The following is a 134,414-nucleotide window of genomic DNA, read 5'->3' as shown; positions in this document are numbered from 1 at the left end:
CTCTGGCCTCGGGTCCGAAGCCCCATCGCCACATGGACCAGCCGGCATCCTTCCAGCAGGCTGAGAGACGTATTTCTTTCTAATAATACAAATGAAATCCAGGGTCTGTTCTGGATTGTACTTTCCGGCAAAGCATCAATGTATTAATTACTTTTAATCCAACCGGCCCCTGGAGTCTGCTTCTATGGCTGCATATTCCAGCTGGGCAAAAGCAGGAGCCAGGCAGATGCGGGCCCTGGCCAGGGCAGGGCAATGCCCCTTCCCCACACCACAGCCCTAGCACCCCGACAGCAGAACTCCGGTCTCAGCTGCCAAGGGGCATCTCCCAGGAGCTGCTGGCCCCAGGGCGAGGGGAACGCCGGCCTGGCCCTGCCAATTGCCTTGCAGCCCCTCGCTGTTCTGGTGGGGCGAGTCCTTGTTTGGCTGCAGGGCAGTGGGCAAAGGCGGGTCACAGTCCCCCAGGCCCAGCACTCTCATTTTACAGGTGGGGAAACTGAGGAAGCAAAAGGGGAAGGGACTGGTGCAGAGCACTGGGGGCAATGGGATTGTGGCTAAAAGGACTTCCTGGCTCTCAGGCCCCTGCTGTCACCCTGGAGCACACCCAGACACAGCCCCCACCATCCCTGCCCCCCCAGCAGCCCTGGTTAAATCCCACCCCAAAGACCTTTGCCTTGGGGTGGATCGATTGGGGACTGTTTGCTCTGCCTGGGAGCGGGCGCAGTCCCTGCCCTGCACAGCGCCATGATGTCCCTGCTGCTGCTGCTGGTTCTGCTGCTCAGCCCGGGGGCAACCGTCCCGGTAAGTTCCCCCCCCCCGAGTATCAAGCAATTCACTCTGGCTTCAACCCTCCCTCGTGCCCAGCCCCCTCCGACCGTGACCCCCAGTCCCTCCCTGCCCCATGCACCCTTAATCCCCAAAGTGCCCCACCGGCCCCTGGCTAGCCCTGACTCACAGTGCCCAGGCCAGGCCTGTGCCCCGGAGAGCTGAGTGTAGGGCTAGGAGCCAGGCACAGGTTCTAGTCCCCACGTCGCCCCAGACTCACTGGGGCCTGGGGCAATTCACATCAACTCTGGGTAGCACATTGAGTGTGTGAGCCCACGTGACCCTCCCTTCCCCCGCTAAGTGTGAGCCCACGTGACCCTCCCCCGCTAAATGTGTGACCATGGGACCCTCCCCTCCCCCACTAAGTGTGAGCCCACGTGACCCTCCTCTCCCCCACTAAGTGTGAGCCCACGGGAACCTCCCCTCCCCTGCACAATGTGAGATCACATGACCCTCCGCTCCCCTGCTAAGTGTGAGCCCACGTGACCCTCCTCTCCCCCACTAAGTGTGAGCCCACGGGAACCTCCCCTCCTCCACTAAATGTGAGCCCACGTGACCCTCCCCTCCCCCGCTAAGTGTGAGCCCATGTGACACTGCCCCCTGGCTAAGTGTGGGCCCATGGGACCCTTCCCCCCTAAGCCCATGTGACCCTCCCCTCCCCTGCTAAGTGTGAGCCCATGGGAACCTCCCCTTCCCCTCTGAGCCAAGGCACTGCCCTACATAATGCGCCCCCAGCCATGGCAGGAGGCTGCTCTCCTGGGCCTGCCCTTCCCAGCACAGATGCACCCCAGAGCCTGCCGCCCACTTAAGCTCTCCCTGCTGGGCCCCCCCAGGGCTGTCCCCGCATGCCGACCCTGGCTTCCTTCCTTCTCAGCACCCACACCTGTGAGACTGGGGGCCCCGGGGCGACCCTGCACTACGGATGCTCTCACCTGGCTCCAGCTGGAGAGGGACAGTCCCTGCAGCCGCTGGCCCTGGGTCCTGCTCTCAACTCCTCTCTGGCCAGGGACGGCCCCTGCTTCGCCCCGGAAGGGGGGCATGAGGCCCCCAGAGGGGAAGGGCTGAACGGCCTCAAAGCCAGGCATGTGCTAGGCCCTGTCCCCAGGGGCACACAGGACAGGGACCCCCATGGCTGTCCCCCTGCGGCCAAGGCGGGGCCAGCGTGGGGTTCGCTGCACATGCTCACTGGGTTCTGTCCCGCAGGACCGGCATGCCAAGCCCCCGCCGAGGAGGAAGGGCCAGGGTGAGTGTCTGTCATGGGAGAGAGCAGCTCCATGGGGCCGGGGGTCCTGGATGGCAGAGCACGTGCCTGCTGCTGCCTGGGCCTGCCGGCACGGGGGGCACCCTGCTTGGGCTAGAGGGGCTGGTCACTGGCACGAGCCCAGCTCTCAGCCCGGCTGAGCAGCACATGGCCACAGAGACAGTCCCTGGGAGCAGTTCCCCCGGGGTAGGGGCTGGGAACTGGTGTCCGCTAGATGAGATGGGGGCAGGGGGAGACTGTCCATCCCTCCCTCCTGCCAGGGGTGGGGGAGAGAAGGGGCCTGAAGCCCCCCAGGAAGGGACTGTTTCAGGGCAGCTCCCCTTCTGCCTTTGCCTTGCAGTGACGGCAGCAGCCAGTGGGGAGCCCTGCCACTTCCCCTTCCGCTACAAGCGCAAGATGCAATATTCCTGCCTCCGGGGCGGCCCGCATGGCCACCGGTCCTGGTAAGAGCCTTGTGCCCCAAACACCAAGGAAGGGCCCTCCTTCGGCCCCCGTCTGCGGAGAGGGTGGCAGCCCGACAGAGCGCTCTCAGGCAGAGATGAGGGGGCAGGCAGGACGGCTGCCCTCTCCATGCCCACGACCAGCCCCATGCGGGAGACGCAGGGAGAGCAGAGCCCTCTGGGGAGCCGGGATTCACCCCCTTGGGGTAGGGCTTCGGCCCCAGGGCGAGGGCACAGCGTCTGGCGCCACCACAGGCCCTTTGGGCAGCACGTTCCACGCAATGCCCAGGGACCGGGCCAAGCACCCGTGACTGCCCCCTCGCCCCCCTGGTCTCCGGGGCCGCACCATCGCTCCCCCCTCACTGTCACCTCCTGCGGCAGGTGCGCCACCACCGAGAACTACGACCGGGACCACAAGTGGACTCTCTGTGAGGAGGACAAGAGAGTGACAGGTGTGGTGGCCAATGGGAATCCAAGTGACACCTGCGGGGGGGGAGGGGATAAGATTTCCCTGCTCCAGCCCCACATGCGGGGGGTCTGCACCCCATGTCCCACTGCCCTTCGCTAACCCACCCAGGGCCAGCCTTAGGGAAAATGGCATCCTGGGTGAACTTGTATTTTGGCCCCTGCCCCATGTGGGCATGATGCCCCCCACTGTGCCCTGGGCCCCAATGGGCATGATATGTCCCTGGCCCCCAGGGGTGCCCCACCCCCCTGGACTCCAAACCCCTGCGCCCATGTGGGGAAAGTGACCTGGATGCACAGACGGAGCTGTTGGCACTGCTGCTCGCTCCGCCCCGAACGCTGCCCCTCCGCCCCGCGCACCCCTCTAGGGTGACGTCAGGGCTCCCTGCAGCCGGTCCTTGTCCCTGCCGGCTGCGCAAGGGCAGGGCAGAGAGCAGCAGCTCCTGATGCCACAGCACAGCCCAGGTGGGGAAAGTGAACTGGATGCCCAGAGCGTTTGGTATTGCTCCTGCCCACCCCCAGCCCCCTGGGGGGGCCGTCACCGCTCACACACATACCCCCCCCATGTTCCTGGGCACTCCCCCCACGCGCGCTCCCCTGCCAGCTGGGAGCAGTTTCTGTCTTTACTCTAATAGCGCGCACCTCTGCGGTGCTGCACCGCGCCCCTTTGCCTATGGTGCCCCTGGGCGGTCACCTGGAGTCGCCCAACCCTAAGGCAGCCCTGGACTCACAACAGGCTCCACCAGCCCCTCCCAGGTGCTCATCCAGGCCACAGGGCTAGGTCCCGGCAGGGCCTGGCGATCCTGGCGCCGCTGCCCCCCAGCCTAGAGCCTTCGCCCCTGACTCCGCTCTCTGTCTGCAGATCCCTGCAAGCCGAACCCCTGTGAGAACGGGGGTGCCTGCAAGAGCAGCCAGGATGGCTACCGCTGTGTCTGCCCTGCCCGCTTCCATGGCAGGCACTGCCAGAAAGGTGACTGGGCCCAGCACCCACCCCACCCTCTTGGGCCACACAGCCCCAGTAGGGAGCAAAGGAGTGGGGCCCTCCCTGCCTGCCCCTGCTGCCCCCGCATTGCCCTGGGACCCTGCCCCTGGACTGCCAGCCACTGGCTGTGTCAGACTGGGGGATGACACACTCACCTCCAAGGGAGGACTGCTCCAGAACCACCTCGCCAGGGGCAGCCGCTTGCACCAGGACCCAGCTCGGGGAGAGAGCCCCCCACAGATCAGAGCCACCCACGCACAGCCCCACTACTGAGCCCAGCTGGCTTCATGATGTCGCTCACACCCCACCCCGCCCGGCCGGGCCAGCAGCAGCCCCTGGGAATAGGCACTGGGTTCGCAGCGGGCAGGGACTCGACTGGCCGCAGCTGGGGCATGGGCAGATACCGAGGTGGGATCGGGCTCTGTCTGGGCTGAGGGAAGGGGGACCCAGGCTCATTCCCTACTGGCCCCACTCGGCTTTTGCAGAGAGCTGTTTTGAAGAGCGGCTGCTGGTGTATTTCCTTGAGGGAGAGAAGTGGCCGAGGTACCGGCCCCCCGGCGTGGAGGAGTGCCACTGTGCCGCCGGGAAGACTGTCTGCCGGCCAGCCCATGGCACGGGTGAGAGTGGAGGGCAGAGAGCACTATTCCACAGTGGGAGGGTCCACCCTGTGACCAACTGGGACTGTTCTTAATGTTTCCTCTGAATACTGTGTGGCTGCCTCAGTTTCCCCTATGCATTTCTTAAGTCTCTAGGGGGTGAGATTGTTGCAGAGCAAAGGGCCAGTGCACATAAATGGCCGACACTCTATCTCCTGGCAACTAATGGCCAGGGCCCTTCCCCCCTGCAAGGTGATAGCTAACGGTGCTGGAAACTAAAGGAATCAGGTAACCTCCTGGCCCGGGAAAGGAACAAAGCAGAGGAGGAGGGGCTGGAGGGGGAGTCAGTTTGGAGCTGGCTGGGGAAATGGAGGGGAGCCCAGACGGGGCTTGGGCTTCCCAACGGGGCTGTGGTGTCCCTGGGGCCCCCAAGATGGGCCTAACTACGGGGCATCTTGTCTGTGCCTGCAAGACTTGTCTTGGACTGTGTTCCTGTCGTCTAAATAAACCTTCTGCTTTACTGGCTGGCTGAGAGTCATGGTGAGGTGGAGGAAGCTGGGGATGCAGGGCCTGGTCTCCCCCACACTCCATGACACACCCCAAAGGAGGCTGGGGCTACCCCGCAGAGGGCAGGGCCTGGGCAGACAGAGGGGCCGAACGGGGGCTGGGGGCAAGGGCAGGCAGGGCAGCGGGAGGTGCTGGACTGGGCAGTGGTGATGCGCTGCTTGCTCAGGGGCGGCTGAGCTCAGCTGGGCACCGTATGCCGGACTGGCCCCAAACAGCTGGTCAGTGCCAGCCCCCTGGCAGCAGCTGGCCCCATGGAGGCAGCCCTGACACCTGTCTCTGCTCTGCAGCTTGTCCCACAAACCCCTGTCTGAACGGAGGGCACTGCATGGAAGTGAAGCGGGAGTGGGTCTGCAGCTGCCAGAGCGGCTACGTTGGGCCGTTCTGTGACATAGGTACTGCCACCCAGGGCAGGGACGCGGGGCTGGGCCTAGAACAGTACTACACGGGCTGGGTCAGGATCCCTGGGCCCCCAGAGGGACTGGGCCTGGTCGAGGTCACGGAGCTGGGATCAGAGCTCTGGGCATCCAGCCTCCCAGAGCCCACGGGGGAGCAGGGCAGCCCGGAGCAGAGCTGGAGGTGCCCATGTGCTCTGGGTGGCCCAAGGGCTGGGGCCTGAGGGGTTGCAGGGAGGGAGCCGTGGAGAGACATCCAGTGACTGGCTCTTTACTCACCAGACCGGAGGCAGGCCTGTTACACCGGGAGCGGGCTCCTGTATAGGGGCATGGCCCACACCACCCTCTCGGGGGCACAGTGCCTGCCCTGGGACTCTGACCTGCTGTCCCACGAGTTCTCCACCCGCTCCTTGCGCGACGCACTCAGCCTGGGCTTGGGCGGCCACACCTTCTGCAGGTGAGCAACGGGCCCCAGCCCCAGAGAGGGGAGCTGGCAGGCAGGAGATGCGAGACACCAGGGCAAGGGCTGGGTGAGTTGGGGCAGGGTGCTGAGAGCTGGGGGTTGGGCTCCTGGCTGCCCTGTGCTGGAGCCCGTTGACAGAGTGAGGAGTTCTCCATTGCAGGAACCCCGATAACGACAGCCGGCCCTGGTGCTACACGCTGAGGGAGGAGCAGCTCAGTTGGGAGTTCTGCAGCGTCCCCCCATGCGAGCTGCACACAGCGGGTAGGCCCCGAGGAGCTCTCAGAGGGCAGGTGGGAGGGGGTAGCGGAGCCTCGCATGACCGGCTCTCTCCCCACAGGTGCTGTGGACACAGCGGAACCAGGGGGCCGGCCGGAGGCCAAGCCCACGACCACAAGCCCCAGCAACAGCTCTGCTCAGACTCAGAGCTGTGGGCAGCGGTACAAGAAGAGCCTGTCCCTGCGGAGCCGGGTTGTTGGTGGCATGCTGGCACTGCCCGGCTCCCATCCCTACCTGGCAGCCCTCTCCCTGGGGGAGCACTTCTGCGGGGGGACCCTCATTGCCTCCTGCTGGGTGCTGACAGCTGCGCACTGTCTGCGGCACAGGCAAGTCACCGAGCACGGACAGGCGGGGCAGGGCACACCGGGGAGGGAGCAGGGCTGTGGTGGGCGGCCAGCGGCACTTTCCTAGCTGATGACTGGTCACATTCTGCAGGCCGAGCGTCTCCCACATCTCTGTCAGGCTGGGGCAGACCCACTATAACAGGAGCACACAGGGCTCCGCCGAGCTCCGTGTGCAGGACTACGTGCTCCATGAGAACTACTCCCAAGCCACCCAGAGCCACGACATCGGTGAGCGCCCATCCCCCCTCCCAGAGCCACGACACTGGGGAGAGCCCATCCCCCACAGCACCCCTCTCCTCCCCCAGAGCCACAACACTGGGGAGAGCCCATCCCCCGCAGCACCCATCCCCCCACCCAGAGCCATGACACCAGGGAGAGCCCATCCCCCACAGCACCCATCCCCCCCACCAAAGCCACAACACCAGGGAGAGCCCATCCCCCGCAGCACCCATCCCCCCTCCCAGAGCCACAACACTGGGGAGAGCCCATCCCCCACAGCACCCATCCCCCCCCCAGAGTCACTACATTGTGAGTGCCCACCTCTCCCGGTCCCACTGCCCCAGTCCTGCCCCCCTGGTTGCCTGTAGTGAGGATGGGCCCAGACCCTCACTCACCGGCTGCTTCCCTGGTGTCCCAGCGTTGGTGCATTTGAAGGCAAATGCCACAGGCCGCTGTGCTGAGTTCTCCCACTCCATCTCGCCCGCCTGCCTGCCCAGCGCCTTGGAGCCTCTCAATGCCAGCAGGCCCTGCGAGCTCGCCGGCTGGGGGCACCTGTACGAAGGTGAGTGGGGGCCCAGCTGGGATGGATTAACCTTTTGTGGGCCGGCACCAGACATATTTGTGGGCCCCCATGGAGGCAATGGAGCATGGGGGGGGTCGGTCCCTGGAGCGAGGGGCCGGCCAGGGGCAATGAGGCATGGCATGGTGGAGGCAGCCCAGCCCAGGGCACGGGCACTGTACACAAACTGGCAGTTGCCAGACACACACTGGGCCATCCAGCCCTGTGCTGCCAGCCTGCCCCTTCTCCTCAGGGGTGGGCCCAGCCCGTGCCACACAGCCCCCGACTTCCCATGCCCAGCGTCCCCCAGAACTGCTATGCCCAGCAGCCCCCCCACAGACCCTCCATCACAAATGCAGACTGGCCTGCACACACACCCCCGCCCAATACCCCTCCACAGCCCCACCACTACTGCCCAATGCACTTCCCCACAGCCCACCACAACTACACAGCACCCCACTGCCCAGCATCCCAACACACAGACCTCCCCCACTGCCCCTCAAGAGACCTCATAGTGCCTTGCACCCAAAACACACAAACTTCCCCCACTGCCTCACAGCCCAGCACCCCCCCACAAATCCCCAGAGACCCACTCCCTCACACCCTGCCCCCCGGCCACACTCACCAGCCCTGCTGGGAGATGATGGCGTCTGCCAGGCTGAGCTGACAGCGCGGCCGGGGCCGGTCCAGTGCCAGGGCGGGGAATCGCTCTGGTCCGATTAGCCAGGCCAGGGTCTGTCCCCGTCCCAGGCTGGCTCCCTCAAGGCCCACTTGCCTGGAGGTAGGGTGAGCGTACATCCCCTTTTGGCCAGGACAGTCCCCTTTTTAAGCTCTGTCCCCCCTGTCCTGACTTTTTTGACAAAAACAGGCATTTGTCCTGTTTGCTCATCAGAGCAAATGGACAAATGCCCAGTTTACCTAGGGTGACCAGACAGCAAGTGTGAAAAATCAGGACGGGGGTGGGGGGGTAATAGGTGCCTATGTAAGACAGAGCCCCAAATATCGGGCCTGTCCCTATAAAGTCAGGACATCTGGTCACCCTAAGTTTACAAAAAAAGTTGGGTGCGCCCCCCTAGCGGGGAGTGAAGGAATGTGTGTGCGGGGGTGGCGACATGAGGTGTCAGGCAGTGAAGCTTGGGGGGCTCAGCCCCAGCCCCAGGCAGAATGGAGCTTGGGGGGGTTGAGGGCTAGCCCTTGGCCGCAGCATGGGGAGCTGGGGGGAGGGGTCAGTCCCAGCCCCTGGCCACGGCATGCAGAGCTCAGGGAAGAGAGGAGGGGTCAGCCCCCGGCGGTGCAGAGCTGGAGAGTCGGGTCAGTAGCACGAGCCAGGCAGCACCGGGCTCCAGCTCTCTCAGCCCCAGCTGTGGCCAGGGGGCAGAGAGGAGCCCGTAGCTGGCCTGTGACCCAGCAGGGGTGAGCAGGGGACAGTGGCCGGGGGTGGAGAAGAGCTGATGGGGCCTGGGAGCAAAGCACAAGCAGAGTGGGCTGGGCTTGGCTGGAGCCCCTTCGGGGGCTGGGCCCCGCGCCACCCAGTACTGCAGGCCTGCCCCACCTGCTCTGCCGGGAAAAGTGTGGGGCTTTCCCACGCTCCGCCCACACACCAAGCTCCACCCACATGGCCCCACCCACTCGGAGCAGATGCTCCCTACTGGCCATGCTGGCCCACTGGCTTCGGAATAAGCCCAGCGCTGCGCTGAGCGCTCTCTCCATCAGGCTGCCTGACACGGTCACATCTTCCCCGAGGGCGGGCGCTTCCTCACTGGTTACACGGACACTGCGTTTGCCCCCGCAAACCCAAAGCCTCCTAACCACTGCCAGCCCAAGAGGGGCCGGGCGCATCCCTGGCACCAGCTGGGGTGTCCCTGTGCCAGGTGTCTGGGCCCGGGCTGCGTGGCACAGCAGGGTCCCCTCTCTTCTCCCGGGCAGGGGCTGAGGAGCTCTCTGAGTCCCTGCAGGAAGCTGTGCTCCCCGTTATCCCTCACGAGCAGTGCCGTTCCCCCGAGCTGCACGGGGCCAGGATCACCGCAGACATGCTGTGTGCCGGCTACCTGGAGGGGGGCACCGACGCCTGCCAGGTGAGACAGCTGGGCACGAGGTGCCGGGGGCGGGTCAGCTCCAATCTGGCTGCAGTTCAGGAAGGAACAGCCTCTCCAGCAGCCCCTTTGTGAGCTGAGACCCCACTTTGCCACGCTACCCTGGGCACCCCCATGAGCCAGACCACACTCTGCACCTGATTCACACAAGTGGGCCTTGCTCTCCGGCTCCCTGCCGGTGGCTGGTGCTGGCTCATCCCTGGGTAATCCATCCCAAAGGGGAGAGACAGGGGCTGATTTCTCAAGGGCACTGATGTGTCCTCTCTCTCCCTGCTATTCCCACCTTAAAGCCAGCAGGGGCTCCCGACCGCCGCGCCCACCCCCAGTGCCATTAGCCCCCTTCGACTGCACTGCAGGGTTCCCCAATGCCATGGTGCCCATAGGGAGGGGCCAGCCCCAGGCCTGCCAGCTGCTCTGAGTGATGGAGCGGGGCCTGCCTCCTCTGACCAGTCCCCTCGTGCTACAGGGAGACTCTGGTGGGCCGTTGGTGTGTGAGGAGCAGGGCCGGGCCACGCTGCGCGGGATCGTCAGCTGGGGTGTGGGATGCGGAGAGCAGGACAAGCCCGGCGTCTACACCAACGTGGCCCGCTACCTCGCCTGGATACAGGGCCACACGGGCTAGTGGGGCCCAGAGCAGGATCTGCCCCCCATGCCTGCCCAATAAACCCCCCACCTGGGGCCTGTCACACCCTCGCTTCGCCTCTGCGTCTCTGGGGGAGCATCCCATCAGCTGCCCCGGTGCCAGAGCCTGATGACGACTCGCTCCCTGCTCAGGGCCCGGGCCCTGGAGCAGCTCATGCTGGGAGCTGGAGCTCAGGGGGGGACTGAGCAGCCTGAGGGAGCCACCCCTGCCCTTCCAGAGCAGCAGGGGCTGCGGGACCAACAGATGTTGGTCTTCACCCTGGGGGGCTGCCAGGCCCATCGGGGCAGGATGCTCTCGGGGAGCGGAAGGGGGAGGCGCTGGGCACGTGGGTGCAAAGTTCCCCAAGCTCCAGCCAGGATCGAGACTCGGCCCCTCCACGCTCGTCCAGCCTGGGAGGTCTCTGGCCCAGCCCTGCGCCCTTGGGGGGGTTCTGTGCCCCACCCAGCACCACCACCCTGGCTGCTGTGGGGCTGGCTGCACCTGGCCAGGAGGGCAGCGTGGGGGGACGCTGGAGGCTGTGGAGGAAGCTGATCCTGCTCCCCGTGGGACGAGGGATTGTTCCCTGGCGCCGAGCCCACCCTGCCGCACCACAGAGCCTGGGAGCCGGAGCGGCCGGGAGCTTGGAGCTGGGCCTGGTTCCATGGGATCCAAACTCTCAGGCGCCCGCAGCTGTTTTTAGCCAGGGGAAGGTTTGATGCTCAGGGATTTTCTATTTTGAGGCACGAAGCAGAAGAAGCTGGATGGTGACTGACCCCTGCATGTCTGAGCTGAGCGGCCTGGCCCAGCCCCGATGGCAGCCCAGCCCCCACTGGCCTGGCCTGGCCCCGAGTGCAGCCCAGCCCCCAACCTGCCTGGCCTAGCCCGGCCCCAATCACAGCCCAGCCCCACACCGGCCCGGTCCAGCCCAGATCACAGACCAGCCCCCAACCTGCCCAGCCCGGATCGCAGACCAGCCCCCAACTAGCCCGGCCCAGCCCCCAACTGGCCTGGCCCTGATCGCAGTCCAGCCCCCAACTGGCCTGGCCCAGCCCTGATCGCAGTCCAGCCCCACACCGGCCCGGTCCAGCCCAGATCACAGACCAGCCCCCAACCTGCCCAGCCCGGATCGCAGACCAGCCCCCAACTAGCCCGGCCCAGCCCCCAACTGGCCTGGCCCGGCCCTGATCACAGCACAGCCCTCAACCTGCCCGGCCCAGCCCCGATCGCAGCCCAGCCCCCAACCTGCCTGGCCCAGCCCCAATCACAGCCCAGCCCCATACAGGCCCGGTCCAGCCCAGATCACAGACCAGCCCCCAACTAGCCCGGCCCAGCCCCCAACTGGCCTGGCCCTGATCACAGCCCAGCCCTCAACTTGCCCGGCCTGGCCCCGATTGCAGCCCAGCCCCCCACTGGCCTGGCCTGGCCCCGATGGCAGCCCAGCCCCCAACTGGCCTGGCCTGGCCCTGATTGCAGCCCAGCCCCCAACCTGCCTGGCCTGGCCCCAATCACAGCCCAGCCCCATACAGGCCCGGTCCAGCCCGATCACAGACCAGCCCCCAACCTGGATCACAGCCCAGCCCCCAACTAGCCCGGCCCAGCTCCCAGCCGGCCTGGCCCTGATCACAGCCCAGCCCTCAACCTGCCCGGCCCAGCCCCGATCGCAGCCCAGCCCTCAACTAGCCCGGCCCAGCTCCCAGCCGGCCTGGCCCTGATCACAGCCCAGCCCCCAACTGGCCCGGCCTGGCCCCAATCGCAGCCCAGCCCCCAACTGGCCCGGCCTGGCCCCAATCGCAGCCCAGCCCTACCGGCCCAGTCCAGCTCAGATCACAGCCCAGCCCCTAACTGGCCCAGCCCGGCCCAGCCCCGCTCCCAACCTGCCCGACTCGGCCCCAGTCACAGCCCAGCTTCAATCCCAGCCATGGGTTCAGCCCTGGCCTGCACAGTGTAGCTTTAGTGCAGACCCAGTCCTGGCCCAGTTCCAGACCCGGGGGTAGGAAATGGGGCTTGGCATGTGGGAGGTGGGGGCAGGGAAGTCCTACAGAGCAATCTCCTGAGCAAACCTTGCACTGTCACATGCTGCCCCCAGCGGTCACAGCCCTTGGCCCCGCTCCCCTGGCCTGCCTGGGCTGACCCCACCCTGCACCCTACCCCTGCTGCCTCGGGCACTGGCACCTGCTCAGAGCCTTTCCCTTTGGGATGTTTACAGAACACAGGTTTCAGCTCTTGCCAGAACCCCTCCAGAGAGGGGACTTGGGGACATGGTTATCTGCCCCCCCCCCACACACACACACTTTGGGGAAGCAGAACTCCCCAGGAAGCTACCCTGCTGAGCTATGGGAAACAGCCCAGGCGGGCGAGCCATGGAGCCAGAGTGGCTGGCCCCTATCCACTTGGGGGCTGGGGAGGGGGTCACCTGGCCTTCTGCTGCTCAGAGATGGGGGAGGGGGGGTGTCCCAGCCGCATGCTGCTATTTAGGGTCTCAGGAGAGCCCCAGGTGCTTTGTTGTTCCACAGGCCCCAGCAGTGGCACTGTCACCCCAGCTCAGCTCCCTCTCTGGAGGCACTTGTGGTGTGGGCCAGTGAGAACAGCCATTAACATTAGAGGGCAAGAGCCAGCTGCTAACTCTGTGGGCAGGTTCCCCCTCCCTGCCAGCTGCAGGGGTCTGGCACCTTCGTCTGCAGCAGCTGGCACTGGTCTCTGTCAGTGACAGGACCCGGGACCGGGCGTTCCTGTGTCCCCCTGGAACAGCCCGCAGGAATCCCTAGGGCCCCCTCCTGCTCCTGTGGGAGGGGCTGGCCAGGGCGGGCTCAGACCTGGCTCCAACCTGCCGAGCTAATTGCCCCAGACTGGAGGGGCTGGACACGCCAGAGCCCAAGAGCCAGACGGTGGAGTCCCGGCCCGGCCCAGCAGCCGGACGCAGGGGCCTGGCCCAGGACCCAGAAACGGAGCCCCAGCCCAGCCCAAGAGCCAGATGGCGGCGTCCCGGCCCAGCCCAGGAGCCGGACGCAGGGGCCTGGCCTAGCAGCCGGATGCAGGGGCCTGGCCCAGCAGCCGGACGCTGGGGCCCGGCCCTGCCCAAGAGCCAGACACTGGGGCCTGGCCTGTGATTCAGTCTCTTTTATTCAAATACCCAAAATCTGCATTTTTAAAAATACCTGTAAACTAAAGTTGGCAGCTAGAGTTTCCAGCCCCCCTCTGCTCACAGCCTGGGCCATCCAACCCGTAATCCCAGGTCTCCTAAACCCCAGGCCAGGACACCAGCCCCACACCCAGGCTTGTCTCCTGTGTCATATAGCCCAGCACGGGGGCTGGAGGCCAAGAGCAGTTTGAAATGATCTCAGCCCAGCAGGGGACAGTGGCGCAGGGGCCTTGCTGGGGTCTGGCCTAGTGGGGGAGCGGTGCCAGGGTCCAGCCCAGGGCGGTGGCAGCGCGGGGCCTTGGAGAGGAGCCTGCGGAAGGCTCTGCGGAAGTCCCTGTTGAAGACGGTGTAGATGACTGGGTTGAGGCAGCTGTTGCAGTAGCCAATCCAGAAGAAGACGCTGAAGAGGAGCTTGGAGATGTGGCAGCGGTCCCCGCACAGCGACTCCAGGCTGTAGGTGAAGAAGAAGGGGAACCAGCACAGGACAAAGGCACTGATCACCACGGCCAGGACAAACGTGAACCTGCGCTCCCGCGCCTGCACCAGCCGTCTCCTGGAGATGGACATGCTCTGCTGCTCACTCCACCGCTGGGGGCCTCGAGCCAGTGCCCAGGAAGGCCTCCTGAGCCTTCTCGGGCTGGCAGTGGCGCCGTTGTTCTCCTCCTCTGGCCACTGCCTGCAGAGAGGAGCTGACCCCAGCTTGTGGGCACACTGGCTGCCCTGCTCTGTGCTTGTGTCCTGCTCTGCAGAGCTCCAGGTGGCAGTGGGCAAGCAGGAGCTGGCGCGGGAGGGGCGCTGGGCCATGCCAGGCCTGGCGGAGACGGTGCCGGAGCACCTGTGCTTGGTGATGCGATAAATCCTGCAGTACACCGCGAGCATGATGAAGCAGGGGGCGAAGAAGGAGGCGGTGCAGGAGGCCAGCACGTACCAGGTATTGTTGTTCAGCAGGCATTCCCTGGCCTGCGTCTGGGCCGTGAACAGGGCCGGCACGGAGACCAGGCCAGCGATGGCCCACACGGCACCGATCGTGACCTTGACTCTCCCGGGGCTCCTCTGGAGGTTGAACCTGGTGGCCCTGGTGACAGCCCAGTAGCGGTCCAGGCTGATGGCACACAGGTGCAGAATGGAGGAGGTGCAGAAGAGCACGTCCAGCGCCAGGTAGAAGCTGCACCAGAGGCTGCCGAAGCCCCAGGAGCCCAGCAGCTCATTGGCCAAGGAGAAGGGGATGATGAGGGTGGCCACGAGGATGTCGGCTGAAGCCAGGGACACCAGGAAGAGGTTCTGCGGGGCCTTGAGGGCCCGGCTGGTGAAGACAGCCACCACCACCAGCGTGTTGCCCAGCAGCGTGGCCAGGATGATGGAGAGCACAGCTAGCAGGATGAGCGCCGAGGCCAGAGGGGAGTGTGGGGCCGCCCCTGGCTGCCCTCTGCTGTCGTTTCCAGACGCGTTGAGGGGAGCAGCGGGGGCGCTGACCTTCTCCATCCCAGCTACATTCCCAGGCCAGGCCGGACCCTCCATGCAGGGAGCTGCCCGTGGGAGGGGGCAGCACCGCCCATGCCCGCCTGGCAGGCCCCAGTGTCCTCACCTGCCGACAGCCCTGTGTACGCCAGAGGAACGGGGCCAGCCCAGCGCTGCCTGGGTGCCCAGATGGCGCGGTGCCGCGATCAGATGTCTCCAGTGCCCCAGGGGGAGGGGACGGTCCCAGCACGCAGCAGAGCCGGAGGGGGTCTCACCCAGGCGCTGGAAAGGTCTGTCCTCCCAGGGGCTGCTGCCCCCTTCCTTCCCGTCCCCGCCCGCTGGGGGAGCCGGCGTGCAGCGGGCCAGGGGCGTGCGGAGCCTGGCAGCACTGCTCCAGCACTCAGCAGCCTGGGCTCTGCCCCAGGACGGGAGGGAGGGGCTGACGTGACTGGCTGGAGCCCAAGCAGCTGCCGGCAAGGGGGAGGAAGTTTGCTGCCAACATTTAAAGGGTCCGGGAGTTCCTGCCATGCCCCCTGCCCCCAGGGCACTGGGCCCATACTTGGGGGGAGGGACAGAGCAGGAGGATGATACAGGGGCCTGGGCGGCTTCAGAGGGGGGATGATCCCGGGGGGAGCGCAGTGGGGGGCTAATACCTGAGGTGTGGGGGAGGGGCTCAGGGAATGATACCAGGGAGGAGGGGCCCAGTGGGGGGATGATACTGGGGGAGTGCAGTGGGGGGACAATACCCAAGGGGGAGGGGCCAGTGGGGGGTGCAGCACAGCTGGAAAGGGCCCCAAGGTGGGATTCTGCCTGGCTGACCCCCCATCTCCACACATTGGAGGAGGGTTGCCCAAATGGGGGGCTGGGGGCAGCTGGTCTGGGCTAGGATGAGCGCACACTACCAGGCCTCTGGGGGGAGAGCTGGGGGGGGCACCGGGAGCTGGGGAGGGGGCACGGGGAGCTGGGGAGTGGGTATCGGGAGCTGGGAGCTGGAGAGGGGGCATGGGGAGCCGGGGGGGTCGCGGGGAGCTGGGGTGGGGCCCTTTCCCTGACACTGCGGCATGGGGAGGGCTCGAACTGTTTCCAGGGCAGCTCTCTGCCCAGCACGGGGCTGCTAAGGACCCTGGTCCAGCTGAGGTGCCGGTGTGCGCAGGGCAGGGTGGACCGGGCTCTGTGGCAGCCATACGTGCCAGGCGTGATGGGTGACAGCGAAAGGGTTGAATAGCAGAGGAGAAAGCCCCGCCCCCAGTGGCCGAGGGGGCAGCACCCCTGGCGCCTGGCCCTGCACTGATCGCCCCGGCAGGGAGCGAATAGCGAGGGGAAAACACTGCCAGGCGGCGCCTTTATTTACCCACATTTCACTCCAGACAGGATGGACAGACAGACAGACATCGCCATGGCAACACATGCACCGCGGGCGCTGGTGAGCTACGGGACAGCCTGGGCTCTAGCTCCGGTTAGGTACCACGTCCTGCCACCAGCACGCGGCAGCTCCTGCCCCTCAGGTCTGCTCCGGCTGGGCAGCGCGAGGCGCCGACATGTCCTAAGGGTGCAGAGGAAACAGGCTCAGGGCTGACACAGCCACCTCCATGGGGCAGGCACCCCGGCCACTGTCCACTGCTGGGCCACCCTCAGCCCCCGCCTGGGCCCTGCTCTGCCACCCTCCAGCCAGGTCACCCGGGCCCTGCCCTGCCACCCTCAGCCCCCGCCTGGGCCCTGCTCTGCCACCCTCCAGCCAGGTCACCCGGGCCCTGCCCTGCCCCCCTCAGCCCCCGCCTGGGCCCTGCTCTGCCACCCTCCAGCCAGGCTACCCGGGCCCTGCCATCCTTAGCCCAGGCCCCTCTAGAAGCTCCTGGGCCCTTTCTGGGCTCGGGGTCCTTGAGAGTGCATCCAGACCCATATGAGATTTGCCAGGCACATGGCCCGGGAGCAGGGCCTGAGCTGGGCCTGCCTGGTTCCTGGCCAGGGCAGGCTCCTCAAGGCTAACAGGCAGCAAAGGAGACGGCAGGTACCTGGGAGCCGCTGGTGTCCTCCTGGCTGGGGAGAGACTTCTGGGGTGTGTGGAACGCCTGGGAAGAGAGCACAGTGCACACAGCACAGGCCTCAGAGCCAGCGCCAGCCCGCGGGCAGGGAGAACCATCCTGACCTGGTGTGGGTCCTCAAAGCCCCCCCCCCCCCCACCATGGAGAACCAGCCCGACCCAGTGTGGGTCCTCAGAGCTCCCCCCGGAGAACCAGCCCGACTCGGTGTGGGTCCTCAGAGCTCCCGCCCCGGGAGAACCAGCCCGTCCCGGTGTGGGTCCTCAGACCTCCCCCCCGGAGAACCATCCTGACCCGGTGTGGGTCCTCAAAGCTCCCCCCCCACCATGGAGAACCAGCCCAACCCAGTGTGGGTCCTCAGAGCTCCCCCCCCACCATGGAGAACCAGCCCGACCCAGTGTGGGTCCTCAGAGCTCCTGCCCCGGGAGAACCAGCCCAACTCCCATGGAGAACCAGCCCGTCCCGGTGTGGGTCCTCAGAGCCACCCCCCCCACCATGGAGAACCATCCTGACCCGGTGTGGGTCCTCAAAGCCCCCCCCCCCCCCATGGAGAACCAGCTCGACCCAGTGTGGGTCCTCAGAGCTCCTCCCGCCCCCGGAGAACCAGCCCGACTCGGTGTGGGTCCTCAAAGCCCCCCCACCCACACCATGGAGAACCAGCCCAACTCCCATGGAGAACCAGCCCGTCCCAGTGTGGGTCCTCAGAGCCTCCCCCACCCCCCCGGAGAACCAGCCCATCCCAGTGTGGGTCCTCAGAGCTCCCCCCCACCCCGGAGAACCAGCCCAACTCCCATGGAGAACCAGCCCGTCCCGGTGTGGGTCCTCAGAGCCTCTCCCACCCCCCCGGAAAACCAACCCGTCCCAGTGTTGGTCCTCAGAGCTCCCCTCCCCCCGGAGAACCAGCCTGACTCGGTGTGGGTCCTCAGAGGCCCCCCCCATGGAGAACCAGCCCGTCCTGGTGTGGGTCCTCAGAGCCTCCCCACCCCCCCGGAGAACCAGCCCGACCCAGTGTGGATCCTCACTCAGAGCCCCCCCGACCCGTTCAGAGCCCCCCTCCCCCTCCGAGAACAAGCCCTGCCTGGGCATGGGGTCCCTGCTCAGAACCCCTCCCACCCCTCAGCATCCCATCAGGGCTGGTTACCTTCTTGGCGGCCTGGATCTCCTCCGTGGACTTGGACCGGCCTTTCCCGGCCTGCTTCTGGGGGGAGCTGGACGGCTGCTGGGGACACAGGAAGGTCCCGTGTCTTACAGGGGGGAACACTCATCCCACAGGACCCTCAGCCGGCCCTGGCTGGCCTGGCCCAAGCGTCGCTGCACAGGGAGGCCTGGCCACATGGCGGAATCGGCAACTGGCTCCAGGTGCAGGTGGCTCGGGCGGGCACCGGCTGTCAGGGCCCCTTTCAACCAGCACTGCTGCTCCTGCAGTCACACTGGGCTGGGTGCCTTGTACAGAGCATTGTGGAGCACTCAGCAGCCATCCCATAATCCGCCCGCAGCAGCTGGCAGCACCAGGGACAAGCAGTGTGCACCTTAGGGCACTGGGGTCAGCGCTGACCTTGGGGGGCCCTGCTCCCTCCACTGGAGCCCTGTGACGTTACACCCCATATTCTTCATAGAAATATTCTCATGATACGAATATGGCATAACTAAGATATGTTTTATACTAGATAGGTCATGTGAGGTATCATTGGAAAGTTATGATTGACTGTATACGTTTATCCAGTGTGTCTGCATGTCTAATTTCTGTATCTAAAGTTAGGAATATTGTCTATGTAACAATTAAAACGGTGTGCTCGGGAAACTGTCACCAGACAGTAAGCAATCAGCCTTAATGGACCATTAGGAAAAGACAATGAGTCTTCGAAGATGTGGATCCCCCATCTTCCCAGGAGTTCCTTCCCTGCAAATAAACCTTGTCTCATGGTTGCTCTGACACCTTGGACACTACTGGTACTTTTCCACTGGAAACAAAGGCTTCCCGCCTTATGTACATTCTATTTAAAGCTGGGAAGCAAGGCATTCAGGGCTCTCCATTTGCCTCCCCTCCAGAGAAGAAAGATTGCTGAAGGCTCCTGCAGAAACCAAGGGACTAAGCAATGCTATGGGAAGGCAAGGGATGAGTCCAGGGATCTCTAGCCTGTAAAGAGACATAACTGGAATTCTGAGCTGCAGAAACTCTACAACCTTCCTAAACAACACTTAGGGCGAGAAGTTACTATGTGTGACCTGTTTCTGTAGCGTATTAAGCTTAGTTTGTGTGTTTTGTTTTATTTACTCAGTAATCTGCTTTGTTCTGTTTGCCTTCCCTTATAATCACTTAAAATGTACCTTTTGTAGTTAATAAACTTATTTCTTGTGCATTTCAAAACCCAGTTTGTGCCATTCATACCTGAGGAGGGAAAAAGCGAGGGGGAGATTTTTATGAGCTTGCATTGTGCAGATCTCTCTGTACAGCACAAGACAATATTATTCTGGGTTTACACCCCAAAGGAGGTGTGCACATGAGTGCTGGATAAATCCCCGAGCTGAATCTTCCCACACAGAGTTGATTTCAGTCTGTGTCTGCAGCTGGCTGTGGCCTTACCGGTGTGTGTCTTGGCACAGCAAGGACAGGGTGAGGAAACCCAGGCTGGTGGAACAGGCGGACGCAGTGGGACCCCAGCACATCAGGTGGCATCCCAGACACAGGGTCCAACCCGTCACCCCCCCACACACTGCAGCTGGGCTGCGCTGCTGCTAGAATCCCATGCTCCTTCTCCCGCAAAAGCCCAGCCTGGGTCCAGGGCCTGATGGGTGCTGCGGCGACCTCTGCCAGGCTCCCCCCCGCCTGTGGTACCTTTGTGCCGGGCTCCATGGCTCCCTGCTCCCCAGCTGCACTGAGGGCTCACTCTGGCGCAGCAGAAGGCGCTGTCCCGGGGTCCTGCAGGAGAAAGGCCTGTCATGGGACTAGCAGAGACTGCCGGCTCTCCCTGCTCCCAGCTGTCTGCCCGTCTGGCCTTGTGGGCGAGGGACCGAGTCGGGCTCAGGGACCCAGTTCAGTTCCCAGCTCCACCACAGATTGCGCGACCTTGGGCCAGTCCCTGGACGTGTCTGGGCTCAGCTCCTGTCCTGTGACAGCGAGATGATAACCAGCTCATGTGTGTCAACTGCAGGGCAATGCTGCCGAGGCAGGGCCTGCCTCCCTGCACCCAGGCACCGCCACAATCCAAGCAAGGACAGCCCAGCCGCTGAAGGGTTCCAGGGAATGCACCTGGCCTGGAGGCCAGCAGCACAGAGGGAGCCCAGCTGTGGGGCCGGACAGAGCTGCTCGGACCACAGGGCGGGGACAGGGTGTTTCTGATCAGCAAGTGGGCCCCCGTGCCTCGGGGGGAGGGGGAGGGGGAGGGCAGGAACTCCCAGCCAGCCCTGCCCCCCGTTCCATCCGCCTGACAGGATGGCCTGGCGCTCCCAGCGCACAGCAATCTGGCGAGCAGCGCAGCCGGGAGTAATCTGCACTGTCCTTGGTCCTACCCGGCCCCCATGTTCCTGGCTCCCGGCCGAGGCTGTTCGCTGCGGGTGAGCCTGGCCCAGGGACAGCTGCCGCATGGTACCGTGGAGGCCATCGCCATGGGGATAAGGAGAGCTTGCCAGGGCGACTCTGCCTGGTACCTAGGCCCAGGAGGGCACAGCAGGATGGGGCGAGCCCAGATCCCACCGTGGGGGAACCAGACCCCGTCAGCCTGCAGAGCTAGTGGGATACCCAGGGTGAGTTAATCCCTCCCTCCCCCATTTCCCCAACCTTTGGCACTAGGCCATGGCATGCCCGGGGCACTGCCGCGCTACCCTCACTGGCTCGTGGACCTGTCCCACAAGTGCCCTGGGGAGGTGGGCGGATCAGATGCCCCCCAGGATCCCAGGAATGTCACTGCAGATTGGCAGCAACACCCCACAAAGTGCCCCCCCTCCCGCCAGCTCCACGGGGAGAACTGAGCTGCCCCAGGACCTGCCCAGTCCAGGCGGGTGCCAGGCTGAGGGGCCCTTGCACAGAGCAAGGGGGAGGCAGCCTCAGGACCAGAGCGCCTGGTCAGTGAGAAAACAGGTTCATCGCCCATGTCCCAGCCATGGTGTCCTCCCCACTCACTCACCCCTGCTGGGTGCCTGTTCCAAGCTGCTCTAGGCTGGCAGGGCAGCCCTGTCCCCCATGCCTGCACACCCCACCAGCCAGCAGCGCCAGCCTCTCCAATGCTCCGGTGCAGCCTGGTGCCCGCTGCGTGGCATGGGGCACGTTGGCTGGGGGGCTCAGCACAGAGCAGCGCCATTGCTGTGAATATAGGACCCACCCAGACTCTCTCTCCTGCTTCTCGGGGGCAGAGCAAAGGGTCAATATGCAGTCCCTGCCCCAGGAATGAGGCTGCAGCTGCCTCTGGGCTGGAACACAGCGGTTCCTGGTCAGCACATGGGACTGTGCTCAGCCGCTTAGGCCGGAAGTGAAGTTGAAATCTACATGGAGAATGGACGGTAGAATAAGCCCCCACCTCCTGCAAACTCCTTCCCCACCCCGGCCAGGCACCACAGAACCCCCTAGCACCGCCCTGGGGCCCTGGGACAGACCCCACCCCACTCCCTGCAGCAGAGCGCCCCCTAGCACCGCCCTGGGGAACAGGGACAGACCCCACCCCGCTCCCTGCAGCACAGCGCCCCCTAGCACCGCCCTGGGGAACAGGGACAGACCCTGCCCCGCTCCCTGCACCGCAGCACCCCCTAGCACCGCCCTGGGGAACAGGGACAGACCCCACCCCGCTCCCTGGCCCTGCTCCCTGCAGCAGAGCGCCCCCTAGCACCGCCCTGGGGCCCTGGGACAGACCCCGCCCCGCTCCCTGCAGCACAGCGCCCCCTAGCACTGCCCTGGGGAACAGGGACAGACCCCACCCTGCTCCCTGCAGCACAGCGCCCCCTAGCACCGCCCTGGGGAACAGGGACAGACCCCACCCTGCTCCCTGCAGCACAGCGCCCCCTAGCACCGCCCTGGGACAGACCCCGCCCAGCTCCCTGCAGCACAGCGCCCCCTAGCACCGCCCTGGGACAGACCCCGCCCAGCTCCCTGCAGCACAGCGCCCCCTAGCACCGCCCTGGGGAACAGGGACAGACCCCACCCTGCTCCCTGCAGCACAGCGCCCCCTAGCACCGCCCTGGGGCCCTGGGACAGACCCCGCCCCGCTCCCTGCACCGCAGCACCCCCTAGCACCGCCCTGGGGAACAGGGACAGACCCTGCCCCGCTCCCTGAAGCACAGCGCCCCCTAGCACCGCCCTGGGGAACAGGGACAGACCCCACCCCGCTCCCTGCAGCACAGCGCCCCCTAGCACCGCCCTGGGGCCCTGGGACAGACCCCGCCCCGCTCCCTGCACCGCAGCACCCCCTAGCACCGCCCTGGGGAACAGGGACAGACCCTGCCCCGCTCCCTGCAGCACAGCGCCCCCTAGCACCGCCCTGGGACAGACCCCACCCCACTCCCTGCACCACAGCACCCCCTAGCACCGCCCTGGGTCACTGGAGATGTGCTGAGGAGGGGAACGTGCCCTCTCGTGAAACTCTCAACAGCCCAGCTCTTTGCAGTATCACCTGTGTGTTCTCTGCTGCCCCTTGCCCCTCTGCATGGCCAGTCACACCCCCACCCCTGCCTACCGGACCGGCCGTAATCCCTGGGCTGTGCAGCGGGCTGCAGGCGGCTGGTTGCCTCTCCCACTCCCCATTCACACCAGCCCGATGAGGTGCTGTCACATGCAGACGAGGGCAGCCAATGTGGAGCAGCCACGTCCTTAGCCGTCCTTCGCATGCAAAGCAGCCCCGCAGCCAGCAAGCTGGCCTGGCCTGGGGGACTCTGGGCTCCCCTCGCAGCCCCACACCAGGGCCGGCTCCCGGCACCAGCCTGGCAAGCAGGTGCTTGGGGCGGCCGCTCCAGAGAGGGGCGGCACGTCCAGCTATTCGGTGGCAATTCAGGGGACGGTCCCTCACTCCTGCTGGGAGCAAAGGGCCTCTCTCCGAATTGCCGCTGCAGATCGCGAGCGCAGCTTTTTTTTTTTTTTTGTCTGCTTGGGGCGGTCAAAACCCTGGAGCTGGCCCTGCCCATATCTGCCCCCAGCCCCCCATTGGGCATGGGGTCCAGCTCCCAGGAGATGCCGCCCGTCCAGCCAGACTGGGCACTGGGGACTCCTGGAGCCTGGGGCTAGCGCACGGGCTCTCACTTGCTGCAGCCCTGGAGCAGCTGAGGGTTTGGGGTTTGCTTACCCGCACTTCTGCAGCTAAACGGGGGCAGCTGTCTGGCAGAGACCCCAGTGAGGCGCACCTAAGGGCCACCCTAGGGATGCTGCTCCTGCCCTAACCCTCCCCATCCTCCTCGTCCTGACGCGCCACCAGCCACCATCTCCCTCCTCACTGGCAGGTTACCCCAGGGAGCCTCCTCCCGCAGGGAGCTGCCAACTCTCCACAGCCCCCTGTGCGCAGACATAGGCAGTGCTGGTCTGGGGGTGCAGGCTTCCATCCCCCCGTTGTCCCCATGGCGAGGACTGGTGACAGAAGCAGAGGCACTGGGCCACGCAAGTTGTTAATCAGGCATATTTTACATCCCAAAGTGCTTTACAAATAACTGACATACAAACTATATACAGGCTCACTTCACTTGCCACTGAGATGCAGCCACCTCTAGGGTGGAATGAGGCAGCTGTTTAACAACTCACAGCAACACTACACAACAGTTTAGGACAGGAAGTGGAGAATACTGTAGTTTCCTGAAACCGCCAGGGCAGTTTAAGGAGGCAGGATTTGGCCAGGGCACTGGGGCTGACCCCAACTCAAGGCCAGACATCCTCAAGGCTGGCTCTGAAGAAAGTGCAGCGTGGGCCTCAGTGCAGTTCAGAGTGGACAGGTGGCTGCGCCAGTGCGGGATCCCGGGGGCAAGGGGCACCAGCCCCCTTTGGGGTGAGGCTGGTATCACAGGGGCCATGCTGCCGCTCAGAGCTCTCGCTGGGGCCAGCATCCTGCCCTGGCAGCTGCAGGAAGTCGGGCAGGACCAGGACCTCTTTAGAGAGCAGCCCACGCTGGTCGTTGGCCCTGCAGCTCTGGGCCCGGTTCAGCAGCTCCACCAGCCCTGGGGGAACAAGGGGAGAGTGGAGTCATTGGGCAGAGCTAGACTTCCGCAGAACACCCCCAGACCCCTCCCCCCCAAATTCCCATTCTGTGCTCAGACTCCCCTCCCCTGCCCCTAGAGTTCCCATCCCGCACTCAGACGCCCCTCCCCCACCCCAGAGCACCCATCTGGCACTCAGACGCCCTCTCCCCCACCCCAGAGCCCCCATCCCGCACTCAGACGTCCCCCCACCCCAGAGCCCCCATCCCGCACTCAGACGCCCTCTTCCCCACCCCAGAGCCCCCATCCCGCACTCAGACGCCCCCTCCCCCACCCCAGAGCACCCATCCCGCACTCAGACGCCCCCTCCCAGTCCCCATTTGCCCCTGCGCTTCCTCACCCCCCATGTTTCCTTCTGACACTGAATATACCACAGACGCCCTCTGCCCCCAGCACCCCAGATATGCCTCCTGTGCCCCTGTCCCCCACACATAGGGCTGGTTTAAGAGCATGCTAGATGCCAGGGCCGCCCACCTTCCAGGTCATACGTGCACCGGTTCATGCCTCTCAGGGCTGCTGGCCTGGACCTGGTGATGGAGGGGGGCACCTCTGACAGCATGTCTGCTTCCACCTCTGTGCCTGTGGGGGCGGCCTCCTGGGAGTGGGGAGAGAGCATGTGAGGAGCAGGAAGATGGGCTGGCAGCCCCAGCCCAGCCCAGCAGGGAGACCTGCCTCCTCTTCAGGGCACAGAGATGCCCCAAAGCTGGCCTGGCTCAGACCCGCTGTAACCACTGTGCCCCGACCCTGCTCCGTGCTGCAGAACTCCCCCAACGCGCCCAGAGCTGCACCCTGCTCTGGCCACAGGGCTCACCGCTCCCCCCCCACCCCGCCCCCAAGTGAGCCAGCGAGCTGCACTCCCGGGGACTCCCAGTTCAGCCCAGCCCCAGCGACAGCCCAGGCCTACCCTAATGCTGCCCCCCTTCGCTGGGGCACCCCCTCAGCCCCCCTGACTGGGCCCCTCTTGGTGCCCAGGACTCACCTTGCACCGAAGGGGGGAAGTGGTCACAACAGTGTCACCAGCACCTGTCGCTTTCACTTCTGCAACACAAGCACCGCAGCGAGTCAGGCTCCAGCCTCCTGCCGGGGGACGGGGCGGGGCAGACCACCTGCCATCACAGGAGCCCGGGCCCACCAGGGAAGGACTCAGCACCACGATAACTGTGGAACTCACTGCTGTGGCCAACAGCTGAGGCACATGGCACCTTACAGGGGCAGAGTCTGGGGCCGACTGAGGAGGAGGAAGATACCCGACTGGCCGGGCCCATACAGTGCTGTGTGGGGCCCACGGGGCCCTGGGCTGGACACAGACTTAGTGCTGGCCTGGGCAGGCGGCAGGACCACGGGGGTGCTCCAGCCTGGCCACTCCACCCTGCGGACCATACCTGTCGCAGCTTCCAGGATGAGCTTCTGCGCAGCCACGGTGCTGACCAGCTTCTCCAGGTCCAGGGCTCCTGGCTCCCCATGCTGCAGCAGAACAGAGTTGGGGGGTTGCATGGGATGGTGCATCGTGGGGAGCAAGAGCAGGCTCTGGCCACAGTGTGAGGGGCAATGAGAGTACAGGCCACACACTGGCTGGAAGTGTGGTCCCCTGGGGTAGGAGCTCTGCCCACGGGCGGGCGGGCAGCCCCATCCCCAGGGTAGGAGCTGTGCCCACGGGCGGGCGGGCAGCCCCATCCCCGGGGTAGGAGCTGTGCCCACGGGCGGGCGGGCAGCTCCATCCCCGGGGTAGGAGCTCTGCCCATGGGCGGGCGGCCTCTGGGGAAAGCCATGTAGCCAGCCCCAGGGCCCAGGCTCCATGGGTGGGGCACTGCCTGCAGGACAAGCCACAGTCTGGCCTCTCCTACCTGAGCAGGGCTGAGTTCTGCATGGGGGCAAAGGACTCCCTAAGATCTGCCCCTGCAGCCCCAGGCGGGTGCTTATGCCCAGCATTGAAAGACAGCAGCCCCCTTTCTGCAGGTTCCTAGGACTCCGCCAGAGGAGGCAAGGCAGCCCCCTGCCCAGGCTGCGGGCTAGCTCTCACCCGCCGCAGCAGTGCCCGTTCCACATCCACGCCATACTTCCCCAGCACAGGCTGCAGCGCCTCCCGCAGGCACTTGGTCGACTTTGCGGTGATTCGCACTGTTTTACTGAGGGGGGAAATTTCCAACCTAGGAAGACAGAGATGAAGGAAACACATGGGGCAGGATGGGCCATGCAGCAGGGAAGGATGTGGCAAGACCTGGTGGGGTGAGACAGCAGCTGGAACGATGGGGCAGGGCTGATCCTGGCAAGGCGGGGTGGGGCAGGCAGGAGCTGAGGAGGTGGGGCTGTGCGGGGCAGAGCCAAGCAGGGTGGGGCAGAGCAGAGTGAGCCGGGTGGAGCTGCACTGGGCACTCATGAGCCCAGGCTGCCAGATGTCCACTCCAGGGGTGTTCATCCTGGGCGAAGCCGACTTCACTGGCCAGTCAGGGCGAGCGCTGCCAGCGCCTGCGGCGCCCAGGCCAGTGTGTGCAGGGGCGGGACAGAGCCATGCTCCCATCGGCTCTTCCGAGGGCCCACCGCAGCTGGCTTGCGGTCTGAGCCCCACTGCACTTAGCACTAGAGCCACTGTCTCCTTCCCACGGGCACGGTGCTGCTGCCATGGGGAGCCAGGGCGTGGAGCACAGGGGAAGGCTTGGGAGAGGCAGGGACATTGCAGAGCCAGTCCTGCAGGCGCTGGCCCCATGCGCACAGGGTGCAGCAGCAGCTCCCACTCACTCAAAGCTGACTCTGTTCTCTAGCTTCACCTCCTGGTCCATCAGAACCATGCTGTCCTGGTCCAGCACCAGCGCCTTCTGGGTAGAGTCAGCCAAGAGGAGACACGTCAGAACCAGGAACACGGCACCCCCCGAGACACAGCCCCTCCCACGGCCCTGGCACAGCATGGAATTCCTGTCTGCAGGCAGGTGCCTCAGGTGGGCAGCGCCTGTCAGTGCGGGGCCCTGGGGTCCCTCGGGCGAGGTAGCTCCAGGGCCGGATTCTGATGGAGCCCCCAGGCCATCCCTGGCCTGCCCAGCTCTCTCCTCCCCACCCCAGGACCGTCCCTACCTGTTCATTGCCAACCAGGTAGACCTTGATGTCAGGGAGGCTGAAGCCGCGCTTCTCACAGAGGCCTGCCAGCATGTTGCGGATGGAGATGCCAGCCCGCACCGAGGCCAGCGAGGCCGTGCCGTCCGGCAGGTACACACAGCAGTACTTGCTGGGCCTGGCCTGCGGGTCGGGCTCCGTGCCTCCCAGGCTCTTCCTGCGGCTCTGCAGGGGAAGAGGCGGTGTCACCCGGCGGGCGGTGTGGCTACGCAGCAGGCCCCGCGGTCGGGCACTTACCTCTGCCCGGGAGCTGCCTGCCATGCTGCTGCTGTTGCAGGACGACGAGAGGAAGCCCAGGTCCAGGCTCGCAGAGGAATTCAAGGAGCCCTGGGACTCACGCCACAGGGACGAGCCCCCATTGCCATCTTCCACCTCTAGGACAGACAGACGGATGGACGTCAGGACAAGAGGCCGGCTCTGGGGCTCCGGGCCCTTTGCGAAGGGACGGCCACAGGCCTGTGGGGCTAGTGAAATGGCAGCCAGGTGGAGCCTGGCGTGGGACTTACCTGTCCACAAGGGCTCTCTCCGCTCCTCTCTCCTGAAGGACATCTGGGGGCTCCTGCCAGCACTACTGCTGGCCACCTCCACCCCCAGTGGCAGGGACTTCCCCAGCTTCAGCTTCGCCTTCTAGGGGACAAGAGAGGCAGATCTTGGCTCAGGGAGCTTCTGGGGCGCCCCCGCCCCGAGAAAGGGAATCCCCCCTGAGGAGAGGGCATTGCCTCCCCACTTTTCAGCCCCCCCCCCCCCCCCCGGGCTCCTGAGCAGAGCTGGGTGGTGAATGGTGGAGCCCTTCCCTCCTGGCATGCTGGAGGAGCAGCCAGGTGTCATGGCTCTAGGTGCAGGGTCATGACACCAGGTCACACTGCCACTCAAATTTGGTTTGAGTGGTGTCCACGATTGCAGTCCTTCCAGCAGCCCCACCCCTGGACCAAACCCCCTGGGCTGGGGAGCTGGGCCTGGTACCTTGCCGAGGTCGGGTGGGGGGCTGCTGTTCCGGGAGTGAGCCCGCAGGTCAGGGAGCGGCTGCCCCTCATTCTCAGCCCTCACACACGCCTGGAACAGCGGGGACTTCACGAAGCGCGCGTAGCTGTCAAACTTCATCAGGTTAAAGATCTGAGCCAGGAGAGGGACCCGGTTAGTGCCATGCCTGACCCGTGACCAGAGCCCGGCACAGCCCCCGGACACACACCTGGGTAGCACCTCCCCCGGCCCAGAGCCCAGCACGGCCCCCGGACACACACCTGGGTAGCGCCTCCCCCCGCCCAGAGCCCGACATGGCCCCCAGACACACACCTGGGTAGCGCCTCCCCCGGCCCAGAGCCCGGCAAGGCCCCCGGACACACACCTGGGTAGCGCCTCCCCCCGCCCAGAGCCTGACACGGCCCCCGGACACACACCTGGGTAGCGCCTCCCCCGCCCAGAGCCCGGCACGGCCCCCGGACACACACCTGGGTAGCGTCTCCCCCGCCCAGAGCCCGGCACGGCCCCCGGACACACACCTGGGTAGCGCCTCCCTCCGCCCAGAGACTGACACGGCCCCCGGACACAGACCTGACTCAGAGGCAGAGGGACAAGTCCCAGAATCAGGAGCTCTGGATTCCTGTCCCCTACTCCCAGCTGAGAGTTGGGGGAGGGAATATGTCCCCAGCTCCTCCATCCTGAGCCTTGGGGGATGGCTCCATGGCCCCTCTCCCTTGGCCGGGGGGTTGGGCAGGGGCAATGCTCACCTGGAGCTGTTGGACTCGGAACATGTCGGGGGTGGGCCTGGCCAGCCTTTCCTCCCCGATCCAGGCCTGCCGGTCGATGTTAACGGGGCTGACCGCGTGGCTGGACAGGAACTCGTCATAGATCTGCCGGGCCTCCTGGGCCAGCTGGGGAGACAGAGTTATCACAGGGGAGGCCGAGCCCCCTTGCCAGTGTGCATGGGAGCACACGCAGAGTAGGGTCACCAGCCACGCTCCAAGTGCAGGCACCACCTTGCACCGACCCCTTGGAAACCCAGGAACGGCCAGGCTGGGCCAGTCCCGGGGGCCCTCCAGCCCAGCAGCCCTTGCCTGCAGCGCCCAGCACCAGATGTTCAGAGGAAGGTGTAGGAGCCCTGCTCCTGACCCATAACAGTCAGAGACTGGCCGAAGACCCAAGGCAGGAGGTTTTAGCCCTTCCAAATGCCATCTGCACTGTTATAGCTCTGCATCCCCCTGTTCTCCATTCACAAGGCCAGCTCCTCTCAGGCTCTCACTAGGTCCTGGCCTCACTGACATCCTGTGGCAATGAGTTCCACTGCTTATTTACACTGGGGCGGAGGATTACCTTCGATCAGTTTGAACTTCCCCTCGTTCTTGTGTACCAGACAGACGGTCCCAAGGTTCCGTCTCAAGACCATGCCCCATTTCCTCATCTTGCTAAGGGAACAATCCCTGTCTGCTCTGTCTCTCTCCAGCCCCTGATCATTGGCATTGTCCTTCTCTTAGAGCCTGTCAGTTCTGCACGGCCCCCAGGGGTGACCGGTGCAGCACACAATGGCCAAGGGAGCTCCATGCTATTCTCCATCCCCTCACCCATTAGCTATTGGCTGCAGCTCCCCTCTGAGCAGGGTCTCCACTGAGCTTCCTACTGACGCCCAGGTCCCTTTGGCTGCCCTGGCATGTGCTTCCCTGCGGGGGGCAGCCCAGGTCTAAGCCTCAGTGTGGGCCGGGCTAGCTAGGCTCCCACTGTCAGGAGTGGGGCATGGGCAGGCTGGGCCAAGCCGCTAGCCCTCCCCTGGGCCCAGTACCTGCTGTGTGTTCCTGGCTGGGATCTGCTGGAATCGCTCACACGCCTGCCAGAAGTAAACATTCTCAGCGCTGAACTCCTTCTTCAGGAACTCCTGGGGAGCAGGAGAGGGGCACGGTGGCATCAGCCTCACTAGTGCCACTACCCTGTCCGGGGGGGGCAGCCCTACCCCCGCCCAGGGGTGCCAGCCCTACCCATGCCCGGGGGTGCCAGCCCTACTCCCGCCCGGGGGTGCCAGCCCAACCCCCGCCCGGGGGTGCCAGCCCAACCTCCACCCAGGGGGGCCAGCCCAACCTCCACCCAGGGGGGCCAGCCCAACCCTCGCCCAGAGGTGCCTGCCCAGACTCCATCCAGGGGTACCAGTGCAACCCCCACCCTCTGCCCCCCGGCCTCACACTGCCTGGAGTCCCTGCACAGCGAGCAGCTGGAGAATGGGGGGAACTGAGGGCTGAGGGCAGTGAGGGGGGTGGGCTGGGCCCGGCAGGGTCTGACATGCCCTGGCACTCACAGTGAAGTAGGTGACGGCCACCCGGTCCTGCAGCAGTGTCTCGAAGGACTCGGCCCAGCTGGCCACGGGCAGCTGCGCAGTGTAGCCTGCGTTCTGGGCACCAGGCAGGCTGTGCACACTGTGGCTACTGCCCCGGGCCCTGGAGCTGTTTAACTCTGAGATGCAGAAAGAGAGGTCAGGCCCTGCCCCACTCCCTGGAGCCAGTTCTGATCCCCGCCCAGCTGGAGGGAAGGTGTGGGGAGGCGCTGTCCATTTGGGGCTTTTTCTCATACAGGTGCCAATTACCCCCCACCCCATCCTGATTTTTCACACTTGCTGTCTGGTCACCCTAGTGGGTGGGGAAGGATAGGAGGGAGCTCTGTCTCCCTCCCCCCCCCCCGCAGGGAGTCCCATGGCCCCAGGTGCTGTGTGTGGCCAGGCAGGGGCTCTGTACCATCCAGCAGAGCAGCCCTAAGGGCTCCTGGTCCGGTCCCACTGGGGCTGGGAACTGAGCCAAGCTGGTTACAGCTCTCGGGCTCCTCCCAACGCCACCCCCGCATCTCCCAGGCAGCGTCTGACTCACCTCCATCTGACACAGCCAGGCCCTGCAAAGACAGGAGGAGGAGAGGTCAGCCAGGATCCCAGGCCCCGCACCCTGCAGCTATGGGGAGCAGGGAGGCCAGCCCAGGCAGCCCCTTGGGCGAGGGATGAGTCAGCCAAGCAGAGTACAAGGGACACCGGCTGCCAGGTGTCTCCCCGCCAGGGTGCTTGGTCTGTGCAGGAGCCATTCAGCGCTCGCATGGGACCGGGCTCCTGCAGGGCTGGGGCGTGAGTCAGCTGGCAGCTGGGCACTCTCTGGCCTGCCCTCCTCCCTCAGCTCAGCGAGGTGATTGAGAAAGGGCTGATGCTATCAGCTGTGACACTGCCGCTGCCTGGGGAGAAGTGTAGCAGCCCCAGGGCACAGGAAGGGGAGGGAGGGCAGGAAAAGGGAGAGGAAGCCACAGCCTCCAGCACACCAACAACTGCAGCCCATTTCCCAGCTCTGGGGCTGGGGGAGACCACAGACCCCTTAGTGTGGGTGTTTCTGTGGGGCAGCACCCAGCCACCGAGCTAGGCAGACCCCCCGCCAAAGAGCTCCCAGCTGGGGGCTCATGGCACAGAGCAGGGGGCGTGCAGTGCGCTCTCTCCTGGCTAACGTCTGGGGATGCTGCCCCCAGCAGGCCAGGCCCAGGCCCAGTCCTGCCAGCCCACGGGCATCCCTGGGCTCCCAGCTCTGGGGAAACGGCTGCCAGCCAACCCGCCTAAGCAGGGCTCACATCCCAGCAGCAACAGAGAACTGCTCCCCTCCTGGGTGCTGAGGAACAGGGACACCACCCAGCTCTGCCACCGCCCGTCTGCTACCCCCGCCCCGGGCTCCCCGCCCAGCACTGCCACTGCCCGCCTGCTACCCCCGCCCCGGGCTCCCCGCCCAGCACTGCCACCGCCCGCCTGCTACCCCCGCCCCGGGCTCCCCGCCCAGCTTTGCCACCGCCCGCCTGCTACCCCCGCCCCGGGCTCCCCGCCCAGCTCTGCCACCGCCCGCCTGCTACCCCCGCCCCGGGCTCCCCGCCCAGCTCTGCCACCGCCCGCCTGCCACCCCCGCCCCGGGCTCCCCGCCCAGCTCTGCCACCGCCCGCCTGCTACCCCCGCCCCGGGCTCCCCACCCAGCCCTGCCACTGGCCATCTGCTACCCCCACCCCGGGCTGCCCACCCCAGCTCTGCCACTGCCCGCCTGCTACCCCCACCCCGGGCTGCCCACCCCAGCTCTGCCACTGCCCGCCTGCTACCCCCGCCCAGGGCTCCCCACCCAGCTCTGCCATTGCCCGCCTGCTACCCCCACCCCGGGCTCCCCACCCCAGCACTGCCACCGCCCGCCTGCTACCCCCGCCCCGGGCTCCCCACCCAGCTCTGCCACCGCCCGTCTGCTACCCCCGCCCCGGGCTCCCCACCCCAGCACTGCCACCGCCCGCCTGCTACCCCCGCCCCGGGCTCCCCACCCAGCTCTGCCACTGCCCATCTGCTACCCCTGCCCCAGGCAGACTCTGCTGGTGCACTGTGATCCCAATCCAGCCACCCCACCCCTATTAGTCCATGCCCCCCAGCTGTGCTAATGCCCCTCAATCCCAACCCACAGACTCCTCCCACCTCTCCACAATTTCAGACCTGGGTTCCGCACAACCCGGCGTTGCCAGGGCACGGCCCCAGCCCTCCTGGCCTAGTCCCTACCCAGCATGCCTAACTGTGCAACAGGCTGGTCGGCACCTGTCTCAGACTGACAATGCTGCGTCCGCCCAGAGCGGGCGGCTCTGAGCTTCTGGTGTCTCTGGAAGGCCCCCTTCACCTGGCACAGACCCCACAGGTCTCAGCAGCCTCAGGCTGAGGACCTGACTGTCTCTGGGCCCATCGCTCAATGCAGAGCGATGTGGGGGAGGGAGGATGGGCTGCACCGAGCCATCCTGGGGGTAGGGGAGCCTGAGACAGCATCTCCCCATGGGGCAGGGTCCCTCCCTCTGGAGCAGAGCAGCCAAGGGTGGGGGCAGAACCCTGGGGCTGGAGCCTCCCAGTAACCCAGCACCAGCAGCCTCCAGCCAGGAGCAAATCCGCCGGTAGAGGGGGTGCAGCCCCCATGTCACTGGGGGAGCCTTGCCGGCTGGGCGAGCCAAAAAGCACAAGGACTGGGTGTGGCTCGGTCGCACCTCCAGAGCCGCCGAACTCCGCTCCCGCCCACGCGCCCCCAGCAGGCCGGGCACTCACCATGTGGCCGCTTTGAACGCCCAGGGGCTTTGCTTTCCCAGGCATGCCTCAGCGGGGGGCTGTGCGGGCAGGGAGCATGGGGCTCGGCGGGCAGGCCCCGCGCAGGCCAGCAGGCTGCGGGCAGCCCCGGCGGGAGGAGCAGCACAGCACACTCACTGCCAGGCTCACAGGGCTGCTCACTACCTCTTTTCGCTACTGCAGGAAGTGTCACTATGGAAACCAAACCGCAGCTAGAACTGGGGTTTTCAAAGGAGTCTCCCTCCCTACAGGAAACCCCCCCCCCCCCCAGCGAGGCCAGCCCCCCACCCTAGGGCCGCGTGCCCCAGGGCCCGGCTCTGAACCCCAGCACCGCCGCTCCCCCAGCAGACGGGGCCTGGGCGCTCAGAGGTGGCAGCTGGCCCTGGCCAAGGCCCCTGCACTCGAGGAAAGGAGAACGACAAACGCAGGACAAAGCCGCGGAGCTCATGGGAACAGCCTGCTGATGGGCATGGGGGCTATTCAAGTGATGAGAACCTGGAGAGACCAGATCCCTCTAAGGTACGTCACTGTCAGAGCCCCTCCCTGCAGCGCCCGAGCCCCTCACAGCCAGTACCGCATCGGTCCCCCGACGCCTGGGCAGCAAGGCCAGGCCCTCATCCCCGTCGCTCCCCCAACACCCGGTAACAGGGCTGGGCCCTCGTCCCATCACTCCCCCGACGCCCGATAGCAGGGCTGGGCCCTCGTCCCCTTCCCGTCACTTCCCCAACACCCAGGCAGCAGGGCTGGGCCCTCGTCCCCGTCGCTCCCCTGGTGCCCGAGCAGCAGGGCTGGGCCCTCGTCCCCATCCCCTGCACTGTGCGCACCGTCTGGATCGCCAGTGGTGTGGCCCCGCCCACTATGACAAGTGGGGGATTTTTTCAATGGTTTGCGTGAACACAGTGTGTGCCTCAGTTTCCCTGTTCTGCATGTGTAACACAGTGGGGGATGGGGTTTGTTGTTGCAGAGGACCAGGTGTGACCTCGCTTACCAGCCAGGACCCCGAACAATGGCCTGGAGATTGGGTGCCCTAGCAACTGGTTACCGGGAGGCTCAGCCCAGCTTAGACATCAGCCAGTTCTGGCCAGTGGGGGGACAATGGGCTGAGAGACCAGTCGGGTCCAGCTAGTGGGAACAAAGGCCGGAAGCAGGAGGGTCCAGGTGACCTGTTTGCCTGGGACGGAAGACAAAGGACGGAGGAGGGGCTGGTGGGGAAGGTGATCTAGGATGATCAGCTGGAAGGAGGGGGCTGCTGGACTGGGGACAAAATTATTCCCTCTGGGAGTGGAGGCCTCGGGGGTCCAGAACAAGGGGACTCCCTGCAGGGCCCACAGCAGAGCCAGGCATGGTGGAGACTCGGAGAGGTGCAGGCCTGGGAGGTAGAAGAGCCTACGGCTTAACCCCCGAGAGAGAGGGGACCCCTGAGAAGGGTTGTCGCACTGAAGGGCCCTGCGGAGCCAAAAGCCCGGGCGGCCACGACAGCCCGCACTCAGGGACAGCAGGGACAGGGAAGTGTGGCACTGGGTGAGCCTGTCCTGGAAGGTTGTTCCTGCCCCGGCTGGACCTGGCCCCAGCTCAGCCCACGTCAGTCCAGTAAAGTTGCAGGCTCCCTGAATGCACTGAGACGGGGGGTGGGGGGGCAATCACCCGGGCGGGCCGCAGGGCTCGTAGGTGCTCGTGGGGTGGTACTGGCGGGGGCGAAGGCAGCCGGGTGGGCATGTGGAAGCCCTGGCCATGTTGGAAAAGCACGTCCAGCAGCTCGCTGGGCACCAGCCAGCGCAGGCGCAGCACCACCCCGACCGCACGGGCTGGGGCCCATTGCCCGGAACTGCTGGCGGCAGGCCTGAGATGGATGCCGTATCTGCCCCTCCGGAGGCCTGGTCTAGGGGCGGGTGACCGGCAGGGAGGGCTATACCGCTGTGCTGCCTGGCTGGTTTTATCTGGCCCCCAGGGCGAGCACCAAAACTTTTTCTGCCCTGGCCAGCAAAATATCGAGGGCCGTCCCTAGTCCCAGGCAGCACTTCTGACCCTGTGGCTCCATCCTGGATTGGCAGGCTGCTCTATGCCCCCCCTTCTGCAGTCTGGTGCCCCTACTTTTTGCAAGGACAAGCCCTGCGGCGGTGCTGCTCCGAGGCGGGGCCCCCTGGTGACCCAGTGATGAGTCTGGATGAGTTCACAGCCTGGAACAGACTTGACCCCTTTGGGATCGATGCAGCCAGCAGGGCTTGGAAGTCCTGGGAGAACTGGGGGGCTGCGCCCTGTAGGGGAAGAGGGAACACCCACATCAGAATGAGCTGCAGCTCCAGCCCCAGGGAGCAGGTGACTGGTAATGGGTCAATGCTGGGGATGTACCAGAGGGGGCAGGGCTCCCACTGATCCATCTCCTTCTGCTGCTGGGGCCCCCGCCTGCACTTGGGCCCAGGAGCCACAGTGGTGGCAGGACACCGAGCGGGGTGGGTTTGTAGGGAGGCTGGGGCTGGAGCTGGCTTTTCCCAGTTACCCATGTTGGGAAAAGTTCTGCCCCACCAGTTTCTCAGCGCCGGGTAACATCACCACCCTCCCGTTGCTGCTACAGGAGCCAGACATTTTCCCTCGCCTGCCCCCAGGGCTGCTGCTCGGAGCTGTCCCTCCCCAGCCTCCCCTGAACTCTCTGCTGCCCCCGCCCCGAGCTCTTCCCCTGATACTGGGCTCCTGCTTGCAGCATGACAGAGCCTCCTCCATCTTCCAGCCCCCACTGCCTTCCAGGGCTCTGCCACCCCAGACCTGTACCCAGTGCACCTGCTCCCTGCTGCTCTCACCTCTGTCCCATAGGGCAGGGCAGATGGGCTTGGATGACTGGCCTGGAAGCTGGTCTGGGGGGAGTACACCTGCCATGGGTCTGGGCTGGCTCCTCCCCACAAGTGGGACAGTGTTATCACCAGGGGCGCTCTGAGCCCCACGACCCTGCAAGGTGGGAAAGGGGCTTTGCTTCCCCTGGGGCTTAGGGCTGGGCCTGTGGGAGGGGCTGGCAGGCTGGCGACAGCTGGCTGGGGGATTTACCTAGGGAGGTATTTAATGCTGGGGGTAAATGGAGGAACTACAGCTAATTCTGGCGCTTTAATCCTCTTGCCCATCCAGGCGAAGGGACGTGTGTCAGGCACGCAGCCGCGGGCCGGGACCTGGCCCCGAGCCCAGAGGAGCTCCCAGCGCCCTGCACCGTACGGAGGATGTAGAGTCTCCCAGACCATGGGTGAAGTACAGAAGGTAAGTGGGGCGGGTTCCCAGCTCGGCCGCCTCACAGGATGGGGGTGCTCAGTGCGACTATCCCAGCACTGGGACCCGGAGTCCCAAACCCTCCCCCTGAGATGGCAGAACCGGGGCCTGGCCCTCCCAAGAGCAGGACCTGTCCATGTGGGGGGGGCCGCTGGAAAGCTGCACCAATGTAATCTCTCCAGAGCAAAGCAGCAGCTGGAGGGCAGGGCCTAGGCAAAAGGGGACAGAGCCTGGCTCACAGGCAGCAAGGTGGACAGTGGTGGGGGGCCAGGAACTGCCCTGGGGGGCCAGGATGGAGTCGAAATGCACCATGGGGCCAGAGGCTGAGAGCTGGGATGGGGCCAGGTGGTTGGGGGCCGGCCCAGGGCTCTCATGGGGCCTGGCTTGAAATGCAGATGAACCAAGAGGTGGGGGCAGCAGCAGCCCTTGGGCTGGCCCCAGAACCTCATGGGACCAGGCCCCATTCTCTCCACAATTCCCTACAAGCCTCCTCCTCCATTACTGCCCCGCTTCTGTGCCAGCTATGGACTGGCTCCAGAGCTTCCCTCTTAGCACAACACGTCTGCTGTGCTAGTCATGAGCCCCGCCCACGCGCTGCCCTGTCGGCCTGAGGGCAGCTTGAGAAAGGTGCATTACAGCTGAACAGTAGGAGACAGTAACTCTCCCCCTTTCAGTTCTGCATTCCTACCATGCCCAGGATTGACAGGGGTGCTGTCTGTGAAGTGCTGTATCACTCTGTTAAGGGTCCGGGTAGCGTACTGGTTTTTTCATTACATGACCTGAACCTGTAACAACTTGGTCATCTGCCTGTCAGTTTCGCCGACTGGCTGTAGGAGGTTTGGAATTTCTGAGTCTTCTTGTTCTGCACCTGTTATCTGTAGAGTTTGCTCCATTAATGGCTCTTTCAAAAGGACAAACTGTAGATGTTGATGGTTTCTGTTGAACTCTCCCCAGTCAGTCTGGATCACACGTGATCTGGGCGATTAATTCTTTTTCTTTACAAGAGCTGGAGTTCAATGTTTTTTCCTCCATCAATTTTGCAAAGAATGTGGTCTCCAGGTGCTAGACCCGGCAGTTCTGAGTGATGTCTGTTGTAAAGCTGTCCATAAGCTCTTTAGCTTTTTGATCCAGTTGGGCTGCTCTCTTCACGTCTGGCCATGCTGGGGATTGTTCCAACTTTGGAAAGGAACCTGTTGCTCTGAGTTGTCTTCCCATCAGGAGTTGTGTGGGCCTGTCTGCAGGAGCTGCTACTGGTGTTGATCTGTGTAAACAGGCTGCGGACTCACCACTGCGGCGCCTCCTGCTGGTCATCTCCGGGAATTAGCTCTTCCAGCATCCTGGAGCGCCCCCTGCAGGCCAGTGATCCACCTGTCCTCTGGCCCCTGTGTCCCTCCCGGACCCCGGTGCCCCTTTATCTGGGGTGCTGCCCCCTGCCAGTACACCCCTCAGTATTAGGGTCTCCCCTCCCCAGGGAACCCCCACCCACTAACCCCACCTCACCTCAGAATAAGGCCACTGCCAGTCACCAACTAGCCCCCGCTCCCTGGGGCAGACTGCAGTATAGGCCACTCATCACTGGCAAGGGGGGTTTGGACCTGCTGCCTTGGCCTACCTCTGGGCTGCCCTCTGCAAACCTCAGTACCGTTGGCCCAATACTAGGCCGCAGCCTGGGGCTTTCCAGCTTGGAGCTCCCCAGCTCCTCAGCCTTTCCCCAGCCCTGCTCCACTCAGGTACCCTGTGTCTAGCTCGCTGGAGCCAGGCCCTTCTCCCTCTGAAGGCAGAGAGAGACTATTTGGGCTTCTGGCTCCCAGCCTTCTTATACAGGCCAGCTGGGGTCTGATTGGGGCGTGGCCCAGCTGTGGCTACTTCCCCAATCAGCCCAGTAGCTTTTCCCTTTGCCCCAGCCCTCTGCCTGGGCTGTTTTAAACCCCTCAGGCAGGAGTGGGGTAACCATGCCGCTACAATCTGTAACTCAGAAGAGCAAGGAATGGATTTTCCCCTCCTGCAGGATTTTCTTGGCTGCCTGTACAGCTCTCTCAGCCTCCCCGTGTGCTTGGGAGTAATGTGGGCTGCTCGTAATAAGATCAAAGTCATATTTCCTACAGAACGACTTAAATTCTGCTGCAGTGAGATGGGGTCCATCGTCCGTCACTAGTTGTTCTGGAATACGGAAATGAGCAAAAGTTCACTTCCAGTTTCTCGATAATGCTGCAACATGTTAGGTCTTTCAAGTACATTATTTCTGTATACCTGGAAAAACTGTCCATGACAATAAGATAATGCTGTCCTTTGGCATAAATCTGCAGCTAGTCTCTTCCAAGATCTGTCTGGCAGGGGTGTTGTTGTGTTGGTCTGTTAGTTCTGCAGTGTTCACATGCCAATACTCCATGTCCTTGCTGATGCCCGGAGCCCATAGTGACTGGATGGCCCATTCATGGTGTTTAGTTAGTCCTTGATGTCCTTCCTGGGTGAGGTTTAGGATTTCTCCTCTCATTTCGTTGGAATTACAATGCAGTTGCTTTTAATCATGAGTCCATTTGACTCACTTTAACTGTCCATGTCCGACAAAGTAGTGTTTTGTCATTTCCTTGGTGTCCTTTAGATACTTGGGCCAGTTGGCCCTAATGGAACGTGGAACTGCCTGAAATTGCATGTCTGCTGAGGTTGCTTTTTTGTAGCAGGTGTAGCCTCTTTTCTGATGCTGGTCTAGATGTGCACACAGCATCCACATATGCCTTTACAGGATCTGTGAGCTCGGGTAGTTGAGTGCAATGCTGGCTCTGTCACAGAGTGTCTGCGACTAACCGATTTTTCCCAGGAACAATTGGGTTACATCGTATTAACCTTAGCAAGAGACGTTGGCATCTCAGCAGTGCTTGATCCAGGTCTTTTCCATTGATGAGGGCGAGACAGAGTTCACTCACCACTGCGGCGCCTCCTGCTGGCTCTCCCGGGGATTAGCTCTGCTAGCCGGTGCGTCCTCTTCTGGTGGTGTCTCGCTGCTGTCACTTCTGCTTCAGGACCCACATCACTCCCAGGAGCATGGCATCCTCTTCATGACACAGCTCTCTGGCCGTGTCACGCTCTGTTCTCCCCCCTTCCGGGGGAACTGCTGAAGTCCAGCCAGTTCCCTCAGTGGCTCCTGCAGCCAATTGTCTGGCCACTTCCTCAGTGGCAATCCGCAGTTGGGGGGACCCGGGCCCACCCACTACTCCGAGTCTCAGCCCAGGGACCCTCTAGATGGTAGCTACGTGCTGCGTCCCCTCCAACCTCTCAGTACCTTTCCCTGGGCCATTTCCCCACAGCCCCCAGCACCCTCTTTGCCCTTCCCTCAGGGTTGCCCAACCCAGAGCCATCTTTAGCTCCCCCTGGTCATCGCTAGTAGCACAGCTCTGTCCAGGGTGCTGGCGCTCCTTCCTCTGCTAGGAGCCTGGCCTGACCTTCCCTCCTCAAGCTCCAGGCAGCTACGGAAGCTGCTCTGCCCTGCAGCTGTTCTTATATGGCCTGCCAGGCCCTGATTGGCTGCTCCTCACAGCCCCTCTCTAATTGGCTGCCTCCTGCATAGACTCCCTAGGGCTCTATTAACCCCTTATGGGCCAGCGTGGGGCAGTCACCCCATCACAGAGAGTTACAAGTGGTTTACGGTCTGTTATCAGTGTAAGTGAATCCAATCCACACAGATCTCTGTAAAGTTCTCATGTGCCCCTAAGCTTGCCAGCCTCCTTTTCAATCTGTGCAGATCGTTTTTCCACTTTGTGTATGTGCAAGAGCAAAATGCAGCTGGCTTCTACTCAGAGCCATGTTGTTGCAACAATTCACCACCTAGGCCAGAGCTGCTTGTGTCTCCACTGACCCCCATTGTGGGTTTATTCACATAGAACTTGAGAGGTAGAGCTATTGAGGTCATTTCTTTTATCTTTTTGAAGACAATTTCTTGATTTGGCCCCATAGTCAAGGTGTGTTGGACTTCAATAGTTTATTCAGTGGTTTTGTCACTGCAGAAAGGTCATGTGGGTACCAACCAAGGTAATTCACCATCACCAGTAGGCGTCTCAGTTCTGGTACATTCAATTCTTAAATTACTTCTCTCTCAGGTCTAGGACTGATTCCATCTTTGTTTATTGTCTCAGTTTGGGGTAGGCAGAAAACAAACTTCTCCTCGTTTAGCTTTAGTCCAGACTAAATGATTAGCCTTGGGACCTCGTTGAGAGTTTTGGTGTGTTCTTCCCTCAAAGAGGCATGCATTATATATTTATTTTAGTCCATGCAAATGACAACTCCATTTGTGTTCGTTAACAGTTCTGCCATCTTTCTTTGGAAAATTTCAAGCACACTGGTAATCCCAAAGGTAATCTTTGAAAGTAAAGTCTACCAAAGGGTGTGATAAATGTAGTCAGTTTAACACTATCTTTGGCTACCGGAATTTGCCAGAGTCTCCTTGAGGCATCCAACTTGGAGAATCCTGTACTTCCTTTCACTTTGGGGAGGAAGTCAGCCAGTACTGGGAGAACATATTTTTTCTCTTGCAATGGCTTCACTGAGTCTTAAGATCCACACAGATTCATATTTTCCTATTTTTCTTTATAGCTGGTACCATTGGGGCACACCGTGCTGTCAGCTCGGAGATTTTTCTCGGTTATGCCAATCCATTTAATTCTGTTTAACTCCGTTTCCACTCTATGAAGTAAGTGGGTAGGAGTCCGGCGCGGGTATGTATGCTCTATGGTGCAGCAGCGTGTTTTAGGACTATCTGTACTGGACCTCCTGTCAGAAATCCAATCTCATGAAATATTCCATCGAGTTCTTCCACCTTCCTCACTAGGCCCATCATGGCTGTCATGTTGGGTCTGAGGAGGCTGTTGGTCTGTGGTCCTTTCATCACATACACGCTGAGTGCTCAGCTGTTTCTGTGGTGAACTGGCCCATGCAGCTCAGAGTACCTCCAGGGCTAGTCAGAGTGGGTTGAGGGACTTCAGCTCTGGGAGGGGTTGAAGGTGATCGTAAATTACTTCTGAGATGGCTGATGTCAGCTCTTCAGTCAATTTTCAAGTCCAACTGTATTGTCATAAATGTTCAGTTTCACTCTTCAGGCAGGTTCTGTGGCATCACATGTGATACAACCAAGAGCCATTGTTTCTGGGATTTATCACTCAACTCCCTGACTACACCCCCAGCACGTCTTCGGAACCAGCTCAAACCCACCCAGCCAGGGATTCTGCAGCCCCCCAGGCATGCCTGGGGGGCTCCGGGATGCAGCCCCGGCCACTCAGGATCCCCTTGTCCTTGCAGGGGTTGCTCGCTGTCATCCAAAAGCTCAAGGGCTCCGTGGAGCAGGAACTGCGGATCGTCCTGCTGGGGCTGGACAATGCCGGAAAAACCACGCTGCTGAAGTGCCTGGCATCGGAGGAGGTCAGCACCATCACTCCCACGCAGGTAGGTGCAGAACCCCGGATCCAGCGCATAGTGGGTGAGGTGGGCTCTCCTCCCCTGCCTGGACTTACAGCCCGGTTTGCTTCCCTGTGCAGGGGTTCAACATAAAAAGTGTGCACTCACACGGCTTCAAGCTGAACGTCTGGGACATCGGTGGGCAGCGTGCCATCCGCCCCTACTGGAAGAAGTACCTGGGCAACACAGACACGCTGGTGAGCATGGGGCCAGCCCCCAGGTGGGCAGGGAGGAGGCAGTGTTGGAAGCTGGACCGGCTGGGGTCTAATACTGGGGTTCCACAGCAGGAGCCTTTGTCCTACCTGCAAAGGGAGAACTGGTGGGTGCCCACCCAGGGGTGCCTGGGGGGCAGGGTGCCTATAAAGGTGGGACTGGCAGGGTGCCATGGGGAGCAAGAAGTGAATGGGTGACTTTCCCTTTTGTTCCTGTGGCAGATTTATGTCATTGACAGCGCTGACAAGAAACGCTTTGAGGAGACCGGGCAGGTATGATGCGGCCCCCCTGGAAATACACTGCCTTGTGGGCAGATTGCTCTCGACATTACATGTGCTGGGACAGGTCACAGATGTGCGTGCTTCTGGGGGTCTTTGGGACCAAGTCTTGGCTGTGCTGCTGGAACAGCTACTTTTCCCAGTATAACAGTGTCTACTGGCCATTCCAGACTTTTTTGGGGGGCATATCTATGGGATGCAGCGAGAACCAGGGTTGTTAACTACCCAATTCTGTGAGTAAGCTGGGCTTGACATCCCAGCCCCTGATGAACCTCCCCCATCAAGGGATTGGTGAGAAATGTAGTTCCCCAGCAGCCGGTTGTATCCTGAACTGAAGGAAGGCACGTGTAATCAGGCACAGACTCACCCCTGCGGCACCTCCTGCTGGTCATCTTGGGAATTAGCTCACCAGTCATTAGAGCGCCCTCTGCAGGCCAGGTGTCCCATCTGTCATTGGCCCTCCTGGACCCCAGTGCCCTTGGCTTGGGTGCTGCCCCCCTAGCAGTACCCTACTCTCTCTCAGTCTTCCCCCCACCCCCAGGGAACCCCCACCCCCACATCACCTCAGTCATGGCTACTGCCAGTCACCATCTAGCCCCCACACCCTGGGGCAGACTGCCATCTATCAGCCAATCATCACAGGCAACAAGGGGTCTGGACTGATTGCCTTCACCCACCCCAGCTGCCCCTCTGCAACCCCAATACCTACATGGGCCTAGGACCAGGCCCTGCAGCCTGGGGAGTTGCTGGCCTAGGGCTTCCCTGCCCCCAAGGCCTTTCCCCAGCCCTGACTCAGTCTAGGTCCCCAGTGAGCTCCCTGCAGCCAGGCCTGTCACTCTCTCCTGTCAAAGGGAGACTCCTCATCTTCTAGCTGCCCTGGCCTTCTTATAAGGCTGAGTGGCTCCGTTTGGGGCGTGGCTCCAGCTGCAGCCACTTCCCCCAATCAGCCAGGGTTTGCCCCTTTCCACAGCCCCAGCCCCAGCCCTCGCCCTCGGCAGGGCTTTTCCCACCCCTTCAGGGCTGGAGCAGGTGTTTACCCCGCTACAGCACGGCAGGCAGCAAAGGGGTTCATGGTGAGGAACGTTTCCTCCCCAGCTCGTGAGCCCCATGACACTGATGGGACCTGAGGCCCAGAGCAGAACACACCTGAGGTCACAGAGTCCAGGGCAGAGCCAGGAGATTAACCCACATCCCAGGCCGTAGTCAGAGGCTGGGGTCAAGGCTACCCACTGGTTACACATGCTGGGCTTTCCCTTTGGAAGGGGACTGATGTCAGGAAGGGCTGTGCCAATTCCAGACAGCCTCAGGGAGGGTGAAACTCCCTGCCTTTTGGGGTTTGGTCTCTGACCCCCTGCTGGGTTGGCAGTGTCCCGGGGACCCTTGCAGAGAATTGCCAGCTCAGTGACACTTGGTGAGGGATGTCCCCACAACCCATCATCCAGATCCCACTTGCGTGACAAGGCGGGTGCAAGCTCCTGGAACGAGACCCTGGCAGCGGAGCCCTGCAGCTGTCTGCGCTCAAGGCCTACTGCTTGCTCTGTCTCTCGGCAGGAGCTGGCGGAGCTGATCGAGGATGAGAGTCTCACCGGTGTCCCTTTGCTGGTGTTTGCCAACAAGCAGGATCTGGCAAGTGCAGCACCAGCTGCAGAGATCGCAGAGGGACTGAAGCTACCTACGTACCGGGACCGCCAATGGCAAATCCAGGCCTGCTCAGCCCTGTCTGGAGAAGGAGTCCAGGTATGGGGGTGAAGCCCGGAGGAGCAGAGGTTGGGGAGGTCAGCGAAGAAGCCCAGGGGCCAGTGATCTGGCAAAGAGACCCCCGCAAGGAATCAAGCCAGGGGACGCTGGGAAGGGCCAGTGCTCACACTGGTTTCTTGTTTTTAATAGGATGGGATGAACTGGATTTGCAGCCAGATCACAAGCCGGAAGAAGTGACTGAATGGAGCTGCAGTTCGCACAGCCAGTTCACCCGCTCCGAGAGATTCCCAGCAATAGGCCCTCCCTGGACCCCCAGGCACAGGCTGCTGAGCTCAAAGGGCCTTTGTCGGCCAAGCTCTCCTTGCTCATCAGCTTCTCTGGAATTCCTCACCCTCCTGGGTTTCATTTGGTCACTGGTGTATCTGCAGTTCCTGAATTGTGGAGGGAGGGCAGCATCAAGGGCTCCAGTGGAGCCAGGAGCAAGCCTCTAGACCAGCGTTTTTCAAAATTCGGGTCGCGACCCAGTACTGGGTTGCTCTGGTCAGCACTGCCGACTGCTTCGTTAAAAGTCCTGTCGGCGGTGCTGCCCAGCCAAGGCACGCTAGTGCCTACCTGTTCCGACACCACACTGCGCCCCGGAAGCGGCCAGCAGCAGGTCCGGCTTCTAGACGGGGGGCCATGGAGCTCCACGCGCTGCCCCCGCCCTGAGCAGCGGTTCTGTACTCCCATTGGCCAGTTCCCGGGGTGGGCAGTGCCTGCAGGCGAGAGCCATGCGGAACTGCTTGCGCGCCTCCACCTAGGAGCCAGACCTGCTGCTGGCCGCTTCAGGTGGGAAGCCTGCCTCTGCACCCCCGCTGTGCCACTGAATGGAAGCCACTGGAGGTAAGCCTGTTCCCCAACCCTGTGCCCCAATCCCCTGCCCAGCCCTGAGCCCCACCAACCCAGAACCCCCTCCTGCACCCCAAACCCCTCATCCCCAGCCCCACCCCAGAGCCTGCATCCCCAGCTCAGAGCCCTGACCCCCTCCTGCACCCCAACCCCCTACCCCAGCCCTGATCCCCCCCAAACCCAGAGCCCCTCCTGCACCCCAAACTCCTCATCCCCAGCCCCATCCCAGAGCCTGCACCCCAACCCTTGGCCCCAGCCCTGAGCCCCTCCCACACCCTAAATCCCTCATCCCCAGCTCCATTGGGTCGCCGGCATCAACAATTTTCTTCAACTGGGTCTCCAGAAAAAAGTTTGAAAACCACTGCTCTAGACCAGCAGTTCTCAAATTGTGGGTCAGGACCCCAAAGCGGGTCGCGACCCTGTTCATGGGGTCGCCAGGGCTGGCATTAGGCTTGCTGGGGCCAAAGCCAAAGCCCAGGCACCACCGCCTCGGGCCAAAGCTGAAGCCCATGGGTCTCAGGCTTCAGCTTCATCCCTGGGCGGCAGGGCTCATGTTACAGGCCCCCCTGCCCAGGGTTGATGTCCCTTGGCTTTGGCCCCCCCACCTAGGGCAGTGTAGCTTGGGTGGGCTGAAGCTTCAGTCCCCCCTCTGGGTTCATGTAGTAATTTTTGTTGTCAGAAGGGGGGTGCGGTGCAATGAAGTTTGAGAACCGCTGATCTAGACCTAAAGTCCAGCCAGGCTCTCAGTGGTGTGCTGTGCAATTGTTAGGAAGGCTGCAATTTTACGCATGCATGCACAGCGCAACCTTGCGCATACGGTGCATGCTAAGTCACACAGGGCAGAGGATGTCATTTTGTAGAACAAGATGCCATCCTCCATGCGTTTCTGGGGGGCAGCCGGAATCATCCCATGCGCACAGACAGTCAGGAAGTCAGAGTCAGCACATAGACGGCACACTACTGCAGTATCTTAACCCACAGGCTACATTCTTTATCCGTATCCCTGCAGCACCACTGCAAGCCAGTCCCCTAAGCGTCTGAGCCGCACGTTAATGCTGCCTGAGAGTAGTTATTGCAAAACTGGTAATTTCAGAGCAGCCCAAGGAGCTGTGCTTTTGAAAATGGAGCCCCAAACGGCAGCCTGAAACTGAACTGTCACATGCTGTACCCACTGGGCCTGCACATTGACACTAGATTCATAGATTCATAGATTCTAGGACTGGAAGGGACCTCGAGAGGTCATCGAGTCCAGTCCCCTGCCCGCATGGCAGGACCAAATACTGTCTAGACCATCCCTGATAGACATTTATCTAACCTACTCTTAAATATCTCCAGAGATGGAGATTCCACAACCTCCCTAGGCAGTTTATTCCAGTGTTTAACCACCCTGACAGTTAGGAACTTTTTCCTAATGTCCAACCTAAACCTCCCTTGCTGCAGTTTAAACCCATTGCTTCTTGTTCTATCCTTAGAGGCTAAGGTGAACAAGTTTTCTCCCTCCTCCTTATAACACCCTTTTAAATACCTGAAAACTGCTATCATGTCCCCCTATCAGTCTTCTCTTTTCCAAACTAAACAAACCCAATTCTTTCAGCCTTCCTTCATAGGTCATGTTCTCAAGACCTTTAATCATTCTTGTTGCTCTTCTCTGGACCCTTTCCAATTTCTCCACATCTTTTTTAAAATGCGGTGCCCAGAACTGGACACAATACTTCAGCTGAGGCCTAACCAGAGCAGAGTAGAGCGGAAGAATGACTTCTCGTGTCTTGCTCACAACACACCTGTTAATACATCCCAGAATCATGTTTGCTTTTTTTGCAACAGCATCACACTGTTGACTCATATTTAGCTTGTGGTCCACTATAACCCCTAGATCCCTTTCTGCCGTACTCCTTCCTAGACAGTCTCTACTACACCCGCTGTGCATGAGCATGCTGACCCTGCAGCCTACACCCATGTGCATTGTACATGGAATCCACTGGTGAGTGTGTTCTATGTTCCCCACCATAGCTAGAGGATGTTAGTCTGATACATTCCCCAGCCCCAGTCTCTTTAGTTCAAGTTGCAGAGATGTGTATGTTCAGCTCTGGAAGTTGTTGCTTCACTCCATAGGGTCAGCGAAGCCTGTAGCTGGCATGCATAGAGTGCCCATTCAGGAATGCCCCTGACAGTGTTGTACGATGCCAGCCCAGCAGTGCTGCTGTGAGAATCTCATAACCACCAGAGACACAGGCATGCTGATGCATCCAAATCTGCCCACAGCTGTGACAATCCCCCAAGCCTAATGGGGGGTGGGCGGGTTCCTCCTGCCCTTTTGCACGTCCCTGTCTCCAACCCTGGCCCCATCCCAGGAGCTGAGCAGAGACGCTGCCTGTATCTGAGCAGGGACATTTGGCAGAAAAGCAGTAACAGGGCAGACCCCAGTGATCCAGCCTGCTCAGGGCCCAGGCTGTGTCTGGCATCTCCAATAAAGCTGGCTGGGCTCTGGCTGCTGCTTTGGCTGAGTTATTGGTGCGCGGAGGGGGGCGCGGGGGTCGTGGCCACGAGGCTTGGGGTTCCTGGGGGCGGGATGGTGCATGCCTGAGGGTCCGTGGGGGCGGCGCGATGTCAATGGCTGGTTGCGGAGTGACAAGGGGGGAGGGATAGCTCAGTGGTTTGAGCACTGGCCTGCTAAACCCAGGTTGTGAGTTCAATCCTTGAGGGGGTCACTCAGGGATCTGGGGATTTAGTTGGGGTTGGTCCTGCTCTGAGCAGGGGGTGGGACTAGAACCTCCTGAGGTCCCTTCGGAGTCTGTGCTGCGGTCCGACAGACCTAGCCCAAGTGCATGCTGGGAGTCGTAGCCCTCCGGGCTAGGGCATGCGAGGAGAAGCTATTCACGCCCCGCCACCCCAGTGCATGCTGGGAGCGGTATGAGCTCCGTTAGCCCCGCCTCTCGGCTGCCATGGATACGAGGAATGACGTGTAGCGCTCGCACTAGCTGCTCTGTGTGGGGGCGGGGCCTCCTCCGGAAGCCCCGTCAGGCCGGGCTCTAATTGGAGGGCTGGCGCGGCCCTAGGTAGGAGTTTCCGGGGTGGCTGGTGCGTTCTGGTTCCGGTTCCGGTTCCGGTTCCGGCCCCGGCCGGAAGCAGTGGGAGCGGGATGGTGGCGGGTCCGGGAGGAGGCGGCTGCGCGCGCCGCGGGCGGTGGGGTCGGGGCTGCCCCGTGCGTGGCCTCTTGTCCGGGGCGCTGCTGCTGCTGGCGTCCGGGCTGCGGCGCGGGGCCGCCGAGCTCACCGACGGGAACAACGAGCACCTGAAGCGGGAGCACTCGCTGACCAAGCCCTACCAGGGTGAGGGGGCGCGGGGCGAGCGGGGCTGGGGACACCCCTCCGAGACGGGCCCTGCCCCGCTCTGGCCGCTTCTCCCCCCCGCTGGCCCCACGTTCCCAATGGGTCCCCCCAGGCCTGTCCGGCTCAGCCTGCCCCCAGCATGGTCATTCTCTGCAGCTCCCAGAGCCCTCGCAGCCCTTCCCGTCCGCTTGGCTTGTGGTCTCAGCTGTGCCCCTTCTCTCTGCTCTAGGGGTTGGTTCCACTTCAATGCCGCTCTGGGACTTCCAGGGGAGCACGATGCTCACCAGCCAGTATGTCCGCCTGACTCCTGATGAGCGCAGCAAAGAGGGCTCCATCTGGAACCGCGTGGTGAGTGCCGCCTTGTGATGGAGGAGATCCCATTTGGTTTGCTCGGGAGCTGGAGTTCCAAGCCCTGGTTCTGAAGCCCTGAATGAGGGTGAATACTGCAGCTTCTGTGGGGGCTATAGCTGTTGTCCCTGAGAGGAAAGAGAGAGGGTGCAGTGGCTAAGAAGTTCTGTCTGTGGGAGTCCCCATGGGTGGGGGAGGTGTCCATGGAATGCTGTCCATGGTACTGAGTGTGACTCCCTCTCTCTCAGCCCTGTTTCCTCAAGGACTGGGAGCTCCATGTCCACTTCAAGATCCATGGAGCAGGCAAGAAGAACCTGCACGGGGATGGCTTTGCCCTGTGGTACACCCGGGAGCGCCTCATGCCAGGTACATAGTAGGGGATGGTGCATGCACTCAGAGAAGGAGAGATCTCCCTCCCACTGTGGGGGCAAGGTGGGGCAAAGTTCCTGTCATCATGACTTCTACACTTCATCCTTTCAGTAACTGCCAGCAGCAGCTCAGGAGGGGGAAATGTAACTAGTGTGCCCCATAGCACTGGGGTGCCCCCTTTTGAGCCCGCTTCTAGAGAGCAGGAGTGGGGGTTGCCAGTCCACTCTGCTGAGTATCTCTATCCAAAGTCAGAGAGACAAGGTGGGTGAGGCAATATCTTGTATTGGATCAACTTCTGTTGGTGAGAGACACAAGCTTTCAGGCTACACACAGCCCTTCTTCAGGTCTGGGAAACTAACTCCAAAGTGCGTGTCGAGATTCGCCTCCATTTGCTGTCTATGGCAGGCTAGGGTTCTGAGCCTTGAGTGTGCCTCGCTTCATGACTTGCCCTGACAGAAGCTGGGCTGGTTTGTCCCTGTCGTGTAACACATGACTCTCACAGCATCTTCTTGGTATCAGGGTCTCACTAGTCTCTAGCACCTACGCTCTCCATTAGTGCTTTCCTCTGTAGAAGTTATTTGTAACAATGAATTAAAGACTACTTATTCATGTTGCTTGAGCAGAAGTGGCTTGAAAGGTGTGTGATAATTTTTTTTTTTTTTTTTTTCCTGTGGGGAAGCATTTCATAAAACCCCCCTGGCTGATTTGATAGCAGCCTTAGTCTGTTCATTAAAAGTGTAGCCAAATGTTTTACTATACTTGCTGATTGTTCTTAAAAATGTTCAAGAGCCCAAATAACAAACTTAACCCAATTTTTTGTCTACAGACAAAGCATTACAGTACAAAAAGTAAACATTTCCCTCCTTTTGGGAAGCAGTTCTTGTCTTGCAGCATGTTCACCTTACACAGAATGTGTGCGTCAGGGATACACCCCCAAAACCATTTCTACATATAGAACAGCTGCTGACAAGTTACAAAGCATTTTATACGACACCTAAGATCCAACCCACCAATTTGTACTAGTTCCTGAATTTGTTGTTCTGTACCTTTATTTTATCTTTGTTTTGGATATTAACGTTCCAGCTATTGATCCATGAAGTTAGCTGCCCAGCTTATACCAGGGCAGAATATTAATGGATTTTGCCTTTGACAGTGTTCCTATCCACTTAGGCCAAATGTTGAGTTGTTCTGTTCAAAGGTATTATACCAGTGAACAAGAAGGAACAGCATTGTGGGGAAAATTACAGGGCCTTGGAGCTGTGCTCAGGTTCCGCTCCAGTTCCAGGCAAAAACCTGCGGCTCCGGGCTCCGGCCCAAAGCCCTGGGGAAAAACAACACAAGTCAGTTAGCATAAATAGCCAACACTTATACATACAATATTCATACCATGCACTTCATACATCGGGGTAGGCAACCTATGGCACGTGTGCCAAAGGTGGCACGTGAGCTGATTTTCAGTGGCACTCACACTGCCCGGGTCCTGGCCGCCGGTCTGAGGGGCTCTGCATTTTAATTTAATTTTAAATGAAGCTTCTTAAAAATTTTAAAAACCTTATTTTACATACAATAATAGTTTAGTTATATATTATAGACTTATAGAAAGACCTTCTAAAAACGTTAAAATGTATTACTGGCACGCGAAACCTTAAATTAGAGTGAATAAATGAAGACTCGGCACATCACTTCTGAAAGGTTGCCGACCCCTGTCATACATAATGAGGTGGCGACAGTAATATGTATAACACACACTTTGGCTAACAATGGGATGAGACGTTCACCAGAGACTGGTCACTGCAATGCAGAGTTGGAGGGTCCTTAGTGCCCTTTCTCCTCCATCTCCTGTTGAGTTGGAAAAGTGAATCTGCCTTGCGTATCGTGGGGGGATAGGTGTGATTTGAAGTTCTGTGTAGCCCCTTTGTCAGAGCACTATTAACCCCGTGCTGCTTTGCTTTTCTAGGCCCTGTCTTTGGCAGCAAGGATAACTTCCATGGCTTGGCCATTTTCCTGGACACATACCCCAATGATGAAGCAACAGAGGTAAGTGGTGACGCCTCAGGCTCCTGGCAGCATGGACAGGGCTCATTGTGACTAGCACCAAGGAGCTGTCTTTTCATGCTATGTGGTCCCGGCATATCACTTGTTGTGTGGGCAAGGGGCTGGCCTGACTGTACTGTGGAGTAGTGGAAGGGAGAGGAAGAGATGGATGTAGTAGGAAAAAGGGGAGGGTTAGGACATGTTGAGTCACTAGCACAGGCCTGTTTTCCTAGCTAGAAAGAACCTATTTTCAGGGTCTCTGATTCCTGCTAACCTAGGGGAGAGATGCAAGGAAGAAACATGACCCTCGTGCCACAAAGGAAAAACTGAAAATTGCAGCTCAAAGAAAACCTGCCCTGAGAGTCCCCTCACTTCATCCAGGTCTCTCGGGGAGCTTTCAGCCCATATGACGATGAGTTAGTAAATGTCCGTTGCTAGATCATAGGTTAATCCTGCCAGATTCGTCCTGCCCTTGGTTGCAAACGCACGATGGAAATGGAGAAGAGTAGGAAAAGAAAAACTTCGGTCTAATCATTCCTGTACTAACTCTTAAGCCCACAGCTCAGTTTGGCAGAAATCCATCCAAAATGTGCTCCCCAGGGGGTATATCTTTGTAGTTGATTCTCCTCCTTTCTCCCATGTGTGCGCAAGTCTCGTTACATCTTCTAGCTGCCATGCTAACTTTCATCTATCAAGATCCACTGGCTCAGTCTTCTCTGTCTCATCAAACACAAGCTGCTTGTCTTCACTTTCAAGGCCCTTCGTGGTCTCTCCCCACTACCTGTCATCTCTCACTCACTATTGATCTTTGGATGCTTGCATCTGATTGATTTTATGATGCCAGCTTCCACTGCTCGTTTGTCTACATTTTCAAGTGAACGCCTTTGTGCTTTCTCCCATGTTGCCCGTCATACTTGGGAGGAGCTCTCCCTAAGCATCTGCAAAGCTCCTTCAGCATTCTCCCGAAGGCTCTCCTTTGCTGTGATACCTGCAAAAAAAGATTGACAATGGTTAAGCCACTGGTGTGCAGAGACTGCTGCCTTTCATGCCAACCAGTATTGTCTTATTGTTTGCTTGTACTTTCACATCTGTCTATGTCCGTCTAGTGTCTCTCGTTTCATACTTCAATTGTTAGCTCTTTGGAACTCTGCTTGTACAGTGCCTAGCACAATGTGATCTTGGTCTCCTAGGTGCTACTGGAATACAAATAATAAAAACGATCGAGATCTGAGGCGGCCCATCCTGTATCAAAGGGGTCAGAAGCATGTCAGGGAGGAAGAAAATGCTAGCAGGAAGGTTTTTCTCACTACAAACCTGATGGAGCTGGTCCTTGTCTGTGCTCAGGATGGGCAGGCAGAGAGATCTGCCTGACTGGCCCTTGCTTGGCGCCTTCCTAATTCCGTGCTCATCTGATCGTTTTGTGTGCTCCGGCTGAGATGCGTTTCCCGAGTGTGGCCCAAGGACTGGATAGCAGGGTCTGTCTATGTCAGCTTCCCTCCACAAAACACATCCTGAGGCCAATCTAGAAAAGAACCTCTGACTTATTTGCTGCTCTTCTTCATTGGCACTCCATAGCTTCAGTGCCACAGGGGATGGTGGGTCTGCACATGGGTCCTGTCAGGTGGAGGCTCAGGCTTGTGGGATATATCTCCCTCATGCAGAATGCAGATCTCTCCCAGCCTGTAGAAGGCTCAGAGTAATGTTCTCCTTCTCTGCCCCTCCAGCGTGTGTTCCCGTACATTTCTGCCATGGTGAACAACGGCTCCCTGGCCTATGATCACAGTAAGGATGGGCGCTGGACAGAGCTAGCAGGCTGCACAGCTGATCTTCGAAATCAGAACCATGATACTTTCCTGGCAGTTCGTTATTCCAGGGGCCGGCTGACGGTGAGATGGATTTGGGAGATGGCACTGAGCTTCATGCCTGTTGCAGGCTCTCTGAGCTGTGCAGTTGGGTTTGTGCTGGGCGGGACAGTGGTGGGAATGGCAGCACTGCCAAGGCCAAGGGGTGATGTTGGGAGGACAGCTCTTTCTCAGCACCCCTGGATCAGCCAACCTGCCCTCTTGCCACTGTGGCTCTAGAGAGAGTGATGGTGGGCTGGGCAGAACTCGGCGCCAGAACAGAGGGGGCCAGGGCCCTTCCACTCTTTCAAAGTGGACTTTTGCTGGGGCAGACCCCCTCCTCTTCCCCCTGAGGCTCTCCCTGTTGCCAGGTTGGCATGGAGTCCCCCTGGGGAGGGGAGCCTGGGCAGTTGTGGGAGCTGTGCATGTGGACTCTCCACCTGCCTGCATGGGAAGGGGGGGGCTGACAGTAGCCCCTGGCCTGTGTCCTGGGCTCCCGGCCCGATGGAGGTACGTTGTCCACGACTCTGTGCCGGCTCACCACAGCTGCTCGTGTGGCTCTCCCTGACCTGCCTGTGCGGGGCGGGGCAGGCCTTGGAGCCACAGCCCAGCCAAGATGGGAGCTACAGCATGGACCCTCCAGCTGCCTGGGGGACGGGGACACGGGCCGGGGGCTGCTGTCGGCGGACTCCTCACGCCACAGGCAAGTGGCGGGTCTGTGCCATGACTCCCCACAACTGCCTGCGCAGCTCTTATCGTGGCTGGTCTGCAGCTCCAAGGCCCCGGCCAGAGCTGGGTTGGGGAGAGCCACATGGGCAGCTGTGGGGAGCCAATACAGACCCTCCATCTCTGCCTGCCTTGGACCAGACATGGAGCCTGGACAGGGGCAGGGGGCTGCTTTTGGCCTTGGGTGTGGTGGGCTCGTGGCCCCACTTCTGCTTCTAGCTTGGCTGGGGGTGGGGGCCCCTGGCACCCCCACTTTTGAGAAGGCTCTGATGCCCTTGCTTCTGTGCCCTGAAGTGACTTTGTCTTTTCCTGGCAGGTGATGACCGATGTGGAGGACAAGAATGAGTGGAAGAACTGCATTGACATTGCAGGAGTCCGACTGCCCACTGGCTACTTCTTTGGGGCTTCTGCTGGCACAGGGGACCTGTCTGGTGAGAGCTCCTTTTGAACTGGAATATGTTCTCAACCCAAGCCAGCTCTGGGGGCTGGGGCATGGTGCTGTGGGTGGAGTGGCGTTCCAGTGCTGCCTTGCAGTGGGCTGAGCACTTGGAATTCTTAACCATGCAGGAGAGGCGACAGGCAGCCTGGGAAAGAGAGCAGGCTCTTTGGCTAGGCACCTGGGGAAAGCCTCCCACATGGAAGCCAGGTTTCTGAGTCAGGGAGGGTGGGCCTGAGGGAGACTAGGGCATGGAAGAGCACAAGAGGAATCTTTTCATGTGCCTTTGAGGGCATGCAGCTTGGAAAGGGCTGTGCTATCATCTAATAAGTGATTCTTGTTTCCTAGACAATCATGACATCATCTCAATTAAGCTATTTCAGCTGATGGTAGAGCATCCACCAGAGGAAGAGAACATCGACTGGACAAAGATTGAGCCCAGCGTCAGCCTCCTTAAGTCACCAAAAGGTGAATCTTCTGGGCTCTGGGGACCCATGATAGAGGGTTCCTGTGTCATCCCTTCAGGCCTGCTGAGTGGTCAGCTCCCAGAAGGGTGGTGGCCTGGCAAGGACCTAGATAAATCTATGCTGGGCACTCAGCCACGCTGCATGAGATCCAACACTCCATAGCATCTCTGGTGGGAGGGCATTTCTCATATGCAGCCTGGGGTGTATGGGGATTTTGCTACCCCAGTCTGAGCAATGGAATCTCCCTGCCTGCTCTTAACACAGTAATGGTAGACTTGTCCAAAAGCCACTCTCTTGGGAGGGGGATTTGGCAGGTCAGCATTAGCCCATTTGTTAACCATGGGAGATCCCAAGCTCAAGGTGGAATAGGAGATGGGGGTGTGTGTGTAAATCTCTGCTCTAAGCCTCCTTCTTTCCTGCCCACAGACAATGTGGATGACCCGACAGGGAATTTCCGAAGTGGGCCCCTGACTGGCTGGAAGGTGTTCCTGCTGCTGCTCTGCGCCTTGCTGGGCATCATTGTGTGTGCTGTGGTGGGGGCTGTGGTCTTCCAGAGACGGCAGGAGAGGAACAAGCGTTTTTACTAGTGGAGGAGCTGGCCTGGGCCCGGCCCTGGCCCCAAATGTGATCTTTTCTATGGGGGATTGTACAAAACTTTGGTTTCTAAAAAGCTGTTTTTGGAGAAATAACAGGAGTATTTTGGTATCTTGTTTCTGCCTTAGTTCCTCCTGGGTCGCTTGTGTCGGACAAGCAGGAAGTGGTGAGCAGGCCCTGCAGCCGGCTCTCCTGGGGGCGCTAGCGCTGGCTCCAGGGGTGGGGCAGGGCCGAGGGATTGGCGGGGGGGGGGGGGTGCCGCCCCCAGACAGACCCGGGCGGGGGATGACGATCCGTTGCCAGCCGGGCCTCGCCGGGGGCCGCGCGGGGAGTGTTAAAGGGCTCGTACCGCCCGTCTGCCTCTGCGAGCGGGGCTGCCGGGAGTTGTAGTCCCGTCCCCTGCGGCTGCGCGCGGCGCTGAGTGCGCAGGGGCTGCCGGGAGTTGTAGTCCCGTCCCGTGAGCTGCGCGCGGCCTTATATGGCGTTTGGGGGCACGCGGCGCTGAGTGCGCAGGGGCTGCCGGGAGTTGTAGTCCCGTCCCGTGAGCTGCGCGCGGCCTTATATGGCGTTTGGGGGCACGCGGCGCTGAGTGCGCAGGGGCTGCCGGGAGTTGTAGTCCTGTCCCCTGCGGCTGCATGCAGCCTTACGTGGCGTTCGGCGGGTAAGATGGCGGCTCGCGGCGGACTGCTGGGCCTGGTCCTGCTGCTGCTCGTTGGCGCCGTTTCCCGCGGCTTCGGCCTCTACTTCCACCTGGGCGAGACCGAGCGCCGCTGCTTCATTGAGGAGATCCCGGACGAGACCATGGTGATAGGTGCGGGGGGCGCCCGGGCGGGGGCGGGGAGACTATGGAGAGAGGGGCGGGGGGAACTATGGGGACCCTGGAGTGGGGATAGGAGGAAAGTCTGTGGCTCGGGCGGGCGGGGGTAGACGGGCATGACGGGTGCTGGGGGCTGTTCTGTGTTTGATGACCAGGGTGGTTCTCAAAGTGTTGCCCTCCCCTGCAGGGAATTACCGTACCCAGCTATACGATAAGCAGCGGGAGGATTACATGCCTGCCACACCTGGGCTTGGCATGTTCGTGGAGGTGAAGGACCCTGATGATAAGGTACCTGGGTTGGGAGGAGAAGATACTGGCACATTTCAGCCCTGGGTCAGCATAGGTGCTCTGGTTCCCCAACCTGAATCTGCCCTCATACCCATCCCATTGGGGCCTGGAAGCTACAGTAGCCGGGTAATAGGACTGAGCAGCCCAGAGCCAATGCCCATGGTGAGGGGCACCCCTTCAGCATCTGCTTGCAGTTCCACTGAGGTGTCTTATCTGGGCTCTAGCTCTGGTTGCTCTGTTTCATAGAATCATAGGACTGGAAGGGACGTCAAGAGATCATCTAGTCCAGTCCCCTGCACTCCTGGCAGGACTAAGTATTATCTAGACCATCCCTGACAGGTGTTTGTCCAACCTGATCTTAAAAATCTCCAATGATGGAGATTCCACAACCTCCCTAGGCAGGTGCCACACACAGACCACGTTGACTCGTGAGACACCAGATTTCCCTGGTATTAATCACCATAGATAATGGGGGTTCTGCTGTGGAACAGGCTGTCTTTGTGGCATGGGGGCAAGCTCTGGGTTTAGGTGGATCTGCCTGATTTTTCTGTTGCTGCCTGGTTCTGAGAGGTTCTTGATTCACCACCATGTTGCTTAGTTCTAGAAATTCCATTTGAACTATGAAATTAGAAAAATGTCTTTTTTTAAGCTGCTTCTCTGCAGTGTCAGCTACTTTAATCAGTGCAGTGACTGCTGATCCCTGTGGTACATGGTGCCCACTCACTTCCAGTCATAAGAACGGCTGTACTGGGTCAGACCAACGGTCCATCTAGCCCAGTATCCTGTCTTCCGACAGTGGACAGTGCCAGGTGCCCCAGAGGGAATGAATAGAACGGAATCATGAAGTGATCCATCCCCTGTCACCCGTTCCCAGCTTCTGGCAAACAGAGGCTAGGGATACCATCCCTGCCCAGTCTAGTTAAACTCCATGATCTAAGACTCTAGACTTATGGATGGTCTGGTCCTGAACTTAGAGCTCCATCTAGGCCCAACCTTCCTTCTCTGGCAGTTTCCATCCCCTCCTCCCCAGAGCATTTGGTTGGAGCCCTGCTTGTTTTGAAATTGCTTATGAACAGATTCTAAGGTTCAGCAGAATGGTATCTCAGGAGAGCAACTAACTGAAATGCTGATCTGGCCCTGTGTTCTTGGCCCGATGTGATGCTTTAACTGTCACCTGGGCAGATAGCACAGGGGACTTGAAGAGGGTCTCTAGCCCCTGTAAATCTGCCTTGCTACCTAGATCTCACCACTAAACAATTTGCATTGGGCAGACAGACCCTTTAGCTATAGTACCAAGTGTTCTGCCAGAAACCTTGGTGCACTCTGCTGTCAGAGCCACGGATGTACTGGATTGGCTGTGCTCTGGAGGTTGCCATTACTGCCCTGTCCTTCTCTTCCAGGTCATCTTGTCGAGGCAGTATGGCTCTGAGGGCAGATTCACCTTCACCTCACACACTCCTGGAGAGCATCAGATCTGCCTGCATTCTAACTCCACCAAATTCTCCCTCTTTGCAGGGGGTATGCTGGTAAGGTGGGCCGATGCGGGACAGAGAGGAGAGGGATGGCCCAGGCCATGTAGCATTGTGCTGGGGCAGAACACCTGACTGTGTTCTCTTGTCTTGCTGCAGAGGGTACATCTGGATATCCAGGTGGGGGAACATGCCAATGACTATGCTGAGATTGCTGCCAAGGACAAGTTGAGTGAGCTGCAGCTCCGGGTGCGGCAGCTCATTGAGCAGGTGGAGCAAATCCAGAAGGAGCAGAACTACCAGCGGGTGAGGAACCTCAAGCAGCCTGGCCAGCCCTGCACTCTACACTGGAGATCCAGCAGGGGCTGTGTTCTTGGTTTGAGAAGGAGGTTCCTGGGTGGGGGGATGGGGGGAGCCTACCCAGCTGGACAGTGACTATTAGAGAGTTCTGAGGGCCATGGGAAGCCACTGGTCTCTGGGGCCTGGGAGGATCAGTCTGTATTTGCTTCTGACCTGTTGTTTCCTTGCTGCAGTGGCGAGAGGAGCGGTTCCGCCAGACCAGTGAGAGCACCAACCAGCGGGTTCTCTGGTGGTCCATTGTCCAGACCCTCATTCTTGTTGCCATTGGTGTATGGCAGATGAGGCACCTCAAGAGTTTCTTCGAAGCCAAGAAACTGGTATAAAGAGGGCACACAGCATGAGCAAACAGCCCTCTCTTAAGAGAGGCAACTCCATGAGTTTCAGCAGCCTGGACTGGTCATGCCTACCTTCCCCCAACCCTCCAGCTGCCTGGGCTAAGTGTCACCTGCCTCCACCACTTCCGTCCCTCCCTCCCTCCCTCCCAGTCTGGGTGGGATTTCCTTGTGTTGGTTTGTTATGGCGTTTCAGTCACTCATTCAATCTGTGATGCTTACATGGCCTCAACAGTGTACTGAGTGCCTCACCGTCTTTGATACATTTATCCTCAGCACCCCTGGAAGGCAGGCAGGGCTATTCTTGTCATGTTAAAGATGGGAACTGAGTCCCAGAGACTAAGTGACTTGGCTTAGGTTCTGCACAAAGTCTGGGGCAGAGCAGGAACTTGAATCCAAGTCTCAGACCAGCACCCTAACCACTGGACCATCTTCCCTGGGAATAAGGGGTAAAGTGTTATCCTGCATGGATTCCTCTGAGGTACACTGACCTTCCCCGGGAGTTGCATTTGAACTCTCTGGCAGTGTGGGTGGAGTCTGTCTGTGCCTGTGGATTTCCTCCTCTCCCAAGGCTCACCCCCGTACAATGAGCTGTGCTCCCCTTTCCAAGAAGGCTGGAATCCTCATCCCTTCAACTAGAACCACAAGTATTTTCTTCGTGCCAAGAAGCTGGTATAAACGGAGGAGGAAGCTTGAGCACACAGCTCCCTTGTGCACAGAACCTTCAGCCAGGTGCTGAAATCGGCATGACTGTGTCCTGTACTGGCTGCTCTGTGCTGCCCTTGGATCACCCCAGAAAGGACAGAACTGATTGTGATGGTGCAGGGGCCTCTGCACTACCACACCCCCCTGAGGCTCCTGGTCTGACCCAGCATTGAGTGTGTGTATTAAGTGGTGTAAAATGCATAATGTGAAGAGACTGCACAGGGGTTGGAACTAGCTGCCTTGAGGCTGAGGCAACAGGCTTGTGTATCTGCCATGGGTATTTCCAAGGTGCTGATCACTGTGGCATAGGAGTACTGTGGGGTTCTAATCCCACAAGTTTCTGTGTAGGGATGGCTGCATATTTTAGCATAGCATTTGTTTTCCTAGTGTGTTAAAAGGGATCTGGGCCCAAGGCAACTTCAGCAGTCATTCCTTTTCTAGGTGGTATAATAGTATGCCACTTACCACCCTTCTCTGCTGCTCATAGGGGCATGGTGGGGGGGTCACACTCAGCTTCCTGTTCCACAGTGCTGCAGACAGCTTTTCCCTTCCACGGGGCTGCAGGGCATCCCTGGCCTCCGTGTGGTGCATGTGCAGCAGTGAAGTAGATTGGTTGATGTGTCCTTTCCCTGTACAGCGGGGAGGCAAAGGGGGTGTTGGGTCACTTGGTTACTAACTTTTGGATACTTTGTTCTGTCACATGGATTCCTAATAAAGAGTGCTCTGAGGACGGGCTTGTGTGTGTCCCCGGATTCTTGCTTTCTGAGCCTGCTCCATGGAAAAGGGACTGCAGCTGGGATGAAAACCCTTTGCGGGAGAGGGAAGTCTTTCCGCCAGGGGCCTGGCAAGCTACCCGTGCATGCGGTGGCAGCTGGTGACCCGTCCCCTGGAGGGGGAGGTAGCGGGGACTGGGGTACGGCGGGCAGCCCTCGAGCGTCCTTGTAACTCCATGTGCCCCTTCTGGCTGAGAGCTGGGGGCTGCCCGGGCCCGACCCGTGCTGTTTGGGGGATGCTCGGCCCGGGACCGCTTACGTGGCTTTAGGCCGCCGCATCTCCCCCCGCTGCCTGGGCCGAGGATGGGGGGAGCCGCTCGCCCCGGAACCCCCTGTAGGCGGAACGGCGGGACCGGGCCGTGTTTCCGGGGGACCCCGCTCGGCGCCGGACCTGGTGTCTGAGCCAGCGTGTCCGGGCAGCCCCGGGCCCGGGGGGACGGAGCCAGGAGCCGCCCCCGGCGCCGCCCGGGAGCATGTTCCCGTCCCGGAGGAAGCCGGCGGTGTATGTCTGGGAGGAAGCCGGGAATATCGGGGCAGGGAGGGGTCTGTGGGGGGTGTTGGGGGAGCGGGACGGGGTCTGGGGGAGGGTTGGGGCAGGCGCCGGGGGGCAGGGACGGGTCTGGGGGGGGTGTTGGGGGAGCAGGGGGGGGCAGGCTCTGGGGGCCAGGACGGGCTCTGGGGGAGGGTTGGGGCAGGCGCCGGGGGGCAGGGACGGGTCTGGGGGGGGTGTTGGAGGACCGGGATGGGACAGGGTCTGGGGGCAGGATGGGGTAGCGGGGACGGGGGTCTGGGGGAGCGGACGGGGTCTTTGGGCGGAGGAGCGGGATGAGGCCGGCTCTGGAGGGCGACTGTGTGGGGGGCCGGGAGCGGTAGGAGGCAGCGCACACTGGGCCCGAGCCCTGACTCTCTCTCTCTTCCCCCACACCCCGGCCCCAGGTCCCGCCGGCTGCTGGCTCTCCTGCCGCGGAAATGCTCCGTCTTCCAGCTCTTCTTCGCCGCGCTGCTCCTGGGCTTTGCCTCACTGCTGTGGCTGCAGCTCAGTTGCTCAGGCGATGTGGCCCGTCAGGGCCGCGGGGCAGCGGCCCCCAGCCCCCTGAAGCCCTGCCCCCCGGAGTCCCGGGCCTCATGGGCTGAGGACCCGTCATGGGGCCCCCACCGCCTGGCGCTGCTGGTCCCCTTCCGGGAACGCTTCGAGGAGCTGTTGGCTTTCGTGCCCCACATGCATCGCTTCCTCAACAGGAAGAGGATCCGCCACCACATCTTCGTGCTCAACCAGGTGGATCATTACAGGTATGGTCCTTTGCCACCCACAGAGCTAAGCTTTGCCCCAGGTGCCATCCCTGTGCCGCCAGGGCACTTTGGGGGCCCAAGGTACCAGGCTTGGAGCAGCCCTTTCCCCAGGGCATTCTTTGTGCTACGGAGGTTCTAGACTTGCTCTGTGACCCTGAGTAACTCACTTTGCACCCATGCCCCAGTTTTCTCAGCTATAAAATGGGAATCACACTCTCCTCCTCTCCTGGGATGGGGGAGTTTGACCTTCAGGGCTTAGTGAGGTCCATTTCTTTTCTCTTTGCTGGGCTGAGCGTGTCGGGACTGGGGAGAGCTGGGCTGTGAGCAGCTGGAATTTCAGATACTCTGAGCCTGGAGGTGTCGTGTTGGGCTCAGTTTTGTAGACGGTGAGGGGCTATGAGAGTCTCTGTGCAAGAGTCTGTAGAAAGGTAAAGGGCTATTTTCCTTCTCCCTCCTCCTTTCCCAGGGCCGGACCTGAGCAGGAGAGCAAAATTTAACTGTAGGCCACTAGACTTTCTTCCCGACTATGAACGCTGTGAGGCTAGAGCTCTGAGAGCCAGGGGAAAGCTGCAAGACACAATATTTGCTAGTGTCCTCAGAACAGCCTTAATGCTCCCCCGTATGCCCACCCATCTGGGTCACCTCTTCCAAGAGCCCACTTTACCTGGATGGTGGTACCAGTGTTTAGCCCCTCCCTGCTGGCCACACCATGTTGGCCTTGCCTGGCCTCCAGGTGGCCCTCCCAACATGCCAGCCCACCAATGCTTTGTCTCTTACATGTCATCTTCTTGCCGAACATCTGTCCAGCCTCCAGCCCACTTTCCCAAAGGGCTTCCCTTAGGACAGGCACTGTCAATGTTAGCCCCTTACTAGCCACAGTGGTCGGGTGCCACTGTTCCCCCTGCATGGGTGTGGTTTCAGTGTTGAGTTGCAGCACCTGGGTCCTGGGATCCCAGCTGTGAAGCCAGGAGAGACTGCTGGTGCATAGGGTGGGCTGGGGAATGATGGAAATGTGACTAAGCCTGTCTGGAGGACGACTGCTGCTTCTGCGTCTACGGGAAGCCTGATGCTCCTGGTGCTGGGACAAGATTTTCCTGGTGTCTTGAGCAGGTTTAACAGAGCATCTCTGATCAACGTCGGCTTCCTGGAGAGCGGCAACGACACCGATTACATTGCCATGCACGACGTTGATCTCCTGCCCCGCAACGAGGAGCTGGACTACGGCTTCCCGGAGGCAGGGCCCTTCCATGTGGCATCGCCAGAGCTGCACCCGCTGTACCACTACAAAACCTATGTGGGCGGCATCCTCCTGCTCACCAAGCAGCACTACGAGATGGTAAGTCCCAGCACAGAGAGGGGTGAGGTCCTCGTCTGTTTGGGGGACGATTCCTTGTTCGTCACTTTTCTCCACCCTGGAAATGTGAAAGGGGCGACACGATGGGGAGGGAGCGACAGGGGTGCATCAGGAATGGGGGCTCATGGGCTGAGCTGGTTGGAGTCTGGCCTTGTGTCCCAGGGTCTAGCCATGGCTCTCCCCCATGGGGCGGCTCTCCATCTGCCTGGCTGCAGAGGTTACTCTGGGTGCATGCATCAGGCAGATGCTGAGGGAGGGGGACATCACAAGCTTCTACCCCTGTGACACACTCTCATTTCAGTGCAATGGGATGTCCAACCGCTTCTGGGGCTGGGGGCGAGAGGATGATGAGTTCTATCGCCGGATCAAAGGAGCTGGCCTCCAGGTAGGGATACTCTCCAGGCTCCTGGACAGAGAAAACACCGTTCCCCAGGCATGGCCACCAGGATCTTTGCCAAGGCCTGGGAGAGGACAGCCTAGCTCCCTGCTGGCCCCTCTGCCTAGCCTCCTAAAGGTCCTGCTGAGCCCAGGGGAGGGGGTGATGGGGTTCAGGAAGCTTTGGGACAGGGCACCTGGCTTCGGGCAGGGACTCCAGTGACTAATGCACGCTCCGCTCTCCCCCCAGCTTTTCCGCCCCTCGGGAATAAAGACTGGATACAAGACCTTCCAGCACCTGCACGACCCAGCCTGGAGGAAGCGAGACCAGAAGCGCATTGCTACCCAGAAGCAGGTGTGAGCTGCTCCCTTGGGGCGGGGCAGGGGCCCTGCTGCCCTCTGCACAGGAGGGGAGGGGAGAAGAGAAGGGGCTCCCAGGGAAATGGTGTCTCTCTGTGAGCTGCAGGCGGCTGCATGGGTCTGAGCCAGCCCAGCCTGTTGCTCTAGCCCTGTCCCTGCTGGCTCCGCCCTGTCCCCTGCTCTGGTCCCATCTCGGCTAGCTCTGCGTACTGTCCTTTCTGCTGCGTGGGAACTGAATGCCGTGTTGTCTTCCTCAGGAGCAGTTCAAGGTGGATCGGGAGGGGGGCCTGAACAACGTGAGGTATCGGATTGAGTCCCAGACGGCGCTGAGTGTGGCTGGAGCTCCCTGCACTGTTCTCAATATCCTGCTGGACTGTGATGCCAGCAAGACCCCCTGGTGCACGTTCAGCTGAGCAGCCTGCCATGCTGAGATGCCCAGGGACTGCAGCGGGGCCATTCGGAGCAGGGCAGGTTCGCTGCGGCAGCTGAGCGCGAGGGCTGGAGCATGGAGGCGACAGACTGGAAGAGGGCTGAGGAGCCAGCCCAGCTCCTCGGTCGGTGAAGCTGGAAGGGCAGAACTGAGACCAAGACGCTGTGGCCCCCAGCACAGATGCCGCTCCCTCCTTGCGCTGGCCATGGCAGAGCCACCTCCGTGCTCGAAGGGGACAATAAAGACCCATCAGGACCATGTGATATCAATGCACTGAGCCTCGCCCTGCTTTCCATGCCAGTGCCCATCTGCCAGCCTTGGTCAGGCACCATTTCTGCTCCTCGCTCCCTTGCTCTCCTACTGCTCTGTGATTCCAAGAGGAAGCAGGGACGGAAGCCAGGCTGTGAGTGTCTGCAGGAGGCCAGTCACTCGGGAGGCTCACAAGAGAGGTTTGGTTGATGCAGTGGGGCCCAGAACCCCATTAACACGGGCTGGGATTTCAACAGAGAATGGGACGTATTGGCTACCATACTGCCCAGAACTTCCCATTCCCCTTCATGTGGCTTCTAGGTCCCGCTGCCCACCCCTGCTTTCTGTGGAGTAAGGTCATGTTTCTGTTGAACCCCAGCTCGTGAGCATGTCACTGCTCACCGGCTGCATCCGCCCAGAGCACCAGCAGTGCCAGTGCCACTTCCCACAGTACACACCATACCCCAGCCTTCTCCATGGGGCTTGAGTGAATATCTGGTGCCTTGGCCTCTAGTGCCCCCTTCTCTCCTGGACCTGCCCTCTCCCAGCTCTAGTTAGGAAATCCTGCACCGTTTTTCCCTGGAATGTAATGGCTGCTCATTTGCTGCAGTGGTGGCATTAAAGCCCGTGGAGCCATGGATGGTGTCCGTGCAAGAATCCAGCCCCTGGCTCCTCCCCAGCAGCCAGAGATGGAGCTTCCTGTACTGCAGGGGGCAGGGTTCTGAGACTCCCTACCCCAGGGAACAGCACAGGCCTGTGAATGTTTCTGGTTAGAGAAGGACCAGAGGGGTGTCTGTTTGTGTGTAATTAACCACAGGAACAACTGCCCCGGGGGACTCTCCACCGCTGACCATTTCTAAATCCCAACGGGCTGTTTTTCTAACCGCTCTGCTCCAGGAATGGTTTGGGGGGAGGTCTCTGCCTGTGCTGTACTGGAGCTCAGACTAGACAATCACTAAGGTCCCACCTGACCTTGGAATCTCTGAACTGAGCTTCCTTCCTGGACCGAGAGGCTGGCCACCCCCTCCAGCTGCGGCCAACAGCAGCTGCTCTGTAGGCTGGGTCATGCTAGCCCAAGGACCTGCTGCCCCATAACTGCTGGCTTATGCGCTGGTAGAGCCAGGACTGCTGGGCTCTGCTCCTGCAGCCTCAGTGCTGCAGAAGGTGGCTTCTTCTACTGGGTCTAAACCTCTCACCCCCAACCTGTTCTCATTGTTGTGAGATGGGGTGAAGAAGCAAATACAGCTCTTCCAGCCCGCAGGAGGGTTTCACTGCCCCCTGCAGCCATCAGGCCAGGCGTGACAGTGTTCTGCTGGGTGCATCACAGGATGCTGAATGCAACAGCAACCTTACAGCTGGAGGTCCCAGACCTGCTGTGGGGCCTGCTCACCCTCCTGCCAGGCTCTGCTTTGGTGGAAAAGTCCACTTGGCTCAGGGCCTGATATCAGCTCTTAGAGAAAAGCCATGTTCTGCTCAGAATGGGGGCTGCACATGGTGGGGGGCTGGGACTACAGGGCTTAGCTCATGGGCCAGGCCCCCACAAGCTGGACTGGCCCCTGGTAATACCCCCTAAAGCAGGGACCTGCTGCCGTCCTGCAGTCCCCTGCAGGAGCATGAAGGTGAGAGCAGAGCAGCCCCAGGGAACAGGACGGCCCTGTCGCTTCATGGCAAACTCAAAAGGTTTTTTCTGCACATCTGAACTGGCACCGGGGGTAGTTGCGGGGGGGGGGGGGGGGGTGTCTCTCCCTGGGACAGGGCAGGTGGGGGAGGAGAGATCATGGGGCGAAGTGCTTAGCTCCACCCTGAGGAATGAATACCAATCTTGGGGCAGATGATGGGACAAGCCTGTCTGGGTTGGACAGAGGGGAAAGCTCTGGGTTTTAAGGGCAGAGTTAAGGGCTCAGAGGATCGCCTCTAGCTCTGGTTGGGCAGAAAGCCTCCAAGTTCCTCTACTGCAGCTGCCTCCTGCCTAGGCCCCTGCCATCGGTGCTGGGGGCTAGGGGGACTGATTGGTAGAGCTTTGGGCTGGGGAATCTCATGCACTATGGAATCACCAGTCTTGCCAGCACCTCCTGCTCCAAATGGTATGAATTTGTAAAGTTCCCAGGAGGGGGAACGGAGGGAAGCCACAGCACCTGGGTCAGGGCTTGAGTCTCAAGCCAAAGCATCTCAAGCAGATATGGCAGCCTCTGAGCAACTGTAGCTGGCTCCTCCAGGTGCAGCTGTGCTCAGAGGTGGTGCCCAGCGGCTTCGTGTGGGTAGGGTGGGAAAGGCTCGTCCTGAAGGTGTGCAGGGTTTGTGACCTCTGTGGGGAGCTGCCACCCTCCTCTGTCCTGCGTAGGGGTGGGCTACTGGCCTGAGGTGTCTCATGTGAGTCCTCCAATGACTCTGCGTTCCCCTCCTTCAGCAGCTGGGATTTCTTCTTGGGGTGCTGCTGCAGGGCAACCCACTGGTCAGGCCGGCTGGGGGAGGAAGCTGGGTACTTGGCTGCGACAGAGGGGGCCTTGTAGGCTACCTCTTTGGAGAGGTAGGTCCTTAGCCACAGCTCAGTGCACGGGGAGGGAGCCATCCCAGCAGGAGCTGCTGGAGAGGAGAGAACCCAGGGGTTACATTGGGCGTGTTCGGGAGGAGAGAGGGGAAGGAACTCGAGCTGGTCACTGGGTTTTGGAGCTGCATGTGCAGAAGCACTGGACGGAAGGAAGGGAAAGCCTGCAATAGGGCTGTGACCGTACCTGGAATGTTGCGCTCCTTTCCCTCTGTGTCATTGTACTGTGCCCATCACCGAGGTATCTGGGTACCACGTGACCAAAGACACCCATGACTAGAGGCAGCGCCAAGAAGAGCAGTAACTGGGAGTTGGGGGTGCTGGAGAGACCAATTCACAGCTGGATGTCCATCTTGGCACAGCAAGGGGGGAGGGATGCAGGATAAATCTACACACCTTACAAGAGGGTGAACCCCTTGGGAGAAGAGGGATTAGTTATGTGGGTGCCTGGGGCTGAGACAAGGAACAAAGGGTTGGAAATGAGTGAAGGAAAAGCCGCCCAGCAGTCCAGGAATGCAGCCATGGAGGTGCGACAGAAAGGGTAGGAACCTGTACAGGTGAGAACATGCCCTGGATGGGTGCTCAGCATGACCCTCTAGGCAGTATAACACAGAGGGGACTTACTATGGCTTTCCCCTGAGGTCTGACAATCCCAGGAGCAAGTCATCTGTGGAGCCAAGTCCCAGGCTGCCTGATCCCACCGTTGTCCAGCTCACGCCTCGAGCTGTCAGGCTCTCCCAAAGCACTCTGGGCAGAAGGGGGGGACCACAGGCAGCATGGGGGCAGGAGTCTGGACTAGAGCCTCCCATAAGCCATGCAGTTCCCAAAGCCAAATTTCATCTCTGAGCGTGAGGGGGCTGGTGGCAGGCCAGAGAGGCGCTCGCCTGTGAAAAAATCGGGCAATGACCCAAATTCTGACCCTCTGCTGTTGGTTTTGGGACCTGTGGAGAATTAACTAATGTCTTGGGGCGTTCCCAGAGGGCTGGTGTCCACTGCCCCCCTTGTTCCCAGGGGCTGAACCCCTCTGTCTTGCTATGGGGGCTGTTGTTTGGCAGAGGGGGAGCTCCCGGTGCTGGCTGTGCTACATGTGGTGGGAGGACAAAGGTCTGCAGGCCTCTCATCAGCCCATCCTGGGATCCCCCAAGGAGCTGAGGGATCGAGGCTGGTTCTAGTGAAAAGGCCCTGCCTGGCAGTGCTAAAGGCCCGTCCTGAGGGCTGCTCCTACCGCTGCTACATCCAGGGGTCTCCCCATCGCCGGATCAGACAGCCACTGGGTCTCTCATTGTCTGGCTCGGGGCATAGCCAATCCCTGGCTCGGGGCTTACTGAACCGACAGGGAGGGTGAGACCCCACATCCACCGGGACCAGGCTGATCCCTTGTCCCCTCCCTGCCCCCGTGGAGCTACTCACCTCCAGTTGCATGTGCGGAGCCCGCGGCAGTGCCCCTGGCCATCAGTGCTGATGGATCCGGTTCAATGGGCAGGCAGGAGGAGGAGACCTCATCGTTGGTCTGCCCAGAGGGAACAAACAGGGTCAGCACAGCAGTCAGATGCCGTGAGCTTTGGCTCCCTAGGCCTGTTCCTTGAGGAATGCTCTGAGCACTGCTGTGCCCCTGGCCTAAGCTTTCATGGCCACCATGCCCTTGTCCAACAGCTGCGTGCAGTCCTGGCAGGCTGGGCCCCTCTCACCTCCTGGCTCCATCATTTCAGTGCCCACTGCCAATCGTGCTGCTAAATTGCTTTCTCTGAGAAGCTCATGGGGCAGCCAGGGTCACCCTTGGGAGCCCTGTGGCATCCAGGATTGCAAGATGTGCCCTTAGTTGAGAGGGAGGCAGGGAGTTCTGTTCTTCTCCACAGCCACTTGCCGGACTCCACAGGTCAAAGTCTCCAGGGACACGTTCCAGGATACAATGCCTATTGCTCCTGTCCCCCAGGCTGAGATCCTGCCCCCCGACACTGAGCTGGGCAATTTAGCACCCCAAAGAGCCCACCTGCTACCTCCAGGGTAAGCAACATGCCGCTAACAACAGCCACGCTCAGAGGCCCAAGATAAGGGGAGTGAAATGCCTGGCTGGCCAGAGAGACGCCACGTACCGTATACAAGGAAGGTGATTGGGAATCAGGATAAACCTTGTTTCTTCGGCCCTTCATGCTGCTGTGGAGCTTAGTGAAGAGGGACCGTGGTCCTTGGATGCTGAATGCCTTTTTGCTGCCAGGAGACAGGATCTGCATGAACTGGAGGTCGAGCTGCAGCTGCCCTCGCACCTTGTCAGGTCTGCCACGCCTGGATTGCAGCCTGAACCATCTGCGCCAGACAACGCCATGAACCATGAGGAAGCTGCTCGAGCCTTCACTGCTCTATTTGTCCCAAACTCACAGGGCTCAGCCCACTAAGGACTGGGGGTAAAGGGAGCTAAATGTTGTGCTGAGTCCTGCTCTTAGAAGTTATATCTTGTGGCTACACCTCACTGCCCCGGGGAAAAGCCCCCTGGCCCTGTCTCGTCCTCTGCACGCAGGCTCCCCAGTCATGTGCAGAGGAATTTGTGCCTTCCAAGTCCCTTGCCTGGTGGGCTGTTTACTTCTGAGCCAGCCTGGGTTCCTCCCTTTTCAGCAATCGGGCCGGGAAAGCCCATCCTGTGTGGTGCAGTGGCTCTGCTCTCATCCACTCCCAGTTCTGGTCTCTAGCTCTCTGAGCCACTTTCTTCTGCCCTCTCCTTTCCCACCAGCCCTTCTCCCTTCCCCTGGTCACAGGATTTCCGCACCCGAGCTGAGACAGCGCTTTCTAGGGGTCTTTTACCAGCTAGTCAGAAAGGCCCACACCCACCGCACACCTGGCCAGGTGCATTTATGGGGAGCTTCGGCTTCCTCTGGATCAGTCCTTGGACCCTGCCAGAGAGGGGAGTCCAACCCCCCCCATTCCGCTGTATGTTGGCACCAGAGAGCCCAACCCCACCAGGTAAAGCTCCCCGTAGAGCTGCTCTGTGCTCTGGGGCACCCCACACAGACCCCAGGAGAGGTGACTGAGCCCTGGTAATGTGTCTGGCTCATAGGTCAACCACAGAAGGGCAGGAGGTAAATGGTTCCCTGGGACACCTCCATTCCCTGGCCCCAGGTCTCAGCCCCATGGATGGGGCGGGGGTGGCTGCAACACTCACTCATTCCTTCTCCTTGCCTTGTTGCAGAACAGCTGTGTCAGGGGAAGGCAGAGCCGGCCCAGGAATTGGTCGGGGCGATGGAGACAGTGGTGCATGGCAGTGAGGATAAGACTGAGCTCCTCTGCATCATCCAGCCTGCTGGGCAGCTGGAGTGTGCACTCCTCCCTCCACTCGGGGGTCAGGCTGTGGGGCACAACTGACGTCATGTATTTCTGCTTTTGCAGCTGAATGACCACGTAGGGGCTGCTGGAGCCAGCACCCCCTTTGGCCCGCAGTGACCGAGCCCTCAGGACGGTCACACGAAGGTGAGTCGGATGCCACTCCTCCGACTCGGCCACCCTGCAAGACACGAGCCCGTGTCAGTCCCCGGTGGCCCCGCGCCCACTACGGGCTGAGAATCCCCATGAACCACCAGGGATCTGGGGGGGACTGTCCCCACAGCCTCTGCCCATGTCCCCAATGCAGACAAACTGGAGACTGGTGTCAGGAGGTGGCGGAGGGCAAGACCCTGGTTCGGGATGGGGGGGCAGAGGGGGTGGGCCAAGCTGCCCTGGAGGGGTGGCGGGGGGCTAGTCACTGAGGGGGAGAGGCTACTTGCTTGGAGGAGGGGAGGTGGGGGGTAGATTGACCTGGAGGGGGTAGGGCGGCCCGGGGGGAGGGGCTAGTCCCGGGGGGGGGCTCTTTACCCCGGGCGGGGGCTCTGGGCTCCGTGCTCCGCCTCCATAGGGGCTCCCTGGCCCGCCCACGTGGCACCGGCCCGCCCCATGCCAACGTCACAGAGCGGCGGGAGGATCCTGGGCCCGGAGCCCCCCAGGGGGCGGGGCCAAATCGGGCCATTAGCCCCGCCCACGGACCTCCTGAGCCTGTGCGAGGCCTGCCCAGGGGGGCGGGGGAGAGAGCCGGTGAGGGGCGGGGCTCGGGGGCGGGGCATAGCCCAAGGGGCGGGGCAGAGCCCAGGGGGCGGGGCGATCTCCGAGCCGTGGCCCGCAGGGGCTGGCCTGGCACCGAGCTCGGGGGAACAGCAGGGTCCGGTGGGGGGGGGTGACTCCCCTGCTGCCCCTCGGGTCCCTTCCCCGGCTCGGGCTCCTCCTGGCTGTCAATAGCCCAGGGCCGGACTCTGGCTGCAGGGAAGGCCCAGAGGGGGGCAGGCGATGGCTGGGGTCGAGTCTGTTGGGCAGAGGGACCCGGAGCCGGGCAGAGCTCTTCCCGGGTGTGGGGAAGGCCCTCGGGGCCCCCCGAATACGAGGTGGGACAGACAGTTTAGCATAAGTAGCTAACACACATTTCAAGGGACCCTTCAAGGTGAAGTGTTAACAGTCACCTGGGGGAAAGCAGCGGGCGAGTCGTTGGCGGGTCACAGATTCAGGGCCGGCTCCAGGCACCAGCTCTGCAAGCAGGTGCTTGGGGCGGCCAAGGGGAAGGGGTGGCACATCGGGCTTTTCGGCGGCTGGTCCCTCGGTTCCTCTTGGAGGGAAGGACATGCCGCCGAAGTGCCGCCGAAGAAGAAAGCGCCGCGGTGGAGCTGCTGCCAAATTGCTGCCGATCGCGATCATGGCTTTTTTTTTTCCGCCACTTGGGGCAGCAAAAACCCTGGAGCCCGCCCTGCACAGACTATTGTAAGAAGCCATAAATCCAGTGTCTCTGTTCGGTCCATGAGTTTTAGTATCTAGCAAAATTCTCAATTTAAGCTCCCAGGCTTGTCTTTTGAAGGTATTGTGCAGGTTTCCTTAGAGGACGAGGACTGAGAGGTCAGACGTGGAGTGATCGCTTTGTGAAATGTGTTCACCCACAGGTGATGGGGTGTTTGTCATCATTTTCCTGTGTGAGGTACACAGACAGCACAGTGATTGTCTAGTTGCACCCTCATAGTTGCTATTGGGTCATGTAGGGCACTGGCTGAGGTACACCACATATTGTGATAGGCATATGTAGGACCCCTGGATCTTGAGTTGGGGGGGGTGTGGCTCATCCTAGCAGTGGAGATATGTCTGCAGGTTTTGCGTCTGTTGCATGGAAGGGTTTGGTGCTGTGTTGGGGTGTCCTGGTCTGTGGGCAACTTGCTTCTGATGATGATCTTGGGAAGTTGTTTGAAGGCCAGAAAAGGGGTTTTGGGAAAGGTTTATTTTGGGATGGGGTCCCCATTGAGTGGGGGGGTGCAGTTATTTGATATCCCATGTGGGTTCCATGTGGGGTGGTAGGTGAAAACTCGGGGTGTGCAGTCGGAGGCGGTTTTAATTCTGTATTGAAGCAGGTTTTCTCCGGGTATTTGGGAGGCTCATTCCATGGGGCGCAGGCAGAATCCTCTGCTGATTGGAACCCTACCATGAGGAGCTCTTATGCCTCAGCCCAGCCCTGGGCAGAAGAAGGAAGAGATGGACTGAGCCAGGAACAGGGAGACAGGCCCATACAGCTCCCCTTTGCCTGGGGAAAACTCCTGTTTGACTACAGGAGGGCAGGAGTCAGTTTGCAGCATTCCTTACCAAATCCGTGGCTATTGCACGAGCTCAGGTTTCCCCCAGAGGGAGCTGAGGGGCCAATGAAATATGCTGTAAGAGCTTCAGGGACCAGCCAGGTGAAGTCCTGGCAGCTAGAGATGGGCTGACTGCGGTGTTCTGCCGCATATTCTGCGCTGTCCTCAGCCTGGCCCTTGCCACCATCTGGGCTGAGTCCTTAAGGAGCAGGGTGCCCCCTGTCGTGCCCGCAAGCCGTGCTCACCCTGCTGCCTAAAAAGGGGAAACTGAGCTAATTAACTGGCACCCAGTTTCGCTCCTCAGCATGGACTACAAGGTCATAGTGAAAGCCATCTCACAGATCCACCCCAGCCACTCTTACGCCACCCCGAGCCAGACCGTCTTCAATAACCTCCAAGAGAAGAGACCTAAAGGACCTGTAGCAGCAGGTCCCAAGTACGACTAGCTCCTTCTACCTGGGTCCCCAAAACCTGCTGAGGCAGTGGGGCTGATGGCATTACCACTTGCTCCAGTACGTACCCCTCCATCCCGGCCCGGCAAGCTGAGGGATACCAAGTGGGCGTATGACTAATGCCCGTTCTGTGCACACATGGGGCTCTAGACTGTACTGCCAGGGGAATGTAACCTGCCGTGAGACTTTACTATTATTGCTCCTACAACACCCCAAACTGGGGCTGCTTGTCACATAACGAGGCAGATCCATGTCCCAAGGGATCACAATTGAAATAGACACCCCACTGATAAAGGCAAGGAGGGGAAGAGATGGCCTTTGGGCCAGAAGATGCATTGGACAGACTGCCCTGCTTTCCAGACTGCCGTGCTACTGAGGTGTCTGCACAAGGTGTAATCAGCATGGGGGTGTGGGAGCACCTGTGTTTGTGAGCACTACCTAGTGCAGCTTTAAACTGTGTAAAGGCTCTTGTGCAAACTGGGTCTCTCAACATGTTATGGCATCAACCCCAGAAAACTATAGTCACACAGAGAGCCAAGACAGAGAGGAGGGAGGGAAGACACATTTTACTGAGAAGATTTTAAAATAGATGGGGAGCTGTTGAGGCAAATTATGTGCACACGGTTGCAAGTGAGTTTGTGTTAAGAGGTTTACAGGCCATTTCAGGTCTGCAGAATCAGCAGGATGTAAGAACACTTTGGCCAGACCTCCTTCCACCCCAGATCCATCCCTCCCTCCTTTGGCTCTTCCAGCCTCAGATGCTTCCTGCACTGGGGAAGGGGGCATGCTGTAGAGCTTGGTGGCAGGGCAGCTCAGAGCCTATGGGACTAGGTTTCAGAGTAGCAGCCGTGTTAGTCTGTATCTGCAAAAAGAACAGGAGTACTTGTGGCACTAAATTTGTTAGTCTCTAAGGTACCACAAGTACTCCTGTTCTTTTTATGGGACTAGGGTATTCCTCAGGGAAGCTCAGGCCTTCGTTTTGCCCCTTGCAGGCAATGCTGATGTGCCCCTCCCTGGTGCCTAATTGAGCATTAGCAACCCCAACCATTTCAAAAGCGAGTCAAGCCCCAGTAAATCGGGCTCTTGGCTTCACAACGATGAGCTGCTCAGAACCGGTAGCCAGTCTCTTCCCGGAGGCGTGCGTGTGTTGCATAGTGCATGTAATTACTGAGTTAGAAGGTGCTGGTGCTTTGCTTGGGTCCTTGTTTTGGAGTGCGCTCGGCTGGTGCTTGCATCCTTGTCTCTGCTGCAACCAACATCACGCCCCAGGATCCCGACTCCCTGAGCTGGTGACAGCTGGGGAGGGGACGCAAAGGAACAAAACCAGGCCTGGCTGGGAGTGAGCGAGTCTGATTCAGAGGCCTTGATTGTGTCACATCTCATGACTAAAGCAGGCAGGGGTGGCAAGGAGAGAGATCATTCCTGTGCTGTGCTCTGTGTAGCTGACACCGGGAGCAGAAGAGGCTCCCTGGGATTCCCTTTGAAACACCTCAGCTGCCTTCCCGTGAACTGGTGAAACCCAGCGAGCCAGGCTGGCTGCATGCTGAAGAATGTTTAGCAAAAAGCCCTTGTGCTGCCCCGCTCCCACCCCCTACCCCACCCCCGTCCAGCACAGCACAATCAGGGCGCTGCATGCAGCCTCCTCTCAGGCAAGGCCAGATTCTAAAATTACTGCTGCTGATTAAAGGGCTGTCACTGATCTCGCCCACATATTCTCAGCACTCAAGACTTCCATGGAGAAGTGAGAGAGGTGCCACTTAGTCTGGTGTTGACAACATGGTCTTTATAAACAGAGCAAAGGGCCTGGAGGGAGCCTCTGCGGTTCCATTACCACGAGACCCTATCATTGCAGCTCAGTAACGCGTGAACAGGAATGCTAGGTGTGCATGGCTGGAAAATCTGGATGCTTCATACAATCAGATGTTTCATCCCTGGCCAGTTCTGTTTCCTGTCATCAACTTCAATGGGTTTCACAATGCGAATCCCGATGATACATGTCCAGGGCCGAGCCCCAGGGCTGGGGAGCAAACAAGTCCTGGCAGCACTGAACTCCTCACGTACACCTTCTGCGGAGAGCCAGGGCCTGTCACCATGCTCCACCAGGGCCAAGCACACATGCAGGTGGCTCATATTGCAGCAAGGTGAGCCGGGCTCTCCCCACAGTGCTGTGTGCTCTTTGAGTTTCCTAACTGTGGGATGGGGCACTTGCTGATTACTGAAGCAGATCACAGTTTCCTGCTCGTGAGGTCCCTTCCCCGTTTAAGCTGCAGATTTTGTTCTTTAGGGAGTGGGTTGTGAGGCCAAGCATCATTTCACCTTGGAACGGACTGTGACCCTCAGGGACATGGGCTCCCTGCTGCTATGGCTGTAATAAAGGACATCGATGTGCAAGGACACACACTGCCCACGAGTGGATGTGGTGACACTGCCCCTGTAAACAGCTGGAGGCATGGCTTGAAGCAGCCTGCAGTGCATGTGTCCCTGCCTAGCTCTGCCTGTACCCTGGCAACCTTCTGTGGGGACAGGGCTTGTTCATGGCAGAAATTCCAGCACCCGTAGGGGATGGGAGCAGCTTTGTCTAACTCCTCCAGTAATAGTACTTGCCCTCTACGCATCTCTAGCACCTGCCGGCCAAGGGTTCCAAGCACATTGGGAATGTCTATTCGTAAAGCTTCATAATCACCCTGCCCTGGAGGGAAGGACCGTTATCACCTTTGTGCAAAGGGGGAAACTGAGGCATGGAGAGGGGATGAGATTTGCACAGTCGTGGTGAGGCAGAGATGGGCACAGAACCCCCTGTAGATACCATCTTTCTGGGAATAGCAGCATCATGGAGGGATGGATCAGATGTTTGTAAGGGGGTGTTCTGGGTGACTTGTTCCAGGATTCCAGCTGGAGCCCTACTCTTTAGGTTGTCTTGAGTCCTGGTGCTGTTTGTGAAACGAGGGGCCTACATGTGTAAAGGGCAATAATCAAAACAGGCCCTGTCAGCCCGCTGGAACCACACCACCCGTTCCAGAGGCCCCCCGTGCCAGAGCCCAGTGTTCTGGTGCAGGGTGTGAGCACGGGGCTGGCAGAGAGGCCAAGGGGGCACTGAGACTGAATACTTGGTTTGCTCCCTAGGGCAGGGGCTCATAGCATGGAGCAGCTGTGGATGCAGCCAGTACCTGGTGGGCTGCCTCTGCTCCCAGCCAAGCCCACCCTGACCCAGCACCTTTGCGCCAACAGCAGCAGTGCTGCCCAGGGGCAGAGAACTGTATTTCTAGCTGCCTTGGATGTGCGGGAGCAGCTGGAAAGAAGGAGCGGGTGCTCTAGGGCCTGCAGCTCGCTGCAGATCCTGGCAAGGACGGGTTAGGCAGGAGAGGGTTCCCCCCCCCGAGGGTCTCCAGTGACAGACGGAGTTAAAGGTTAACCGGCATTGCAAGGTTGGGCAGCAGGAGCTGAGCATGAGCAGGGCTCTGTGGATCAGAACCTCCATGTGCCCCCCCGGGGCGGTGCTAACGGTGGGGGGGCGCTAAACGGGAATATCCCCCCCCCCCCAATAATGAAAAGCGACTATAGGGGCCCCCGGAGCTGCTGGGGCTCTCAGCAATTGCTTAATCTGCTCCTGCCTGCAGGGGGGTCCAGCTGCCGGCCCCTCTCAAACCGCGGCCAGCAGCGGCCCCGTGGCTGGCGGGGCGGGGCGGGCATCGCAGGGTCCCGCCCCCGGGCTGCGATCCAGGCCGGGCTTTGCCGCTCCGGGCTGGGTTCCCAGAGCGGCCGCGATGCGGCTGCGGGCGGGAGCGGCGTCTGGGCCGGGTTTTGCCTCTGCCCCGGCCGAGCTACAGCAGCCGCGCGGAGCCCGCGCCGCGAGCCCGGTGAGTCCCGGGGCCGCCCGCGCGGGGCACGTGTCCGCCGCGCCTCGGCCCGACCCGGCGCCTGGCCCGGGCCCCGTGCTCCGGGCCCCGCATCCGGCTGGGGGCTGGCCCGGCTCGGCTCGGCCCGGCTCGGCTCTGCGCGGGGTCAGGCTGGCAGGACACTGGCTTTGTTCGGGGTGCCCGATCCCGGCCAGGGCGTGGGTGGGGCTGGCCCGAGCCGGGCCGGGCCGGGCCGGGTGGGAGCGCGGAGCAGTTGGGTCGGGCTGCAGAGGAGCCGTGGCGGGGCTGGGACAGCTGCCGAGCGGCGGGTGGGGGGAGCCCGGGGCGGGCGGCAGCGAGGCCCCGCTGCGGAGCGCTCGAAGGCCGGGGTCTCTCACTCGCCTACCCGGGCGCTGGGCGTCTCGGGGCTGGTCTGGGTCGGCCCCGTGTTCCTGGGTTCCCGGGCCGGGGGCGCGGGGCTCCTGGGATCTGCCCTGCACCCAGCGATTCCCGGGGAGCCGGGCTGGACCAGGGCGGGTACTGGAGAAAGGCCGTTTCTCGGTCACTATTGCTGGTGCCCGTGACACGGGGACAGGGGGGCGCCCCTGCCAGGCAGCCGCCCACCTCCCTGCCAAGCGTGTCTGCTCTACTGGAGGGGACCCATCCCCGGCAAAACGGTGCTGTTGGTTTGAGATCGGATTCAGGATTCCTTAACCGGGGTCCCAGGTGCCTGAACTGCGGCCCCCAGGGCCGCCACTGGCTCCGAGCTCTGCATGCCCCGAGCCCCGGGCTGCAAACCCCCCACTGCTGCCTGGGCTGGTCTGTTCAGGTCAGGTTCCCTGCGGCCTCCGCACTGTGATAGCCGAGAGTGTAAGACTTAAATGTTTAAAACAGGTTATTTCCTCTCTGGACACATGAAAGATCCTGCAAATGGGGGTAAACAGGGGAGACCGGTGAACTGACTGTACCAGGTGCTGTCAGACACTCCGAGAACACAACAGGAATGTTTCCTTCTCCAGCTCCTGTGTTCTGAGCTGTTCCTGGCGGCAATAGGACATGAACAGTATTCAGACAAGAGCGTGGCTCTGGAGTGAACGGTGACCTCCTTCAGCAAGAATATGTCTGTGTTTCAGCAGGATTGCTGTCTCAGACGTACCCGCCTGGCCTGTGGGACACCAGCCCGTTCTGCCCCACTCTGACCTCCGCTCCTCAGCCTCTTTGCCTGGGCACCTGACGCTGGATGCTCAGGGTTTGTGGTGTGGACAGTGAGGGTTAGCGGACTTGGGCTCTTGGCTTATATAGCATGTGTTGGGCTTTACTAGGGTTTTATGCTTGAAAACCCCCCCCTCCCCCCATCCCCGCAGGTGTGTTCCTCGTTCTGCGCGCTGCTGGTCATTTTAGAGCTAAGGTGATCTGCGGTCCCCATCAGCCTAATGTTGTCTCCCCGTCACCGTTGTGAAGTGGTGTGTCTATAGACCTCGGGTTACAGAACCTGCTAGTGGGTGTCTGACAGCAAGGCCTTGGCAAGAGGAGGGATGCAGGGTAGCGGCGGGAGTCGTCCTCGGGACGTGTGGTATGAGTATGGGTGGCTGAATGCCCTGTCCGGAGCTTGAACAGTTCCTAGGCTGGGCTGTGCTTTGGGACTCCATGTGGGATAGCAGCTGGGGTACTGCGGAGCTGCTCAGGTGGTGTTCCCAAGCTGTGGTGGTCACCTGCCCTGGGGATTTCACAACCCACAGGATCTGGCAGAAGAAGCCAGGAAACGCCGGCCATTTTCATGGTCTGGCGCTTCTGCCTCCGCTTGCCACAGGCATCTTGTGGCTGCCCAGGGAAGTGCCCATCTTCACTTAGGGGTTGATGATGTTTGGGGGTTCCTGGTTCTTCACGTTGGAGTAAGAAGGGATGGGCGGCCCCGTGCTGAGTATCACTGCTCGGCACCTGGGGGTGGTAAATAGCACCTGGCTCTTGGGGAGCTTGCCAGGGGCAGGGAGGTGGAGCAGCAATTGTCTGGTGCAGGAGTTCTCAAACTGCACTGCACTGAGACCCCTTCTGACAACAAAAATTACTGCATGACCCCAGGAGAGGGGACTTGAAGCCTGAGCTTGCCTGAACTCCGCTGCTGCTGGTGGGAAGCCAAAGCAGAAGCCCAAGGGCTTCAGTCTTAGGCTGGGGGCCTGTAATCTGAGGCCCTCGGGCTATGGCCCTGGGTGGTGGGGCTTTGGCTTTGGTCCTGGGCCCCAGTAAGTCTAAGCCAGCCCTGGCAACCCCATTAAAACGGGGTCGCAACCCACAGTTTGAGAACCACTGGTCTAGTGTTTCCAACCAGTGCTGAGATTCTTGTCAGGTTTTGGAGAATAACCCCCAGCCTCCCTGCCTGGGACAGACTCCCTGGGGCTGCTGGATTCTTGCTGTTCATTGTGGTCAAGGGCATGGGGAAGAAGCCCGGCAAAGCCAGTCTCTAGGAGCCAACAAAGCCCATCTCCCTGGGGTCTGCAGGACTCAGGGGATTGGGCCATTTCCTGCCAGGTTGCTGGCATGAATGCAGCCCAGACTGCAGGCTTGGTGGCCTGTGTGAAGAGCTGGGGGAGGGGGTGTCAGGCTAGTCCCCTAAGCCCTGAAAGCTGAATCTAATTTTCAAAAACTCCATCTTAAGTGTGGGTTGCAGAGCCTGCCCCTGTGGGTAGCCACTGCTTGAGCCCTGCTCTGGGCTCTTCGCTGGCCAGCTCGAAATCCCAGGCTACACTGTACTGGCAGCATCTTCCCAGCTCGAACGTTCCCTGTGCAGATGCCACCGGGCTGAAGTGTTCCAGCTGTGTGGCCATGGGATGGGGCTGCTTTCTCATCCTGCCTCAACGTCTCCCACCCCACTCCCATGCTGCTCCAGGGCAGCTTGTGTAATCACATGGCTGGTCTCCATTTGTCCCTGCCCCCCAAGCACAGCACAGCACTGCTGGGTGGATGGCACCTTCCCTTGGAATGCAGCCCCAGCCCCTCTGTGAGTCGTGCTGTGGCCGTGGCCCTGGGGAGGTGTCTATGGTTTAAGTCCACCCAGGGTCTCTCCCACAGTCCCAGTGCCTGTCCCTTTTGTTACTGAAGACACAGGCTGTGCTGATGCCGGCCTCTCCAAAGCCAGGGCAGGGTACCAGGGCCCTGCCTGCTCCTGATGAAGTCGTGGCCAAGCTCCCATTGAATCCGGCCCGCAAGCTCTGCTGCACTGCGCGAGCTCTTCCCCAGGCTTGTGTTTCTGAATGCGTGTGACCCACCCGGTCCGGAAGGGCCCTTCCAGCCCAGCGGGATTGGAGCCCGGCAGGTGCCAGAGGCTGATTTGAAAGGAACTTCCAGACCAATCGGGATACAGGCCCAGGTCCTGGCAAGACTCTGTGGACTCCAGAGGGGCTGGGGCATGTCCCATTGGCACCTGGAGGGTGCTGATATCCTTGCTTTGTGGCTGCCAGGGCAGTGCTTTGATTGCTGTGCAGTGTCGTGTGCAATGGACCAGCTGCCACCCAAGGAAGGGGCTGGGGAGTCACTCACTGAGCATTCCCTGTTCCCAGGGGCTCCTGGACCAGGTGAGAACGTTCCTCAGGTCTGTGTGTCATGGATACCTTCAGGCTGCTCCCAATCTGTCTGCGCAGCAGGGGCTGGGAGTTAGCCGGGCTGGGAGTTAGCCAGGCCTCCTGCGGCTGTGGTCGCTGCAGTGCTAAGCAGGTCCGGTGTGGCTCACCTCCCAGGAACAGCCAGGTGCTTTGGGGACCAAAGTAGGTGTCTCAGTAACAGGGATGTTCTCCCCTGGCAGTAAGTGCTGACCCCACTGCCCCAGTGTGACATTAGGGGGTGATGTGCTGCTGCAGTGCTCTTCCAGGGGTGATGTCAAATGGCACCACGCTGCGGGATTGAGCGAAGCCATGAAGGAGGCTTTTACAAAGAGACGCTCAGTCTCGATTTAGAGCCTCCAATGATGGAGAATTAACCCTGAAAGCTGCACCAATGGTTAATTCCCCTCCCTGTAAAAAGCTTGTGCCCCGTGTTCAGTCTGAAGTGTTTTATTCCTGTGTGACAGCATGTGGGGTTATCCTAGGGCCCAAGGAGGGTGTCTGTGTCCCGGCTGGGGCTGAAAGTTGCTTTCCAGTGCAACACACCTGGAATCCAGCTCAGGTCCCGTCCCCTCCATGGGGGTGTATACAGGGTTGTTCTGGGGTGGGCCACCTCACTGACGTGGCTCAGCCAGAGAGACTGCTGCAGAAGAGAGCAAGGGGCCAGTGGGCCAAGAGGCCTGGAACTGCATGGTGCCCGCCCCTGCCATGTGCCCCTCAGGCAGCCAAAAAGCCCCTTCTAAGAAGAAGAAGCAGGGGAGGAGGCAGTGGGATGGCACCTGGGCACCACTTGCCTTGGTCTGCCAGAGCTGTGCACTCGAAGGGAGACGCTCACTGGGCACAGGTGTCAGTGGCATCTCAGGTACAGGGAGGAGATTGGGCCCAGGAGCTCCTGCAAGCTGAGCTGCTCCGTGGACCATCCCTGCTCCACAGAGGCAGTTCACTCCTTGGGGTGCTTGTGTGGGTCTTGGGGGGGAGTCGGCTGTGGGGTCTGGTCCCAGCAGCTTTTTCATGGCGTGGGGCCTGCTGCTGGAGACTCTGGTGCTTGAGGTGCAGGGAGCCCTGCCCAGCCTCTGAGGAGCGAGAGCCCTTGCAGACCCTTCTGAGCTCCCAGAAGCATCCAGAGTGGCCCAGCTCCCCTGAGGAGCGTGGATCCCTCCTCCCCAGGTTGGAAGCCAAATGCAGGTGGCTTGTGGGAGCAGATGCTGGGTTCCCTAGGAGGGAGATGACCTTGCAGGGCAGGAGCTGTCAGACAGGTTTGTGCGTGACAGTGATTAAAGGGGAGTTGTTTGTTTACACAGTGCCTGGTGCAGAGAGCTGGGGCGTTACACCTGAGCTGGGAGCTCCCTTGGGCCAGGGCAGTGCCTGACCCAGGGCCCCCAGCAGGGATCTGTCTGGCACTGGCAGTGCTGGGCTTGGAGCAGGCTGAGACCCCCTCCTCCTCCTGTCCCCCAAGCTGCAGTGGTGATGCGACTTGTAACAGGTTCCCAGCTATGGGCCTTGGACAGCTTCACCTCCCCACCCCCATACTTGGCTGTCCTGTTCTCACTGGGGCTCTGAAGGGAAGTTTCCGCCACCCCCCCCCCCCCCCCCGGACGCTCGGGTATCCAGGGCTGAGTGTTCGAGGACAAGTGGGTGAGAGTCATGGCACAAGCTGCGCTTTCCCGACACAGGCAGTACTGCCGCATGGGCAGACTGGCAGCCGTGCTGTTCCCGTGCTTAGCCTGTTCATTTTTGGCTGTCGTGACGTTATTCCAGGGCTGGTTGGTCTTTGCTGGGCAAGTCATTTAACTGCTTTGTCTCACTTTCCCCATCTGTAAAATGGGGCCTCTGCCCCCGCTGGCTCTGCCGTCTTTGGCTGCCTGTCCCGGCGGAGAGCAGAGGGAAGGTGTTGGAGGCAGGGCACAGAGAGCAAGCCCCTGGAGACTGCCTTTGCCAGTGGAAATGTCACTGCCGATTTGGGTGCCCGAGGCAAAGCATGAGCCTGCAGTAAGTGGGCAGCGGCCTTCGGGGGCATTGGGGTGAGGTCCGCAGTCCAGGGCAGGTGGAAATGCTGCCCAGAGCAAGGAGCTCTCCCAGCCGGGACCTCGTGGGCATCTTGCTGGTTCTCAGGCTGGGCTGGGTTCTCTGTGCTCCCTCCTGGTGCGGCAGCAGGCCCCAGAGCTGTCTGGTCTCGCTGAACCCGCTGCTGCCAGGGTTGATGGGCAGGGAGCAGGCAGCTGCTCCCTTGGCGCTGAGTAGAGCATGTTGGGGATGATGCTGGGGTTGGTAGCCCTATGCACTGAGGGGGAGGCCTGACCACTGCCCTGGGTAGCACTGGGGAGGGAGGGGCTGTTCCTGTCCCCTGTGCTTCATGGGAAGGGCAAGGGGCTTGTTAGTTGCTAAGCAGCATTGTCAGTTTCCTCCTGGGCTTCCTCCCAGCAGGGCCCGGAGTGTGCAGCCTGGAACCTGCTAAGGAAACTGCCACTTCCTACCTCACGTCCTTCCTGTTCCTGCCTCCCCTGCTGGTGCCATCGGGCCTGTGCCCCGCAGCCCCCATGCCACAGCATCTGCTTCCGTTCGCTGCCTGGAATGGAGCATCTCAGCCCTTCCCCTCCTCAGGGCTGGGGCTGGGACACTGGCTTCAACCTCTGCTGCTGTCTGGAGGAGCTGGACGCCTCGCCCCTGTGCCCCTCCTCAAGGGGATGGAGTGGGGAGGGGGGGACAGGGAGCCCAGGCCATGGGGCCTTGGGTACGTGCAGGCCTGGGCTGCCAGTTGCCGTGCTCCTCTTGGTGCAGCTGGTCAGGCCCAGAAGGTTGAGGTAGGGCAGGAACCCTGTTCTGAGCCCATGGGACTTGGCAAGAGTTTGTCCATTGAGCGCAGTGGGATCAGGACCAGGTCCCAATGGAAAAAGTTTCTGGCACATGCGGGGAGCTTCTGGCCAGCCAGACTTTCCATCCCAGCTGCAGCAGTGCCCTGGCGCCTGAGGGACTGTCTGGGGGCACCTTGTATCCGCCGCCTGGGGGCTCTGGCATTGCGCCGTCGCTAGGGCAGCACTTGGCACGTTCAGTGGCCCAGCCTCCAGCAAAGGGCCATGTCTCCCCCGCAGGGATTCCCCTGGTATCTTGCACTCGCACCTCAAGGCTGAAAGCTGCTGGGTTTCTTTCCCCCAGCTCCTGAGCTGGGCTCTGGGCCTTCCTCTGAAGGGAAAGGAGCTGCACCAAGGGGGAGGGGAGGCGCTGGCCTGGCAGCCCTGGGGGAGCCAGTCATGCCCACAGTGGGTGCAGCTCAGACAGGGACACTGCCCCCTCCTTGGGAGCCAGGGGGTAGCAGCCTCTGCTGTGGCTGCCAACAGGGAGCTAAGTTGGATGCTGGATTTTGTGCTACTGAGACCCCAGTTTGCCGGCCCCAGGCCTCAGAACAGCCATGGAGGGGTGTCGTCTGCCTGCCTGGTCTGGATCCCCCACACTCCTCTTGACTGCTCTCCCCTGAGCCGGCCTGAGGAGCCCCCCAACGCAGTGCTGTGGCCAGGGTCTGCAAAGGCTCCTGGGAGGGTGGGTGGCTGGGTGTAAAGACCATGCTGCTGGCCCAGGGTCCCGTCTGAGCTGGGAGGAGGCAGCCACAGCCGTGTGGGGACCAATTGTCCAGGAATCAGCCTGGGGACAGAGCCCAGGCGGGCGACTGGAGCTTGCCTGCCTGGCTGGGTGGCATGTGCTTGTTTTGGTTTCCCTCCCCAGCCCCCCAGGCGGGAGGAGGAGCTGGGTGTGGGAACCACCACGTCAGACAGGAGGGAGCAGTTCAGCCTTGGCTGGGTGGCAAGGCAGACTGACTTCCAGCCGGATCCTCCCAGCGTGCTGCTCCCCGGGGCTCGGCTCTGGCTGCCTGGGGGGAGCAGGTCAGTGGCAGAGGACCCTGCTTTATCTCTGGGGAACATGCTAGTGTCTGGCTGGCTTCTGTTGGGGTTCCTAGCTCCAGAGGCTGAAAGAAGGCACCTGCATCCTCAGCTTACAGGCCTGAAGGGAGCAGCTGGCGCCGTACAGACCCACTCCCACCAGAGGCTGCTTGTAGGCAGGGGGTGAGGTGGGGGTCCCTGCATGGGGACCCTGGATGACTCTTTGGGGCCCTGCTGTGAATGCTGGGAGTAGTAGTGGGCTCTGCATGACACAGGGAGATGTGGCCTCTCTGCCTCCCCTCTGGCTGGCTGGGCATCCATGGGGATAGGGGAGGGAGCCCTGCTCTCCCCCTCAGGGTGGGGCTGGTGGACATAGAGTGGCCCCAGCCACTCACGCCCCTTTGCTGATTGTCTGTTCCCTCCTTTGGCAGTGCTGGTACCACACGTTGGTCTAATTCTCCATGGCAACAGCACAGGCCCCTCATGTGACCTGTGACCCTGGCAACTGCCTCCTTGACTCTTCCCTAGCCTCTGCGCCTGGGAGCTACGGCTGCGGCATGGGCAGCGTGGGCAGCTTGGTGGAGAAGCAGGACTTGACGCCTGTGGAGCTGCGGGCGGTGCTGGGGGGCTCGCGGGGGCTCCGGCAGCCGGACGGCCTGCTCCGGAAGGGCCCGAGCCAGCGGGAGCTCTTCAGCTACCTGCACAGCGCCAGGAAGGAGCCCCGGGCCGAGAGGAAGCACCAGGCGCTGGGGGCGTCCTGCAACCGGGACTACGAGAGCGACCGTGAGAACCGGTCCCCTGACCGCTACTCCCGCGAGCACCACCGGGGGGCAGACTTCTCCAAGAGCTCGCTGCCGGAGCGGGGCCGCTTTGACAAGGTGAGGCCCTGGGTGATGGGCTGGGCTGGAGCAGCCCATGTGGCTAGGGATCCGCAGGACTAGTTGTAAGGATGTTTCCCACAAGTGCGTCGCACCAACTGCCCCTGAAATGCAGCTGTCTCTAGAGTGGAGTGCAGCCCCCAAATGGGAGCTGGTTGGCACAGAACACGTGAGGAGGGGGCCCTTATGGACAGTCCCCATGTTCTCGGCGGGCCAGGTGGTGATGGGCCCCTGTAACTGCTGTGACTGCTGGAAGGTCCTTGTACATAAACCTCATCTCTGTGTCCAGGGCAAAGGGGTGGGGCAGCCCTGAGCCATCCTGCAGCTGGGGAGACAGCCTGGGGTGCCTCAGCTCTTCTCCCTGCTGAGTGGAGGGGCAGCAGGGCTGGGTGGTTCTGCTGAGACCAGGTTGATCCTTGGCTCCCTTGTCTTTCAGTGTCGGATCAGGCCATCGGCCTTCAAGGCAGTGGCTGGGAAAGGCCTGGTTTCCATGCAGGGTCTGGCCTCATCTAAAGGGCAGAAGCTGTCGAAGAGCAACGGGAGCCTGCACACCCTCCTGTCCCAGAGCAGCACCAGCACCGGTGCCTCCTCCCAGCATGGCCACATGCGCACCCACCTGCTGCACACCATCAGCTTAGACGAGGCCTCCAATTCCAGCCACAACTCCATCCAGAGCTTCACCATCTACCCTCCCCACTTCAAACCTGCCCAGGGCCAGTTCAGCGCCTCCATGGGCCACATCAACCACATTGGGGGCTCCCTTGACAGGGCCTCCTGGGGCCCCAGAGACCCCCTGGCAGTGGAGAAAGCACCTCTGTACTGCAAGAGCATGGCCACGCTAAGCCGTCTGCAAAGCTCTGGGGAGCCCCCACCCCCCTACGAGTTCACCTACTCCCTGGAGGACGTGGTGAAGCAGCTGGAGGACCGGCTGCAGGAGAAGAGTGGGGAGCTGTGGCAGTTGAAGAGGAGCCTTAGCGAGACTGAAGACCCCTTCACGCAGGTGAGTGCAGTGGGGTTGGTCTGAGGGTGCAGGGCCCTGGCCTGCTTCCCCCCCCATCCTAGCCCCCCCATCCCCAAAGCAGGGATGCTAGTGTCTCATGTGTTGCCCCTGTGGTGTTGTCTTGGAGCTCACTGCATGTTGGGGTCTGTGCGTGGTCCATGATTCCCTGGAGTGCTGTGCTGGCAGTAGTGTGCTGGTGTGTTGTGTCTGGTGCGAGCAGAGCGGGGGAAGGGCACGTTCACCTCCAGAATCCAGTGACCTGTTGGGCAATGGGGAGCTTGGGCCCTGCTGCTCCCAGTGCCAGAGCATCGGGCTTGCTCCAGAGAGATTGGGCTTGAAAATCTCAGTGCATGAGGAGCCTTTTCCCCCTTGCACCAAGGGAAGGTGGCGGTGGGTGGCCCATAGGAGCAGCTGCCCAGCCTGTATGTGCTCTCTTGAGAAAATGGAGACATTTATGTTTCCGAAGCTCGTACTAGGGTGGGAATGGTCCAGTGCCAGGAGGTGAGCCCTGCTGTCCTGACTGAATCCTGCTTGGAGATGGATTGTGTGTTGCTGCAGGGTGGCCCTTAGAGCTGCTGCTTCCCATTCCAGTGTCATGGGGCCAGGCTGCTCCCTGTGCTAGTGACTTCCTTTCACTAAGCCACCTCTAATCCACCATGGAGTTGGGGCAACTGCTCCCCGCTGCAGGGCTGGGATCCGGAGCAGCCTCAGATACTAACAAGCTGCTGGAGGGGGCTGGGCTGCCTGGCACTTCGCCCCAGGAGCTGGGCACAGACCTCTGCTTGTGCCAGCAGGTTTTCGAGGACAAACAGCATCTGTGGATGGATGCACTGGACGAGCTGAAGCAGATGTATGTCGCCAAGCTGCAGCAGGTGACCCAGCAGGCCCAGCGCAGCCAGCGGGCACTGCAGCTGCAGCTCTACAAAGCGCAGCAGGAGAAGAAGCGGCTGCAGGAGGAGCTGAGCCTGCACCAGGGCCAGTGCGAGGAGCTGAGGCAATGGCAGCAGCAGTGTGAACGTGTCAGCCCCAAACTAGAAGAGACCAGGTGGGAGGTGAGTAAAGCAGAGCCCTGCAGCTCTCCTTCACCCTTCTGCCCCAACAGCTGTCCTAGTGCCCCTCAGTCCCAACCCACAGCCTCAGCCCTCGGCACAGGCGCCAATTGTACCATGCTCTGGGGTTTTGGGGGAGGAACTTTTGGCTCAGGACGAGGCAGAGAGAGGCTGAGTCACTGTCATCTGTGACTTAATGCAGCTGTGGACCTGGGACTACAGCCAAAAGCCTAGTGACCCCCCCCCCCCCGCCTCCAAACCATCCCTCACACCCCTACAAAGCCTCCATTTCCTGCTTGTGGGAATCCCGAGAGTGCTGCCTGGTATGGCTGCCCCATGGCAGGTTTAATGCTCTATGCCCCTGCCTGGCAGAGTTGGGATTGAATGGGGCTTTCCTCTCCAGATTCACCCAATGATTCTAAACCCCACCCCCCCTTTTCCTGTGCATCTCATATCTTGCTCTGTCCCTCTCCACCCTTTCTCTGCCTCTTCTGCAGGTTTGTCAGAAGGCAGCTGAGATCTCACTGCTCAAGCAGCAGCTTCGAGACTCCCAGGAGGAGATGGCCCAGAAAGTCAGTGAGATCTTCAGCTTGAAGACCCAGCTGCGGGAGGCCCGGGCAGAGGTGCAAGCCAAGGACTCTCAGCTGGCCCAGCTAGGGGACTCCTTCCAGGCCCCACCAGAGCCCAGCTCCTCCCTCCCTTTGGGGGATGCTCCCATGCCAGTCTGCCAGGACTTCTCTGGCTGTGAAACTGACGACTCCAAGTCTTGGGGTCTTCACAGCGAGAGTGGTGAGCCCCCGGAGAGGCAGGTGGAGTGGCTGTGGGCAGAGCTGCTGCGTGAGCGGCGCCAGGGCCAGCTGAAGGCTGTGAACTTTGAGCTGGAGCGGAAAACCTGGCAGGAGGAGAAGGAGAAAGTGCTGCGCTACCAGAGGGAGATCCAGGCAAGCTACATGGAGATGTACCACCGCAGCCAGGCTTTGGAAAGGGAGCTGCGGCAGCTGCGGGCTGAGCCCAGAGATGCTGACGCAGACTCACCCTGGATAGAGAGAGTCGAGTCTTCAAAAATCTGAATGGGAAGCCAGCAGCCTGGACTGGAAAGGAGCGAGAGCTCTTGGGATGGTACCCAGGCTGCACCATGGACTGACTGGGCTAGCCAAGGGGGCTTCTCCATTCAGACCGATGATGCTGTGAGCACTGCAGGTCCATCCCTGGGGAAGTCTCAGGAGCAAGTGTTACTTCTGCCTCTGCAGCAGGGGCCTGTGCTCCAGGGCAAGTTTGCACCATGATTTTTACTGTCTGCCAAACAGAAGCCCAGCATCAAGTGGGATTTCCTGTTCCTCCTCCCCCATCCCCTGCTGCTTCCTACCCCAGCAAGGGCTCTGGCCCCGCTGGGGAGATGCCCAACTTCCTCTCCTTACACTGTCCAAGCTGCATGCCTGCCAGTCTTGCTGCATGTCCTTCACACTGAGGCTGCACTGCTCACTGGCCCCAGCAGAGAGCTGCGGCAGAGTAAACCTGTCCTGCTGTGCCAGTGCTGGGTGCCCATGCAGGTAGCCTGGCCTTGGGGCTTGAGGCCTGGGAAATGTGAAACACGGATGCTGTGGAGCACTTCCTGCCGGGGCTAGAGCTGCCCTGGCACCTGGCTCTGCTGGAGTCTCTGCAACAGGAGAAAAGGAGAGCCTAGAGGGCTCATGCCACGGGGGACAGGTGCAGGGGCTTTGCAGACCACCCAGGGCTGTGGCCTCTGTGCTGGGGCTTCTCGTGCTGCTTCGGAGCTGGGTCGGTATCCTGACCTAGAGAAGGGGAGATGGAAAGCAGCTCCTGCCAGAGAGCATGCACCATCGCTCAGACCTATCCTTGCCCACCCTCCCCCGTTCTGGCCCAGCTGATGTCTGGGTATGAAGCTTTCCCGTGAGGCAGTAACACATGCCTAGTGAGATGAGATAAATGAAGAACCTTTTCCCCCACCGGCCCGGCCCAGCCCAGGGTGAGGGGAGGGATGGGACCTGCCTGTGTAGAGCGAGAGCCCACAGGAGAGCACCTGGTGGGGTCACAGGCACAAGTGCAATCAGGGGGAAGTGTGGTCAGCTTTCCCCCCATTCAGCTGCAGAGCACAGCCCAGAACGTAGGCTGTGGCTTGGTGCTGAGGGGTGGGCAGGGGCAGGCTAGCACCATGGGGTGGGGCAGGGGGCTGGCTGCTGGGTGCTCTGGATATGAAGGTCCAGGCCTGGCACGGCTCTGCTCAGCCTCTCCTGGAATAAATCTGAATTTGGTACTTCTGGCTCCTGTGGCTGCTTCTTTCTCTCCCTCCATGGGGGTGACCCCAGCGGCTATCCCTGGGTGCTCACGTGGTGAGTTACAGGCCTCCCAGCTGACAGGATAGGGCAGCAGTGAAGCTGGTATTTACTCTGCACCCCAGGAGGTTGCTGCAGCCAAAACTCCATTTGCTGCTGACCAGGGATGTTGAGCTAAAGGCAGGTGTCTGGGAAGGGGAGCAGTGCTCCCAGCGTGGGGACCATGGGCCCAGTTTCTGAGGATGATGCAGACAGGGCTCCACGTGGCCTGGCCCCTGGCTGTCCAGTGCTAGCAGCGGGGCTGGGCCCCACCTCCAGGAGCTGCTTGCTCCATTGTGTGTGTTCCTGCTGGAGTGGGGGCTCTGGTTTGTCTCTAATGGGCTGGCAGCAACATGCTGCTCTTTAAGGTCAGACACAAGCCCCCACGAGCAGTCCTGGTGCAGTGCCACTTGCCTCTCCCAGCTGCACGTTATCTGATGGGTGGAGAGGAACCAATCTACTCAGTCCTGCTGGACACAGGTGCTGGGGGCTGGCAGGGTCAATCTCTCTGGCCTCATCCTGGCAGCACCCTCTGGACTCTGCTTGGAACTGAAATACACAAGATGCCAACAGCTGTTGTACCCTCAACCACTGGCCAGTGTCTCCTTTTAAATCACCTCTTGTCATGGTGGTGCCTGGCACCTGTCCATGCCATCAACCTGGCTTGGCCCTGCAGTGCCAGGCTGTGCACACACAGCAGTGCTCCTGGCTGCTAGCCCAGTGGGGCTTGGCTCTGAGGAGCTGGAGCCCGAGTCTGGGATCTGCGGCAGGTTGTTATTCTGGGCCAGCTGGCTGTTGAAATCTCATTTGTTTGCTGGTGCCCACATCAGGCCAGGGCTCTGTGGTGCCGGGCTCTGATCCTTGCAGCAGGTTTACACCCAGCAATTAGAGCCATGGGGAGGTGAGGTGGGACCCAGGAGAGGGCGGCACCAAAACTTGGCAGGGAAGCCAGAAACCAAGCTCCTGCCGCAGATGCCACAGGGCAGAGTTGTGGCGTCTCAGGAAGAACCGAGTGTTTAGATTATTGGGATGGTGGTGAAACCGGTTTCCTGAATTCCACAACATTGATTCACACTCAGAGAGATGGCGGCCCGGCCGGGTGTAACTGTCAGGGCTCTGCTGCAGGGGCCCTTCTCCAACAGCCCTGCCGAGCAGCTCGCCCTTGCTTGAGATCCTAAGACTACGACAGCCCTTCCTCTGCATGCTTCTAGCCTGTGCAGACACCCTCATATTGCCACTGTCTCTTTGACCCAAGCACCATCACTGAACCAAAGGGACCCTGTGGAACCCTTTCCAAACCACCCCAGCCAAATGCTCTCTTCTTAGGGCTGGTGTGGCCAGGGCAGCAGTGACTTCTACAGCATTGTTCAGCCTGACAACTCCATTGCCTGATTCCAGCCCCTCGCTCCTAATTACACCCCTGTCTAGCTCCTATACAACTCCCCTCCCCCCTCAGGTAGGGTGATGGCGGGTGGAGATGTGAAGTCATATATCTGTCACTGAACCAAGCTGCTAAGCAGCTCCCTCCAGTCTGGATGCTGCATGTCTCCTCTCTGAAAACATACCCAGACCTGCATATGCCACTCCAGGCCTGCTCCTGGCCAGGAGGGTCAGTGCAGGCAGCCGGGCCCCTCGTTGGGCTGGTGCTCAGACAGGGGCATGTGCAGCACCGTGAGGCACTGGCAGCTGGAGCTCTGCATGCCCCCAGAGAAGCCACTAGTGCTTCCTGGGGTTGGCCTGGCAGCCCAAAGCTCTGAGCTGAGAGGTGGGCCCACTGCAGAATCCTGGGCCCCTTACCAGCTCCTGTGTTCAGCTGGGCCCAGGGAAGCCTGGTCACTGTCTCACCCTTCCCCAGGGCCTGGCATGAGGCGGGAGCCCCTGAGTGCAGCTGCAGCCCCTGTGCTGTGGGCTGAGGCAGGGAGCAGGGGCCGGGGGGAGCCAGGGACACCCCGACTCCAGGCATGTGGGGCCAGTACGAAGGGCACGAGATCACAAATGGTATTGTGGGTTCCCTGCTAGGTGCTGACCCAACAAGCTTTCTTCCCTCCCCAGGAGCAGAGCCAGCCTGGGCCTTGACCCCCCCCAGCACTGACCCCCCCCCCCCCGGCACCGTTCCCACCCTCCTGCACTGACCCCCCTGGTCCCCCTGCACGGTACCCTCCCCCCAGCACCGACCCCCCCCAGCACCATTCCCTCCCCCCAGTATTGACCCCCCCCAGCACCGACCCCCTTCGCAGTTCCCTTCCCCCATCATTGACCCCCCCCCGCACCGTTCCCACCCTCCCGCACTGACCCCCCTGCACGATTCCCTCCCCCCAGCACCGACCCCCCCCGCTAGGAGCCGCGCGCTGCACGGCAGTTTGGGCGCCCAGACGGCGAGGAATCTCGGGCTAAACACCCAGGAAATGGTACATTCCAGCGCTCTCCCCTTCCCCCTGCCCGGCGAGGATGGTTTGCCCGCACTGTGGACGGGCGGTACCAAGCTCGGGAGACCAGGGGGCGGCGAGTCCCTAGGTAAGCCCCTCCCGCAGTAATGGGCCAGTCTAGCCCCCTCCCACGCCGGCTGCCGTAGGAACCTACCACTGCGCGTCTCCCGGGGAGGGGGATCCCGCCGCGCAGTGGGACAGTCCGGGCCCCGGACGCGGCAGCTGCCGGAAGCGCTGGGCTGAAGCCGCCCCGGCGCCGGGTGAGTGGAGCGGGCCGAGCCCGGCGGCCTCGGGGGCTGGAGCCCCAGCTCGGCAGGGTCCGGGGGGCCGCGCGTGCGGAGGGGGGGCCATGCTGCGGGGGGGGCGATGGAGCCGCGCGCCTGTGCGGTGCGCTGCCCCCGCAGGGCCCGTCGGGGGATGGAGCCATTGGCCTGTGCGGTGCGCTGCCCCCGCAGGGCCCGTCGGGGGATGGAGCCATTGGCCTGTGCGGTGCGCTGCCCCCGCAGGGCCCGTCGGGGGATGGAGCCATTGGCCTGTGCGGTGCGCTCCCCCCGCAGGGCCCGTCGGGGGATGGAGCCATTGGCCTGTGCGGTGCGCTGCCCCCGCAGGGTCCGTCGGGCGATGGAGCCATTGGCCTGTGCGGTGCGCTGCCCCCGCAGGGCCCGTCGGGCGATGGAGCCATTGGCCTGTGCGGTGCGCTCCCCCCGCAGGGCCCGTCGGGGGATGGAGCCATTGGCCTGTGCGGTGCGCTGCCCCCGCAGGGCCCGTCGGGGGATGGAGCCATTGGCCTGTGCGGTGCGCTGCCCCCGCAGGGTCCGTCGGGCGATGGAGCCATTGGCCTGTGCGGTGCGCTGCCCCCGCAGGGCCCGTCGGGCGATGGAGCCATTGGCCTGTGCGGTGCGCTGCCCCCGCAGGGCCCGTCGGGCGATGGAGCCATGGGCCTGTGCGGTGCGCTGCCCCCGCAGGGCCCGTCGGGCGATGGAGCCATGGGCCTGTGCGGTGCGCTGCCCCCGCAGGGCCCGTCGGGCGATGGAGCCATGGGCCTGTGCGGTGCGCTCCCCCCGCAGGGCCCGTCGGGGGATGGAGCCATGGGCCTGTGCGGTGCGTTCCCCCCGCAGGGCCCGTCGGGGGATGGAGCCATTGGCCTGTGCGGTGCGCTCCCCCCGCAGGGCCCGTCGGGGGATGGAGCCATTGGCCTGTGCGGTGCGCTGCCCCCGCAGGGCCCGTCGGGGGATGGAGCCATTGGCCTGTGCGGTGCGCTCCCCCCGCAGGGCCCGTCGGGGGATGGAGCTGCGCGCCTGTGCGGTGCGCTCCCCCCGCAGGGCCCGTCGGGCGATGGAGCCATTGGCCTGTGCGGTGCGCTCCCCCCGCAGGGCCCGTCGGGGGATGGAGCCATTGGCCTGTGCGGTGCGCTCCCCCCGCAGGGCCCGTCGGGGGATGGAGCCATTGGCCTGTGCGGTGCGCTCCCCCCGCAGGGCCCGTCGGGGGATGGAGCCATTGGCCTGTGCGGTGCGCTGCCCCCGCAGGGCCCGTCGGGCGATGGAGCCATTGGCCTGTGCGGTGCGCTCCCCCCGCAGGGCCCGTCGGGCGATGGAGCCATGGGCTTGTGCGGTGCGCTACCCCCGCAGGGCCCGTCGGGCGATGGAGCCATGGGCTTGTGCGGTGCGCTCCCCCCGCAGGGCCCGTCGGGCGATGGAGCCATGGGCTTGTGCGGTGCGCTACCCCCGCAGGGCCCGTCGAGCGATGGAGCCGCGCGCCTGTGCGGTGCGCTCCCCCCGCAGGGCCCGTCGGGGGATGGAGCCATGGGCCTGTGCGGTGCGCTGCCCCCGCAGGGCCCGTCGGGCGATGGAGCCATTGGCCTGTGCGGTGCGCTCCCCCCGCAGGGCCCGTTGGGGGATGGAGCCATTGGCCTGTGCGGTGCGCTGCCCCCGCAGGGCCCGTCGGGCGATGGAGCCATTGGCCTGTGCGGTGCGCTCCCCCCGCAGGGCCCGTCGGGCGATGGAGCCATGGGCTTGTGCGGTGCGCTACCCCCGCAGGGCCCGTCGGGCGATGGAGCCATGGGCTTGTGCGGTGCGCTCCCCCCGCAGGGCCTGTCGGGCGATGGAGCCATGGGCTTGTGCGGTGCGCTACCCCCGCAGGGCCCGTCGAGCGATGGAGCCGCGCGCCTGTGCGGTGCGCTGCCCCCGTAGAGCCCGTCAGGCGATGGAGCCATGGGCTTGTGCGGTGCGCTACCCCCGCAGGGCCCGTCGGGGGATGGAGCCGTGTGCCTGTGTGGTGTGCAGCCCCCGTGGGGTCCGTTGGGCGATGGAGGCACGCGCCTGTGTGGTGTGGTCCCCCCGCAGGGCCCGTCGGGGGATGGAGCCATGGGCCTGTGCGGTGCGCTGCCCCCGTAGAGCCCGTCGGGTGATGGAGCCGCGTGCCTGTGCGGTGCGTTCCCCCGCAGGACCTGTTGGGCGATGGAGCCATGTGCCTGTGCGGTGTGCTTCCCCCGTAGGGGCCCTCGGATGATGGAACCGCACGCCTGTGTTGTGTGCTTCTCCCCATAGGGTCTGTTGGGTGATGGAGCTGTGCGCCTGTGTGGAGCGAGAGCTGGACAAAGTGCTGCACAAGTTCCTGAGCTACGGGCAGCACTGTGAGCAGAGCCTAGAGGAGCTGCTCTGTTACGTGAGCCAACTGCGCCAGGAGCTCGGCAGCGCAGGTACCACAGCTCACCAGCATGATGTAGTGACACAGCACAGTGCTGCTTCTGGAGCCGGTCCTGTTCCCAAACCGCAGCTTGGTACTTAGGAGCAGAGCGCCGTGTCCGGGCGGGGTGGTCACTGATGGCAGATCTATGGATGGAGACTGACCTCCACTTCCATCTGCTGAGCAGACAGCCCTGTGGCTCAGCCCTCGTTCTGACTAGGGAGGCTGTAGGCCAGTGTGGGGACACGCCTGCTCTTGGGGGGCGGAATCCTAGCAGAGCTTTCTGTCCGGGCGTGCGCTGTGAGGCATCTGCCTGCAGAGGGTGCTATTGAGTATCTGAGGCTGTTGCTCTAGACCAGACGTGGGCAAATTACGGCCCACGGGACCGTCCTGCCCGGTCCCTGAGATCCTGGCCGGGGAGCCTGTCCCCCCACCCCCGCAGCCACGCCGCAGTGCGGGCCGCGCTCTGGCCCGCTGCTCCCACTGGGCAGCGTGGGGAGCGCAGCTGGCTCTGGCCAGGTGTCGTGGCTGTGAGCTCCTGCTGCTGGTAAGGGGGCGGGGAGCAGGGGGGTTGGGTAAGGGAGCGGGGAGTCCTGGGGGGCAGTCAGGGAGCAGGGGGTGGTTGGATGGGGCAGAGGTTCGGGGGGGGCAGTCAGGGGATGGGGAACAGGGAGGGTTGGGAGTGGGAGTCCCGGGGGGGCTGTCAGGGGGCGGGGGTGTGGACAGGGGTCGGGGCAGTCAGGGGACAGGGAGCAGGGGGGGTTGGATGGGGGCGGGGGTCCCGGGAGGGGGTGGTCAGGAGACAAGGAGAAGGGGGGGTTGGATGGGTTGGGGGCTCTGAGGGGGGCAGTCAGGAGGCAGGGGCCAAGCTGTTTGGGGAGGCACATCCTTCCCTACCCGGCCCTCAATACAGTTGCACAACCCCGATGTGGCCCTCGGGCCAAAAAGTTTGCTCACCCCTGCTCTAGACCAGCACTGGTCAAAGCCCTCAGCTGCACCACCCATTTCCAGCTGCTCCCATTCAGTTCTGCATTATCTCGCCCCTGGGCGCTCAGGCTGCTCCGGATCCCAGCCCTGCAGCGGGGAGCAGTTCCCAAACTCGGGTGGATTAGAGGCGGTTTAGTTAAACGGAAGTCACACCGCAGTCTAGCACAGGGCTCGTTGTTCTGGCGGGGGAGGGGGAGTTTTGGTGCATGGTGCAGAGTTTGGCAGATGTAGCTCAGAGCTACTGCTTTTCTGGTGCAAAGCCTTGGCAGTAAGGGCCTTGCACTTCCTGGAATAGGCTCCTGGCTAGTCCGCGCAGCCAGGTCTGAAGAGCCTTTCTGCTGCAGCCCTGCAGGGGGCACCGCTCTCTGCCACGCTCTCTCTGGTGATGGCCCAGTGCTGTCGGAAGATCAAAGACACGGTGCAGAAACTGGCCTCGGACCATAAAGATATTCACAGCAGTGTCTCCAGGGTGGGCAAAGCCATCGATAGGGTGAGTACTCCCTTTCGTCTAGAGTCCAGGGGCTGGACCCGGGCCCCAGATGGGAATCCCTGCCTTAGTGATGGCTTTCACTCCCATTGGTTCTTTGGCCCTCGGCAGGCTGGAGCATGGGAAGATTTCCCCTAAGGTCTCCCTCATCTGCTGGTGCCCAGTGGCATCATGGTGGGAGCCAGTTTTCATGGTGTTGGGCTTTCTATGGTCCTGAGCATCTCCTGCTCCTGTGCGTTCATGCCTGTTATATGTGCTGCAGTCAGGATCGGGGCCCTCCCGTGCTGACGTGTTCTTGGCCCTAAGGAGCTCACATTCCACCTCTGTGACGGGCTCCCCGGGGTACAGCTGGAACTGGGGTACTGCTGTGCCCCCTTAACTCTCCAAACTGGGCTGTCTCTCACAATGCTTTGCTAGTGAAAAGCAGCAAACCCCTCCAGGCGCTGTTATCACTCAGTACAACAGCATGTGGAGCCCCACCCCCAGCTAAATGCTCCCAGAGACACTCCTGAATCACATGGAGAAAAGCACCAGCAAATCTTCCAAGCCCCAATCTTGCACCCCAGAGCTGTTCCGTCTTGCCCTGGTCAGAAGCCTGACCAGTGTACGTTTATTACCCAGTCCGCCCTCCCTCGATGTGGAGAGGACAGACACTAGCCTTTGTAAACTGAGCTGAGATTTACCAAGCACTTCAATTGAAACACACTGTTTTAGGTAAAATATAAAACAGATTTATTAACTACAGAGAGATTTTAAGTGATTAGAAGTGGTAGCCACAAAAGGTCAGAGATAGTTACCAAAGGAAATAAAAGATAAGTGTGCAGTCTAAATCTTAAACCTTATTACATTAGGCAGTATTGGGATGAAGCAGTTTTTCTCACCCCACTGGATGTTGCAAATAGGTTATAGTCCTTAACACACAGGCTTCCCCTTTAAGCCTGGGACCAGTCTCCTCAGTTCAAGTCTTTGTCTTTCCAGTGTTCTTGTTGCTTCCAGCGTAGGTGGGGGAGGCGAAAGGCCAAGGCATGATGCCGCTGTCCCCTATTTTATATCCTCAGTCCCTGTGCCTGGAAAACATTAGCCCAGGTGGACTTTGCTGAGTCATGGAGTTGAGCAATCCCCCATTGTGTGATTCTTGTGCAGCTCTCTTACTGTACTTGTATTGTAAATCCCTTGTTTACAACTCCCCTGCTGTTTAGTGGTCACTTAACACCTTCCTGGGTGGGGATCACCTCCTCTGTTGTCACTAGAGAACTAGTAACAACCATACAGCAAAATCTCACAACTTTATACACACAAATGGCATACATATTTGGACAGAACAATGGGTTTCTGCAGATCATGACCTTTCATATGATTCCTTACATGGCATGCTTTGTATGAAATAGATCATAATTATATGATGGGGTGAATATGGGGGGTCCAGGGTGCTGCTTTGAGGCACAGAGCGTCATGACCTCCTACTGCTGTGCCACCACCCACCCAGAAATGCGCTGTTGTGGCTCTGAGGCTGTGATCCAGCCAGCCAATTGAATGCAGCTCCATGCAGGGGCCGCAGTGGTTTGGGTGGGAGGGTGCTGTTGTGGGGTGGCTTTGCAGGCAGCTGCAGGGGGTTTGTTTGTTAGCATGTGATCAGGCCGGGAGGTGATAGATGGGGGGCTGTCCCCTCATTCTCAGGGACACCACTGACTCCTCTCATTCATCTCCCAGAACTTCGATGCCGAGCTCTGCAGCGTGGTCTCGGATTCCATCTGGGAGTCGCGGGAGAAGCAGCAGCAGATTCTGCAGATGGCGATTGTGGAGCACTTGTACCAGCAGGGCATGCTGAGTGTGGCGGAGGAGCTGTCCCAGGTACCAGGGCTGCCGGTCATGAGACTGGTGCTAGCTTGCCACACAGCAGCATTGTGTGAGGGAGGGTTGTGGCCTCCCTGGGGCAGGGGGAACCAGGAGTGCTGTGGCCTGCTCTCTGGTGAGTGGGCCTTACTCAGCATTAGCCACTGGCAAGGTTCGCTCCAGGCCAGCACCTGTAGCTGACCCAGGCCAGTTGGTATGAGGCCCTGCCCAGCTCTGCAGGGACCGAATTGCAGCTGCCAAGTCTGCTGCTCTCCTGCATGTGCTCTGTGCTCCAAGGTGGGGGGCCTTTCTCCATCACGCAGGGTAGGAAACCTCGCCCATCTCTGGCTGGGGAGCCTCTCCTGGCACCACCCCTCCGCCCCGCCCTCCCCAAGAGGATGGTGGGATGTGACCACTGGCTCTCATTCTCCACAGGAGTCCACCCTGAATGTGGACTTGGACTTCAAGCAGCCGTTCTTGGAGCTGAACCGGATCCTGGAAGCGCTGCACGAGCAGGACCTGCGTCCTGCTCTGGAGTAAGAACCAATCATCTGGGAGTGCCGAGCATCCAGTGCCCCTCCTCGCCCACAGCCTCCCCACCCTTACTGAAAGTAGCCCCTCCCCTTCTGCTAGACTCATGCACCGAGTCTGGGTTGGGGTATGGGGTGCTTTGGCTGGTCAAGGGAGAGCCCGGTGCACCCCAGCTAACGTGTGATGATCTCACTCACCCTGCCTGCTGGAGCATGCACCTTGCACCCCTGTTGGAATGAGACCTACAAGCACGATGCTCCTTAACACCCCCTGACCAGCCCTCCTGGGGCAGCGCCATCTGCAGGGCCTGGCACACCCTCTTGCCCATGAGCCACTTATGTTCCTTTTTTCACCCCAACTGACTCTGGTGCTACCTGGGCAGTCCCTGGAATTATAGACACTGGAGGGAAAGGAGCCCTCTAGGCCAGCCCGGCCAGGGGCATTTCACACAAAACAGTCTCCAGGAACGGGAATAGCCCCATCCTCATCTTGTCAGGTTGGGCATCAGTGAGAGCTTCCTGGCTGTCCTGGCCCACCTCCCCAGGACAGCCAGGACTTAGCTGCCCCCTGTTCTTTCCTATCCAGCTGGGCAATCTCAAACAGGCAGCGTCTGCTGGAGCTGAACAGCTCCCTGGAATTCAAGCTGTATCGTCTCCACTTCATCCGGCTCCTGGCTGGTGGCCCTGACAAGCAGCTGGAGGCCCTGAGCTACGCTCGCCACTTCCAGCCCTTTGCCCGCCTGCACCAGCGAGGTGAGACTGTGCCAGGTGGGGCCCTGCCACTGGCCTCCCTAGTGGGGCACAGGACTGCCCGGCTGGGTAGCCCCGTTCCCAGGCTACAGGGGCCCCATCACTAGCCCCGTACTGGAGGCAATGGCTGGTTGGCAGGACAGGGTGGGGGCTGGGGCCATACTGCTTCTTGAGGCCAACCAGGTGTTGTGTTGTTCAGAGATCCAGGTCATGATGGGCAGCCTGGTGTACCTGCCCCTGGGCATTGAGAACTCCCCATACTGCCACCTGCTGGATGCCCGGCACTGGACAGAGATCTGCGAGACCTTCACCCGCGACGCCTGTGCCCTGCTGGGGCTCTCGGTGGAATCCCCTCTCAGTGTCAGGTAAGCCCCAGGCCAGGGCCGGTGGGGTCCCCCCTTAGCAGCACCACCAAGTGCTAAGGCCTCTCCCTCTCACGCAGCTTCGCGTCTGGATGTGTGGCGCTGCCCGTGCTGATGAACATCAAGGCGGTGATTGAGCAGAGACAGTGCACGGGTGTCTGGAGCCACAAGGATGAGCTGCCTGTAAGTGCCATCTTGACGGGGGGCGGGGGGGCGGGGCGAGGCAGTGAGGCTGACCTCCCTGCGCTCTCTTGGCAGATTGAAATTGAGCTGGGCATGAAGTGCTGGTACCACTCAGTGTTCGCCTGCCCCATCCTTCGCCAGCAGACGACTGACTCCAATCCGCCTATCAAACTCATCTGCGGGCATGTCATCTCCCGGGACGCACTCAACAAGCTCATCAATGGGGGGAAGTAAGTTTGGTTTCTTGACATGCTCAGGCCGTGGACCCTGCCCCACCTCCGCCCTGCAGCCCCTGTCCTGCAGGCTTGGCCCTCGCCTGGCATCACTTTGTGTGATGCAGCCCGGTGCCATGGGAGTGTGAGTGCTCTGAAGATCCCTTGGCCTGTGCCCTGTACCGCCAGGGTTCCTGGCTGGCCTTGTGCCTTCCCGAGCTCCCCTGCTCTCCTGCAGCTGGGTGCTGCGGGTAGCAGTGAGCCTGAACGGGCTGGGTGCCGTGCATGCTGATAAGCAGGGCTTGTTATCTCTGGTGCTGGGAAGTAGGGTGCACAAGCAGTGCTGCTGCCTGCCTACGGCCAGCCCCAGGCCTTCCTTAGACTGAGCCTTGAGGGCTGGACTGTGCCGGGAGGGGCAGACTTCTGCTGCTGTCGGCCCCCTGTGGCTGTGCTCCCTGCAGTGCCCCAGAGCTCTGCCGTTTTCTCTGTGTTCCCTGGCCTTCCTGCCTGATGCCTTTGTCTCTGGACCTCTCCTCAGGCTGAAGTGTCCCTACTGCCCCATGGAGCAGAACCCGGCTGATGGGAAGCGCATCATCTTCTGACGCTGGTGGGGTTGGAAGGGCTGTGGCAATAGGTCACTGCTCTTCCCCTTAGATGGCCTGTCCCACCCTCGCAGTGCGAGAGGCGGTGGTGCTGCCCACGGCAGGGCGTGGGCTGCCTGTTAGGCTGAGGGTCTGAGAGCAGCTCTGTCCACTGCAGCCCCATTGGGGTCTCTTCCTTCTGCTGAACCTAGTGCAAGGTCCAGAGCAGTGGGACCTGAGCCTGACCACCCTCTGAGAATGGACAGAGCAGCAGTGTGATGTGCTTGCTGCTGCTGTGAGCTCCGGGAGGCCGTGCTGCCTCAGTGTGTGCTCTCCTAGTGATCTGGCTTCTGCTGCCCTGCTCACTCTGCCTGTCCGGAGTGCCGGGTAGCTGTCTGCTCAGTACTAGGCAGACCCCCTCCTGGCCTCGAGCGTGGCTACTGGAGCGTTCCGAGCCCTCTGCCAGGGCAGTGGCCGTGATGTACAGTCCCTTGTGCATTTACTGATATTTTTGGCATTGTAAATATTAAAGCAGGAGCTGCCTGGAGCCATTTTATAAATTCCAGAAAATAAAGCCTGTTAGCCTTTCCTCCTTGCTCTCGGAGCTCCTTGGGCAGCAGGGAAGGGCCTCCTGGCTCAGGAGGCAGTGTCAGATTTAACCTGGGAGACAGGAGGGCTGGGTCCTTAACAGCTTGGGGCCAAAGATGACATGAACCCCACTGTAAGAGGGGGCACGCTTTCTGGTGTGGGGGCTGTGGCTATGTCCCTCTCTGGGTCCTGCCGGCCCTGCATCAGTCTACGAAATAGGGCACAGAAATGAGGGGGAAGAGCTGCTGTTAGATCTGAAAAATGGAGGGGTGAGGTGGGGTGCATGTGGAGGGGTGGGGTAAGGAGACAGAATGGGAGGGGGCACATGTGGGCTCCAGGACACTAAGCCTGGGTGGGGTAGCAGCTTTATGACAAACAGACCAGTGTCAAGATAAACCCTTTATTCTAAACAGAACCAGGTAACAAATGTCCTACTGTGACTGGCCTGTCCTAGGCTCCTTTGGTTCTTCCCCAGCCCGAGGGATCGCGGAGAAACCCAAGACTGGATAGTGGCTAGCTGTCCTGGAGAACTATAGCACGTGGTCCCTCTTTTAGATCCCGTTACTGAACAAAAACAGTTCTCTTTAAACTAGAACCAATACAGTAACTGATGTAACCACCTTCAGGTTGCTTTAACACAACTTAACACGGCTCAATCCGTCCCTGAGGGCATTTCAGCAATCTTCCCCATCTGCAACCCAGGTCTGTAAGACTGGTCCACCTCATGGTCAGTTTGTGACTTGTTTCCATCTTGTGTCTGCTCTCACTTCACTTGTCGTGGCCGCGTTGTCGGGTATCGTGGCAGATGCTTACAATTCCGGGGTAAGATTTTGCCTTTGTCTGTGCTCCTCTTTGGTCGCTGGTGCTTTGACTGGCCAGTGCCCATCTTGCCAATCTCTCACCAATCTTCTTTCCCAGACTCCTTAGTCGTCCTTTGTCCCATAGCTGCTGAGTATGCCGAAGAATCGGAGAAATGTGGGGATGGAAGGGACTTTGAGGCCATCAAGTCCAGCCCCCTGCGCTGAGACAGGACCATGCCTGGCAGGTGATGGTCCAACCTGCTTTTAAACCCTCGAATGCTGGAATTCCACAGCCTCCTCTGGAAGCCTAGTTAGGAAGTTTGTCCTAATATCTAACCTAAATCTCCCTTGCTGCAGATTAAGCCATTTCTTGTGATCCTACCTTCAGTGGACATGGAGAACAATTGATCCCTGTCCTGTTTGTAACAGCCCTTCACAGTGTGTGATTGGGTCCCCCTCAGGCTTCGGTATCCTTGGTGATGCTTTTCAAGCCTCTTTATGTGTATTGCAATCAGTGGTTTGTGGTCAGTTTCTACTTTGAAGCTACAACACTAGAGAAAGTAGTGAAATCATGTACATCCATACGCCAGACCTAGTGGCTCTCTATATGTAGACAGCCTTTCTGCGGCTGTCACAGCCCTGGATGCATAAAAGACTGGCAACCAGTCAGTCCCCTGCCACACCCAGCCCTCCTTTAGAAGCATCGCTGCAGATGGGGCAAAATATCGCAGCACTGAAGCGGAAGTCCGAATGGGCTTTCAATCATTGACCAAGTGCCTGAATCCCGGCCATTTCTTATAGTCATGCTGGTTTCCAAATCACTGACATCATTTTCTGCTTCCATTTTTCTGTCCCTGCCCAATTTTAATTTCTGACCTTTGGCCTTGTTGATTTCACTATGGTATTCAGTCACGTGCTCCGTGCCTTTCTTTAGGGTGCTTTTGTGTACGTTCTGCTGCTTGGGATGTCAGAGCCATCACGCTTAGTAATCCTTCACAGACTCGCTTTCTGTTACGAGTGGGACACTCTGGTCTTTGAGTGTTTACAGTCCTGTGCCAAATTCCTGTTTTCCCTTCGCTGTGTTCTTAGCCTGATCAGCTCGTTCCAAGTAACACGTTTTCTAGGGACACACTGAGCCTCAAACATTTTCATTATTTCTGCACCCCTTTCCTGCCTGCTCACCATCTGCATGGGCTGCAGCGTGCACAGTTGGGGCTTCTGGGCCTGCCACTGCTGATCGCAGCGCCATCGTTTGCTTCGCTGCCAGTGGCTTTCCTGCTTCCAGGCACCGCATGTCCACAGATTCTTAGCGCTGCTGCGGCATTGCTGGCAGTTGCCCTGGGGCTGTAGCTGCCATTGTAATACCACCTCTCCCAGCTCACGGTGGCTGCCCTGCTGGTATCAAGGTAAAGGGCTGTGCCGCTGTGGTGCCATAACATAGGCACTTCCTACAGCAATGGCAGGGGTTTTTCTGTTGCCTAATTTACCTCCCTGAGCAGCAGGAATCAGGTTAATGGAACAATTCTTCTGTTGACCTAGCTGCATCTAGACCAAGGGTTAAGTTCGCCTGAGCTATGTACAGAAATGTTCTAGTGCCCTGTGTAGCTGCAGCCTGTGTGCCCTCGCTTGGGCTCCTTTGATTCTGCTCCAGAGGCAGTCTCCAAGGCTGCAGAGTGTACAGAAGTGGGGCATGATGGCTACCCCTGGAGCTCAGGGTGCTGGGGCTGTTCTGGGGGCAAGGCTGGCCTGGCCAGCAGGGACTGGGCTGTGAGCCTGGTGTGGACTCTGCAGTAGCGCTGCAGCCCTGTCTCCCGTCACCCATATCTGGCAGTGACGGCTGGAGTCCAGTAGTGATGGGGTCCAGCCTGTACATCCAGGATAGCTGCCAGTACCTGCTGCTACGAGCAGAGCAAGTGGTTGCTCATCCTTGTTTGTTTGCCCCCGTGGTTTTCAGATCTGGATCAGAGCGCTGTCTGAAGCGCTTCCAGGCACATGGAGCAGCTCCCTGCTGCTCCAGGGTACGAGGTGCCTGATAGCTGGTCAGTACCTCACCCCTGGGCTCAGCAGCCCTCAGGGAGGGAATCTGTTGCTCTTTGGGCCCAGCTGAATGAGAGGCTGGGGTGGGTCATAACTCATTGTCATTCTAGGCTGCCCCCAGTCCCAGCCAGCACAGCAGTGGGGCACAGCGGAGTGGTGGAAGGAAAGGGTGGAGGGTTTTTTGCACCAACTAGGATAGAATCAACACGTGCGACAATGCTGCACAATCACCTTATGTGTGGCTGACTGCAGCTCTGAGACCTCAGCCTCACTGCCTGTCAGACATCCCACATGCTGGAGTCATCTCCCCACCAGGGGGAAGGGGGGAGAAGAAATGCATACTAGTCCTCAATACCTCTCCACCCCCCCTCAGCGGGCTGGGCATAACCAAGGGTTGTGGGGACTGGTCACAAGCAGCTGCCCCCCAAGGGCTGGAGAGAGGAGTCCAAATTCCTCTCCCCCCACTGATATTTTTGATGCAGAGAGAGGCCATCAGTCAGCCATGCGCCATGGCTGGGGAGTGCATGGTGTAGTAGGTAGGCATGGGTCCTGCCTTACATTCATTTAGCCAAATTCACTGTAGTCTTTTGTTCATTTAGCCCAGGCTCCACTTTGCCTCCTAACATGGGGTCCAAGCCCCAAACACAATGGTTCCCACCTAGCCATGGCTGGGCTTGACTGAAAGGGACACCAACCCTCTCTAGCCCCTTCTGCACCCAGCGCAATGGCCTCTATTTAGTCCAGGGCAAATGCTGGTGGACCAGAAAGAAAGCCGTTTCTGTGCTGTCAATGTCATTTCTACACAGTCATCCTTGTTCCTCCCCCACTTTCCATTATCCAGCCTTCAGGCCCAGCCCTGCTGGTGATGGCACATCAGCCGCCTGCTCAGAATGTAGCCTTAAAGCCAGGGTGCCTCCAACAGCGACTTTACTAACAACCCCCACAAACAGCTGTACAAAGACGTTTATTTCATCCACCACAGAACAGGTCTGACTCGCTGCTCATGGCTTGGGCTCGTCCCCCACAGGATTGCTAGCCTATCCAGGAAGCCTGCTCTCCCCCCCCTTCAAGGGGGAGGTTCATCACCATCTGCCCCCACCCTCAGCAGCTGCTACTCAGTTCTTTCAGAACAATTTTTTTTGGTTAAATGTAAAAAGCCCAGGGTCTGTGCAGCCCCCTCTCCCCCAGCAAGTCGCTGCAGGACCAGCGCACGTTTCATTTTGTAAAGTCCTCGGAGGCCAGCGAAAGTTGCTGGGGCAGCGCAGGCCCAGCCAGCCAGAAGCTCCAGAGCAGGCACTTCACAGGGGGACAGGAAGGGACACAACCTCCTCCCAACACTCCTCATATGCCTCCTGGTACTCCTCATGTGGCTTGATCATTATCACACAGGTTGGGCGCTTTGAGCCTCCAGCTGCTCCCAGATCCTGAACAAGAGGAAGAGGATATCAGGCATGTCCAGGAAAGCTGCTGGTGACCTCCATCAGCAGATAGCCCCACCCACTGGGGGGAGTGGGACCCCTACCACTCCTCTGGAGGAGAGCAGACCCCCTGCACTCCACCCCATGGGGAGAATATGGCTCCCCTGACCCTACAATCACCCCCACCCTCAAGTGACTGAACCACGTTGTAAAGCAACCTTCCCACAGCTGAGCAGTCTCTCCCCCTCCCATCCCGCGAGGTTAGAGCAAGGGTTCCCAAACTTTTTGTGAGACAACCCCATTTGAATTATTTCCTCCTGGGACCCCCAGAGGGTACTGAGTACATCATTCTGAAGAGCAAAATGTCCTCCTCCACACAGCCTGACCGCGTAGCTGTGCGGTGTGTGAGGTCATGCTGTGTCGAGGAAGCCATTTCATAGAACAAAATGGCATCATCAATGCACCGTGACCGTGCACAGACCACAGAGGCGAGGTCACGCTGTGCAGAGCAAGACAGCACCTGTTGCATAGGAGGGATTGCCAGGGTACGACCCCATTTGGGGGTCTTCTGTATTAGAGGGACTTCTCTTCCCCAACTCCTCTCCCAGCCTGTCCTTGCTGATCCAGGAATGTCTGGCCTCACGGGGCCCAGCTGTACTCTACAAGGATGGTACGAAGTCAGCAGGGCCAATGTCTTGCCGGGTCGAAGGCAGGTTAAAGCCCTAAGGATGCCAGCTGGAGACACCCCCTTAGAGACGATTGTGTAGGGCTCCCCTTGGGTTTTTTGTTTTGTTATTTGGACAATTTAAAGGAGCTGCCAGATGAGAACAGAACATCGCTATCTCCTGGCTGCAGCTGGGCAAATAATGCTTTAGGAACAAAGGTGAAAGCTCCTTTGGCCCATAGACTAGCGCACACTTCACAGTATTACCCCAGGCAGCTTAAAGCATTTGCCTGGCTGTGTTACCTCTGGCAAAATAATGGCTTCAGTGGTAGGCAGTGTCCCCTCTTCAACCCCACCCTTGAAGCAGGATGACAAACAGCCCATAGAGCAGAGGTGGGCAAACTACAGCCCCTGAACTCCCATCCAGGGAGGCTAGCCCCTGGCCCCTCCCCTGCTGTCCCGGCTCTGGCTGGGCTATGAGCTTTTGCTGCTCTGAGCCGCATGGTAAGGGGGCAGGGAGGTTGGATGGGGGCAGGGGGTCCTGGGGGGCAGACAGGGAGCGGTTGGATGGGGGCAGAGGTTCTGGGGGGAGGGGCTGTCAGGGGACAGGGAACAGAGGGACGTTGGATAGGCATGGGAGTCCCGGGGGGCCTGTCAGGGTGTGGGTAGGGGTTGGGGCAGTCAGGGGAAAGGGGGGTTGAATGGGGGGGCTCAGTCGGGAGACAAGGAGCAGGGGGGAGGAGTTGGATGGGTCAGGAGTTCTGAGGAGGGTAGTCAGGGGGTGGGAAGTGGCGGATAGGAGGCAGGGGCCAGGCTGTTTGGGGAGGCACAGCCTCCGCTACCCGGCCTGCCATACAGTTTTGCAACCCCAACGTGGCCCTCAGGCCAAAAAGTTTGCCCACCTCTGCCGTAGAGTGTCACTGCTAGGGATCCCTTAGCTCAAATGGGTGATTTTACGGAGTTGTGGGGGAGCAGCAGCAAAGACCTGGGTTTTATGCCCTGGACAAGAGCTTCTTAGCACCAAAAAGAGAAAGGGGGGCAAAGGAAGCACCACCTAAGCCATCACTTGTTATCCTGCTAGAATGTTTCATGCCCCCTTGGTGCCCAAGAAGGGTTGATTCCCACAACCCCTGAGAGCCCCCCCGACCTTACCGACTTGGAGGGGATGTAAGCATAGGGGAGGGACCTGTCTTCACACATGACGGGGATGTGGCAATAAACTTCAATGGGCAGCGTGTCTCCCGCAAGGACTATGATCCTGAAACAGCAGAGCGAGAAGACCGATCAGTAGCTGTAGAGGGAGATGGGAACACGGAGCGCTGAGGAGGTGATTGGTCACAAAGGGGGCCCAGCGCTGCTGCTGTCTCGTATCTGGCCATGGGGCACAGGACGAAGTGCTAAAGGCCGGTGCGGTGCGGTCAGAGCCGAGTGCCCGGACAGCGCCTGTCTGGGCAGAGGCTGCAGCAGCTCCCGGGGCGCCAGGGCTGGTGGGTTCTTACCCTTTCTCGCCCTTGTTAATGAATTTCTGAACTTCCTTCACTCCCCGCCGGATCTGCTTGTGTTTCGCCGCTGGAAGAGAAATACGAGGCCCTCAGAATTCAGCCCGGGCTCAGCGGGGCTCCCGGCCCCTTTCCCCCGCTCCCCGGGCCCGTCCGCTGGCCTGTGTCCCGCCCCCCCGTGGCCTGCCCGGCCCCAGTCCCGGCCCCACCTTTCTTGACGCACTTGTAGAGCTTGCGGGTGAGCTTGCGGGAGGCCAGCGGCCGCGCGATCGGGTTCAGGTTCCCCAGCAGCTCCTGGTACGATCGCTCCGGCGCCGCTTCGGGCTCCGGCGCCGCCTCCGGCGCCTTCTCCCGAGCCATGATCGACAGACACGTGGCCCGCACCCCTGCCGCACTTCCGGGTGCGCGCAGAGCACTCTGGGAAGGACCTGGTTACAGACTCCGCCCGCCTCCATCCCAGCCAATAACAACCCTCCCCTTTGCCCCGCCCCCCACGTGCCCCGCCTGCCGGAAGGGAAAGGACGCGCGTGACCGTCCCGCCATTCTCAGAGACACGCGCCTGTTAGAGCCGCGTGCGCGCGCTTGTCCCGGGCCTCTTTGCCCCGCCCAGCCCGGGCTCCGGCTACCCCCCCCCCCCAGCTGCAGCCCGGGCCACTGGCGGGGGGGCCAGGCGGGCCCGGTGCGGGCAGGGCGCGGCCCCGGGCGGTGGGGATGGGCCCCAGGCGGGCCCGGTGGGAGGGGGCAGGGCGCGGCCCCAGGCTGAGGGAAGTGGCCCCGGTGGGGGGCAGGGTGGGGCCCCAGGCGGGCCCGGTGGTTGTGGGGGGCAGGGAGGGGCCCCAGGCGGGCCCGGTGGTTGTGGGGGGCAGGGAGGGGCCCCGGTGGTTGTGGGGGGCAGGGAGGGGCCCCAGGCGGGCCCGGTGGTTGTGGGGGGCAGGGAGGGGCCCCAGGCGGGCCCGGTGGTTGTGGGGGGCCCCAGGCGGGCCCGGTGGTTGTGGGGGGCAGGGAGGGGCCCCAGGGCGAGAGGGAATCTAGACCAGGACCAGCTTCCCTAACTTCTGGACACAGACGAGGCTTTTCACCAGAATTCAGGCATCAAGTCTGGACTCCAGCTTGTCACCCCAGCCCAGCCTCTCTGGCTCCTCAGCCCCTGCAGGGGGGACAGACTAAGGCCGGGAACAAGCCCTGAGGCGATGCAGAGCCGGTCCCCCTTCCCGGGACGTTTCATGGCAGTAGCTGGCTGGGATAGGACCTCAGGGCTGAGCCTGGGGGGCGGGTTCCAGAAACTTCCCCCTGTAGCAGTTAAGGAGTTCTTTCTGGGGACAACTGTGTGAGATTACCACAACTTCACACACGAGATTTATTAAAAGCAGAGAACATGGAAATAAAAGCAGAGAAAAGGATGGCTTTGCCCTGTTTACAAGCTGACTTAGAGTCCAAGTCAAAAATGCAGTTAGAAGCAAGCATACATATCCGCGATGGAAGGGTAAAAACATTTACAGAGCTGTTGTAACGATCCCCAAACCAAACATTACAAACCCAGGAAATTCAAGTTTAGATTACACTTAACACATTTGGATTTAAGGGCTGGAAATGCACCATTAAACAGCCTTAACTCTGCCCTGTGGTGACATCATGCAATAGCCATATGATTATGATTAAGGCAGTTTAGTGTGTGAGACCTCAGATTAAACAGATTGTTAAAGGTCTTGTAGCTGTTTCCCCTCATGTCCTCATTACAGGGATTACGTTGTAGAAACAAAGAGCTGTAACAGACACCTTTCAAAGGCTTAAATGACCTTACTCAGAGCCTGCATTTCACAAACAGTCTGTACAGCTCTACCTCAGCCAATTTCAGTATTGTCCTTTCAACTATGCAGACAGACATCATCGTCAATACACCCTCCCTTTCTCCACCGTGCTAAAGGGTAAATTAGGGACAGAGGTACAGACCCCATCACAGGTCTTAAAGGGACCAAGGGCTATACAGCTCCTTTCTTTGGGGACAGCATGTTTCTTTACTGCCCTGGGAAAGGTCCCCAAACCTGGGAACATCACCACCACCCCAGCCAAGGAAAGGGGCATCCAGCTCAGGGCGTGTGTGCCCGGCCCCACCCCAAGCCAAGGAAGGGGATGTCCTTTCCAGGGCAGAGGAGGCCCCAGGAATCTAGAAATTGCATTTAGTTTTTTTAATCCAGTTCCTGGCACCAAGGCGCAATAGCTGCCATTCTCATGCAATGTGAGAAATGGTTGCTAGTGCAGGGCAGGGGAACAGGGTTTGGAACAGAGCTGGGGGAGGGTATTACCCCCAAAACAGGCCCCTCATCTGACCATCTCCCTACCTCCTCCCAAAGCCCAGCCTCTCCTCTGAGCACAGGAGGGCCTCACCCAGCAGCTGAAGCTGCTCCAGGACGTCTCGCTGCATCTCCACAGCCATGCGGTGCACGTGATGGTCAGAGCTGTTATACATCACTGCATTCTGGAACATCAGCATGAGGTCGCGCTGGAATTGGGCCGTGGTCCAGATCTGGCCCTTGGACAGGCGCCTCTTTATGTTGGTTAAATCCATGGGTCTGAAAGGAGGCATGAAACTCAACTGTACATACCTAAGGACTCCCCTAACCTTGTCTGGATGGGGGTGGGCACTCTCTCCCTGAGATGGAGGTCTCCCTGCAACCCAAAACACTGGAATTCTTGGGCCCAATTCTCAAGAGGAAAATGTAAAGAGCTTAAGAAAGCTGGAAAGAAACTGTGGATTTGGGTGATATGTATCACATGGCTAATTAACTTGCCAAGCCACTAGCAATTATTTCTGAAAAAACAAATGTGACACTGAGCAGAAAAGGAAAGAGGCGTGATCCTGGTAATTAGTACCTGTCAAATCAACCCCAATTCCCTTGTGATTAAAAATGGCACATGTTAAGAAAAATATCTATAAAGAACAAGAATCTAATGGTGCCAGGGGAAAAAGCCGTGGTGGTGAGGGGGCATGTTATAAGGACTAAATCTTATTTACTTTCTTTTGAAATCATTACAGAATTGATGGGTGAAGCGGGAGGTGGAAGAGGATGACCATGATTAGAAACGCGGGCCAGAAATAGAATAAGCTTCATCTTTAAAAAATGTACTTAATCCATCTGGGGGAAAAAGGATCTGAAACTCAGCTCCTCACTGGCAAGGGGAACCTTGCAAAACGGGAGTGATTGGGAGACTAAGGAGAGGGGAACCGCAAATGAGAAGTTTACAACACAATATGACGATACAAGAACATCAGTGTGATTCTAGGCGGCATCAGCCTGTAACTGGCCCTCCCCATACAGCCCTGGAGCCTGCACTTGGCGTACTGCTGGCAGTGCTCGGCACACATTACTAGAACTCCAGACAGACTGGAGGGAGCACAGAGAAGAGCAACCATACACTGAAGCAGTGAGGCGGTGAGAGTGCAAAACAAATCATGTTCAAAAGGCTAGATTCACAAAGCGACTTTGGGTGCCTAAGTCCAACACCTAGGCACCACTGAGTGTCACAACAGAAGAGGTCACTCACTCTGTGCAGTAATTGTTGTTCTTTGAGATGTGTCCCCCTATGGGTGCGCCTCTTCAGGCGTGCAGGAGCCTCGCAAACCCTTGATCAGAGCTTTTCCATTAGCAGTGTATGGTCGGCCCACACATGCACTCTGTACAACTTTGTGCTGCACACCGAGGGACTATAGGGCTGCACGGGTGAACTGCCCCCAGTTCCTTCTCTATCCGACTGGCCAAAAAAGAGAAGAAGGAGGGTGTGTAGTGGAGCACCCATAGGGGGACACATCTCAAAGAACTACCGTTGCTGTACAGGGTGAGTAACCTCTTCTCCTCTGAGCAGTGTCCCTATGGGTGCCCCACTTCAGGTGCTTCCTGAGCAGTACCCCACAGGGAAGAGGGAGCTTCAGAATTGAGTCCAAGGCTGAAGCAGTTCAGGAGAACCAAGTGCCACATCAGCGCTGACGCTGTGGACCAAGTGTTTAGACACGCTATACACTGAAGCCCAGTAGCAGCTCTGCATATCTCAGTGTTTTTGAGCAAAGCTGTGGAAGTTACCTGTGATTGGGCAGGTAGGAGGCAGAGCACCACTTGCATTGTAGCAAGCAACCACACACCCAGAGCGCCATCTCAACAGTCTCTGGGTAAAGATGATGAAACACTTGGTCTTTCTGTGCTGGAGTCAGTCTAGGTGATTTCCAAAATAGCTTGATCCTATCTAGATAAAAGGCCAGTGCCCGTCTGGTATCTTAAGTATGAACAGAGGTTTCATGCTGAGATTTACGTCATTTGGGGAAAACACTGGTAGACGAATCTCTTAGTTAAGACGAAATCCAACAATACTTTAGGTAAAAATTTAGGGTGCAGCCATAAAAGGATCCAGACTTGAATATCCTGTGAGGAATTTGAGAGTCCAGCTCCCATTTGTAGTCCTGGGAGAAGTGCCAGCTGATCATATTGGCTGTGACATTCTGGATTCCAGGAAGGTAAACGATTGAGATATGAAGAAGTTACTCACCTTGTGCAGCAGCGATGGTTCTTCAAGATGTGTGTTCCTATGTGAGTAACTTCCTCTTCTTCAAGTAGTGTCTCTATAGATGTTCCACTGTAGGTGGCTCCCGAGCAGTATCCCGCACTGGAGGCTGGGGCTTCGGAGTTGAGTTTGTTATGGCTAATAGCACTAGTGGCCGTATCTGGCGTCTGACTGCAGCAGAGTCCCCCAGGATGGCATAGTGTTCTGCAAAGGAATGTGCAGATGTCCAGGTAGCTGCTCTGCAGATTTCGGATATAGGGATACTCTTGGAGAAGGCAACGGACGAGGAAACCAATCTGGTAGCTTGTGTGTGGATTGTGGATGGAGGTGCTAAATTATTAATCTGATAACAGAGTTTGATACAGTTCAAGACCCATTTGGAGAGATTTTGAGCTGAAATTGATGTGCCTTTAGACCTGTCCATGATAGAGAGGAAGAGTCTCGGAGATTTAATAAAAGTTTTTGTCCTGTCCAAATAGAAGTCCAAGGCTCTCTTTACGTCAAGTGTATGGAGGATGGCTTCCCTGTTATCCTGATGAAGTTTGGGATAAATGATTGGAATGTGAATGAGCTGGTTTATGTGAAATGCTCAAGTCACTTTGGGGGGGAACTTCAGATGTGGTCTGAGGGTGACTCTGTCAGGGAAGAATACTATGAAGGGGGGGAATGTACCCTCAGAGCCACTATCTCCCCAATCCTTCTTGCTGAGGTGATGGCAATCAGGAACACCATCTTCATGAAAAGGTGAGTCAGAGAACAAGTGGCCATAGATTCAAAGGGTGGTATAGTCCTTTTAAAAGTAGACTGAGATCCCATTGTTAGGTAGGAAGCCTGGGTTGGGGAAAGAGATTCGCTAGCCCTTTGAGAAACCTCTTTGTCGTCAGGTGGGAGAAAATTGAGTACCCTGCTACTTGCAGGTGGAAGGTTGCAACTGCAGCTAAGTGTACTTTTAGGGAGCGAATAGAGTCCCGATTTCTTGAGATGCAGCAAATAGTCTAGGATTACAGGTAGAGTGGCTGTATCCAGAGTGACTCCTATGGGCTGGCACCAAATTCGAAATCTTGTCCACTTTTGTAGGTAAGTATGCTGGGTAGCCATTTTCCTGCTGTGTAATAACACTTCCTGTACCTCTTCAGCGCAATATGCTTCTATATGCTGGAACCATGAAGGAGCCAGGCTTTGTGGTTGAAGGGCTGCCTCCATTAGGAGAAGCTTAAGTCTCACTTCTCTAGCCTTTCTGGATCTGAGCTTCAGTGGTTGGCATATGCCACACTTATGTGGTTCTCTCCCAGACAGTAGATGCACTGAGAGTGTCCGTCAGTCACTGGGATAGATTCCTTGCAACTGAGACACTTCTTAAAGCCTGGTGAACCAGGCATACCCTGTCCATGGGGGTCCCCGGACGGCGAGTAGGGGAGTTGAAGAAAAGAAGTCTAAAATAAAATTTTGTGTTTTTTTGTAATCAAAGATAAAGGAATAAAGAAAAGAAAGGGAAAGTCCAAAAAGGTAGCTAAAATTAACAATTCTGAAGACATTAATGATCTGCTGACAGCTAAAGCTCTAACAACGAGGAGTCCTTGTGGCATCTTAGAGACTAACAAATTTATTTGAGCATAAGCTTTCGTGGCCTAGAGCCCATTTCATCATATGCATGAAGTGAAAAATACAGGAGCAGGTTTAAATACATGAAAGTGTTGGTGTCACTAGGCATTATCCTAGGTAATTCGGGAGGGGTGGAAGACCACGAGAGTTGATGAAGCCCCCCCGCTCTAGGCCAAAGTGAACCAAAGCCCCTCCATGTTAAACTTTACTAACCTCACAGGCCAGCAGCTGGAAAACGGTAGTAATAAGGGAAACCTACATGCTTCTAGCTGAAGAACAAAATAACTTGCAGAAGGGAACATTGCGAACAAGCTACACAGCCAAGGTTGTTTAATGTAACTGCTACAGAGGGAGGAAGGAGGGGAGGTAAGGAAGGAGGGGGGGAGGGAGGAAGAAAAGAATAAAAAGGGAAAAACTGGTTGTATCAGGGCGTTTGATTTGAAACATGCTGGTCTCCTAGTGCCTATTCAGAGCTCTTGAATAAACTTTGTCTGCTTCTCCATCCTGGTGTGTTCATTGGCGTGAAGCACACCAGGCAACGAACCCCACTGTTGCCCCCCTCGGGCCCTCTGTGCCGGCAACAAAAGGATGGGGGTTGCTTTATCAAGTGTGAGGTCAGTCTAACGAGATAAATCAATTAACAGCAGGCTACCAAGGGAGGAAAAATAACTTTTGAAGTGATAAGAGAGTGGCCCATTACAGACAGTTGACAAGAAGGTGTGACTAACAATAGGGAGAAATTAGTAATGGGGAAATTAAGTTTAGGTTTTGTAATGACCCAACCACTCCCAGTCTTTATTCAGGCCTAATCTGATGGTATCCAGTTTGCAAATTAATTCCAGTTCTGCAGTTTCACATTGGAGTCTGTTTTTCAATTTTTGTTGTTGAAAAATTGCCACTTTTAGGTCTGTTATTGAGTGACCAGAGAGATTGAAATGTTCTCCTACTGGTTTTTTAATGTTATGATTCCTGATGTCAGATTTGTGTCCATTTATTCTTTTACGTAGGGACTGTCCGGTTTGGCCAATGTACATGGCAGAGGGGCATTGCTGGCACATGATGGCATATATCACATTGGTAGATGTGCCGGTGAACGAGCCCCGGATGTTGTGGCTGATGGTCCTATGATGGTGTCCCTTGAATAGATATGTGGACAGAGTTGGCAACGGGCTTTGTGCAGGGTTTGGTTCCAGGGTTGGTGTTTTTGTTGTGTGGTGTGTAGTTGCTGGTGAGTATTTGCTTCAGGTTGGGGGGCTGTCTGTAGGCGAGGACTGGCCTGTCTCCCAAGGTCTGTGAGAGTGAGGGATCGTCTTTCAGGATAGGTTCTAGATCCTTGATGATGTGCTGGAGAGGTTTTAGTTGGGGGCTATAGGTGACGGCTATTGTCATTCTGTTACTTTCTTTGTTGGGCTTGTCTTGTACTAGGTGACTTCTCAGTACCCTTCTGGCTCTGTCAATCTGTTTCGTCACTTCACCAGGTGGGTACTGCAGTTTTAAAAATGCTTGATAGAGATTCTGTATGTGTTTGTCTCTGTCTGAGGGATCGGAGCAAATGCGGTTGTATCTTAGAGCTTGGCTGTAGACAACGGATCGTGTGATGTGGTCTGGATGAAAGCTGGAGGCATGTAGGTAAGTATAGCGGTCAGTAGGTTTCCGGTATAGGGTGGTGTTTATGTGACCATCGCTTATTAGCATTGTAGTGTCTAGGAAGTGGACCTCTTGTGTGGACTGGTCCAGACTGAGGTTGATGGTAGGGTGGAAATCGTTGAAATCTTGGTGGAATTCCTCAAGGGCCCCCTTCCCCAAATGTGAAATAGTTGTGGGTGAGGACAAAGTCACAAAGTTCAGCCACCAGGTTTGCCATGACAATATCGGGGATACTGTTCCTGACGGCTTGTAGTCTATCTTTGTGTGGAACGTTGGTGTAGAGGGCTTCTATATCCATAGTGGCCAGGATGGTGTTTTCTGGAAGATCACCAAAGGATTGTAGTTTCCTCAGGAAGTCAGTGATGTCTCAAAGATAGCTGGGAGTGCTGGTAACATAGGGCATGAGGAGAGAGTCCACATAGCCAGATAATCCTGCTGTCAGGGTGCCAATGCCTGAGATGATGGGGCATCCAGGATTCCCAGGTTTATGGATTTTGGGTAGCAGGAGAGTCAGAGGGTAATGGCCTATAGAATGTGGTGCCAGAGAGTTGTCTAGCAGCCTCTTGTTCGTATTCCGACCTATTCATGATGACGACAGCACCTCCTTTGTCAGCCTTTTTTATTATGATGTCAGAGTTGTTTCTGAGGCTGTGGATGGCGTTGTGGTCTGCACAACAGATTGGACTTCTACATAGAGTGCGTCCGTCGACATGCACAATCTGAAATTGTGGAAAAGCACGTCATGCACGTCGATGGAAACACTCTATGTAGAAGTCCAGTCTGTTGTGGAAAAGCAGCATCACTTGCCCATAACCTTAGCCATTACCCTCTGACCCCACTGAGGATTACCAAAAGAAACTACACCATCTGCTCAAGAAACTCCCTAAAGAAGCACAGGAACAAATCTGCACTGACACAGCCTTAGAGCCCCGAACAGGGGTATTCTACCTGCTACCCAAAATCCATCAAGGGCTCGAGAGGCACATGCGCGCCTGAAGTGAAGCACTCATTAGGACACTACTCAAAGAACCACTGCTCTGCTGCTGACTAACCCGGTAGGCACCTAAGTTTCTGCTGGTGGGGATGTAGGTCCTGACACTACCAAGCTCCTTGGCCCTCTAGCACACACCTAAGCCCCAGCAGGATTCTCCCGCAAGGCACTCCCCTACCTATCTCAATGTGGTAGGTGTGCTTTGAATATGCCTACCCTACACAAAAGACTGCTGGGGTAAGAGTTTTTTGGGCAGGTTGGCTGGTACAGGTATCCCAAGAGCTCAGAGGTTAGGCCCTCACCTGGAATGTGGGAGAGGTAGGTTCAAATCCGTGTGCCAAGAAATTAGACATACAAATTAGAACATTGCAAGCCGGAGAGATTGGGAGACCCACCTCCAAACAGTGAGTAGCCCAGCAGTTAGGGTGCTCCCCTGGGATGTGGGAGATCCAGGCTTGAATCTCCATGCTGCCTGATTTGGAGCTGTGACTTGAATCCTGGACCCTATAGCACAGGTGAGAGCTATCACTACTGGCCTATTGGCTACAAGGGGTGTGTGTGTTTCCCTTTATCTTCCCCCACCTGCCACCTTGCCTGCTGGTTCCTGGAGGCCACAGCGGGGGATGGGGCTAAGAACATGATAACAGCTTCAAAGTATTTGAAGGGTGTAAACCCGCAGGAGGAAGTGGGAGTATTTTAGGTGGGCCAAAGATGCGACATTTCAAAAAGGAACATGGATGCTGAAAGGCAAAATGGAGGCTGTATATAAGAAAAAGTTTCTGGAGTGTGAGGCCTATTCAGGGAGAGTCTCCTTGGGAGAGCTGGGGCAGGATGGGAGCCCCACCGCTTTGGACTAAGCCTTGGAGAAGACACTGTAGGGAACCTTCCCACCCTGGTCTCTGATGGGAGGCAGATATCATGGTGACGGGCATGGGATAGATGACACAAAGTTGCCCCATAGCTTTTTCCTCTCTACATGCTGGGGCTCTCGGAAGGTGGAGGAAGCAGATGAAAATGCTTTAGAGCAGCCTTCCTACCTTCTCACCACATCCTTGTACCCAGGAGCCTGCTTGTCTGACACTGGCTTCAGGAATGGGCCACAGTACCTAGAGGGACAAGCCCAAAGAGACAGGAGAGAATCAGGTTTGTCCCCCACTGTTCACGTGACTCTTGAAGAGGGGGCAGCAGGCCCACTATTCCTCTTCCCTGGCACCCATGAAGGCTGATGTGGGGCCAGTGACTAGCAATCCCCAAGGGAAATACGGGAAGGATGGCAGGAAACCTCGGAGTCCACTGTTGGTGGTCGCTAAGGCAGGAATCTGAACTCATTCATTCCTGCTACAGAGACTGGTGTGGGTGAACCCAGCGAGAACTGACCCATTTTACTCTTGCCCTCATGGAAGGGCCCTGGGGCTAGAGTTAGGGACAGTGTGGACAGGGGCCATGCAAGTTTCACTCCCAGCTCTGCTGCTGCCCCTCAATCCCAATCTGCAGCCCCTCTGCTATTCTAGCCCTGGACTTCTCTCCCACTCCCCCCAGCTCTGCCACTGCCCTCAGCCCCCAGCCCCCAGCCCCCTGACACTTCAGTCCTGCTCCCCACACCTCAGCTCTGGTGGCTCCCCTCAGTTCACAGATTCAAAAAGTCCAAGGCCAGAAGGGACCATTGTGACCTTCTAGTCTGACCCCCTGTATAACACAGCCCAGAGAACTTCCCCCAGATAATTACGAGCTGTCCCCCAGAGATACACACCTGTGGCTGGCTATCATTTTCCAGATGGACAGCAGTGTCTTTTTGAAAAGCAAATGTCGCAGTGGGTTAGTACAGCTGAGTGGCACCCTGTACAGAGGAGAGGTTATCAACTCATCATGCCAGATAAGGAGCAGGGGGATGTACTGCCACTGCTGGCCTCCAGGACACTCAGGAGGAGGGAAGGTCACTGCTCTTTAGCTTGTGGTCTAAACAAAACACCTTCCAGGTAGCTACAGGGCAAGTCTCCCCATCACGGCTCTATGGGGAAGTATTTCCCAAGCCACTTTGTTTGGGTCCCTCCAGAGACTCTCATTTTGGGGTTCAGCTCAGTCGCAACAGCTGCCATTGGACCCACAACTCTCAGGCTAGAACAGGTCTTTGGCAATGGCTCAGTGATGGCAGAGCCACCAAGGCACCATGTGATGCCATGTGCGGAGTTTACTAAAGGCACAAAACCTGGGGAGAAGTCACTGAGCGCCTGCTGGAGCCGTGGGACCAGGTCTCTCTCTCGGTCTGGTGGTGGAAGGTCTCTTTTGCTCAGATCCACAAAGGGACTTTCGGCACTGCTGTGATCCACACAACTCCTGCTCAGCTGCTATCTAACCCTCTAGGTGCCTAAACTCACCAGGTTGTAAAAGTTCCCTCAGCACTGAAGTTTCTGCCTCTGGGGATGAGCTCTGCTGCCTCAGGCAGGTGTCTGGAGGCCCATCTCATGTTTAAGCCTCAATGAAATCCTCAAATGGATGGAAACAGGCACTCCTCTGTTTAGCTTGCCTGCAGGGCCCAGGCTGGCAGGCATGCTCAGAGCATGGCTGCCCTGCACATCATGGCCAGGAGGGAGAGGGTAATAGCCTCTCTTATGGCCTTTAGCTTAGTGGCTAAGGTACGCACCTCGGAGGTGGGAGACCCAGTTTCAGTGCCCCTTTCTACTTGGTGAAGCAAAGGGCTTTGCTTTCAGGTAAAGCCCCTCACCACTGGCCTGTCGAAGAGCCCAAGGTAGGAGTCTCTCAATTTCTCTGTTGAGGCCATTACACTTTTTATTAATGAATTAAATATGAATGAAGTCAGAGCACAAGTGAGCATGACTCTGTAGTCCAGGGGTAAGGGTCCCTATCTGATGAGGGAATCCCTCTTCATTCTTTAGAGTGGGGACAGAACAGGGGTTTCCCACATCCCAGGGAGTACCCTGAGATTAGAGGTTTTGTTAGATCTGCTCTAGGAAGCATTTTAGGAAGTTCTCTCGTTAATTTGTCATGGCGCTATGCAGCAGGTCAGACTAGATTATCACAGTGGGGCCTTCTGGCCTTGGAATCTCTGACCCTATAAGGAAGGTCTAAGCCACTGACTCCAGGAGAGGGCTCCTGGCTGTGGATCGCAAGCAGAGACAAGTGCCTCCCAACACCCTGGATTTAGGAACTGAATGCTGTGAGAGGGGCGGGGCTTAGGATACTTCCCTCTCCTCAGCCTCTCCCATTGGCCAGTTTAGGTGGTGCCTACATAGTGTGCTGATGTTCTGTGGATCCAGTAGCGGGGTAATCACCCACTCCTGCCCGGGAGGGGTTAAAAGTAGCCCTGGAGAGGGCTGTGGCAGGGAAAACAGCTAATAGGCTGATTAGGGAAGCAGCCGCAGCTGGGCCACGCCCCAATCAGACCACAGCTGGCCCTATATAAGAGGCTGGGAGCCAGGCGCTCAAGAGTCTCTCTCTAGCTATAGAGGGAGATGGACCTGGTACTCTGCTCAAAGTGGAGCAGGGCTAGGGACAAGCTGAGGAACTGGGGAGGCTCCAGCCTGGGGGTTGCAGAGGGCAGCCCAGGGGTAGGCAAAGGCAGCAGGTCCAAACCCCCCTTGCCAGTGATGAGTGGCTGATACTGCCGTCTGCCCCAGGGAGCGGGGCTAGACAATGACTGGCAGTAGCTGTATACTGAGGCGAGGTGGGGATAAGGGGTGGGGGTTCCCCTGGGAGGGGAAACCCTGAGACAAAGGGGTTACTGCCAAGGGGCAGCACCCCAGATAACAGGGCATCGGGTCTGGGAGGGACATGGGGGCCAAAGGGCAGCAGGACACCGGCCTGCAGAGGGCGCTCCGGAGGCTGGACGAGCTAATTCCCAGAGACAACCAGCAGGAGGCGCCGCAGGGGTGAGTCCCGCATCGTTACAATCCTATTCTTAGGCTCCTCATTGTATAGGGACCCTCGGCACCCAATCCAGGCTTTGTGGGTTCCAATGCTATTCTAGGCACCTAAACATTAGTTGTTGCAATGTCTAAGTCCCTTTGTGGATCTAGGCCTTGTCCCTGCTGCAGCCCTCCAGTTCCCATGTTCCATCCCACGGCCCTACATCATACCTAGCCTCCTGCTCCCCAAGTGCACAAAACTCACGTGGGAGTCTATGAGATGGCGGCCTGTCACATTAAGGATGTCTGGGTCCTTGTGCTACAAGTGTGGGAATGGCTGTGAAATGAATGAAGCAGGACAAGGAGTCCAGTCTTTTGTCTTTCTCTCTGCAGAATGAGACGCTCTAATCAGTGTGAATATCCCCATAAGAGGAGGCAGTGATGGCTCTGACCAGTGGGTGTCCGGTATGCAGTGTTAGTAGTGGTCTAACTGTACTAAGTCACAGTGTAGCAAACTGGTGATCAGCCAGGACTTGAGGCACAAGAAGACACAGGGTTATAGGTAGCAATCCTAGAAGGTGAGGTGAGCTGAATCAGGGCAGCTCTGAGGAGAGGCCAGGAAGCTGGGTCCAGGACTGGGCAAGAAGCCACAAACCACACTGGAGCAAAGGGCTTTATTGTGGTGACTTTTGTTCTCGTTCCTGTCCTGAAGGGATAGATTTTATTTTATGTTCTGCTGCATCCTTTTCTTTGGAAAGCCAAACTAGCTTCTCCGGTGTGTAACAGAGTCTCTCTGTCACACACACTCTCCCACCCTCCCCATGGCAGGGCTGGCTTGGCTGCCTCAGCATATCTCCACCTGGAAGTGGGACTGGACTCTTGTGCCTGGCAGAGCATGCCAGGTAACTCCGAAAGAAACACTGGGGTTTCCCGTACATTTGGTTCCCACCCCCCCAATTTCACTTTACCTGCATTAGGACTAGCATCCAAAGGTTAGAAGCTCTATCGCCACCCAGGCAGCCAGGGCCCTCTCCTTCCCTTTCCCTGGTGTTCGCTCACCTTCCCTGAGATGACCCCCCTCCATGTACATGCTCTCTGTCTTGGGCCCATGGAGACATGCAGGTGGAGCGAAGGGGCCACAGCATCAGCAGCACCTACCAGACCCAGGGCTGCACTACTCACAACTGTGAGGAGGCTGGGCTCATGAGACTGGAGTCCACCAGGGACGCTCTAGAAGGACTGCAGCTAGCGCTGTCGTAATGTGGGAAGAGATCGTTGTCTTCCTCCAACAAGTGGCTCTCGCCCTGAGCATGGTCTTTAGGCTGCTCCAGAACATCAGCCTGGGAACAAACAGAAAGGAGGAATAATGCCTGCAGGGCTGGGTACCTCAGTGACAGACCAGCGGGAATCCCCCAGTAAGGGGCCAGGCTTGTTGCATGTGCCCTTATTACAGCCAAGCTTCAAGGCAGGGCCTTCATGGTCTCCTGGAAGCTGTTCTAGCGGGTGGGCAGAAAGGGAGCCTCCAACCTGTAGGAGCTGTGCTGAGCTGTGAGTCTCCCCCTGTGCATCTGACACTCACTTTCAGCCTTTCAGACCAGTGAAGACTGGTGGCCAATATCCCCTCACCACACCTTCCTCGTGTTACCAGAGCTCAGAGTGATCACACTCAGTCCATCAATGAGGCAGTCCCCAAAGAACAGCCCAGATGGATGTTACCTTCCGCTGGTCAGTCCAGAAACTAGGAGTGGCGTACAGGGGAGGTCCAGGGATAGAAAAGAAGCAGAATGATTGGTTGCTAACAGAGTTTAGCAAGGGAAGGGGCCTGACCAGTAGCAAAAAGAAAATGGCTATGGAGGGAAAACTGTGCCATAGGGTGTTTGTGTGGTCTCTTGACCCAGGTTTGAGCTGGTTCCTGCTCTGGAGGAAAAGGTTGGGGGCTTAGATAACCGCTTCAGTCACCAAGAAAGGCCATGCTGGTACTGAAAGGGAGGCGGCAGCAGACACATGGCAGGCGGAGATGATGATGTACTAGTTGCGGAAAAGGAAGATGGGAGGATGTGGTAACTAAGGCACGTGGTCAACAAGGAAACAGGTACCAGTACCTTGGCAAGGAGGGACAGCAGGCCAAGGGGGCTGTAGCATAACTAGTGATCAAGAAGCTACTAAAAGAGCCCACCAGGAAACAGATCTGATCCTGATTAGTCAGAGAACAGTGAGGTCACTGGCCTGCAGCCCACAACGGAACCCTGAACTTTGCTGACCCTGATCGTGCACAGACAGGAAGGCTTCTCAAAATGCATGGGCCCTCTCCTCTACAGAGCCGCTTGCACTCCCAGAGTCAGGGCGGTCACACCTCAGGAAGTTCTGAACACCATAAAAGAATCTAGACTCAAGATGTGTGAATCTGAGCCAAAACTTTCCTGGCTGTTGGAAGAGAGTCATGGGCCACTCCTGACCAAAAGAGCCAATACCAAATTCAGGGAAGGAATCTTCCCTTCCTCTTTCAAACTTGCAATAGTCCAACCAACACTGAAGAATCTCATCCTGGATACATGAGTTCTAGCCAACTACCAGGATCAGGATCCACACCAAACCTTCGGTTCCTGAGCAAGCTCACAGAGAAGCTAACCAAAGGCCAACTACAAGCTCACCTAGGATCACAGGAATCGCCATATTGGATCAAACCCAAGATCCATCTAGTCCACGGTCCATATAGATCAGAGAGAAGTGTTACTTAGGGTGCTAACTAGGAGTGGTGGACTGACTTAGAACAGGGCACCTTGGAAAGTGCCAGAGGGTGAGATTTGAGGCTGTGGAACAGGCTCCCCAGGGAGATGGAGGGCTGCTCCATCAGATGGGACTTTGGAAACTGGACCGAGTCCTGGAGTTACATTGCCAGGACACCCTTGACCTGACTGTACAGGAGAAGCAGGTGGACCCGCAAAGGCATTTTTCATCTCTCGTATCTGACTCTGTGACATGGCAAAGCAAAGAGTTTGGCCACAGATAGCAAGGGCACTGTCCTACCCAGCATTATCATCTTTTATTACAGTAACACCTAGAGGTGTGAAACTGAGATGGTCTGGCCTGAGCCCTGCATGGACACACAGGAGACAAAGAATCGAATACAGAAGACAAAGTAAGGATCATTATCCCCATTTTACAGATGTTGAACTGAGGCCCAGAGAGATTCAGTGACTTGCCTGAGATCACACAGGCAGTCTGAAAGGAACCCAGGTCTCTAGAATCCCAGTCCAAAGACTTAACAACAAGAGTAGGTGCTTTCATGCATTTACCTTCACACTGCCTGGGAGCGCCTCCTCCAATGCACTCATGTCTGAGGAAGTCTCATCCAGAAGCAGCTTCCTGTTCTTCTCTTCCTCCTCCAGTTCTCCTGCATTCTCCACTGGAAACTGCAGCTCCCTCTGCTCTCTTGAATCCCCTTCCTTCCCTCCTGGCACCTGGGGCTTTCCTGTCTCCTCTCCTAGAATCTGCTGTTCCTCAGCTTCTCCAGCCTCCCAGCCCAGGACATGCAGCTCTCGTGAGACCTGTGGTACCCACTCCTCCCCCACCTCTCTTCCTTGGACATGCAGTTCCCCAGCCTCTTCTATCAGGAGCTGCAGCTGCTTTTCCTCCTCACTTGGGACTAGTGGTCCTGCCACTTCTTCCTTGAAGCTTAGGACTTCCCTTTCCTCTTGCTGCCCAGAGCCACAGAAAGCCCAGTGATTCTGTCCAGAGTCTGTGCCACTAATGCAGAGGGGTTCCATGAGGTGGGTCACCTGTAACACAGAGCAATTTATTACCAACTTCAAACTACGAGAGCACGAGTGATTAGGAGGAGGGAGGGATCAGCAGCACGAACCCCATAGGGCTCCTCCATTTCAGCCGCTTTTTCACCTTCAGGGACTTCTAATAAAGCATAGTGTCTAAGTCAAGAGCCTTATTAAAAGAGCGTTAGCCCATCGCCTTTTAAATGGTCAGCTCTACATCAGGATCAGGAGACCCATAGGCAAGACAACCAGCCAACCACCGTGCGCTCTTTAAATATGGCAAAGACTTGGACTTTCCTTTGAGAATACAATCATTCATCGAACAGGGCTCTAGGGGTCTCTGTTGCTCCACACTAACAGTTATACATGGCAGAGATGCTCAGAGCATCAGTGTTTCCAAGGCATTGTTCTAGAGGGATGGGTCAAGCAGGCTCTTCTCCTGCTACCCACTGCAGCAGCCCTACCTCCAAGAGGAACTGCAGAAGACTGTCTTGTTCACACTGTCCTGCCTCTTCCTGGAGCTCTTCACTGCCATCCTCCCATACCAGAGGTTCCCTGGATTCCAGCCTGCGATCCTCTTCTTCTTGACTACTTTCCTCTTGTTCCTCTACAGCAGCCTCTTCAGTCATCCTCCAGCTCCCCACCTCCAGCTCCAGGCTGGAGTCCCAGGAGCTGCTGAGAGACAGGCAGCCACTGCTCTTCACAGACTCAATGGGAGACTCTCTATTGGACTCCAACCACAGCCATGCACGACCCATCTGCAGACACACACAAGGGGACAGGTAAAGCCATTAGTTTACAAACTAATCCCAAACTGCACAGACTCCAGCTCATTCCCTTGCATGCTCAGAAAGCCAAACACTGGAAAAGTCACATTCAGAGCAGAATCTACTCCTGAGCCCAGATGTCACAGCCTATTTTCTGCTGCAATCAAAGGCCCCCACTGCACCACAGAAACTGTAATTTCTGAGTGACTGAACCTAGGTTTTTATACTACACTCCTCTCTGGCATCTCAGCACCCAACCCATGAGGGCACTCATCCTACTGCGCTCAGAGAGAACTGGGCAGGAATGCAGCTTGCACCTTTGTCTTGTACAGAAGGGGTGCATTTTGGAGTCTCTTATTAGATGGAGAAGGTGGGGTCATCTGTGCCAGCCCTACGGGAGTTAAAACAGAGAAAACATAACCACCTGTTTGTACTCCATTGGGGGAGAATCTTATGGGCACTTTAAGAAGATGAAAACATTAGAACTATTTTGAAAAGGTGAAAAACCATTTCTTCAGATTCTCCTCAACAGCACAGACCCTGCTCACTTGCATGGTGTAAATCCTGTATGATGCCAAAGAAGTCCATGGAGTTGCTCCAGATTCACATTAGGGTAACAAACAAGACTAGCCTATCCTCAAACCCTGAATCCTTGCCATGTAATTTTGACCTGACAGTCCATCAGAAAAACACTCCCTTCTAAGCTCTTCTGGAGGGACCCTATACCAATGCAAAGCAGCCACAGCTCCCACTTGCTGCTCTAGGCACTGGCAGTGCTCACATTCTGCAGGCCAGGCCCATGCACCCATCATGCCATGTGGCCTTGGCACCAGGAAAGCTGTTTTTTACTTTCTGGAGATGGCAGCAGGAGGCGTTTGCTACTGAGACCCTCCTTCAATTTTACTGTTGGAGGAAACAGATGGAATTTGATTCTTGAAATGACAATGAGACATGATGACTCAAATTGGTGCTAAGTAAGTGGAAAGGCACAACACAAACTGTACTTATCTCTTATTAACAGTCTGGACTCAATGTACAGGAAGGCTGAGCTAGATCTAAATTTCTGCAATGTGGCTAGGTTACTGCTACTGCACGAACTTTCACTTTAGCGTTGTCTGACTTGTGCATTTAAAAATATAGTATTGCACAAATCTGCTCCTGAACTAATTTAATAAAGTTTATGTACATGTATAATAATGCTCAGGAAAAAGGCCTGTTAAACATGATATGCTTGGAAAAGAGGAGACTAAGGGGGGATATGATAGAGGTATATAAAATCATGAGTGATGTGGAGAAAGTGAATAAGGAAAAGTTTATTTACTTGTTCCCATAATATAAGAACTAGGGACCACCAAATGAAAGTAATGGCTAGCAGGTTTAAAACAAATAAAAGGAAGTTCTTCACACAGCACATAGTCAACTTGAGGAACTCCTTGCCTGAGGAGGTTGTGAAGGCTAGGACTATAACAGGGTTTAAAACTGGATAAATTCAGAGGTTAAGTCTATTAATGGCTATTAGCCAGGAGGGGTAAGGAATGGTGTCCCTAGACTCTGTCTGTCAGAGGGTGGAGATGGATGGCAGGAGAGAGATCACTTGATCATTACATCTTAGGTTCACTCCCTCTGGGGCACCTGGCATTGGCCACTGTCAGTAGACAGGATACTGGACTGGATGGACCTTTGGCCATTCTTATGTCCCTGCTGCTTCCTTCATAGAATATCAGGGTCCGAAGGGACCTCAGGAGCTCATCTACTCCAACCCCCTGCTCAAAGCAGGGCCAATCCCTGACAGATTTTTGCCCCAACTCCCTAAATGGCCCCCTCAAGGATTGAACACCCAACCCTGGGTTTAGCAAGCCAATGCTCAAACCACTGAGCTCTCTGTTGCTTCTCTGGGGGAACCTAACATTCTAATACATTGTTCCTGTCTTGCAATCTGCTTAACATCCAGGTCACACAATGTACAACTCCCATTAGAAGGAGACACAGCCGGTGTCAGATGAGTTCTATTTTTCCTAGGTTTGGTTAAACTAGACAAACTTCAGTGTAGTGTTTCCTGTGCCCTAATGTATTTGCAGCAATACTTTCCTATTTGCTATCATTTGAGACATATTTAACAGGTTTCAGAGTAGCAGCCGTGTTAGTCTGTATCCGCAAAAAGAACAGGAGTCCTTATGGCACCTTGGAGACTAACAAATTTATTTGAGCATAAGCTTTCATGGGTGTCGTCTGTCCGGGGATAGGTCCCCATATCAATGGAACATTTGAAAAGACAATGGCAAAGCTAATTGACCAGACACTGACACCTAGCAACCAAGGACCCCAAGGGATTTGGATCTCCCCACTTCTCACCAGGGAGGCTGAGCAACACTCCCCCTCTGGAGAACAAAAGACTGGGAAGGTGTGAGGTGGGGGATCAGAGTTGGGGGCTGGAAGGAGATAGGGGTCTCCCTGGAGTCTGAGGAAGGAGGTTAGATTGAAAGGGTTCACTACAGCTTGGCTGGGCTCTGGGTTGACCAGAATAGACTATTCTTTACCTTCATTCCTCTGTGCTACCCTAAGGACTTCCTGTGCTGTGTTCCAGTTAATGAAAAAAACCCTGCTGTTTTGACAATACTGTGTGAGCCTCGCTGCAAATGCTTGGTGAGGTGTATTAATCCCGGAGGAGCGTACAAGTCTCCAGCAGGGTCTGTCTCAGCTGGACTCACTGAACGGAGCTCACATTGTGAAGCAGTGGGGCTGAAGGCCCAAAGGTCCAATCTAAGGAGGCAGTGAAGCCCCATGGCTTACCCTGGAAGAAGAATGAGATGCCTAAGGGGTCTGGCACACTGAAGGGGGTCCTCCTAAAGACAGTTTCAAAGCACCAATCCTCTGGCTCCATGACACCAGATTATTGATAAAAATGTTAAATACCATAGGGCCTAGAACCAACTTGTGCAGGATCCCCTATGAAACACAGCTGCTTGATGACCATTCTCCATTTACAATTGTATTTTGAGAGCTGGCAGTTAGCCAAGTTTTTAATCCATGTAATATGCAAAATATTAATTTTATGTTTTAGTTTTTTAATCAATATTGTGTAGTACCAAGTCAAATGCTATACGGAAGCCTAAGCATATTACATCAACACTATTACCTTTATCAACCAAACTGGTAATGTCATCATAAAAGATATCCTGTTAGTATGACAGGATCTATTTTTCCATAAACTTGCTTACCTAAAGACTAGCTAGAGCAGCTAGGTGACATTAAAACAACAACATAAGGGGAAAGTGACAGAGTCCTGTGGCACCTTACAGACCAATAGACATATTGGAGCATAAGTTTTCGTGGGTGAATACCCACTTCGTCAGACCCACGAAAGCTTGTGCTCCAATACGTCTGTTAGTCTATAAGGTGCCACAGGACTCTGTCGCTTCTTACAGATCCAGACTAACACGGCTACCCCTCTGATACTTAACATAAGGGGAAGGTGCTAAGAAGTCACAGGTGATATAAATTCAGTGTGTCACAAACAAATTGAACCGATGTGACAAAGAATGAAGAAATCTTTCAGGTGCTTACATACCCAATGCCAGAAGTCTGGGTAACAAGCAATAAGAACCGGAAACTCTCATAGATAAGAAGAAATGAGATATAATTGGCATTACTGAAACCTGGTGGGACAATTCATGGCCGGAATGTTAAAATCCCTGGTTATAACCTGCTTAGGAAGGACAGAGAGGGTAAAGGGTGTGTGTGTGTGGGGGTGACATGCTACACTAAAGACATTACATGTTTAGCATTATTGATCATTCAGGTGCAGGATCTTGGATACATATAGACCCGGGTGCTAACAAACAAAGCCCAGGAGGGGCTGTTACAGACCATCAAATCAAACCAGAAAACAGGATGAATCACTTCTTAAGCACTGTCAGTGTGTGGAAAGAAATATGGTATTATGGGGACCTTCAAGTTGGAAGATGTATGCTGGAAGTCTCATGCTGCCAGTAATAAAACATCATTTGAGTTTCTAAAAATGGTAGATGACAATTTTCTAGCACAAAAAGGTATTGCACCCAAAAAAGTAACTTTTGCACCTCATTATGATGGATAAAGATAATTAATTACTGGACAGGAAGTTGGTGGTTGTCTCAGGACCAATAATCATAAGCAGATTACATTCAGTGTTAGCAAATAGAGGACAATCCCAACTATCTATCTATATTTAGTGCTACAAAAGCTCATTTCCCAAGGCTGAGGAAAACTATGAGCAAAATTGATAGGGCAGAAAAAAAAACTCAGAACAATATGAATGAAAATCGGAAGTGTGTGGAAGTGTTTATTAAATGGCAAAAAAGCCACATTTGCACGATCCAGAGAGAAGCAATGTTGGCTAAAAGCCCATCCTGGTTCAGTGGTGAAATGAAGGCAGAAATTACAATACATAAATGGTAAAAGGGGAAATACATAGCAATCAACATAAACTAGAAGTTATGAGCTGCAGAAAATTGATAAGGGAAGCTCAAGACATCAGGAAAAAAAAAATCTATGACTGGAAGAACGAAGATCAAAAAGGAGGTTTTAAAAAAAGTTTATAAGGAACTAAAGGAATCTTAACAATGGTATAGACCCTTTACTAGATGGTGACATTGTTAATAATGATGCATGCTGACCTATGATCTAGTCTATCTTTGAGTTACATTACAGGACATTGGCTGACAAATAGTATAATGCAAGTAAGGGGTAGAATACTGACTGGTTTATAATGCTTATTAGAGTGAAATATTCCACAAAGTAAATGGGAGAACTAAACTAGTAAAAATATAAGGCTTTGCTATAGTATAAAGGTAACATTTAGTGTGAGGGCTAGTGCAGCAGGTTTAATTTTCAGTTAGCCAAAGTAAGCCTGAGGGTTTGATCCTGAGATCATATAATTGTGCACTCTCATACTATCACAAACAAGTTCACTGCAGAATATAGTACACACGATAATTGCTTAAATAAATTTAAAATAGACGTTTAGGTGTTTTTGCAACTAATAATGGAAATAATTGTATTGATGCAAATGATTTATTAAAGACTTTACTGACATGTTATTTGAGTCAGTAGTCAGAAACCTAAGTATGGTCACATGGAACACCACACATGAACAAAGGGCAGGCCCTGTGTTTATTACGGTCAAATCTAGCTGTTGATCCATATGGGTTATATACCCTAAAGGTACAGGACATTGAAATATTTGCTTAAATTCTTGGGTGCATTGACTTTGCCAACTGGCATCAACTGAATCAGGACTCGCTCAATGATGTGCTCTACTGAATGATTTTGTCTATTGGTGTTTTCCATGAATCTTAAGAGTATGTTCATAACCTTAAGAGCTACCTTTTTGGGTGTAGCTTGAAGTTGTTTGGTTATATTAACAAGTGGACTTATTGGGATGTTATGTAAAGCATTTACCTATATCTGACATAACTGCTTGGGAAAATCGTGGGGTAGTAAAATAGTGAACTTTTCCCATTTCATACACTGAGCAGGCTACATGTAGAAAAAGCAGAAGTGTCGATAAATATTTCTGTTCTTTATTTGGAAAGAAGCCAGATTATACTAATATTAGACAAGGATATTGAAATAAGTTCCAGTCCACTAGTAATTAAGGAGTGTGACGTTGTGCAGTCTATATGGTTTTATAAAAACTTGATAATAAGTCAATATAATGTAACTGAGCTGGTTTTAGAGAAAATACGGTAATAAGTGAATGTAAGTAACTGGGATATGCTTCATGCAAAAGGTCTCTTGTAAGGTATCATTACAAAGCTTATAATCTACTGAGTATGATCATCTGATTTGTATAAATGTACCACTCTTGTATCTAAAACTAGAAATATAAAATGTAACTCTGAGGGCCTATTGTAATTGTGTAAAGTGTGGACCATTAATGATGGTTTGGAATCTTGATGACTCCCATTGTCTGCAGATGGCTGTATTTACCTGTGAGTCTTCCTGTATATGTGTGTGCTGGCAAGTGAGTAATGAAGTCTTGCAGTGACATGTGATCATGTCACCTGAACTGGAATCCATCTTTAACCTGGTGCTTTTCCAGTGAGGGGGGGTGGAAACCCAGAGAGACAAAGAGTTCCCGCCTTATGCAAAAGATATATAAAGGGGGGGAAGAGAAGAGAGAGGGGGAGAAGCCATCATGAAGAATCCCCTAGCTATCACCTGAGCTGCAACAAGAGCTGCACCAGGGGAAAGAATTGTGCCCAGGCCTGGAAGGTGTCCAGTCTGAGAAAAACTTACTGAAGCATCTCTGAGGGTGAGATTATCTGTATTCAGTTTGATTAGGCATAGATTTGCGCATTTTATTTTATTTTGCTTGTGACTTACTTTGTTCTGTCTGTTACTACTTTGAACCACTTAAATCCTACTGTCTGTATTTAATAAAATCACTTTCTATTTAGTAATTTACTCAGAGTATGTATTAATACCTGGGGGAGCAAACAGCTGTGCATGTCTCTCTATCAGTGTTATAGAGGGCGAACAATTTATGAGTTTGGCCTGCATAAGCTTTATGCAGGGTAAAACGGATTTATCTGGGTTTAGACCCCATTGGGAGTTAGGCATCTGAGTGCTAAAGACAAGCACGCTACTGCGAGCTGTTTTCAGGTAAACTTGCAGCTTTGGGACAAGTGATTCAGACCCTGGGTCTGTGTCTGGAGCCAAACGGGAGTGTCTGGCTCAGCAAGACAGGGTGCTGGAGTCCTGAGCTGGCAGGGAAAACAGGAGCAGGGGTAGTCTTTGCACATCTGGTGGCAGCTCCCAAGGGGGTTTCTGTGATCCAACCCGTCACAAGGAGGATGTTAAACAATTATCTACAAGAAATAAACAGTGTTAAAACAGGTCTGGGTGACTTGCACCCTCAAGGAGTTGGCTTAGATCTCTGGTTTATTACTGTTAATTTTCAATTAATATTGGCATAGAGGGAAGTTCCAGAAGACTGGAAGATAGCTCCTGTTATACCACTATTCAAAACAGACAAGTAGGATGATGCAGGTACCTATAGGACAGTTTGCCCAATATCAAATCACAGCTAAAATAATTGGGAAAAAATATATTCATAAAACGAATACCAGTAGTTCTATAGAAAAAAGGTCCTGTCACACCAAATGCCATTCTTTGATGCGATTACAATTTCCACTGATAAAGGAGCTAACTGTGTCAATGTAATAACCTTAGACTTTTGTAAGGCATTTAAATTAGGTCTTTGACTTAGGCAGAATAATTATTCTTTTCTGGAGTCACTCTTGTTCTGGAATACAGCATCCACACAAGGAGTTATAACAGTATAATTATTTCACTACACGTACACCAGTCAATTTCCCCCATGTAGACAAGTCCTTAGTACTGTACAAAACTGATTAAAAATTAGCTCTATTGAATATCAATAGAACACATGGTAAAAGGAGTAAGAACTGGTTAATAAAAATAAAAAAACCTCAATAATAATGGGGGATTTCAATTGTACCCACATTGACTGGGTACATGTCATCTCAAGACAGGATGCAGAGATAAAGTTTCTTGACACCTTAAATGACTGTTTCTTGGAGCAGCTAGCCCTGGAACCCACAAGAGGAGAGGCAAGTCTTGATTTAGTCCGAGGTGGACTGCTTGATAATAGTGAGCATAATATAATGAAAGTTAACATCCCTGTGTCGGGGAAAATACCACATCAGCCCAACACGGTGGAATTTAATTTCAGAAAGGGGAGCTACACAAAAATGAGGAAGTTAGTTAAACAGAAATTAAAAGGTACAGCACCAAAAGTGAAACAACAGCAAGCTGCATGGAAACTTTTTAAAGACACCATAATAGAAGCTCAATTTAAATGTATACCCCAAATTAAAAAACCTAGTAACAGGACCAAAAAATTGCCCCTGTGGCTAAACAAAGTAAAAGCAGCAGTGAGAGGCAGAAAGTGGAAGTTAAAGTCTAGTGAGGAAAATAGAAAAGAGCATAAATTCTGGCAAAATGCAGTGTAAAAAATATAAGTAGGAAGGTCAAAAAATTTGAAGAACTAACAAAAGATTCAAAAAGTAGTAGCTTTTTTTTTTTTTTAAGTACCTCAAAAGCAGAAAGCCTGCTAAACAACCAGTGGGGCCACTGGATGATTGAGATGCTAAAGGAGTTCTCAAGGATGATAAGGCAGTTGCAGAGAAACTAAATGAATTATTTGCATCCGACTTCATGGCTGAGGATGTGATGGAGATTCCCAAAACAGCCATTCTTTTTAGGTGACAAATCTGAGGAACTGTCCCAGATTGAGGAGTCATTAGAGAAGGGTTTGGAACAAATTGATAAACTATACAGTAATAAGTCACCAAGACCAGATGGTATCACCCAAGAGTTCTGAAGGAACTCAAATGTGAAATTGCAAACTAATTGTAGTTTGTAACCTACCATTTAAATCAGCTTCTGTACCAAATGACTGGAGGAGAGCTAATGCGACGCCAATTTTTAAAAAGGGCTCCAGAGGTGATCCCGGCAATTACAGGACAGTAAGCCTGACTTCAGTACCGGGCAAACTGGTTGAAACTCTAGTAAAGAACATAATTTGTTGGGGAAGAGTCAACATGTTTTTTAAAGGGAAATCATGCCTCACCAATCTACTAGAATTATTTTAGTGGGTCAACAAGCATGTGGACAAGGGGGATCCAGTGGATATAGTACACTTAAGATTTTCAGAAAGTCTTTTACAAGGTCCCTCACCAAATGTTCTTAAGCAAAGTAAGCTGTCATGGTAACTGGTTAAGAGATAGGAAACAAAGGGTAGGAATAAATGGTCAGTTTTCAGAAAGGAGAGGGGTAAATAATGATGCCCCCCAGGGGTCTGTACTGGGACCAGTCATTCAACATATTCATAAATGATCTGGAAAAGGGGCTAAACAGTGAGATGGCAAAATTTGCAGATGATACAAAACTACTCAAGATAGTTACGGCCCAGGCAGACTGTGAAGAGCTACAGAAGGATCTCTCAAAACTGGGGGACTGGGCAACAAAATGGCAGATGAAATTCACTGTTGATAAAAGCAAAGTAATGCACATTGGAAACCATAATCCCAACTATACATACAAAATGATGGGGTTTAAATTGGCTGTTACCACTCAAGACAGAAATCGTGGAGTCACTGTGGATAGTTTTCTGAAAAGATCCACTTAATGTGCAGTGGCAGTTAAAAAAGCAAACAGAATGTTGGGAATCATTAAGAAAGGCACTGCCTCTATATAAATCCATGGTATGCCCACATCTTGAATATTGCATACAGATGTGGTCACCCCAGCTCAGAAAAAGATATTGGAGAAGCTTCAGACAAGGGCAACAAAAATTATTAGGGGTATAGAATGGCTGCCATATGAGGCGAGATTAATAAGACTGGGACTTTTCACCTTGGAAAAGAGATGATTAAGGGTGGATATGATAGAGGTCTATAAAATAATGATTGGTGTGGAGAAAGTAAATAAGTGTTATTTACTCCATCTCATAACTCAAGAACTAGGGGTCACCAAATAAAATAAATAGGCAGCAGGTTTAAAACAAAAGGAAGTATTTCTTCACACAATGCAGTCAACCTGTGGAACTCCTTGCCAGAGGATGTTGTGAAGGCCAAGACTACAACATAGTTCAAAAAAGAACTAGATAAGTTCATGAAGGATAGGTCCATCAATGGCTATTAGCCAGGATGGGCAGGGATGGTGTTGCTCACCTGTTTGCCAGAAGCTGGGAATGGGCAACAGGGGATGGATCACTTGATGATTACCTGTTCTGTTCATTCCCTCTGGGACACATGGCACTGCCACTGTCAGGAGACAGGATACTGGGCTAGAGGGACCTTTGGTTTGACCCAGTATGGCCATTCTTATGTTCTAATAGAGCTCAAGAAGCAGTTGTCAATAGGGAATCATCGACCGGAGGTGTTTCTAGTGGGGTTCCACAGGGATTGGTACTAAGTCTGATGCTATTCAACATTTCTTCAGTGATCTGGAAGCAAATATAAAAATCACAATTTTGTAGATGACGACAAAGATTGGCAGAGCAATAAACAATGACAGGGTAGTGAAACAGCTATCCAGATACCTCAGTAAACTGGACCTATTCAAACAAAATGCATTTTAATACAGTCAAGTACAATGTCATACATCTGTGAACAGCGAATACAGGCCATACCTATA

General features: G+C 58.0%; 10 protein-coding genes across 13 annotated transcripts; 7 read left to right on the top strand and 3 right to left on the bottom strand.

Moving 5' to 3' along the window:
* Window positions 1-700: 700 nt before the first annotated feature.
* Window positions 701-10,172, top strand: F12 (coagulation factor XII). The gene is made up of 14 exons (XM_054038251.1): window positions 701-798; window positions 2,026-2,065; window positions 2,424-2,526; window positions 2,905-2,975; window positions 3,851-3,958; window positions 4,456-4,587; window positions 5,421-5,525; window positions 5,808-5,982; window positions 6,149-6,249; window positions 6,326-6,590; window positions 6,700-6,836; window positions 7,246-7,389; window positions 9,313-9,461; window positions 9,946-10,172. Exons 1-14 carry the CDS (start codon window positions 742-744, stop codon window positions 10,099-10,101), a joined length of 1,743 nt encoding a protein of 580 aa, XP_053894226.1. The 5' UTR covers window positions 701-741; the 3' UTR covers window positions 10,102-10,172.
* A 3,031-nt stretch (window positions 10,173-13,203) lies between these two features.
* On the bottom strand, window positions 13,204-15,320 carry LOC128842324 (alpha-2Db adrenergic receptor-like). The gene has a single exon (XM_054038252.1). It carries the CDS (start codon window positions 14,756-14,758, stop codon window positions 13,439-13,441), a length of 1,320 nt encoding a protein of 439 aa, XP_053894227.1. The 5' UTR covers window positions 14,759-15,320; the 3' UTR covers window positions 13,204-13,438.
* Window positions 15,321-23,315: 7,995 nt separating this feature from the next.
* On the bottom strand, window positions 23,316-33,214 carry RGS14 (regulator of G protein signaling 14). Its single transcript, XM_054037715.1, has 15 exons — window positions 33,059-33,214; window positions 30,849-30,870; window positions 30,287-30,441; window positions 29,780-29,872; window positions 28,734-28,877; window positions 27,970-28,119; window positions 27,513-27,633; window positions 27,244-27,380; window positions 26,968-27,171; window positions 26,638-26,714; window positions 25,922-26,048; window positions 25,284-25,365; window positions 24,881-24,939; window positions 24,376-24,496; window positions 23,316-23,862 (listed from the first exon to the last, which is right to left on the bottom strand). Exons 1-15 carry the CDS (start codon window positions 33,101-33,103, stop codon window positions 23,618-23,620), a joined length of 1,782 nt encoding a protein of 593 aa, XP_053893690.1. The 5' UTR covers window positions 33,104-33,214; the 3' UTR covers window positions 23,316-23,617.
* A 186-nt stretch (window positions 33,215-33,400) lies between these two features.
* LOC128842304 (ADP-ribosylation factor-like protein 3) lies at window positions 33,401-44,933 on the top strand. Its single transcript, XM_054038207.1, has 7 exons — window positions 33,401-33,595; window positions 36,191-36,316; window positions 41,615-41,758; window positions 41,851-41,967; window positions 42,205-42,255; window positions 43,813-43,998; window positions 44,149-44,933. The coding sequence occupies exons 2-7, from the start codon at window positions 36,299-36,301 to the stop codon at window positions 44,194-44,196; spliced, it is 564 nt and encodes a 187-aa protein (XP_053894182.1). The 5' UTR covers window positions 33,401-33,595; window positions 36,191-36,298; the 3' UTR covers window positions 44,197-44,933.
* Window positions 44,934-47,959: 3,026 nt separating this feature from the next.
* Window positions 47,960-55,102, top strand: LMAN2 (lectin, mannose binding 2). Its single transcript, XM_054037327.1, has 8 exons — window positions 47,960-48,176; window positions 48,406-48,524; window positions 48,773-48,890; window positions 50,851-50,930; window positions 52,652-52,813; window positions 53,811-53,925; window positions 54,279-54,398; window positions 54,824-55,102. Exons 1-8 carry the CDS (start codon window positions 47,987-47,989, stop codon window positions 54,982-54,984), a joined length of 1,065 nt encoding a protein of 354 aa, XP_053893302.1. The 5' UTR covers window positions 47,960-47,986; the 3' UTR covers window positions 54,985-55,102.
* Window positions 55,103-55,276: 174 nt separating this feature from the next.
* TMED9 (transmembrane p24 trafficking protein 9) lies at window positions 55,277-59,696 on the top strand. Its single transcript, XM_054037373.1, has 6 exons — window positions 55,277-55,336; window positions 55,382-55,802; window positions 55,996-56,096; window positions 57,497-57,622; window positions 57,725-57,871; window positions 58,099-59,696. Exons 1-6 carry the CDS (start codon window positions 55,277-55,279, stop codon window positions 58,246-58,248), a joined length of 1,005 nt encoding a protein of 334 aa, XP_053893348.1. The 3' UTR covers window positions 58,249-59,696.
* Window positions 59,697-60,126: 430 nt separating this feature from the next.
* On the top strand, window positions 60,127-64,431 carry B4GALT7 (beta-1,4-galactosyltransferase 7). The gene is made up of 6 exons (XM_054037181.1): window positions 60,127-60,237; window positions 60,672-61,025; window positions 62,136-62,361; window positions 62,681-62,764; window positions 63,005-63,109; window positions 63,372-64,431. The coding sequence occupies exons 1-6, from the start codon at window positions 60,209-60,211 to the stop codon at window positions 63,525-63,527; spliced, it is 954 nt and encodes a 317-aa protein (XP_053893156.1). The 5' UTR covers window positions 60,127-60,208; the 3' UTR covers window positions 63,528-64,431.
* Window positions 64,432-69,727: 5,296 nt separating this feature from the next.
* Window positions 69,728-87,903, top strand: N4BP3 (NEDD4 binding protein 3). 3 transcript variants are annotated; one of them, XM_054038311.1, is made up of 5 exons: window positions 69,728-69,797; window positions 84,147-84,593; window positions 85,030-85,593; window positions 86,388-86,645; window positions 87,140-87,903. In XM_054038311.1, the coding sequence occupies exons 2-5, from the start codon at window positions 84,177-84,179 to the stop codon at window positions 87,710-87,712; spliced, it is 1,812 nt and encodes a 603-aa protein (XP_053894286.1). In that variant the 5' UTR covers window positions 69,728-69,797; window positions 84,147-84,176; the 3' UTR covers window positions 87,713-87,903. The 3 variants fall into 3 exon arrangements, with proteins under 3 accessions (XP_053894286.1, XP_053894284.1, XP_053894285.1); XM_054038309.1 differs by lacking the exon at window positions 69,728-69,797 and adding an exon at window positions 76,181-76,271; XM_054038310.1 differs by lacking the exon at window positions 69,728-69,797 and adding an exon at window positions 83,639-83,718.
* A 3,651-nt stretch (window positions 87,904-91,554) lies between these two features.
* On the top strand, window positions 91,555-100,600 carry RMND5B (required for meiotic nuclear division 5 homolog B). Of its 2 annotated transcripts, XM_054037216.1 has the most exons (10): window positions 91,555-91,661; window positions 93,948-94,099; window positions 95,418-95,563; window positions 97,271-97,411; window positions 97,829-97,929; window positions 98,510-98,676; window positions 98,873-99,038; window positions 99,116-99,218; window positions 99,294-99,448; window positions 99,969-100,600. In XM_054037216.1, the coding sequence occupies exons 2-10, from the start codon at window positions 93,961-93,963 to the stop codon at window positions 100,030-100,032; spliced, it is 1,182 nt and encodes a 393-aa protein (XP_053893191.1). In that variant the 5' UTR covers window positions 91,555-91,661; window positions 93,948-93,960; the 3' UTR covers window positions 100,033-100,600. The 2 variants fall into 2 exon arrangements, with proteins under 2 accessions (XP_053893191.1, XP_053893192.1); XM_054037217.1 differs by lacking the exon at window positions 91,555-91,661 and having other exon boundaries at window positions 94,034-94,099; window positions 95,369-95,563.
* Window positions 100,601-104,384: 3,784 nt separating this feature from the next.
* NHP2 (NHP2 ribonucleoprotein) lies at window positions 104,385-107,419 on the bottom strand. Its single transcript, XM_054037218.1, has 4 exons — window positions 107,227-107,419; window positions 107,018-107,087; window positions 106,671-106,776; window positions 104,385-104,860 (listed from the first exon to the last, which is right to left on the bottom strand). The coding sequence occupies exons 1-4, from the start codon at window positions 107,375-107,377 to the stop codon at window positions 104,735-104,737; spliced, it is 453 nt and encodes a 150-aa protein (XP_053893193.1). The 5' UTR covers window positions 107,378-107,419; the 3' UTR covers window positions 104,385-104,734.
* Between the last annotated feature and the right edge of the window lie 26,995 nt (window positions 107,420-134,414).

This window comes from Malaclemys terrapin, chromosome 8 (assembly GCF_027887155.1).
Source record: "Malaclemys terrapin pileata isolate rMalTer1 chromosome 8, rMalTer1.hap1, whole genome shotgun sequence".
NCBI classification, from domain to species: domain Eukaryota; kingdom Metazoa; phylum Chordata; order Testudines; family Emydidae; genus Malaclemys; species Malaclemys terrapin.
Note: the sequence above shows the minus strand (reverse complement) of the source record. Positions and strands in the feature narration are given on the sequence as shown.

Excerpts from the sequence above, each read along its gene's own strand:
- F12 (XM_054038251.1), top strand. The coding sequence starts at position 742 with ATGATGTCCCTGCTGCTGCTGCTGGTTCTGCTGCTCAGCCCGGGGGCA. Across the intron at positions 6,591-6,699 it reads GCGCACTGTCTGCGGCACAG|GCCGAGCGTCTCCCACATCT; the intron begins GCAAGTCACCGA and ends CACATTCTGCAG. Across the intron at positions 9,462-9,945 it reads GGGGCACCGACGCCTGCCAG|GGAGACTCTGGTGGGCCGTT; the intron begins GTGAGACAGCTG and ends CTCGTGCTACAG.
- LOC128842324 (XM_054038252.1), bottom strand. The coding sequence starts at position 14,758 with ATGGAGGGTCCGGCCTGGCCTGGGAATGTAGCTGGGATGGAGAAGGTC.
- RGS14 (XM_054037715.1), bottom strand. The coding sequence starts at position 33,103 with ATGCCTGGGAAAGCAAAGCCCCTGGGCGTTCAAAGCGGCCACATG. Across the intron at positions 26,715-26,967 it reads ACCTGGTTGGCAATGAACAG|AAGGCGCTGGTGCTGGACCA; the intron begins GTAGGGACGGTC and ends GACTCTACCCAG. Across the intron at positions 25,366-25,921 it reads AACGGGCACTGCTGCGGCGG|CATGGGGAGCCAGGAGCCCT; the intron begins GTGAGAGCTAGC and ends GTTCTGCTGCAG.
- LOC128842304 (XM_054038207.1), top strand. Across the intron at positions 41,759-41,850 it reads GCACCATCACTCCCACGCAG|GGGTTCAACATAAAAAGTGT; the intron begins GTAGGTGCAGAA and ends TTCCCTGTGCAG. Across the intron at positions 43,999-44,148 it reads TGTCTGGAGAAGGAGTCCAG|GATGGGATGAACTGGATTTG; the intron begins GTATGGGGGTGA and ends TGTTTTTAATAG.
- LMAN2 (XM_054037327.1), top strand. The coding sequence starts at position 47,987 with ATGGTGGCGGGTCCGGGAGGAGGCGGCTGCGCGCGCCGCGGGCGGTGG. Across the intron at positions 53,926-54,278 it reads TGGCACAGGGGACCTGTCTG|ACAATCATGACATCATCTCA; the intron begins GTGAGAGCTCCT and ends CTTGTTTCCTAG. Across the intron at positions 54,399-54,823 it reads CCTCCTTAAGTCACCAAAAG|ACAATGTGGATGACCCGACA; the intron begins GTGAATCTTCTG and ends TCCTGCCCACAG.
- TMED9 (XM_054037373.1), top strand. The coding sequence starts at position 55,277 with ATGACGATCCGTTGCCAGCCGGGCCTCGCCGGGGGCCGCGCGGGGAGT. Across the intron at positions 56,097-57,496 it reads TGAAGGACCCTGATGATAAG|GTCATCTTGTCGAGGCAGTA; the intron begins GTACCTGGGTTG and ends CTTCTCTTCCAG. Across the intron at positions 57,623-57,724 it reads TCTTTGCAGGGGGTATGCTG|AGGGTACATCTGGATATCCA; the intron begins GTAAGGTGGGCC and ends GTCTTGCTGCAG.
- B4GALT7 (XM_054037181.1), top strand. The coding sequence starts at position 60,209 with ATGTTCCCGTCCCGGAGGAAGCCGGCGGT. Across the intron at positions 61,026-62,135 it reads AACCAGGTGGATCATTACAG|GTTTAACAGAGCATCTCTGA; the intron begins GTATGGTCCTTT and ends TGTCTTGAGCAG. Across the intron at positions 62,362-62,680 it reads CCAAGCAGCACTACGAGATG|TGCAATGGGATGTCCAACCG; the intron begins GTAAGTCCCAGC and ends CTCTCATTTCAG.
- N4BP3 (XM_054038311.1), top strand. The coding sequence starts at position 84,177 with ATGGCAACAGCACAGGCCCCTCATGTGACCTGTGACCCTGGCAACTGC. Across the intron at positions 84,594-85,029 it reads AGCGGGGCCGCTTTGACAAG|TGTCGGATCAGGCCATCGGC; the intron begins GTGAGGCCCTGG and ends CTTGTCTTTCAG. Across the intron at positions 85,594-86,387 it reads CTGAAGACCCCTTCACGCAG|GTTTTCGAGGACAAACAGCA; the intron begins GTGAGTGCAGTG and ends TTGTGCCAGCAG.
- RMND5B (XM_054037216.1), top strand. The coding sequence starts at position 93,961 with ATGGAGCTGTGCGCCTGTGTGGAGCGAGAGCTGGACAAAGTGCTGCAC. Across the intron at positions 94,100-95,417 it reads CCAGGAGCTCGGCAGCGCAG|CCCTGCAGGGGGCACCGCTC; the intron begins GTACCACAGCTC and ends TTTCTGCTGCAG. Across the intron at positions 99,449-99,968 it reads AAGCTCATCAATGGGGGGAA|GCTGAAGTGTCCCTACTGCC; the intron begins GTAAGTTTGGTT and ends ACCTCTCCTCAG.
- NHP2 (XM_054037218.1), bottom strand. The coding sequence starts at position 107,377 with ATGGCTCGGGAGAAGGCGCCGGAGGCGGCGCCGGAGCCCGAAGCGGCG. Across the intron at positions 107,088-107,226 it reads CTACAAGTGCGTCAAGAAAG|CGGCGAAACACAAGCAGATC; the intron begins GTGGGGCCGGGA and ends TTTCTCTTCCAG. Across the intron at positions 106,777-107,017 it reads ATTAACAAGGGCGAGAAAGG|GATCATAGTCCTTGCGGGAG; the intron begins GTAAGAACCCAC and ends CTGCTGTTTCAG.